A 105,649-nucleotide genomic window follows, 5' to 3' on the forward strand; every position below is an offset into this window, starting at 1 on the left:
CGTGCCTACATTGTACATGTAACGAGACCGCGTGTCGTGTGTCAAACAGAGTTACATTTTATAGTTGTATAACAATCATACTGATGATTACCTAATTGAAAAAATGACATTTTTAAAAAGGAATCTGGAGAAATATGCACTCCGGGTCAGCAGATGGCAGATTGCGCCTGTTGGTCTCTCACAGAAATACACGAAGAAGAAACAGAAGCGGAAGAGACGTGGCACATAAACAGAGAGAGGAAGGAACCAGCTAGCTGCACTTAAGTTTACTGATGACAGCTTCTGGAGACGCCTTCCGCGTGAATTTGACAAGGAAGCGTAAATGAAAGTCGTACACCTTTACCTGAAGCGAACGGGACTTGATTAAAGTCGGTGTGACAGGTAACACGTTGCTATTTATCATTTGCGTTGGAACTTCCTCAACTATAACAGCTAGCTGGATTAGCTCGCTAACGTTACTTCACCTGATAACTTCCTGCTAGGGTAGCAGCTAATGTTAGCTTGGATACATGTTTTTTGAATGAGCTTCCTAGAGGTGTCATCACTGACCAGACGTGTTAGTCGGTGTTGAAACATGACGTTAGAGCAGAGAAACGGAGTCTGGACCTCCCGAAATGTGTAACGTTACGATACGATAACTTATGTCAACTTCGCAAAAACCACAACATTCGCACATTCACACCAACAGACGTTATGTGTATGTATTTATGTGTGTGTGTATATCTATGTATATATGTATACATTGTGATTTGTATTGCCTATTTTATCATTTCCCTATACACATAGTGAATGTGTATTCTAAGCATTAACATAACTGGTTTGACAGAAGAGTTACACACATCGTACAACTCACTGATGTTCAAACTCTTCTCATGACAGTGTCTGGGGAAATGTCAGGCTGTTACTCAGGGAAAAGAGAAGAGATGAAGTCATGTTTTGTTTCTAGTCTGTATTAAAGACAACATTAGCCACAGGATACATCATTTCAGTGGAAACCATTTAATATACTTTGCTTTTGCTAGTAAATGAAGACAGACTCTTCTGGCTTCTCATCTGGCTACTCATACATAAACACGAGGACGGACTGTAATTTACAGAATCATGACAATAAGGATCCTCAGTCTGACGTATTTTTGTTGTTTACATTCATAACAAACCTGCATTTATTTCCGTTTTAACTCAACGCAGCGAATGTGGCTATGGGTCTCTGCAAGTGTCCGAAGAGAAAGGTGACCAATTTGTTCTGCTTTGAACATCGTGTAAATGTGTGCGAGCATTGCCTGGTCTCCAACCACAACAAGGTCAGTGAGTGAATAAGTATCACGCAATTTATGTTTGTATAAGAACTTGTGACATCACATTACAGTTCTGTATTTCCACTTGGTGCCCCACAGTGTATCGTGCAGTCATATTTGCAATGGCTCCAGGACAGCGATTACAACCCCAACTGTACTCTGTGTAATAGTCCATTGAATGCTCAAGACACTGTTAGGCTGGTCTGCTACGGTAAGATTATCATCCTTCTGTTTATGATACACTTATTGGGAATACATGCTCACATGTGTTAAGCAAATCCACTGGTTTTTAAAGGAAGTTCAACAGCATTACAATAAACATATTTTTCCACTTATTGTTAGTTGTGTCTAGAAATGATAAACAATGGAGATGAATGGAATTTTTGATTTAAAAAAATAAAAAATAAAAAATGGCATCCCACCATTGTTGCTGTGGCGTGAAGCTGTTTTTCTTTTTTTTTCCTTCCACAGATGTGTTTCACTGGTCCTGTCTTAATAACTTGGCCTCTCGGCTGCCCCTCCATACGGCGCCAGCGGGATACCAGTGTCCCACCTGTCAGAGTCCAGTGTTTCCCCCTTCCAACCTTGCCAGCCCAATTGCTGATGTGCTGAAAGAACAGCTGTCATCTGTTAACTGGGCTAGAGCAGGTTTAGGGCTGCCGCTGGTAAGGGCCTATTATTGTTACATTATGATCTCTAAACCATTAGATAGTCTTCCAGAAAACAACTCGCATTTAGAACTCTGTGTTTTTGTAAGATATTAATAAAATGTCACGTTCGACTGACAGATTGAAGAGCCCGTTGTGGTCCTTGAGGAGACCACAGCTAATGATGTCACTGATTATACTGACTGGTCAACATTTGATGGTGAGCCTTAGTGTTTACTGTTTAGTAAATTGCAACATGTTTTGTAGCTGTTAATTACACAATATCATTTAAGTGGTTTAATCAAACTCTTTTTTTTTTTAACTTTCCACAGCACAAGAACAAAGTAACATTTACCCCAGCCACTCTTACAACACCAGCCTCAACCCACCAACAAATCCTGTCCCACCCCCGGCACAGGAAGACCTCGGAGGTCCTCGTAAAAATGGGGACCCAAATATGCAGGAGCACTCTGCGGTCAACTTCCCTAATGACCCTACCCGTGACACAATTACACTACACACAGGTAAAGCAATGGAAAGCCCTCTGAATCTCTCTCTTCCTACTCTTAAAGTAATGCTCGTCTTTCCTTAAGAGCCCTAAAAGTTTCAAATGATAGTGGAACACAGTGAACATTTAACATTCCGTGTTGCCTTCCATCCTGATAACTCGTTGTTATTCTCCAGCATCGTCGCCAAGAAAGATCTACGACACGCGGGCCATAGATCACAGCTCTGTCACACAGATTGACTTTGACGATGACAAGTACCGACGACGGCCAGCGTTAAGTTGGTTTGCTCAAATTCTCAAGTTAGTATCATGATCTGCTGTGGAATGCCCTGTTACTGCTTTGCACTTTGAACAAATCACTATGCAAAGGTCACTGTGATCCCTAATTTTTAGCATTTTTGTTGTCCTTTCAGAAATCGCACAGGTGGAAAGCGGACATCTCTGTCCTGGAAACAGCGGGTCTTCATGATCCTCGTGGTAGGAGCTCTGGGATTCTTCACGTTGATAATCATCATGGCTAAACTTGGACGTGCCTCCGCTGGCTCCGACCCAAATTTAGATCCTCTTCTTAACCCCCACATTCGTGTGGGGAAAAACTGATAACAAGCATTGATTCCTTCTTTACCTTCTGTGTTACACAATGTAAGCCTGTGTAGAACGAGCTGAAATGGGACTTTCTAATACGTGGTTAGCCCAGCAGAGGGAGCCGTTTACTAAACTTGAGTGGAAAAGAGACACCGTACATTTTGTTTAAGAATGGATGCAATCTCTACGCAGTAGGAACATGCCCTTCACAGACCATAACACATCTCACTACATTCACAACGTTTCCTGTGATCCAAGCAAAGCAACCCGCAAATGCCAAGGGTGACCAATACCAGGTGCATATAGAAGCAGGATCCGGTTATTGTTGCTCTGAACAGCTAATGCTGAAGAGGGGTAGTATTTATATTCACAAATCCAACTCTGTTATCAGTGATCTTTGTAAGTTGATTTTTTTTTTTTTTTTTAAAGTTCAATAGAAACTAAATAATCACTTCTGATGTGGACAGAACATCGTTAGCTGAATGTATGTGACCCACAGCCAAACGTTCGGTAACGTTGACACATTTATAGACTGACTCCACTCGCTGATTTGATTTGAGCGGCCGTTGAGTGTTTTCTCCCTTACAGAAGATGTGGCCCTCACAACTGGAATCACAGAAAATGAATACATAACTATTTATGGGTGTCTGCATTACTCCTGAAATTGAGTGCATTGCTTTTAGATTTGCGATACATGCTGTATGTACATTTTCCTGAAGTTTTTTTGTTCTGTCTATTAAATGGGAATACTACAGAATGTCAGTGTTGAAACGTTTTTTCCAAGTCCATGAAACATGGCCATTACCTACTGCTGTGCATAGGCAACATAGAGTGAAGAATTGCTGATAAGTCAGTTGTTTTGCATTTTCAATGAGAATGAATAATGTTCTGTCATAAACCATTATAAGTGCAGTAGCTCAAATAAACGTGGTGGTGTGTGGTAGCATCTATCTGCTGCTCACAGACCATTGATATGAATAATGAAGATCCTACACATAGATGCAGTGCTAGGCTCTCTGTTTACTATACTGCAAATTGCTGCACTCCTTTGCACTAAAGCAACAACGTTAATATATAATTACCTAAAAAAACAAAGATCTGGAGGAAAGATAGCAAGTAGACGCTCACTTTTATAGTATGTCATTGCTAATACATCTGTCTTCAAATAATTCAAAGTTTACTTTCAACGCTAATGCAGTTTGTACCTTATTTCGACCGGTGGCAGGTGAAAGTAAAGATTTATTTCCGATGCACTGAGCTACGACCACCTTAGAGTATCTTACATGCATCATCACCTGGTGGGATAAGCTTCATAATGATGCATTTTTATCAAGTTCATGTTTGTTTTGTGAGCCCAACCTGCACTTCAAACTCCATCAAAATGTGTGTTTTGGGAAATATGTTAAGTGTTCGGATTGCCAACGTTGTCAAATGATGCAGTGGTGAACTTCAGAACGCAAAGGGGAAGATAAGATAGCAAAAGTGTATTTTTTGTGAAAACAAACTTCATTGAAAGATTTGTGCATGTCATTGTTGTATCCCCACATGAATTAGACAGAAACATATCTCATGCCCAATCATTTTTCGAAACAGGAATTTAGATATGGTTCGATAGTTAGGCGATATATCAATATTATATTTATATGACAAGTGCATGCAAAGGTCATACAGTATTTCCTCCTCACAAATATGAAGTTATTTAACTGAACGTATGACAGTAATGTGCATGTTTCAGCATGGAGAGTGCTGCAATCATTACTGGACATCCTGTATGATGTAACTTTGTCACATGCTGTCCTCGGGAAACCTCGTCATAACCCCCTTCAAGTGTATACATCTGTGTTATACATACGTCACGTGTTTACGTGTGAAAGTTAGTCGCCTCATCCAACTTTCCATTGCGTTTGCCAAACAGTCAAAGCAGTGTGGGTTTGCCATTGATTCTCGGTGCATCTGTCTGAGCCTTATTGCATTGATGCTGGGAAACCTGCCAGCGGCAATGACGACACGTTCTGCAAAATTACAACGAGGATGACAGATCTGGCACTTGTACACGGCACAACTCTGTGGTTACTCTTGTCTGATACATGTCTTGACATTAAGAAAGCGGTTTAAACTGTGAGTGGTCTAATATAATATGCCTTGTATTGTGTAATTGCCCTTGTCACTCTATTGGAGTTCAATGTGTTTCTGAACTCTGAGTTATTAGATTGCCCATTGCACTGACATAATAGGGACATCCTGATCGATAACCTGACACTCTGTAGTTACGTGCATACTGTAGGCAGCACAGTTCTTCTGCTCTGTTCTCATGATGACAATCATAAGTGGAAAAAAAATATCTTTGTGGTGAATTGTTGTACTCCAAAGTGTTTTGGCTCTTAGCTCAGCCTTTTCCCCAAGAATATTTTCACATGAACAAAGCAAGCACTGTCATATTCCGACAAGTATTCTGTGAATATTTAAAACTTAAGTAACACAAGAGGAGGTGACGTCTGACACCCACCCACTGTCATGCCTCAGGGTATACAGGCTCACTTCAACAGAGGAGTTTTGCTACTTTGGATGTAGCACTCTAAAGGGACCCCTGTACAAGCTGAGGAATAAATGCTTGAGGCCAGCGTTTTGTGGCTGGTACAGTCACTCAGAGTCTATATATTTAGAAGTCCATATATCATTATGTGTTCAGGACATCTAAAATATTAAAATTTCATTGAGATATGCTGAGATTCTCTGGAAAGCCAAACTGTAAACATCATGTTTTATTACATTCTGCTTGGCAGTTTGAGTGGTTTATTAAACAAAAAGCTAAAATATTCCTGAGTGGATTTGATGAAATATTTGGCATCGCTTTGATATCTTTCATCTACCATTGTCTAAAAAGCCATGAAATAGAGTGTGAATGTGAATACACTAATGTTTATATGTATAGTTTATAGAAATGTACAGTGTGTGTTGATCATCTGATTGTTGTATTTGGAGTTATACTATACATGTACAGTACTGCATGTTACTCATTCATGTGGGTATCTTTGAAGTACTTGCATAAGCCGTCATGTACAGCACAGTATACAATGCAGTTCAAAACAGTTCACTGTAGCTACGTGCAGCAACTGTCTCCTCTGTCATTGGATGGCACAGGACTATATATTGATGTGTCCGTGTGTGTGGTCTTCACATGGGCCTCCCAGTTCAATTAGACGGTGCATCACTGAGAGAGAGGTATTGTTATTTCAATGAACGCCACTGCCTCTCTCATTCCCGAGGCTTCTTTGAGGACGTAAGTACAGACGTTGGCTGCATGGTAAAATATCTGAATTAGCCTCTCTGTAGCTGCTGCTTTCTGAACTAGACTTATCTTGCTTTAGAAACTTAGAACTTGTTTTGGAATGAAATGTTTCATAGCACTGCTTGTGAGCTGCATTTTGCACAAAAGTCTGCATGTGATTACCTTTCACATTTGCTTTATCACTGCATGTAGCGCTGACTTAATTAGCTTTCACAAGAAAAAATATTTTGGCAACACTTTCTATGACGACCACATCTATAGTGGGTTCATTCATAGTAAATTCATAGTAAGTTATAATGCATTTAATTTAATGCGTCACGACTGAACTCAAATATACACTTCTGATATGTTATAACAGTCATAAAACATTATAGATGTGTCTTATAATAAATGATAAGTGCAATTGTCTAATGGATGCTGCAACTAGAGGTTGACTGATGGGCTTATAATACATTATGACCACCTAAACCCACCTATACACACCTCAACAATCAAAAGTTTGGGTAGTTATCACTGTGTTGAGAAAAGTAAAGTAAATATTGATGCATCTATAATAACGCATGCTTTATCATAACCTTCCATTGTTAGGGTTACATTACATTACAGTCATTTAGCAGACGCTTTTATCCAAAGCAACTTACAATTCAGATTCTATCACAGCTACGGGAGCAATTTTGGGGTTAAGCGTCTTGCTCAAGGACACATCGACATGCGGCTAGCGGAGCCTGAGCCGGGGATCGAACCGCCAATCCTCTGATTGAAGGACGGCCCTGCTGTCCACTTAGCCCCGTTGGGGTTCATGCATTTACAAGGATCTATGCTACATACAATGGGTCTGCTTTAGAAATGGAACCTCAAGGTGTAAAACCGATATGATTTATTCAAAGTAATTATAGAAATCATCACTTATGATGCAGATTATTTTACTCTTACTCTTTTCTTACCACCAACAATGAAACGTTATGATAATTCATGCATTATAACAGATGCATCATTATGTGCTTAACTTTACTTAACACATGCAATGATAACTTATGATACTGCATGATTTATTTTCCATTATAGCATACTATGAGTGCTTACTACAGTTGATTGTTGAGGTGTGTATAGGTGAGTTTAGGTAGTCATAATGTATTGTAAACCCATCAGTCAAGAATCCATGAGACACTTGCACATCTAATTCATTATGAGTCACATCTATACTGTTTTATGACTGTTGATATAGTGGGATAGAGAGCATTATGTGTGTTTGTGAGAGTAGTCATGAAACCTCATAAATGCACTATTATTCACTATGAATGCCCTCATAATGGACTATAGATGTGGTCTTCATAGAACGTGTTACCATGGGGGTTTTAATACTTTGGTACAAGTGAGAAATGAGTTAGATAGTTTGATTATATTATATATTACGTGATCACCATGTTTTACCTAATTTACAGCAATAATAGTATGAATCAAAATCTAAGTATTTACGTGTTTCTATTTCTGTATGAAAGATAGTCACGGCACACTGAATTATGTACCATTTCCACAGGGATCAATATCGTGCCAGTTGCAGACGGCTCTCAGCTGCAGAGTTATTTCACACCTTTCCATCCTCATCCGGACACCAGAGGCGTCAAAGATCATAAGACTGAAATGAGCGACCATCAAGAAAAAGACCGCAAGCACAGAAAGACTGCTAACTCAAAATCTCAGCAAATGAAGCACCATCACCAAAACCAAGGCCATGGTCATCGTCAAAAGTTACATCAGTCAGATGACAATGATAGCAATGAGTACGTTTGGACATTTGTTCCACTGTGTATTGCCTGTCCCCATGTACAGATTCTGTGCTTAGGTATAATAAGATATTAAAGCCTTCAGATTTTTTAAATTTGTGTTAGTTTTCACATTAGAAGGATTAAAGTGGCAGAGATCTATTTCCTTCTTATTAAATCCACTATAGGAGTTTTGATTTATACATTTGACCTGCTATTGCAAAAATAATTAACATCATTATTAGCTACAGTATTGGTATCCAGTGTGTCTTTAACACTCAGGTTTTCTCTCTAAAATAGCAGCCATTCAACAGCCGAGGACAGGATTTCCGATGATCATCCACCCGACGATCAAAGTCAGTGGGATGATGACAAGACTCGTCATCCTCGCCATTGCCATCAGAAGCAAAACCATCGGCATGTCTCTCGTTCAGAAGCTCCCCTGAGGTCCTCAACTGGTTCCTCTTCATCGTCCTTCTCCTCTTCTTCTTCTCCATCAAAACCTTCCTCCTCCTCTTCATCTACTTCATCAACTCCCTCCTCCTCTTCTTCTTCTTCTTCTTCTTCTTCCTCCTCTTCAACATCTTCATCCTCCTCGAGGCTGTCCTCTGAGACCAGCAGTAAGTGTTCGGAGAGACATCCACTTAAGAAGCCCGGGCATTCACAGTCTTGTGCAGACATTTCCAAGAAACACAAGTACTTTGAAGATGAAGACAACGACACAGCCCCTTTGATAGATAAAAGAGGTCATCAAAACAGGCACACTGCCAAACAGGAGAAAGGCAAGTCTTCTCGCAATGGCCCAACTCATGGCACCCTGAAGAACACACAGAGGACCATTAAAGGCTCAGGAAATGATGGAAGTGTCCGCAAAGCCAAATCAATGGAGGCTCTCACTAGACCCAAAGAAAGAGAAAGGCATGGAAATGAAGATAAAATTGAACTAGAGAGGAGAAAAGGTGGAGCCAGGAAGAATTTAACAAAGGAAAAAATGAAGTTCTCTGCCTTCCTTAATGAGATCACTCGGCAGGTTCTCAGCCCAATGAGACTCACCACTCTTGGGGTTACAAATGCTCAAAGTCCCTGCAGTACAGGGCAGGTCTCTGTTAGATCCAGTAAAGGAGTAAGCAGCACAGAGAAACACAGACAGCAGAGAAGTCGGCATGCCAGTGCAGACTCAGCTAGCTCCAGCAAGAACTCCCTTACCAGCAATCACTCGTCTTCTCTTTCTCCCTCTCAATCTCTCCACCACCGTCACCATCACCGTTCTACAGACTCACCTCATCGCATGGATCACGGGCCTAGCAGCTGCACTGATGTTAGCTATTTGAAAAGACATCACTCGTGGTCATCCCAGCATCGCTCCCATTCACCGTCTCATGAGCACAACCACCACCATCACCAGGGAGACCATCACAGTCCTGTCCATCATCATAAGGATCACCAGAGCCCCACTTCCCACTATGGTGACCGTCACCACAAAAACCATGATGACACACACCATCGCCATCACTCTGGAGACCATCACCATGGAGACCATCACCATAGAGACCATCATCATGGAGATCATCATCATGGAGACCATCCCTCTGTAGACCATCATCATGGAGACCATCATCATGGAGACCATCCCTCTGTAGACCATCATCATGGAGACCATCATCATCATGGAGACCATCGTCATGGAGACCATCATCATGGAGACCATCACCATGGAGACCATTGCAGCCCAAATCACCAACACAAAGAGCATCATCACAGTGCAACTCTTTATCAACACCATGGCAACCATCATAGACCTTCTCTTCCCCATCACCATGGAGACCACCAAGGCCAGGCTCAAAACCACCAACATGGCAACCACCACACCCCAACACATCACCATGGAGACCATCACAGTTCAGGTCATCGCCGCCACAGCAACCAGCCAAACATTGAAGGTCCTACTACACCACGTCACCATGGAGACCACCACAGTCCAGACCATAAGCATCACCATGGAGACCACCACAGTCCAGACCAGAAGCATCACCATGGAAACCACCACAGTCAAGACCATAAGCATCACCATGGAGACCACCACAGTCCAGACCATCAGCATCACCATGGAGGCCACCACAGTCCAGACCATAAGCATCACCATGGAGACCACCACAGTCCAGACCATAAGCATCACCATGGAGACCACCATAGTCCAGACCATAAGCATCACCATGGAGACCACCACAGTCCAGACCATAAGCATCACCATGGAGACCACCACAGTCAAGACCATAAGCATCACCATGGAGACAAGCACAGCGAAGCTCACCTGCATCACCATGGAGACCACCACAGCAAAAGTCATCACCAAGGACATGAACCTGAATCACGTCTCAACCAGCCTCACTCCAAAAACGACCTCGACCTGGACCTTGACCTCGGTCCTCCTCTGAAGCTGGACTCTCTCTCCAAGAAGAAGGAGTCACCTAGCAACACCAGCAGCCCCTCCGGTCATGACGAGGAACACACAAGCTTCACTGGCTCATCGTTACATAAAGTATGGCATTCCTCTTTGAGTTAAGCCGCTCATAAAGTAATTATTGGCAGGTCAATAGTTGCCCTTGCTATACACGCTTGATTAACTGGTTATGTAATAATGTTCCACTCATTTGCTTGCCTATTGATTTGGGCACCAGTGTGCATGTCACAGTGGACGCTAGATTAGTTATTACAGAACAATAGATTGGCTATCATGCCCAATCTCATGCTAATCAAATTGACATTCCCCAGTAATGGTCTTTAGTCTTCTTTCAATTTTCAGGTCATTTTTTTCACTTCACTCTTTGGGCATCATAGATAATATTCAGATTTTTCTTGTCAGAGTAATTTTGTTTTCTTTCATACAGGAAAAGGCGCATGAACTTGGTAGAACCATGTAAGTGTGATTTAATTATTTTGGGTTTGTTAACTGGCAATGGTCATAGTCCAAGTGACAACCATGACTGTGATATTGCACACAGATTAATTGGTTACACACTCTGGATGTGAATATCTTAGAGAACACTGACCCGTGTAATGTTAGACCTAGTGTGTAAAATGAGAGTATGAGAGCAACCAAAATAATTGAAATATTAAATGAATTCCTCTTATGCTCATGTACATTTTCTCACTCAATTGAATTCCTCTGTTGTGTATCTGTATCTGATAGGAACCTACAGGGGCAGAATGAAGGTCTGCATCAAAGTTTGCTGAAGACAGCAGTGAAGATGGAGTGTTTAGGAGAGGAGTTCATGAGCAGCCAAAAGCTGTTGGAGGCAGAACTTCAGAGGACACGTATTGAGCTAAGCAACCTCACGGAGAGGTTTAGGAGGTAACAAATGCACAGACAACACTTTTTGTTCTTCTGGTAGACTCCTGTTACTATACATAATCATACACAGACAATTTAAGCCATCTTTATATTTCCTGAGGCAAAAGATGTTATTTGTCACAAATAGAAAGAGATCTGAAAGAGTAATCAGTCGAATCTTGATATGAACAAGGCTCTGCACTGATCTATTGTCACCTCTGTTTTTAACTATCCGTCTCATGTTTCAGACCTAAGATAATAGCTGCAATTAACACATCAGAATCAGAATCAGAATCAGAACCGTTTATTTGCCACGGTGTGTTGCACATGCAAGGAATTTGACATGGCGGGTGGTGCACAACAAATAAAGTGCACAAACAAACAGATACCAGTACTATAATCAAGTATATAATGTAAGTGTATGTAAAAGTGTCAGGTGTATTTAAATAAAGAAACATAGAAGGGATGTGCAGGATGTGTGGAGAGTGTACCGGAAGGAAATTGTCCTGGGGATGTCAGAGTTAGTGGGGGTCCCGGGCTTTGTTGATGAGCCGAACTGCAGACGGGAAAAAACTGTTCATGTGGCGTGAGGTCTTGGTCCTGATGGACCACAGCCTCCTGCCAGATGGAAGGGGCACGAACAGTTTGTGTCCAGGGTGAGGTATCTTATTTAACCTCGTACAATGTGCGTGTACTGTGTACTGCAATCAATTGTAACTTCTCTCTCTTTGCCTGTGTCTTAATTCAGACTACACGACAACTGCTCCGCCACACAACAGACTAATAGTCTTCTAGAGCAAAAGCTTCATTCAGTGGTGAGATTGGAAGCATCTCTGTGTTTCTTGTGCGTGAGCCTGAATTATCAGAAACATGAAAATGATTGTAGAAACACCTTTTTCTACTGAGTTACTAAGACTGACTGAGTAGTGAAAGTTTTCAAAAACTCTTTGGAGGGGATATTCTGAGGTAAATTCCCTCACTTACAGAAGGTTGACCTGTGACAACTGTGCTTCCTGTACTTTCTGTGTCAGGCTCAGAGTTTGGAAGGAGAACGTGGGAGCCTGAACCAGCGTATTTCAGCACTGACAGAGCAGCTCGCTGATGCCAAATTTGCCAACAGTGTGGAAACATCCAGTGTAAGATCTTTACTTCCCTCTTAAGGTCTAGGCAAACTTTTGTGGCTTCGCAAATGCATTCAAAGGCAATTAGTATGTTTTTGTTTATTCATACAAAAACCTTTTCTTTATTCTTTGACTTTGCGTCATTCAATCAATAAACTGATCAATTTCTAACCTCTGCTTACTGTAGGTTACATCAGTGACACACAACACTGACCTCCATTTTCAGTCAGATGATGCCATTAATCAGATGGTTCCTCACATCGCTCCCCCTCCAGCACAGTTCATGGACGGCCATAATAACTACGAAACGGCCATAGCCGGCGGGCAGGAGCAATCGCTTGGGCCAGTTCCAGAGGAGGAGGAATCTGACTGGTCAGAGAAGGGAGATGAGACCCCACAATTTATACTGACAGGATCAAACAGAGGTCCAGTATGGAGACACCGGGAAGCGGACGTGGACAAAGACAGCGAGTCAGGGGGTGAGGAAATTGTCGGACGACACGCTCCATGCCCTCAGCAGATACCTCATCTCCAGTTCACCATTCACAACAAGAACCTGTCTGACGGCATGACAGGTGAGGGCACATACAGGATCACCACAAGTCAGAACCTCGGCTCTGCCATCCTGATCCGGTCAGCTAGCCTGGAGGAAATCCCCCTGGCTCGCCATCACATGCAGAAGGAGCTACGAGGCACGGAGGCCATGATGGACCTCCACCACCAAGGGCACGAAGGTATGGAGGATTTAGATAATGAGATCATTCATCACTGGAGATCAAGCAACGACCGGCCGATAGAAAGCAGGACGTCAGAGGCAGATAGCAGCCTGGCCGGCCTGGAGTTAGCCGAGCGGATGCTCAGTCAATTCATATGTGGATCTCAGGCCGGTGAAGGACAGCGGCATGGCAGGGCCGAGGTGCACAGCAGGACAGGAGGGATTCCAGACGAGGTGTTGAAAGGGGAGCGAACAAAGCTGTGACAGAAACATGAGTGCACTGTTCACTGTGTCTGAAATCCTAGTTTACTTTAATCGCATAATCGCAAACATCCCCTACATCTTAGATTTGGTCGTTTAATGGAAAATGTAAATGTTTATTTTTGTTGTATATATAGCCTACAGATACAGGCATTTCCTGCCTCGTTCTTACATTGTATTCTGTTTGCTTTATTGCATATAACATCATGTATTCATATTTAGTGTATTTATTGTGTAGGTAGCCAAGCATTGTTGATTACATTGCTTAATGCTATATACAAAAAGTGTTGAGCACAATCTAAAAAACATCCCAAAATATTGGAGAAGAAAAGCTTTTTTCAGTGTTTTCCTGCTAATCAATTTTCCTGTTGTAAAATGTAGTCTTAGCATGTCCCATATAAACTATCGTATACTTATAAATACAGTTGTGAAATAGCTTTAAATGTGTGCATATTAAAACTATTCTGTTTGTGCCAAACATGTATTCACTCTAATGAACCTACTTGCGATTGAACACATTTCAAAAGCTTGTGTAAATGTCATCTATTTAACTCTGTCCATGTAACATTTAATAAACCAAATGAAGAAGCAATAAGACATAAATTGAACTGCCTACATTTGTTTTACTTCTGATCAACTTTCCTTGAAAAGGGAAATAGATCCAGGGAGGAATCTCTCTAAAATGAGTTACATAGGAAAAGTTCTGGGAAACTGAGGTGAATGACCAGGGACATTATTCGAAAGAGTGTGTCTAGTCACATCAACTAGACATTTATGTGATTATGTCATTAAAAAAATATTGTTTTTAATGACAGATTATATATATGTATATATATATTGATTTATACATATTTATATATATATAGATGATGCGACTAGACACACCACCTGTTCAGCAGGCAGAACTGACAGAGATTGGAAAGTGTGAGCCCATCTCTCCTTAAAGGACGTCATTGAGATTGTATAGCTGGTTAGGATGTCGGGATTTCTGCAGCCTCAGCACTGCACAAATGCATACTCTTTTAACAGTGAGTCCTGAACCAGTGTCAGGGGGGTGCTGTCTAGATTTAGCCTGAAATGATCCTTGAATTCTGCAGACAACCCAAGCAGGAAATAAAGAACATAATAAGATATTATGATGAAATATAAATAGGAATTTATTCATCTGAATACATATCTCATTATTTTCATCTTAAATTGACTCCAGTTTATGTGTGCATTTGAGGACAAGTGTTTCACAGTTAATGGCTTATCATAATATCCTGTCAGGTTCAATTAGTTTTGTCGTCCATGTGTGATGAGTGATGGATGCTGAGCAGACAATGGCCTGGATTCACAGACCAATTTAATGGGATAGGTAGGCATTAGTGTTAAGACGCTCGCAGCATCCAGGTTTGCCAAATCCAGTGTGCCAAATCCACTGTGTGGCACACTGGATGGAACATAGTGGTCGGTGGAGATAACTGGACTTTTTCTGGACTGTTCGGGGAGACAAATAAGGTAAATTTTGATGCACCAATATCTGTTTCATTGGGAATGAGCAACTTGTGAAGCTGTAAAACCTTATTCTCCAAGGATTTTGCACCAACCTCTCGGTTTAATGCTTGGGTCAAAGTTTACTCTCAGAAAACTATCATCAGTGGGTTTTTAATTGTGCTCGCTTTGTTGCCACCGGTTTACTTTTCAAATTCAGTGTTGAATTTCCGTTTTGTCATCGTCATCTCTGAGTCCTGCCTCTGAGTCCTGCCTCTGACCTCTCTTTCCTCCTGGCAGAAAAAGCCCAGCATCGGCCCTCGTGACCTCGTCGCTCTCCTTCCCCTATTCCCCCGGTAAGACTTGGATTCCCTCGCTGCAACCATGGTGGTGATGAAGATGAAGTTCCCCTTTCAGAAAAGGGTGAAGCTAGCCCAGGGACTGTGGCTCCTCTCCTGGTGTGCCACAGTCGCCGGGGCTATCACCTTCAGCCTGGGCTGCATCCTCAAGACGGAGCTCCGCAGGAGGGCAGAGGTACTCAAGTTTTACTGAAGCTTCGTTTATTTCATTCCAAAGCTTTTAGTTTATGACATTTTTTTTAAACATGTACTGTAAATGATCAATACATTGCAACAATGTGTAGTAACTTATAGTTTGATTGCAGAAGTGAGTGACATGATGTTCCTCAGTGTATAGATATATAGTGTATACTATAAGGGAGTCGACCAACTGTGTGCCTACTGGGAGGAAAACAACAACATGCCTTGTTTCCAACAGATAACACATGAACCTCTAAACACTAAGTTGTCCAATAAATATCTACATTGAGGGACAGCGTTTTTGGAAGTTGTTAGTTGACACGGTTGATTGCACACCAATGTACTGATTTACATGAATAACAGCATGCACACCTGACAGATGACAACTATGCCTGTCTTACTTTTAAACTGTTGGTACAATATTTTTGGGAGAAAAAGGATAAATTAAATCTGAAACTGTCAAAGAAATGTCCTCGTTAGAGACCAAGAAGAGGCAAATACACCTGTGACCCACTTTGGATACTGACTCATCTTTTAATAAACCAGGCTCTGTCAGCCTTAATCACCCTAATCCCTACTCCTGAAGGCAGTCATAACAACTTTGCATTGACAACAAACCTCTGTAGTTTTTATCTTATTTGAATTTCCACATTTAAGTAGTTTGCATAATTCAATAATTTGCACCCTCAAAAACATCCTATTTGCACAACTATGTATTTACAGCTATGTTGTTCACGCCATCTCAGTGTTTTTGAAATAAATTACCACAATTATTTACTTTAATTATAAGAATTTTGTGCAGCCGAGGTCATGACAGTATTCTGTTTGCATGGCTGTAAAAATTGTAAGGGTGAGTATTATGAACAGGAAAAGAAAGAAGAAAATTACAGACGCAAACGATAAATTACAGAATCTGTGAGGCTCACAGAAATTTTCTCATGTAATGTCCCGATGTATATTGCATTGAAGTTCACCCCACTGATTCTCATCCCATCATTTTGCACTGAACTAAAATCAGTCAAATGTAAGATGTTAAAAAGCCACCAGATTCTGTTCAGTACTTTGAGTGTCTTCCATACGACTAAACGGTCACAAATGCTTAACTATGCGAGTTTATTCAACTCTTGTCTTCTCATTTTCCTAAAAGAGAATTCCCAGACTTGTGGTTTGTGCAAAGATCCTCTGCAAAAACCAGTAAAATATGCTAATTTAGCAAAAACGTTTGCTCTCAATACATAGTCTCATGGTGTATAACCTTACTAGATATTACTACATTTAACAAGGGACAGATAATTCATATCTTTTTTGCTATGTATTTGCTCTATTTGCATGTTTTTTAACGGTGCACTTATGAATCCTGCCAGCAAAATTTAGACTCAGCGAGACAAGGACAACTACTGTAGTTGCCCTTGAGCAACACAGCTGAGCCTCAACGGCTTGAAGTGAGCTGCTCAGTGCTCATTAAACTCTGATTAAACTGTGACCGACTGTAATGCTGCTGATGAAAATCATTACACATACATTTAGGAGATCTCTGCTTTATAAATAAAGGTTGAAGTCTCCTGAACCTTCAAGCATTCATCAACACGCATGTTGTCAAAACTCACAGAACTTTAAATTTAAATTCAAGTATGTAAAGTCAGAGACAGTCACACCCACACTTCTATAAATGCAACCAGGTCTGGATGTTTACCCACCATCAGCAACATATAGCTTCAGTAGCTTTTGAATAACTGTGGGTGTTTGGCAGTTGATGTGCAACATGTATTTCCAGGTGAATTTTCTGGTAATTTGAGGCAAATAGCCACATTACTTCTGTTAGGTACTTTTATTTACATGCAGCGTATGTTCACACGGTTGTTGAAATATTATGCATCACTTTAACAAGGAATGTCCTCATGTATGGTTCCTTACAGCAAACAAATAGAGTTTTTACTGATTACATTATTGTGTGACTCACTTACAGGTAATGGATAACTCAGACGTACATATTGTGCCCGACACCCTCATTATTGTTGGCCTGGCCTCCTTGGGTATCAACTACTTTGCTTCAAAGATCTGCCAGGATGCTCTGGATGCAGAGCGCTTTCCTCGCTGGAAGAGAATGCTGAAGCCCTATTTTGCCGTCTCCTGCTTCTTCACTGTCCTCATGCTGCTAGCTGTCATCATGAGCTATGCGATGAAGGGCAGCCTGGAGTCATCCCTGAAAGTTGGCCTGAGGAACGGCATCCGCTTCTACAAGGACACAGACACCCCGGGCCGCTGCTACCAGAAACAGAACATCGATCGCCTGCAGATGGAGTTTCAGTGCTGTGGAAACAATGATTTCAGGGACTGGTTTGAGGTCCAGTGGATCAGCAACCGCTACCTTGATTTCAGCTCCAAGGAAGTGAAAGAGTAAGTTGTGCACAATGTTATAGAGGGGAGTGGGTTTCCCACCCTGAGGACATGTACAACAATCTGATTATTGTACTATATCTGCAATGCAAAAACACATCTTGTCACTTCTTTCCTTAGCCGCATTAAGAGCAACGTGGATGGCCGTTACTTGGTAGATGGAGTCCCGTTCAGTTGCTGCAACCCCACCTCCCCGCGGCCATGCATCCAGTCTCAGCTCACCAACAACTCGGCTCATTATAATTATGAATACCAAACCGAGGAGCTCAATATCTACCTCCGAGGCTGCAGAGAGGCCCTGGTCAACTACTACATGGGCCTGATGAACACCATTGGGGCTGGAGTACTGTCAATCTTCCTCTTACAGGTATACTTTGAGAAGAATCACGGTGGTTTTACAGCAATTTCAGGCAGAGTTGTTTGAGCTAAAGTGAGCTTTTGATTTGGAATGGGTCGAGGGGTAACATTGGCTTTTTGGGGACTGGTACAGCTGCCAATTTCTTATAAAACCACATACTAACATTGTGTGATGTCTCCGTAAGCACATGAAAAAAAATGTGCAGCAACAACCCACCATTCTGTATATACACTAAGCATACGCAGGCTAGGCTTCATTTACGAGAATCCTGACTTGATTTAGAATGAACACCAATTGATTCCTCGTTCATTTTTGGGGTCTGATGTGCACAATTTATGCAGTACCCATCCATCACCGCTTCCGTTTGGTAGTGTATGTGGATCCTTGATGATGCTGTCTAATGGAATCCGCTTCTATGTATAACCTGCCCCCCCCCATCTCTCCACCCTCCTCCCTGCCAGGGCTCTGTGCTGGTGAGCCTGCGGTTCCTACAGACCTCCATGGAGGCAGTGGCGGGGAATGAGAACACAGAGATTGAGACAGAAGGGTACTTGCTGGAGAAATCGGTGAAAGAAACCGTCATGGAGTACATCGAACCTGTGATGAAGTTCTTCCTGCTCACAAACCAGGTGGAAGAGGGTACTCCTGGAAACCCAGCTGCCCCCTAACGCACAAATGATGTACACACATGTAAATATTTTTTACACATAGATAATTAATGATTTGAATTTGAAAGCAGAATATTAATCACACATTTCTACAGATTTCAAAGACTTATTGATAGTATTTTTTATTGTCTGATCACCATCACATGTGAAGTGAATGTTTAATATATTACTGTTCTTTCCCATTCACATTCCATATGCAGAACTGCTAACCACATACTGTACAACATCATAAAATATGTCAATACCCTCTATTTAAAATAAATTATTTCCCAGTTTTATTTTTTGGTTTTAATGATAAGGCCACTAGATATGAGGCACTATGCTCCGCTGCGCCACAGGACTATGGGACATAATATAACGTCTTATTAAAGTTTGATGTTATTAAATGCCTTCTGTTGTGGATTCACTTACTGCTTCTTTTTTCTAACAGCATGCAGATGTAGAAATACTTAAAATGTCAGATGTTACCTTCTGTAACAGGTTCTCCACGTTGCTAAGTTCTCCCTTCTAGTGAAAGGAATAGGATTATGAAGATTGATATAATCACTGTCAGTAATGCAGTGAAAGCCGTCAAGTGTGTCCTCTGTTCTGACACCTTTAATAAAGCTTTTAATCTCATTTGTTAACACTCAACCTGCTGCCCTTGCAATTAGACACCTGCGTCAGGTGGATTTAAGAAGCAGAGAACTATGCCAAGGCTTTTTTTGCTTACAAAAAAACATTTACACTATACTGAAAAAAAAAGATTTCAACTTTGTGTTCTTTACCCATTTCCCATGGCAGCTCATTTGATATAAAAGAGAAATATTCTACAGTGCTTCTAGAGACAACATATTAGTTAATCTCTGAAATCTGTTTCTAATATCAACATTGCTTTATTAAAGGTCCTATTAAAAACATATGTCTTTAGTGACTTTCTGGGGATAGGCAGACCTCCTATGACTCAAAACAATTACACCATATTTAGGTTTCGAATCACCAATACAGATCTCAGAGGCTTCCCATGTATTGTTGTTGCAAAAGATCCAATCTGTTCATCTTGATTGTATCTCGATTGAAGACCATTATGTCCATTATTATTATTATAAATATTATTTGTTAGAAACCTGCCAATAGCTTGACATAATAATACCAGAACACTAATGTTGCAATGCCAAACCTGTTGTAGGTCAGAACCATGAAATAAATATTACTTTTGTGACGGTCAGTGTACAGTTTGATTCAGTGATTCAGTCATTTTTGAGGTTGTAACTTACAACGACCTTTGCATGATGATATTATTTATTGCATGAGAGTTAAGCCTAGATGCTATTTCTGCCCACATGCAGGACAAAACAAACATGTTATATGGTACAACAACACACTTCGAACAATAGGCCTATCATACATTATTACAGTACAGTTTAGTAAAGGTATACTGGAGAGCACTTCCGCAGACGAGTCTGTTTATTGAAAATGTTTCTAATAAAAACACGATTTAACTTTGGCTTACAACTGTTGTTTGTGAATCAATATATCAACAACAACCTGGAACCGAGAGAACAGGTAAATATAATTAACTGCTGCCTGCGTAGTTACAGACGCGATGACGTTTTGATCGCGTGACGGGTACGCGCTCTCTACGTCAACTCCTTATTCGACTCATTTACGGGATCGTATCTTTTTGAACCTGTCCCGTGTACATTTGTTCAAACTGTACACAGTCGTTCGGTCAGTGTTCATTTCAATGACTTCCCGACCAATACTTTGAAGTATTTGCTCTTGGCTGTTTTAATGTTTACTTCATTCATGAATATCTCAGTAAACGCGGTGTTTCCAATCCTGCAGAGTGACTGTCACGCCCGTTAAAAGGGAGGTTCAGAATGAGCGAACCGTCCTCCAGTAACACACTTAAACTGTTGCAGCTGCCCGGAAAGCTAGTTTTAGACAACTGACTAGCCGTAGCCAGTGGTAAACAGCGAACCGTTGATTTGCTTATGTATTTAGCTACGGTATTTTAAAAGTTAGCTGTCCTAGCCAGCGCATAAGCAGCAAGAGGAGGGGAATTTACTCAAACTTGCAGGTAGGCGGACAATAGAGACATATTTTTCCTTCCCTTGCTCTACAGTATGTCAGACTTTTGGACAAAACACCCTAAAGGGAGCTAAGTTAACTAACTACCAAAGTGACAAGACTGTTATCAACCGATTCCTAAAACGCTCTGTATCTAAAAGTATCGCAATAATGTTTAGTGACAGTCTCAACACGTCGGTAACATTGGCTAGCACGGTTGATTTCCTTGCCTTTTAGCTAAATAAATACATTTAGTGGCTTGAATCCATGGGATGTTGTTTGGGTTTATTTGAGCATGTAACGAGAGGACATGGGTAACGTTAGCTAGCTAGCCCTTGTTCCACGGGCCTTAATTGGGATTGTGCCGCTTCGTCTCTGTATTTACATCCTCTCTTTATTTAGGCCATTGTATATCAATGCTCGAAGCCCTATTAAATACCATATAAACGGTGCTTGATAACATTGACAGGCTGGAGCCGTACGATGAGTGCAGTTCACGAGGGTGAGGTGAACAGTAGAATAGGATGTTCTGGTCGTACTGGGTCTTTTCCAGTGGAATACCACTCGGTGGCGCAAGTGCAGTGTGAGTCCTTGACTAAATTAGCTTGATTATGAAAACCATGACTGGATGGGGTTGCATATGTCAGTGAGGAAGATCCACCCACTAATACTGTATCTGTTTAGTGGAGTCACCTCTGAAGCACATACTAGGTATTTATTTGAAGGTATACGAGACTAATGCCAGTATGTGCGCCACATATAACTTTTACTGGCCACTCTGGTTAGCCAGCTGTACATATACAACTTTGATTTTAAGAAATCAGGAAGTTTTCTGTTAACAAAATGCAACACTTGTCCCATCACACATGTGGATGAAAGGAGTATGACCTCATACTTTAAGTGACATCTGCACACCTGAAAACTACCACGCGTGTGGAGTTTCATTGTTATGAATGTCATGTTACTGGGTACATATTGTGACTGAGTTTGGTCATTGTGTTTCAGAGTAGAGATGGATGGAGACGACTGCAATTTTCCTCCAGATTCATCGGATGATCACTCGCAAAGAGGAAGTGTTGCTTCTTCCGCAACACTGTCCCGTGGTACGGTGCAGCAAATATTATTGTACCTCATGGAGGATAAAATCACTCCTCAGTGTTTCCTAACATGCATGTGATGTTGTTTCTCTTTGGCTTACTAGTCTTTGTCATTTTTTTAATTTTTTGTTTATTTGTGTTTTTCCACACAGCTCAAGATGTGCTTGTATACATCTGTGGTGACAGCGCAGTACACTTAACAGTAGAAGGACTCTGCAGCGTGTCTGTGCAGGAGTTGGGCCGCAGTGTTCGCGAGGCTCTCCATATTCCTGAGTCTGCACAGGATGCTTTCGCCTTCTGGCTTTGTTCTCCACTGCTCGGTAACAATTTTTGTGTGCTTCTGTGTTTTAAAAATATGTCATAGTCTGGATACAAAACGTATCATATTACACACATGCATATTTTCTCTTTAAATGATACGTCGATGTTAGCAGCTCCAGAGTCACAATAGCAAGGGGCACAAGAACCAGAGCAGGATATCGGACACGTCTCACTGTGTTACACTCGCCTCCTCCTTGCTCCCCAGAATTGCAGTTAAAGGCAAGGCATCAACCATACAAACTGTGTCGGCAGTGGCAGGACTTGCTGTATCGCTTCACTGAGGCCTCGGAGGAAGACATCTCACAAGGTGAGAGGTTGGTCTGTGTCCCGCTGTCTTCACATTTTATTCGAAGTCAGCTGAACAAGAAGCTGGGTAAGGTAAGGAGTCAGATTTCTGCTGGAGAAATGAAATTGAAATGAAGAAGTTTCTTTCCTGTGTGTTGGTTTCCACCACTGAACAGCAGATTATTTGTAAACATTGTTGACCAAAAGATAAAGTAAGGCTCAGTGACTACAGAGGCTGTCCCCTCACTTTGCCTTATTAATTTAAAACTCTTACCTAAAAAGGCCACATCCTCTAAAGTCTGCACCAGAATAAAACTGTAACCACTTACAATATGTGTATAGGGGAGGAATGTGATTTCTTACTAACTGCATGGAATTGTCAGTTTAAGAGTAACACAGTTATCACCATTGCCAGTACAGTACACTCCCTGCACTCGGCTTGTTTCTCTCAGTAACCTGGTTTCAAAACGCAGTCATGCCAAAGCACAGCCAGTTTCTTTCTCTGCAGCTGTTCCCTGTGGATTTGTAGCTTACTTCTAAATTGTTGTTGCTTAGTAGCTCGCCTAGGGTACAATTTCTGTCAGGTTTGCTTGAAATAAAAGAAAAGAGAAGAAGTTGGCAAGCAAAAAACAGCTGTGGCTGAACAAGCGGAATAAAACCCTAAAATGTAGGAAGTCAAAAAACATGAAGAGAAACCACTCGGAGAAAGGGACGAAATTACACTTGCTGCGTTTTAGTGAATATTTCCTATTCAAATAATACAGCTAAACAGTTACCACATTAGTTTAGGCAACATGATATATTCATACAGTATAGAGTAGATATTTTGGCAAATATTATTGCAAATAAATAAAACGCAACAGTGGTAGCTTACCACTAACAAAAAACAACAACAACAACAAATGTATCATAAATGTATTGCATAATCACACCAATGCTGTTCTATATTTTTGTGGAGTAGATGGGTCTTTCACCCACCGTACAGGACTATGAGACGGGGGGGTTGGAGTAGGTTTCCACCACAGTGTTTGACACTATACCCTCGCTCCTCCACTCTGGGCGTGCGGCTCAATATCACTCAGTGACGAACAAACTTAAATAAGATACAGATGGTCACCTGAACCCTAATCCATCGTTGTCCTCTGCTCTTTACTCAGATGAACCATGTCTCCAGTACCGCCGGAACGTCTTCTATCCTAAATCTAAAGAGCTGCAGGTATTATTAACCCTAATTCTGTGGAAGAACATTCAATAATCTTACATATGAGTGAATTACTAAGACATTGTAATGGATCACTGGTAAGTTTAGTAAACCTGTTGACTCTCAAAAGGGCTGAGTGGGCTTTAATATAGATTTTAGGTTAATGTCTGGAAGTTGTAGTTCTCGTTAGTTTTCCTGATGACTGATGGATAGCCGTTGTCGTCCTGCCACTCCTGAGCAGATCGATGACGAGGGAGTGCTGAGGCTTCTGTACGAGGAGGCCAGGGGCAACATTCTCACGGGCCGATACCCCTGCGACCCCGAGCACTGGGCGGGTCTCGGAGCCTTGTCTCTCGCTCTCGATGAGGGAACTGGTCTTGACGGGCAACAGTTTAGCACTACTGTAAGGTAAGTTAGAAAGGTTGCTGGAAAAAAAAAAAGTCTGGATGTGGGTTTTGAAATGCTTTTGTATTTTGGAGTTTTCTAGATGTTGTTGACCTTTCAGTTTCTCTTAAAGGAGTAGTTGGACACTGTGGGAACTATGCTTATTTGCTTAAATGAAACGGATAGATTTCACTCAATGTTTGTTTTTTGTCTTCTTACCTTCTTGTCAGAGCCAGTCTATACAGAGCCCGAGAAGGGGGAAAAAAATGTACCTTTTGCGACATCTCGCAAAATGTTTCAGATCCTGGCTGCTGAAGCTGTCTTATTTTCTCAAAATGCATGCAATGCACCCTCAGTTTAATATTTTGCATCTTCAGTTGAAATTTGAATAATGATGTCAAGTGCAAGTTTGGTAGGACTGTGTGGGAGTCTCTCCAGGCGCACCTTCTTTGGTCCATGTAGCCCATGTGCAGCAGCGTGACATGCTGGGTCAAGGTGAATATAGATCAGCGGGTGTGAGGATTATTAAATATTCTCTCAGCCAGTCACATCACTGGTCTCATAGCTCTGAAACAGCTGTGCCAATCAGTCAAACGTGATAACAGCTCAGCAAAATGAAAAGCTTTACCTCTTTTTAATGCCTTTTAAAAAATATATATATTTGAGACCTCAAAATAGCATTCTATGAACCCCTCCCATGGGTGTGTGTGCACCATTGTTGTGGTTGTTTCCATGGACTGACCAAGAAGTACATTAACCTTTTTTCTTTTTTTTTACCTGTAATATCTTTTTGTCCAATCCCGGGTAAGTCTAGCTGTTTCCCTCTGCTTTCAGTCTTTATGCTAAGCTAAACTCACCGTCTCCTGGCTCCTGCTTCCTATTTCACAGACGGACATGAGCTGTGTAACATGTAACCACATGAAAGTGAGCCAGATTTGGGCTGTTTTCTAGTAAGATAATTAACACACACAGCATTGTTTTCAACACATGATCCTACTCAGAGTTCTGCTTAAATGGACATTTTTCGTGGAGTTCACCGTTGAATAGTTCACCTTTTTTTTAGAAAATGAAGAAGTGGTTACTGGCCCCTGCGGTCAACTTTGTCAAATCATGAGAGGATGCTTCACTTCAGCCAAGTCCATCAACCCACATGTTCTAGAGAGCAGCTGGTAGATTAAGCTGCTTTAAGTACTTCAGCACAATCAGCCACGACATGTTATTTTATGAAAATCCACAGGCATTGGGACAAAAGGTCAACGGAGCTTCTTTTGTATTTTTGGGGGCTTTGACTTTTTCATATTTCACACTCTCATTGTGCCACTGCTATGTTTTTCAGTTACTTGTTGGATTTTAAGTACCAAACACAAAATGACATTTTTGATTGCAGCGGGATGGACATGGAAATGTAAAGCCTCTTAAATGAGAGAAGACACTGAGTTCATCTTCTACACATAAATTACGTGATGAACAATACAGTCTAATCATATCCTCAAATTATGACGTGATTGGACTATTGTTGAGAAGGAAAAACACAACTATCAGCTTGATGATCTTGACGTATACTGCTCATTCTTTGTATCATAATCACTAGTTGCAGATTATATTTTAGATCAAGAGTTGTTCTGTTTTTTTTCAGACGATCTCTAGGTAATCAGCAGTTGACGTGTTTTATGACGCCAAAGAACAGAAGCTGTCCCGCTTAAGGAGAGTTTTCATGTCGATACGTTAAGTGGTAGTACTTGAGAGGACGAGGTCAACATTCCAGCAGCACTCGTACTGTAAAGAACTTTATTGTGAGACCAACACGTTTGATTTTGTGGCCGGCATGAAACGTATGACAAAGGATCTGTGGATGGGTGGCATGAAAGAACAAAAAATGTCAATTGAGTGATTGAAGAGGGGACCGAGTTGTATAGCAACTGCAGGAGTGAAGGAAATCGATGATTGAAGGAGAAATGTATAGCGCAGGGCAGCGAAGGAAAGTGCTGCACTGACGCAATCGGATGTTCCAGCATCCTGTTAATCGTAAAGACGGATCAAACGGTACACAATGAATTGTGGATTTACCATAATCTTTTAGATTTGCACATTTAAGATGCACTGATGCATATTACAAACTCTCTCTCATCTGCTTTCCACAGAAAGAAGAAGCTGTCTTCTCTTCTGCCTGCTCATGTTGCCATGGGGAGTGGAGGTTTGCTCTCCACTCTGAGAGGGAAGTCGAGCCGTCAGACGGGCCTGGAGCAGAACCTAATGGCGGAGTACCGAAAGATCAGCACACCCGCTGGGAACTCTCCTGAGCCCACGCAGCTCCTGCACCAGTACCTCAACACATGTCACTCTCTGCCTTACTACGGGTAAGAATTTGTGCAATGAGCCATTTATACTCTCATTTGGTTTCCCTCAAATCACTTCCTATTTATTCGGTTTTAATTGGCATTAACTACGCACACAGGTGCGCTTTCTTCTTTGGGGAGATCGACAAACCAGTGCAAGGGATTCTCCAAAGGGCCAAACGCAAAGCTGTCAGCGTCGGGATCTGCCTGGAGGGAGTTTATGTGATGGATGTCAAAGAGAAGGTGAGTCTTTGGTTGACAGCTCTGTGAAACAACAACACAACCCCGGGTTTCTCACTTTGTGTGTGTGTGTGTGTGTGTGTGCATATTTGGATAATCCCTGTGCACGCCGCAGATACGTTGAGAGCAGTTTTCTGTTTCTCTTCATGAACTATAACCTGATTTCTCCGGTTGGAACACATTTTCCTCGCAGCATGTGCTGCTCGGCCTGCAATTCAACGAGCTTTCCTGGGACCACAGCTACCCCGAGGAGCAGGGGGACTCGCACATTCTGTGGCTGGAGTTCGATGGAGATGAAGACGGCACTCCTGTCAACAAGTTGCTGAAGATCTACTCAAAACAGGTAGGAACATGTTTGACATTCAGAATTCACATCATCATGTGATGAGATTAGATTGAACGTCATAAGATCTCTTTCACCAACAACAGATGGTGAAGAGATGTTATATAATGCTAGAGGCAGTAATGCCTCCAGGCCCTAATCCAAGGCTGGTAATCTGACCCCTTTGTCATCGGAAAAGTATTACAGCCGTTAATAATGTATACACGTCTAAAGGCTCATCAGCGTTTCCTTTTCTTTCGTCAACCAGGCAGAGCTGATGAGCGGATTCATTGAGTTCTGTGTGGAGCTGAGGTCTGCGACTGAGGGAGGAGCTGCAGCGGAAATGGACGGTGAGGGGAGTCTGTCTCAGCAGCCTGCTGGACAGGATGGCAGCAACAAGAACGGACACGGAGGACGCCGCGGGATGCTGCGCAGGCAAAGCAGTGTCCTGTGCAGTCGGGTCCATTCACTTAACACTATCAGCTACGTGGACAATGGTGAGTCTAGGGGTTACCTTTTGTAGCCCAAGCCTACATGCGGTATAATCTTTCGAGAGTGAGCGACCTCTATACCGAGACAATCTCCCTGTAGCAACTTCAGTTGTAGTCGTTTTTTCACTATTTCTCCATTGTTGTCTTCCAGGAAAGGAAATCAAACGCTTGAAGCCGAAAAGAGCCGCGTCCTTCTTCAGCCGACAGGCGTCTGCGCCCGCATACTCCGCCGTGCAGGTGACGGAGAGTCTGGAGCAGGGTTAAACTCGCTCATCAGCTCTGCCCCGTGCCTCTCGAAGACCAAACCTGAACACTGTACACTGAGATTTAAAGAGAAAGACTCGACACATAACTGATAATATATGAACATGCAAAGGACCAAGCGAGGGATCCAAGTGTGAGTGGCGATATTTATCTTTTGACGTTGTGTGTGTGTGTATATTAAGAGAGTACAGTAATGTGAAAAACAAAATGATCTATTAACCCCGTATGCTTCCAAGGTTGAACTGAAGTGGCTGTTCATTAAATGGCCTTACGTAAAGAAAATATAGCGTTCTCTGAGCACCATATGATGGACGTCCTTCATGTGTCTGAGACGAGCCTTACAGAAATCTATAGACTCCAAGTGTATGATATCTCATGACGGTCTTTACCCTTCTGCAGCACTCTGGAGCTGTTAAAACAATGTTAAACCTCATTCGAGTATAACCACTGCGTTACCTCTTTCTACTCTTATAACAAACATGTTGTAAGAGTAACCACAAGCTCTTTACCGTCATCATGACAAACACTTTCAGGGGACGATCTTAAGGGGCGTGTTCCCCGCTATTCTGCGTTTTCAAGCTGCCGGTGCCTTGTTCTCATCAAAGGGTGAAGACACTTAAGAAAAGCACTGGTAGAAAGGATAAAGGGTTGGTGTTACTGAGCAGAACGAGTCCGTATGGGAGCACGTTCTCTGTGTTGTGGAGGTTTCTTGTGAGTACATGCTTTTAAGAGATAATTAATGTTTGAGGATATTTGCAGCTGGTTATCGGGGAGAGAAAGTGCATTTGGGACATCGCACAAAAATAATTCTGCTGGGATTTTCATTTGTTAAAAGGGATTCAAGTCGTCATTGGGGAGCATGAATTTATTTGCACCAATAAAATAGTCAAATTAGAGTCACGAACCACTCAAACCATACAGTACAATTAGTAAGATTAATCGTCTAGCAATTTAGAGATCATACCAAGCTCTTATTTCTCCCACTGAAAGGTTAGCGTTTCATATTCAAAGTGTAACTTCCAATTAGAAAAAGTGACATCCACACACAGGTCTTGACTTGACTTTAACGTGCTTGGTCAGACCTGATCAGCAAAGTAAAACTGATGCAATACAGTCCTTGTGCAACTTCTAACGAGCGATAGAAGAAGAAAAAAAGATTCTTCCTGTTATCAGCACTACTTTTACCGACTGACTCGTAAACAACTTTGACAAACTCAAACTGCAGCCTACAAGTTCTGGTTAGCCATTTGAAATGATTTTTTTCCTTGCAAGCACAATCATGGTTGACCTTATTTGAAAAACCAAAAAAAAAAAAGGACGAGGAACACTGTCTTTGTATAAAAGTGTTGTTGATGTCTGTTTTCAGCATTTTTCGGGGGGGTTTAATAATAATAATAGAACCCTTTTCTCAACCGTTAGGGAAGATATCTGCTTCACTGGACAAGACTATGTGCCAACCAAGAACTTTTGTCTACACTGTTCAAATCTCAGTCTGTACACCAAAGCAAGCCTCTCAAACGTGCTGCATTACAGTATGCTACCTTAACGCTCCAGACAAAGAGTTCCTGTCTTAGCTGTACATTTAACAAACAAGTTCACCTCACTAATGGCCATTTATTAATCTGCCTTCCACTGATTTGAGATACGGAGGCGTCGTTTATTCTTCCTGATTGTCCTGAGCATGCAAACTGCAGAATATTTTTACTTTTCTACGCTTCGACTCGTTAGGTTACAGACGGTAGCTGACGTATAACTGCAGCCGTCCAATATATTGTTGCTAACTTAACACTATGCATGTCACAATGTAGAATAGGCATTCCACATCAGACTACACATCGTGTGATACTGCACTATTGATACTAACACACTGTTTATGAACCTGTTTTTGTATCGTTTGTTCGCTTTTATGAGAGAATATTTTTTCTTTCATTTTCAAATACTCGTTGGTGTCCGTGTACACAACAATGAAATGAAGACGTAGGTCATTGAAAGCATTATCTCCTCATGGAATCACTTTGCAGAAGCATCAAAGTGCCTTTTTGTTTGTACTGAGTGGGCATCTGAATGACTGTTTTGGGGCTTGGAAACCAAGACTGGACAGTTTTTGTTATTACGGTGGTTTGAGAAAAGTATTTGTTTTGTAATATATTTCCCACATTTTCACAGCATTCATTTCATTCTCCCTAGCTGATGTGTGTGTGTGTGTGTGTATTGATAAACTAGATCACTACACTGGGCTGCTGTTGAACAGTGCATTGTGGTTCCTTTTAATGGAGTGGTCAGTCTGCCTTCATTCAAATATGTCTTTTTCTTTTTTTTAAATAAACGGATGCAAAGTGGGCCTAATTTCTCTGAAAATGTTAGTGTGTTTAATACTTGCAGCCTAAATGTACTGACGCCGTACTTCTTTAACTAACCACTAACTGTATATTGTGCAAGGGTGTAAGCGTGATGTAACACTGTTAATTCTGAAATGGTTTAACATGCACCTAAAAAGTGTTTAACTGGCTATAAATAGTTACTGATAACAAATGCCTGAAGTGAATCAGAGGAGATTATTCCCCTGTTAATGAATTGTCCATGATGCAATATATAGTCTTTTGTTAGATTTTGAATCTTTGACCAATCAATTTAATAATAAAATAAACTTGTTTTCTCTTAAAATGAAACCTGTAAAGCTGTGTTTTTTGTATGGTTTCCGTTTCTTCTTCTTTTCTTGATTCCTCGTAAGAATTTCAGCCTCAGGTTTTTGTCTTATAAGGCAAGAATACGTCTTTGTTTTATAACAGCCACGATTTAGCATTAGAAATTTATGATTGATGAGAAGACCAGACTACTAAACTTAACTTGTTTCAACAGTTTTCAGTGTTGATTTTTTTTTTTCTTCTTCCATTTCTAAATTAATTTATTTTCGTTTATGGCAGCATTGACAATGTAGCCCATTCCCCACATTCATCAGGAAAGAAATGGGCTTAATATGGCTGGATTTTGTTTAATTAATATTTTTTTTGAACCTTCATGCAAGTGAAATAAAGCTTTTATCATTTATATTTTGTCACATCATGCACACACAATAAATTACGTTCATACATTTGATTGAGTTGGTATCACTTCTGACAATCTAGAAAAAAATCATCAATATCCGTATCTATTTATTAAACCTTATATATTTATTCTCGTGATTCGATTGATTGCTGTGTAAAACTTGACATGCGCAGTAGTGCACTGTCAAACCAGAAGTACATTGTTAACGTAAGTGAGTCAATAGGTTATTATCTTGACTACACTTACTCTTTGACGACGTAACACCGGATAGGCTACAAACCCGGAAACGATGACGTTTTCAAGCTAGCTGCTTGTGTATCAGGAGAAATATGCCATTCTCCAATTAATTATTTGGAAAAGCCCTCTTATTAAGAGCAGACAGCTAAGCCACACGAATATCAGTCACTTAGGAGCAAGACGTTAACGTTTTAAGGCAGTAGTTGTTAGTTTTCTCCTTCCAGCTGGACGCCCTCGTCATCTTTGTTTACTGTCGTTTGTACATTTCTCAGCTGGCCAGCGTACAGTATGGACGGTGAGGCGGACGGCATGGTGTCGGAGTCGGATGAGTCCGGCAAGAAGCGCAGGGTGCACGGCATGCTGAAGCTCTACTACGGGCTGGACGAGGAAGGAAAGGCCGCGGAGCAGGCGAAGTCCTTGGATCCCTGCGACATCAACGGGCCGCATTTTGACCACGAAGTTTTCCTCAACAAGGTGACACTGCTGTCATGTGACACAACTCACATAATAGCCTCTGCAGCACTGTATGCCACTAACGTGTTGTCAATATTAGCGATAGCTGAAGCTTCTATGTTATGCAATAGGCCTAGTAACGTTTCTAGATACTGTTGTTCAATTATATAAACTATCATATTCAAACCAATTTTTCTAGAGGAGTCCCCATTTAGTATCATATAGCTGAGCGCCTAAAACAATACCCATAATGCCATTTGCTTTAATGTGGTAGGGATATATTATGATAATATTTGAATGAAAGGACGTTTGAGTGTCTGGGATGCATATGACTGTCTATCCCCAGCAGTCCGTTTGAAGAAATGACACTAATTTGGTGTGCCAGGGAATACGGACACCTGTATAAAATGCAGACAGTTGTTATTTTATTAAGAACCACAAAACTAAGCGGGAATATAATTTATGACCAAACAATGCATATTCAACTTTACGTCTCATAGAAACGGCACAGAAAGAAGTGGACTGGACGTTTTCATCACATAATACACCTAATAGCCAGTAAACGCACTGTGACTGAAGTTCTACACACACACTGCATTATGTTCTTGTGGTTGAAAGGTAGTGATCGGTGGATGATCATTTAATTCTGATTTGGTTAAATTAGTTATGAAGAAAAGCTGCTTCCTTGTTATTTTACATATGCTGTTTTTAAGTGTAATTGTGACCATTGTGGGTTTTGTCTCCAACTGCAGCTTAGGAGGGAGTGCTCCCTTGCGGAGTTGATGGACCAGGAGACCTGCATGGTCAAGCAGATCCGCTCTTTGGACAGTGACATGCAGACGCTGGTGTATGAAAACTACAACAAGTTCATATCTGCTACAGGTGAGGCAACATCGCGCTCACTGTTAAGTTACTGTTGAAACGTTGTTGGATTTAGTTGCATTGTCCACGTGTGGAACGCCGAACCATCTTTGCATGTTTTTTTTTTTGTTTTTTTTCAGACACCATAAGAAAGATGAAGAATGATTTCAAAAAGATGGAGGATGAAATGGATGGCTTGTCTGCCAACATGGCGGCAATCACAGAGTTCAGTGCTTGCATCAGTGGTACTCTACAGGACCAGCACACGCAGATAACAAAACTCTCAGGTGAGACCTAAACTGGGAGTTTTGTTTTGTGTCGGTCTTGGTGACTTCAAGGTGATTTATTTCCATATTTTTGTCTTGTCATTTTCCACCCTAGGGGTTCACACTCTGTTAAGGAAGCTGCAGTTTCTGTTTGAACTGCCTGCCAGATTAAATAAGTGTCTGGAGCTGCAGGCCTACGCTCAGGCGGTGAGATCCCACCGCCGTGCCCGCTGTGTGCTGCAGCAGTACAGCCACCTGCCCTCCTTCAAGGGGATTCAGGACGACTGTCACGCCATCATGGATAAACTGGCACAGGAGCTCCGACAGAAGTTCAGGTGGGAATCTCTAAACCTGCATTCACAATATGGGCTCCACTCGGAGGAAACGTAACACTAAAGAGTCACGCTTATTGCTCACAATAAATGTGATTTTATGAACCATCAAAATGACAAATCCTCTTTTGTTCAAACTTCTTTTAGACTGTTTCCATTATTTTTCCCTGATTTCGCTCAAACTAAAATTCCCAATTTGCTAGTTTGTATGTGGCAGACATTCATGCTGCTCAAAAAGTAAATCAAATAAAAACAATTTCAGATGTTTTGTCATTATTGAATGTTGTCCTTGCCTGTGCAAAATCATTTTTCCATATTGAATTTCAAAATGTTTAAAGATAAATGTATTTGCTGTCGATCAACCATTTCTACCGCTTTGTTGTTGTCTCACAGGGATGGTGGGTCAAGCGCTAAAGATTTATCCGAGTGTGTGGAGCTGCTGCTACAGTTGGACGAGCCGGCCGAGGAGCTCTGTGATAAATTCCTGAGCCATGCGCGGTCTCGGCTAGAGTCGGACCTCCAAGGTCTGGAAGCAGAGATAAGACCGTACCCGTCCGCCTCAGCCGTGAAAGATGCTTCTGCACGCAGGTTGGCGTCGGCCTCAGCTGATAACACCCCTAAAACGAGCGCATTCCCTTCTCCCACCTCAAACACTGACATCCTGGAATTCATTGACAGGGGCTGCAATGAATTTGTCAGCAGCTTGTGTTTAGTAATAACGTCCTATCAAGAACTGTTCATCAACCACGCTCAGACAGGCGAGCTTGCATCCAAAAACATTCCCCAGATGGCGAATGGTAAGTTGAATGCCTTTGTGGATGATCTGGCTGCTCGCTATTTCTCGCTCGTGGAGCGGAGGATTCAAGAGGAGAAAGGAGTCGGAGATAACTCCCTCCTGGTCCGCGCACTCGACCGCTTCCACCGCAGACTTCAGGCTGTAACCAAACTGCTGCCGGGCTCTGCCGTGCCTAACCAGGGGACTGAGATTGTGATACGGGCCGCAACAGAGCGAGTCAAGCAGTACCTGTCCGCCCTGCAGAGCTTCTACATGGACAGCTTGACGGACGTGCGGCAGGCCCTGGCGACACCTCGGCTCTCTATGGCCGGCGCCTCATTGGCCGGAGGCGGAGCTCTTCTAGGGGGACCGGCCTCCGGCAGAGATGCTCCGACCAGCCTGCCAGAGCTGCTCTCCTCCCTGTCAGCCTCGATCCTCAATCAGATTAAGTCAGTGCTGGCGTCGGTGCATCTCTTCACAGCCAAGGACATTGCATTCTCCAACAAGCCGTACTTTAAGGTGAATAGTTTTTCTTGTTTATTTGCCGGTTAACAGCTTGTCCCAGAAAATCGTTTTCCACTCTACCCCGAAAGGGAGAGTGACAGCTGTTCCTGTCTGTCTTCTCCTCATAGGGTGAATTCTGCAGCCAGGGTGTACGTGAGAGCCTGGTGGTGAGCTTCATAAAGTTTGTGTGCCAGTCTTCTCGGCAGTTTTGCGACAGTGCAGGAGACAAGGGAGGTTCGACTCCTCCGGCCCTTCTGTTGCTGCTGTCTCGCCTCTGCTTGGACTACGAGACCTCTACTATCTCCTACATCCTCACTCTCACAGATGAACAGTTCCTTGTGCAGGTAAATGGCCTGTCACCTCTATGAATGCAGCCTCAGGCCATATTACACTGTAGACATACATTATTTAACAGCATTCTTTTCTTGAAAGTTGTATTTTAGTGCATCAGCACTGATGAATGTGACTAAAATGTAATTTTTGTTTTTCCTTAACATAGGAAATTCCTTGACCTATTTCACTCCCAAAGGGTAGCCTATTTTACTAAACCCAGGTCGTCTTCTTATTGTACTTCCTCAGCACCACAGTCCCGTAACACCCGTCACAACTTTATGTGCAGAAGCCAGGGAGGCAGCACAGAAACTGTTGAACCATTATGTAAAGGTAGGTAAAGGTTTTCATCTACAACATTCACTGGGTTACCTTTCTTACTGAGGGAAAAGAGACGCATCCATGCAAGAAAATAGTTCTATGAATGTCCTTTTTCTTACAAAGTTGCATATTTTGTTGTGTTTTTTTGCAGGTTCAGGGCCTGATTATCTCCCAAATGTTACGAAAGAGCGTCGAAACACGAGACTGGGTGAACACTATCGAGCCACGAAATGTCCGTGCTGTGATGAAGAGAGTAGTAGAGGACACCACCTCCATTGACGTGCAGGTCACAGCTCACAATATCGCCATCTGCATCATGTGCTTAAAGTCCACTCATTATGCTTTCATCACCGTGTACGCGTAGGCCGTCTTATGAACCGTCTCTGCTCTACCACAGGTCGGCCTTTTGTATGAGGAAGGTGTGAGGAAGGCACACAGCAGTGACTCCAGCAAAAGGACTTTCTCTGTCTACAGCAGCTCGAGGCAGCAAGCCCGCTACGCGGCCAGCTACACTCCGAGGTAAACGGGCTGCAAATAAGTGCGGTTTGGGGTTTGTTTAGTTTAATGACGGCATTCTAATACATTCACAACATTATCAGACTCTGTCCGGGTAAGAATGAACGAATGAACTCTCGGACTTAGGAGTCTTTTTTCCATTTCTCCTATATGTAAGAATAATTTAGCAAAGATAGAAAACATGTAAATCTAGGCCATGTCAAAAGAGCTCTTGCCTAAATCTAAAGCCAAGATACATCCCGACTCAGTTTTGTCACTGTCACCAGTTACATATGTACATTAATTATTGTGCATTTTTCCGTCCCTATATGCTTGGTAAGATATTGTGTGTGAAGGCAGACACAGACAGCCAATCTGTGTTACGTCCTTCACTTTTACTGCAGGGGGGACAATTGTTACTGAGTTGTTGTTAATCAGGAGAATAAGGTCATTGTTCTAATTGTGGATTCACTTGAGTGATCTGTCTTGTGTCTGCCTGCAGCGCTCCCATGGATACCAATCTACTGAGCAACATACACAAGCTGTTTTCTGAGAGGATTGACATCTTCAGCTCGGTGGAGTTCAACAAGGTGAGTGCAGGTCTTCGTTACACGGTAGCGTACTCTTCAGAGCAAAACATCTCTCACCCACACACACACTCACACAGCCCTTCACTGTCGCAGGTCTCCGTGATCACAGGAATCATCAAAATCAGTTTAAAGACATTCCTGGAGTGTGTTCGCCTGCGCACCTTTGGCCGTTTCGGGCTGCAGCAGATCCAGGTCGACTGCCACTACCTGCAGATGTACCTGTGGCGGTTCGTCTCCGACGAGAACCTTGTACACTTCCTGCTGGATGAGATAGTGGGGAGCTCCGCCCACCGCTGCCTGGATCCTGCCCCGATGGAGCAGAGTGTGATCGAAATGATCTGCGAACGGGGTTAAAGCTCAAAGTGCACCACAGCCAGCTAATCTTCTCCAAACACCAGATCACTACTACAGACAGAACTACAATATACACTGGAATCGTGCATCCGAATTTAAAGACTCTCTCTTATATAATTACTGTTAAATGTTCAATGTATTGATCCAGATTCATGCTATACTGTATAAATGGCGTAGGGATGGCACTTTAACTACTGTAAGAATATCAAGAAATCTTCCAGCACTAATGAAAAGCAAACATTGGGCGGTTGGGTTGTCAAACAGATTCAGTAAATTTGAGATAGATCAACATGACATTCCAGGCACTTGCCATACAGCGTGCACATGAGCCTCGAGTACTTGGGTTTAATATTACAATAGTAATTTACAAACTATAGAATATGAGAAAAGAAAACCCCTCTCATCTGACGTATCTACGAAAATGGAAAGAAATGAATTATCCATGATAAAAGCAGAACTTTGCAGCACATGTTCTCCTTGAAAGAAATGTGTTTAATGTGAATAATATGAATGACTAAAGAGAAAAGTTCTCCTGTATTATTAAATTCTGTTAGTTGTTTTTTTTGCTGAATAATTTGCCATCTGATTATGTAATCCATGTCTAGCATTAAAGTAACTACAGCAGATGTACTGTAACTCTTGCCTTGAGGTTAGTTGATTCTCTTTTTTTCTGTGCATGTCTTTCACAGATAAGCAGTATGTTAGGAATGGTTTAAATGTGTCTGTCTACAATAAAAGTGTATGAATGTGAGATTCAATAAAGCTTTTCTTCCTTGTCAAAACCAATTGAAGCAGGCAAATTTAAACCTAGAGACTATCTTGTGAAGGGATCACACCAGCCGTGTGGGGGGCCAGTGGCTCCTTCCTTACTCCCTACCCCCTTAATCTTTGAGTTCAACCTTCATTTTGATGTCAACTACACATCTATAGAGTTGAGTGACTTTCGTGTATCTTGCACGGTGGTGAATGCTGTTGCATTGAAAAATCTGCCCAGTCATATCAACACCTGGTTAAGTACTGAAAACCGCTTCTGTGGAACATTGACGAAACTGAATTACAATATAATTCCTACTATATACCAGCCACACGGTGCCACGGCTGCTATATAGTAGAAATCATATTGTAATCACATTTTAGAATTATTAGTTATAAAAGTTCTGTTTGTGTAGGTTAGAAGAGCTATGGCTGACTTTGTTCAAAGTTTTCCACCCTGTTTGGTCTTTAGAATAATATTAACCAGTCCATTACATTACATCACATTAGTTATTTAGCAGACGCTTTTATCCAAAGCGACTTACAATAATTCAACATAGGTATTCAAGAGAACTACTAGTCACCAGAAGTCATAAGTGCATCTCCTTTTTTAAACAAGCATCTAAGAGCATAAATCAGCATAAGTACAGAAACGAACTAATACGAATACAATAAGTGCAACAAACTAATACGAATACAATAAGTAAGTAAGGAATGTGTTTTCCTGCCAGACAAATAAGTCACTATTCGTATACAATGTAAATAACAAAGATTTCACAACGCCTGAGCCATTCCTCTCTCAAGGATGCACTGTCGCCACCTGAGGCGCTCATTTGATTGGTCTAACCCACTCCTACCCACCCTCTTCTGATGGCCGCGGAAGGATCTGATTGGCTTAGAGGCCGTTTCGTCATCTCCAACGTGTTTCGGGGGCGTTTCCATCTGCAGGCTGCTGGATAGGGCGCATTGATTGGAATATCTTCTCAGCCCCATCTACACCTCCATGCATTACACCGGTAAGACACTGTATTCGATGTGTTACAAGACACACGGCTATTTGTTCCTTTGTATTACGCTCTATTTTACTGCAAAGCCATTGTTTCTCTCGCGCTCAGATCATTCTAGCATCCGCAGGTAGTGGGACAGCAACTGAGGTAAAAACGGCCTCTCGTGTCATGTTTCATAATAGAAGTGTAGCTGAGTGGACACACAAGAAACGAGCTGAACTTTGTCTCGGTGGTTTACGACTCCAGGTGCAATATTACAACACTAGAATACAAAATAACAGCTAATCTAAATTATGTAACAGAATTTGAAAAGTTGCTTAATTTAAGTTAAGTGTTGTTATATACTTTTTTCTGACGTCATCGTTGATTGTCTTGTCCTTATTTATTTATTATTTATTTATTATTACTCTTCTAGGCATCCACAGATGTCCTCTGTGTGAAAAGTCTAAGAGAGTAATTGTCTCACTCTGACCAGTAGTTGTAAAACTTAAAGTACAAATACACTTGTGTAAAAGTACTCAAGTTTAAGTCCTCTATTCAAATTTAAGTGTTTAAGTATAACCAGCAAATGCACTTAACATATCAAAGGTACAAGCCCCTGAAAGTGGCAGAAATGCTCCTTTCATAGTGTTACATTTAATATATATTAGTCTTATTATTATTATTATTATTACTATCATTATTGACGCGTTATAAGGTAGGTGGCATTTTAATGTAGCAGGTTGAGTGATGCTGCTTTGAACTAATTTATAACCGGTTGGCTAGTTGACATCTGTCACACTGTCCTGATAAAACTTTCTTGTACAGTTTGGCAACTTCATGTACATCCTAGCATAGTCACTGGTAATTGTATCTGTTAATAAATGTAGTGGAGTTAAGTAGTACACAGTTACATACATGTACAGAACTTCAGTAAATACTGCAACAAGGATGTTTAGCTTTTGTTGCAAGTCAAAGTTCACCTTCATCAGCGGTCTCTGTTACTCTTGTCATTTGTACTAATTGTCATTGCCGTCTAATTACCATTTACTTGTCCCCCAAATGTCTTCATCTGGACTGAACTACTTAATTATTTTCACAGGAGACCAATAATGAGGCCAAACAGTCAAGCGCTCAAACACAGATCCTCACATGACACAGAGAGGGAATTCGGAGGAACCCTGGGTGAGTCACAGCAGACCCGACCTTCTCTTCCAGGCACCATCACAACACATCCACCATCATTTTATTTAAGACATCTCGCCCCCTACATAACCACGAACTCCACTCATATCGTTACAATTGCTGCAGCTAAGCCTAAAATAATTCTTTCATTGTATTCATGTACTCCGGTCGCTGGTGTGTCACTTGTTCACACTCCTTCTCTCGTGAATGCTGAATTACAATTTTTCATGACACTGTGTTGCTCACAGATAAAAGCTGCTCTTCTGTACAAACTATTTTGCATCGATGGTGAACCTCAAGTGAAACATGTTAAATGCTGCACGTATTTCTTAGTGAACAAAAGCAGATTTTAGGAAGTTAGAAGTGAACGTCAGTAAGGCATACAGCCGGCATACAAAAGAGCATTGGTAGTAATTTACTGTGTTTGATATATATACCCCGTCATGATATTTGTTGTTTGATAAAATCATAAAACTTCTGCCACAATAGAAATATTACAAAACTCCCTGCAGTAAAGATCACAACATGAACTCCGACTGTTCAATACAGCTCTAATTAAGAATCAACACAACCACCAAAGTCAGATTAGTCATTGTAGACATGATATGAAAGGAGAGAACAAATACATCACATATTCTTTGTGTGTGTGTGTGTGTGTGTGTGTGTGTTAGCACATTAGTGGTGATTCTCCCGCTGCGTTTCTTATATTGAGCATCACATCCAATTTGCTCTCCACTTGTTTTTAAAGTAAAATCAAGCTTTGAACGTGATAGTTGAGCTCGCTGCAGACTACAGATGTGACAATAAGGAAGTGAACCACGCATCGTGTTGGACAGCTGAACTAATTGTTTTGCTACTATGCAGTTATTCAACATGATTGATTATTACACATTTGCTATATCAATCTGGTACATTACATAGTCTCACTCTGCTCCATTATTGAGTTTGCCCAGTGATGTCGCTGCATTGCGTCTGACTAGTTCAGCTCAGTGATGTCAGTCAGGTCGTCATCTCACTTTTATCTGTAATCTCTTTCAGGTGCTTTATGCATACCCGTCTTTCTCCCGTTGACGGTGCTCTTCCTGGTCGGTGTGAGTCGATCCCCTGATGCCAGTGTGCTCCAGTGGCCCCCTCCCCTTCCCTCCACTGACCAGCTATGGGACCCTCTGGCCCTCGTACTTCTGCTGGGCTGGATCGCTCTGCATGCCCTCCTCTACGTGATGCCTTTAGGAAAGGTATGACTCGTTCATCGGCCTGGCTCGAGGTTAAACTTACATTGAAACCGGCTGTGGGGATGAACACAACAATAAGATGCTCAAAGAAATGTTTTAGGGCATCTGGTGGCTTTGATGAAACAACCAACGATAGAAGCTCCTGTTTTGTGTTAAAGTAAATCTATTTATACTCAATGATAAACATTGATTTATAAAGGAAGGATGTAGGGTTAGGTGATAATTAATAATAATAATAATAAATGAAATAATAATTATTGTCTCAACCTTCAGTGAAATTGTGATTATGATCATATAGGGCAATCACTGGGCCTCATATTTACCGAGCATGTGCGACTGATGTAGATCATCATGACTCTGCAAGAAAGCGAATAAGCATCAAAGCAGCAAAATGTAAAACTATTACTTTAAAGACATATTCATGGTTATCTGTGCCATGTTAAAATATAGTGTGAGGAGCACAAGCTGGAAAACAAAGAGATTATCATAAAGAAAACATCGATTTCAATTTTGCTAACATTAGCCCCCATAGCTAATACTGTTCCAATAATGAATGAATACACAGAATATGTATGTGTTCAAATTCAAAATGAGTGTATTTACCGGCAGGTGTCTGAAGGATTAGTGCTGAGGGATGGAGCGCGCCTCAAGTATCCCATAAATGGTATCTATATTACTGATCATTAAAAAAAACACATCATATGTTTTGTTTTTAGGATTATTTATTTTTAGGATGTAATATGCATACGTTAAAGGCACAGTTTGTATTAGTCATATAGTGTGATTTTCTGCAATGTCGTTGAGCAACAACTAGCTTTGTACCGTGAGTAATGGAGGATAATTATGCTGTTGAACATTATTGTCTATCATACTATAGTACTATACATTAATATTAAGATAGCTATTAATATTTCACAGGTATGGTTGAGTTTTGAGGGCAAGTGTTTGTTATGCTTTGCTGTAGTACAATTCACCTGCTGTGGCATTTCATTTCAAGGAGGATCCAAAAGTCTTGTTTCTTTATGTATTATTTTAACCTCTTGACGTTGAGCTAAAGTTTACTTAAGTTACGCAATCTAAAGTTCCATCTCTTCTAACTTTTTTTTGTTGAACCAGCCTGTGTCGGTCTGTTTATCTCTTTCCCCCTGGCTACAGCTTTGTTTGTTTCTCTCCCTCAGGTTTTTATGGCCTGTGCGTCAGCAGCGTGTTGCTGATGTTATTACTGGGGCTCGGGGCTCCTCTGGGGTATCTGTTTGAGCTGCTGTTGCCTCTAGCAGTGTGTGCAATAGCGGTGTCATTCCTGTTCTCCGTCTACCTCTACATCCGCTCCTTTTGGGTTCCGTCTCATGCTCTCGCTTTGGGAGGCAACACAGGTGAGAGTGGAGGTTCATCGCTAACGGAAGCGTGATATATAGTGTGCAAGCTCTTCAGGAGCCTGCAGGCATCAAGTGAACACTTTTGAGTAAGCTGACCCCGCTACACCAGCTACGCTGTGTGCTCTGCTGCATCCGAAGGCAGAAACCTGAGACCAGCCGGTATTGCGATTCAGCTTCTGCTCACTGTTGGTTATGTTCATCCCAGTTTTTGAAAAGACAAAAAGAGCAACAACATGTTGGTTCCAGTGTCACGCTATAACCTCGTGGTGATTCAGTTCACATGAAATTAATTAAGTTTACACGTTAAATAGGCACGTGAATGTATGATTTTAACAGATTTTAAAATAAGTCATTGGCTAAATCGATGAATGGCAACAATGTGCTATGTTGATTTGTATCTGCAAAAATCCCTGCAGAACTAATGGCGTCCTTAACTCCCTCCAGTGTACACAGTATTTAGTGATAATTAGCTAAATAAGTCAGCATGATAACGCCCTAAACAAATGGTGGTTAAACATCAGCATTTTTGCATTGTCATTGTGAGCATATTAATATAATGACGACGTTAGCATTTAGCTCAAAGCGCCGCTGTACGTAAGTACAGCCTCACGGAGCTGCTAGCATGGCTGTACACTCGTCTTGTTTTTGTAAGATGAAATAAAATGGAAAACACAGGAGCTTCAGTTGACCTGTAGAACCAACCACAGTCCACCATTACTGTTCCTCTGTCTGCTTACAAACAGCCTAAAGCAACAAGTTCAGGTCAATTGTAGAAAATTGCTGAAAGTAACTGAAAAAAAGCAGACGGGCGGGTAGAACACTTCACATCACCTAGTTACTGATGCACTGGATCGAACATTTACCTGGACCTTTGAACTCTTGCATCTAAATGGAATGCAGCCATCAATTAATGTTGTTGATTACAGCTGTGCCTTTACTGTGATATGATACTGGGACGAAAAATGCACATTAATGTGACAGCGGATTTATCAAGCTAATAGACCTAAAGAGCTTTTGACTGAAGATATACTCTAATTGTCCTGCATGCACATACACGCACATAACATAAATCATACATACACACACTCACGCATAAACATGCTTAAATTCACAAGTTGAGTGTGAGGCAGCAGTTCTTTAAAATAATAAAAGGTAAGAACTGATGGTAGTTTAAAATCGTAAAGACAGGTTTAATCACACCAGATGATAAATACAGTGCGTCAGTGTGGACACCAAGATATTTATATGTAAATGAATCATCTCCTGAGTTTTCTTCACATTCTCAATAAGGTGGTGAGCATTACACCAGTGCACAACCTGTTCAATTTTAGAAAGGTAAAGTGATGTGTCTTGATCTCTGGGTAATAAGCCAAGTATGGCGTCATCGGAGAGTTTTTCTCACACATCCACCCTGCAAACAGGTTTCAGCTGCTTGCTAATTGATTGACTTCTAATAGATTAATGAAAAGACAGTCTGATTTTAATTCATTTTTCTTATGTACTGTATATACAGCACCTGTACACACTAAAAGCACATAATTATTTGATGTGTCCAGTTCTCCTGTGGATTAATTGTAGCATCCATCCCTCTGCCTTGTCTAGGAAATCCCCTGTATGACTTCTTCATCGGACGGGAGCTAAACCCCCGGATTGGAAACTTTGACCTTAAATATTTCTGTGAGCTCAGACCGGGTCTGATTGGCTGGGTGAGTTAACCTGCAGGGGAGGAAAATAAGTCCACGCTCAAAAATACCCTTTTAAAAAAAAATCCAGACACTGATGAACATTTCTGTTACAAAGGTATAGAAATTGTTATATATACTTATGCTATTTTGAGGTAAAGAATTGGGAAGCTGCCCCTAACCAAGTCTGAAGAACTGTTTAATATTAAATTTCGCTTCATAGAATTTTTAAATTTGAGAAATTATAATGAGCCCTTGCTCTCATTTTCTCAAAGGAAGAGAAAGTAATGGAGTTAAAACAATATAATTCAAATTAAAAACAGAAGACCTTAAAAGTACAAAGATTAAAGCAAATGTGACATAATTAAATGTTTACTAAAACACAAATCTGACCTTTCTGACCAACTGTTTAAAGCTTAACACTTTTGTTGTAATATTTCCCTTTATTTGTTAGTATGAATATTTTCAAATGCTGATGGTGATCTCTGATAGAGAGCCCAACAAGACCAACAGGTGGCGATGTTGCTCTCTCCTGATCTTCCACAATAATTAACAGTCGGAATCAGAAACTTTTCTCCCTGATGACCTGACACGGTGACACATTTGTTGGAGGGCAAGCTTCATTATTTTGAGTCATAATCATGAGACGAAATATAGAAATTCCAGTGAGAATTTCAAAAACGATTCTTAAGATTACAGCAAGGTTCTCTTTATCTTCACTAGTCCCAGTAATACAACACAGAGACAGTAGTAGAGACTGTAGAAGGAGCGAGTCACACTGGTAATTGTCGAGGTAATGAGTCCTTTATTTACGTTTTCTTTCTCTGCATTCACAGTATAAACAGTAAAACCTTTTGCACATGTGAATGTTCTAAAGCCAGGTGCGTAGGAGAGGACAGAAAAAGCTTCCACCAACTGGCTACAGACAGTGTGTGGGAGATGTTTGTTTCCTGTTGAATGTTTAAACTATGTACTTTTAACTTTGAACAGCTTACAATTGCTAAACAAATGACATTTTAAGGGCTACGGGATTTTTTTTGTTAAATAAATCAAGTTCATAGTCTTGTAGAGCCCATTAAGAGTGACATGCCTCTTTATAAATAGAGTATTAAATGTTAAGTCACATTACATTTACATTTATTATCCACGCTTGTGTGATATTAGACCCTTCCAGTAGCACCGATACGGAAAGATAAGTCATTAAATGCAGCGAGAGAAAACAACTTGTCTTTAGTCAAAGGAAATGTGAAACTATATTTCACAATACAGTGAAGTAGAGCGGATCCAACTCAACTGATATTATTTGTGAGCTAATCGTGACGAGCAGTGCGTCGAGTGATAATTCCAACATTTTGTTGTTCTGATCCAATTAATCACGTAATGAATTTGTCATCCAATACTTGGCGAGTGCAGCTGAAAAATGTTGCCTAACTCGTGATGTTAATCAGTATTCACTTCACCTGTTGCTCTCTCAGGTGGTCATAAACCTTGGCATGTTGATGAAGGAGGTGGAGCTTCGCGGTTCCCCCTCACTCGCCATGATACTGGTCAACAGTTTCCAGCTGCTGTATGTGGCAGATGCTCTGTGGAATGAGGTGAGGGGTCAACAAAGTCAGCCATAACGATTAGACTAAGTACTGTAGATCCTTATGTCATACATGAATTACCACTTCAGTCCTTGCAGACCTTTAATAAGGGGCACACCAAAAGATGACTTCAGAGAGATCTTTGTAACTATTATTATTTGATCCCCTGCTCTTTTGTGTTAAACCAGGAGGCTGTTCTGACAACCATGGACATTGTGCATGATGGTTTTGGCTTCATGTTGGTCTTTGGGGACCTGGCCTGGGTTCCCTTCACATACGGCCTGCAGGCGTCCTTCCTGGTTGTGCACCCACAAACCCTAAGTTCACTCAGCGCAGCGACTATAATAGCACTGAATGGTAATCATGTTCATCAGGCTGTGATATGTCGTGTGTCATGGTTAAAGATGGCCACGTTAACATTTGTCTCTTTGCCGTCAGGTATTGGATATTATGTTTTCAGAAAGTCCAACTCACAGAAGAACCAGTTCAGACGAGACCCGACACATCCAAGTGTTGCAAGTCAGTCATTTCTCGTGTTCTCTAAATCAAGACAAACACTCCCACTTGTAGTCTTTCACATATTATTTCTAATTATGTGTCCCAACCCATGCTGTGTATAACAGAGTGAAGTGAGTGATGATCTCTTCAGTGACTTGCACTTCTTGCACTCAGAAATATCTACGTTCTCCTCTTGCAGGACTGGAGACCATCGCCACAGCAACAGGCAAACGTCTGCTGGTGTCTGGCTGGTGGGGGCTCGTCCGTCATCCCAATTACCTCGGTGACCTCCTCATGGCCCTGGCGTGGTCCCTGCCATGTGGTAAGACGTATTGCACGCAGGCCACTCTGACACAATCACCGAACGTCATCTTTAGAAAATATTGGATGAGGTCATAGATAGGAGATTCAATGTGAGAGTGGTTATCGTATCCAGCGATATTTATCAGTAGAAACAAAAATCGATGAGTTGGTGTTTTAATGACACAATCAAAAAACTGTTTTTTTTCTCAGATTGTACATGCACCTCTGTGTGGATCATACGATCTGTACAGAAGGTGGACAAAATAACAGAAACACCTTACAATACAATCCAGAAAAGATTGGTGAAGCGATTGTCAGACGTGTTGATTAATCTACATGTTGAGTTCAAATGTTAAGTGTGTGTCTTTGTTCAGTACAAGTTATTTCATTTTTTTTAGGGCTGAATGTCTTAATCAATAACCAGATACTAAATGCTCCACACTTAGCTTACGCTTACTGTCTCTGTCTGTTGTTTGGTGTTCAGCAAATAGTATGCCGTGGATTTCTAGAGCTTTTCACTGAAAACAGATGCATTATGCGGCTGAAAACATTATCAGAGCAGTGAGATTGAAGCAAAACAATGAAGCTGCAGGCTGGAAAATGAAAACAATGAACTGAAGGACGCTTAAAAGCTCAGTAGAGCTGAGGAGAACTGTCACGTCATAATGATCTTTGAGTTTGTCCCCCTCCATATACAAGTAATAATGTGATCCATTGTTGCTATGAAAATATTGATTTTATAGCAACTTTAAATCAGGAAGTACGTGACCACAGCAAGGCGAACAAAGTTACAAAAGCTGCCAATCTTTCAGTTTCAGATACTCTGTGCTATGAAGACATTTTGGTGGCTACCAGAAAAGCATTGTATTTCCTTCCTGTCCTTATTAGATAATTATACCACGTTTGTGACAGCAACAATGTGTTCTCTTTGTTCCTCTGTAAGCTGCCTTATGTTCTCTTGAAAACGCTCTCCCTAAAATGGTGTCTGTCAGACTTTTGTTCCAGCTGACGCATTCTGCTCATTATTCAAAACTTTATGTGACTCACTGGTGGAGCTGCCTTTGTAATTGAGATGTACTGTAGAATCTGCCTTAATTTCCGTTGCAAAAGTCAGAAAAGGCTAAATTATGCACGCAATATTTGAGACGTGTGAAAGCAAAGAGGCTCTGACAAAGAGGAACATCCAGACCCTGACTGAAAAACATTCTAAGCATACACAAAATTACCATTGAGGTGAATCAACAACTGAAACGTTTAATCAAACTGGTATTCAATGCAGGGCTCTTGCATCATGCAGATTGAAAAGATAATGTACAGCTATATGCAGAGGAGGGTGTACACTTGATTACAGTTTGTTTGATGTCATTTACATCATTCACAATGAGGTCAATAGAAATAGTTTCTCTGCTATGATGATAATTTCATGTGTGATTCATATGTTATAGTTTTCTTTGTCATTATGTCGTGTTTCCTCCTGCTTATAGTCTATGCATTTGTGTCTTTTTCTGCAGGATTCTCACATCTCCTGCCTTACTTCTACGTCGTATATTTCGCTGTCTTGCTGATTCACCGAGAGGCCCGTGATGAGAGACTGTGTAGGGCCAAATACGGGCTAGCTTGGGACACTTACTGTCGACGTGTGCCCTACAGGATCTTCCCCTATATCTACTGAACAGGAAAGCAGATGGGTGGAACGGGACCAAAACTGTCCAAACACAAACCTAGCAATAACTTGAAATGAAAATCCATTTTTAGTTACACAGACCACAAAATACGACCCAGTGCTGCTACTGCGTATCTGCAGGGATCTCATCATTTCAATCAGCCTTGTTTGGTAAGGCTGTGGTTCAATCACAAAGTGATGTTCAGTGGATCACTATTTCTAATTCATTTGATTTTGTTTTTACTCTAAAACCTCAGAGGACTCTGTTGTAGGTATATCAGTCTGCATACACTTGTCTCTTGTTCAGCTAAAGCATTCCAGCATAAAAGGCTAAAGCTGTACATCTGAAAACTGTCATGGCCTTGTGAGTCTTTTCTCATAAAAAATGTGATAACTTCTTATAAAAATGAGAAAATCTTATTTTAATGAAAAAATGTAACCCCAAATAAATTAAAATGCATTTCCATGTTTTTTTTTTTTTTTACAGTATCCTTTTTTTTGTAACGGTGAAATACATTTAAAATGAACAAATAAAAAAACACCAGACAACACTTGATCATGTGTCTTAATTGCCCTTATTAGACAGACAGTGAATCTCTCTGCATTGTGGAAAACACATGTTATATATGTTAAGATGGGTGAACTCAAAAGCTTGTATGAAGAGTACAATCTCTGTCTGTTCAAGCCTGTGAAGATGACAGCTAATAGCTGTGTAACTTTATAACAACCTCTTCCAACCTGTCAACCATCATCTTCATTAAATGTCAATCTTTTCAGGATTTCGGTCTTAACAGCAGACGTTCCAGGAGCTTCTGGGCTTTTTCTGTCAGGCTTCAGCTTTGTATTCGCTCTGTTCCAAATTACTCTGAAGGAACAAACAGTGATGGGCTGCATTAGTACGAGTAAATGGCCTCAATCATCATTAAAGCAGTGCTCCTTGAAGCTTTGAATCAGAGCAGGTTGATTCACTGTGTGGGTGGCAGGTGGTCGTATTGTTAACGGAGCGGTGTGTCACCTTGAAGAAAGTTTTTATTATATAGGTGCTTCCTTGATGGTCCGTTATTATGGCCATTTGCTTGGTTCACATGGCATTTTAAAAGTGGAGTTTGTCTGTTTCCTCCTTTTAACATATTTAGACCCCTATTATATTCACAGGCAATCAAAAATCAAAGAGGGCCTTTTTTTCGATTAGAAATCACTGCATTTACACTGCAGTTGACATTTCTCTAATATTGCAGTGAGGTGCATGCATACAGATGACGGAGCTCCCTGCTGATGCACACCTTCATTTTCACCTTTTAAGCCCATTTACAGTCGGCCCCTGGCCTTGCCTACACAGCACTCAAGCGATTTTTTTTGTTGTTTTTCATACTCTAAGTGCTAATTAGGAATGTGTTTGTATAATGTCGCGTTTGTCTACATGGTGGTTGGTTTAATGCTGAATTAATACATAATATTGTTATGTATATGTGTATATATGTATTTTTTCTTTTCACCAATTCTTTTTTATTTGCTCTTGTAACACTTTGATTCTGTTAAGAAAAGTGCATGCTATAATGTAATATTATTGATATTCTCATATGAGATTAGTTATTTGAATGTTGAATTGTTACATACAAAACTTTAGTGTGAATATAATTCTATATTAAAGCTGCAAGCAGCATTGATCGGGCCCTTGCATATTCACGCACGTTGAGGGTACTGGCAGGACTCTAATGGATGCAGCCATGCATTTCTGTGACCATCATACACTGCGTGCACGAGTTAAAAGGTATTTATTTGTGAACTTCACAATAGTTGTGCAGAACAAAATAAGCATTGATAAGAAAAGGAAAGTCCTCCTTTTTGTGTCCATCGCCCTCCTCAAAGCCGCAAACCGTGACTTGAAACGTCCGCTCGTAGGGCTGATAGGGCCGCTGGACACTTGGCTCGCAAATTGCTCCAATAACAGCTTGCTTAATCTGCGTGTAGAGTTATTGTTAGTGTTATTATAAAATGCAGAATTTAATAACTGCACAACAGCAGTTGTGAAATTCAGTTCTCTGGGACACATCTGCAGACAGGATGCAGTTTTAAAAACATCCATGATGAGAAGTGCTCTAAATGCTCACTTCAGCATTTCTAGTCAGCCAGCCCGGTCACTAACGCTAACGGTTATTTTGTTTATGTATATATTTGTGGATTTCTTTGTCTAGTCTTTATTTTTTAAAGGAAACACTGAATAAATCATCTCTTCCATCATTTGCTCTAGTCATTTATCTTTGTTTAAAAAAAATTACCATTTCATAAAATAGTTACAGGCTACTTTAAATCAAATTCTGCTCCAATAATAGTATTGTTTTATACATACAGTATATGTATGCAAAATTGTTAATTGTCATGCACCAGCTGGTGTTTTGCTAGTGATTGAAATCAGGACAGTTTATGTCAGAAGTATAGGTCCTGGATGTGTTGACAGCATTGACGTTAACTTAAGGAAGGAAATTAAGAAGCTGTTTTCATGTCATTTGCTAGTCATGTTATTGTGAAGGACTTCTTTGGGAATAAAGAGATTCATTTTTTATTAAGAATGGCAGAAGAAATATCTAAGTTGTAAAAGTAATAATAAAGTGGCATGGAATGCAGATAGAATAGATGAATAAAACTAAATAAAGTATCACCGAATATTTGTTTGATTTAGGGCAACATAAAGCATAATGGTAATGGCACTTTCAGATCACTTTCAAAAGCAGCACTTAAATATAACTCAGGATAATCAAATACTGCCAACTGAGAGCAGATAAAGGCTGAAGGAGCCTTTTATCTTAACTTTATATAGTTTGCATTAACAGAGGTGTGGCCACATAGCGGCTGCACAGTTGTAATGATCTTCCTGATTGTTGGCGGCCGCAGTAATGTCGCAGTTTATCTCCATAATCTCCATATCGTCAAAGTTAGAAAATATGAAAAAAAGACTTTGTAAATGTTGTGCTACTTTCTCTACGTGATGTTATTAAATAATAACTAAACATATCTCAAAATGCAACATGTCTGTCTTTGATTCTTTGGCTTTTTGCAATGAAAAGTTCAAACCTAACAGTTGAATTTTCATGTATTTTAAGACATTCACCCTCACAAGGGTGCACTTCAATAGTGCACGTTGTCTGACTACTGATTTCAGTCTAATCGTAAAAAGATATGAGGCCATCTGAGGTCAGCAAAATTGAATGAAAAGACTCTGGGCTGAATGCGAAAGTGTTCCTTAATAAATAGGTATTTCAAATGTGAAGTAAAATGATTCCAATAATTTAAATCCTGCAATATTTCATATTTAGCCATAATAAAAATGACAAAACTCGTGCAATGTTAATTGTTTAATCATTAGAAAATGTTTTCATATCACAAATGCAAATGTGATTTTGTACATTTACATTCAAGCACATGAATAAGATAAATAATGAGTAAAATCATGTGACACTTTTAATGACAGCAACAACAAGAAAACACAACAGCAATGATATTAAATATAATAGCACACAAAGTTATTCTGGCAGCAGTTTCAAATTTCCTTTTGATAGACTGCTGAAGTCATGACGGATGCCCACCGTCACGTCTGACCAGCAGATCACCACAGAGCATACACAGTGAGTAGGTTTAGTGGACTGGTCTTAATGGGACAGACAGTGGGACAGACAGGTTGAGTGGACTGGTCAAAGATCTATCACGCTTTCAGAATGAACAGCAGTAAAGTTGAACCTGGGTAGAGGAGGACTTTGATGTGAGTGCCTTTTCTTTTTAAAGCATTATACAAATAATAAAGTTCTGATACAGCAAACCGTGATGATTGTAACTCTCTCCAGAGGAGAAAGTCAACAACGTTATGCAACGTAATGTTGTGAGCATGTGTGCACTATGTGCTGTGTAAAAACTGCAGTTCTCTGTTTTCTTTAATACGTGTGTTTGTGGCTGCAGTTGCTGTGGAGTTTGTTGTTTATACATCATGTGCTGTTTGGCTTGGAGATCATTTATTCTATCGTTGATTCTCGAAGAGTTGTCAGGTCATTTGATTTATGTGGCTTAATTATGCTTGCTGCACCTGCCGTGGTGTCCATAACTCTTTTGTATTCATTATCGGCCATTTTTATTTAATGTTTAATTCTTCAGTTTTGACTCTTTTCGGGTTAATTCAATAAAGGTTTCAGATTGATTTCTCCTCTTAACTTGGTTTCATTTAAATAACTGTCAAAAAAAAACCATCTCCAATATTTCAAAACAAACCGCAAGATAAGGATTAGGAACCATTGAACTGTACAACCTAACTCTATGTAGCAAGTAATACATGATAATATATCAGTCAAGGCCGTGGACATTTTCTGCAGGATTGTATACTTTGATACTTTTTTGCTCATAATACCACCTGAGTAGAATTTTGAATGCACGACTATTACTTACAATGGAGTACTATACATTATTGTATTGTATTGTATTGTACTTAAGTAAAGGATCTAAGTACTTATTTCACCACTGATCCAAACAAACAGCACTATTTTCAGTCAAGATAATGAGAAATTTGGACAAAAACACCTGAACTCAAATATTCTGAGCATGCAGCAAAGACTATAGCAGTTTATTATCGTCTAAACTGACTACATATTCTCATAATCAGGTAAATATGTCTTAGTGTGATGTGACTGATGTGATATTCAGACAATCCGTTTGTGTTGTTAAAGAAAAAAATAGCTGTAGCACTTTTTTACTCATAGAAAGTTCTTTCAAGCGTTAAATCACTGTTACGATCGATATTACAGCCTGTCGTTGGGGTAAACAGTCATGATGATTGCTCAGAGCAGAAGGAGCATCGCATAAACAACAGATATATCAGCAACATAGAAAATATACTGTGATTTGATTATAACATTCTATCATAACATTAGTTGTGAACAACCTGTCTGATTAAAAGGACAACTGTGCTTAAATTAGCCTTAAAAGTGGATCAGGATTATCAACAACATGTCCTACCTGAACTCATAATTGATCAACACTAGCACGGTCACAGATAAATGGGATTTGTTTTGTTTTTAAATAACAGCACTGATTTGGCTTCTGTTTTTTAGCAAACAACTATTTTGAAGGACATATATTCTAATTTGTTTTTTAGAGTAATTTGCACTTAATTGACAAATGCAATGTCATGCTTTTTCTCAACAAGGCGATTCATTGAAAATGATCTTAGTATTTAGTTATAGATGAAAACCATGGATATTTTTATAGACGAGACAGCAGCTGACAGTCGGAGTGAGTCACGCTCAAGTCTCTGTCTGGACCGACGATCCGCCGTCCAAATAAAATCACGGGTGCGAACAGGTTTGACACATTCTTTGGATGAAAACATTTATTTTGTGGTAAACCAACAGAATGTAAATGTATTGCCCAGAGTTTATTCGTGATGAAGGTGGACAGTCTGTGTATAAAATGATCAAACAAAATCCATGCTGTGTTCAGCAGGAATCTGAGTGAGCCGACCATACAGGCCACTCAACTATTTGTTTTCCCCTTTTTCCTTTTGAATTAAATCTGTTCTTTTAATGAAATAGTCCACCTTTGATTGACATGCTTTCTCTTCTCATAATCATAGTCTTCTTGTTACTGTTATTGCCTTAATATACAGTACAGAAAGTCCTTGTGGTCTTCCTATATGTATATGCATGTCCGTACAGCCAATAATATGCAACATCCCAGAGTGTCTTGCATAATAATGAATGTGCAAAATGTGTGTGTGTGTGTGTGTATATATGTGTGTTTCCGCACGCATGCACCTTTGCATGTGTGCGTGCACTTGCTAAATGTGTTTGCCAATCGTGACGTTTAAGGCCCATCAGTTGTAGCCAGTTTCCATGGTAACATCTCTCTGAGAGCACAGACGTAGGAGAGAGGGGAAAGGAGTCGAGACAATCATGGTGGTGGAGGGCGCTGGAAAAGGAAGAGCCCGGGATGAGGAGTGTGAAACAGTGTGAACCGTGGAATGAGGCAGAACGAGAAACAGATGCATGTGCTGTGAGAGAGCGAGCAATTCTGTGTGTCTGTGTGTGTGTGTGTGTGCGTGTGTGTGTGTGTGTGTGTGTGTGTGTGTGTGTGTGTGTGTGTGTGTGTGTGTTGCTGTGTGTGTGTGTGTGTGTGTGTGTATATCCTGTGATAAACAGGTATCGTGCATGGAAGCCTTGGGGTTGTGGTCCTCATGAGTACATACATGAACCTGTTATATATGTACCGGCTGTAATAGGAATTTTAAAAACTGTATTGTGCAGAAAAGCAGTGCTGCATGTGAACCGACTTCAATTGTATTCTGTGTTTTGAGTGAGAGCCTCGCAGTGAGTCAACAGGAATCTCTAATACAATGTAGTTTCCATGGTGACAGCAAATGGACAGGGAAATGATACGTCCTTTTCAAACAGAAGGGAAAACGCCAGCTTGAAGCCTCGCTGTTGCTCTGTTTTCTGTCTGAATCATTATTTAGACAAGTGATAACCCAGCAAACCTTACAGACCCTACCGAGGACTTCCTGGGGCGGCTTAGAGACACAATCCACCGCTTTCTTCTGTCTCTCTTTATTCCTTTTGAAACCAGAAAAAAAGATATTCTTGCATAGAAATGTCCGAAAATGTTAAATGTAATATAGCTGCAGTGACATTTTCATCAGTAATCTTTTGCTATGTAGATGTACTAATGTCAAGTAAGTTTTGTTATGCGATCCAATAGGCATCCAGTGCTCTATAATTTGATACGTTAGTATTCTGGAGGCGCAGACAGTAATGAAAGGCTATCATCCTCTCTTTGCTGCCTCTCCAGTGGAAGCTCTTTTCACATCACATTTTTAGGCAATTCAGTATTTTGGTGCTTTTTAAGAGCTTGGGTGAATGTCTCTGAGACCACTTCTGAATGCAGCTGGTTTTTAACAGCTTTCGATGTGGCAGTTTGTCTCCTATACTCCGTCTAATCCTCCACTATCCTCGCTCATAAATCATCCTCAGAGTTATATATTTCTATATTTCTTCCCCTATACATCTCTGGCGTTGGCAGAGCATCATGTCTGCAAAACTCCTCACAGATGGCAAAAATACTGACCCTCCACAGACAGGAAGCAAGAAACTCTTTTTTGGCATTACTGTTTTATTAGAATACGGCATGAGAATCGTTGTTTATTAACTGTACATCATAGTGTAACCTAATAAATATAAAGTAATCCACCGAATTTACTGTAGCGTACATTGATGATGAATGTATAAAAGACAGATACAAATAGATATACTTAAATACAGTTTTCTAAAATGCTTTGTTTAGAGCAACTACATAATGACATTCAACTGAGCTGTTTTCTCCTCCTCTCCGCATGTTCCTGTGCTTTATTAGTGATTGTCCATACACTCACATTGTTGGCAGAGTTTTGAGGTTTCAGAGTCCTATGATTACTTTCATGGGAGCATCATTTTGCACAGTATACTGTCTACTGTGTGTCTTCAGGAACACTGACAGACAGTTGCTTCAGTCAATGTTGTTGCTGTAATTTGGTTGAAATTCAAATCGCACAAGTCGTTTGAGTTGCTCCCTCGAAACTTTTCATTGGTACCAAGGTGACATGAAACAGACTGGGATAGACAGGTGTGTGTGTGTGTGTGTGTGTGTGTGTGTGTGTGTGGGTGTGTATGTGTGTGTGTATGTGTGTGAGAGATGAGCTGTTTTAATTGGTGGCATCTCATTCATTCATGATGCAACTACTGCAACTGCACCGAGCACAAAATGTTTTTTAAACTTGAGAATCTTTTGCAGTGAAGCTTATTATGTAACATTTGTCGTAAAAGGTAAAGCATATGTACTGTATGAAGCAGTTTCTACAGATTCATGTTGAACATCATTTTGACAGCGATGATCACATTTTTGAACATGTTTTGATTATTTATAGATTTTTTGTCTTGTTCTCAACAATCCTATGAAAAGACCAAAACCAACAATGCCTGCGTAGCAATAGCTTGATCTAGCTTATTCCTGTGTGACATCTAACTGTTAAGATCACATCAATGACTACGTTGACCTGCACAAAATATTCAGTTTTTTGCCCATATTCCGAAAAAGGAAATATTCCTAGTAAGCTGTTTAATGGCTAATGAAAATGAATATCCCTGTAATATTCTCCTTTACATGCAACTGCGCATACTCTGATTATATTAACCAGTGCAGACTTGTGCAACCGAGCACACACAGCCTCCCTCTTTCATTCCTTCCATCACCTTCTTGAAAAGGACGACGTTGCGTTATTTGCACACAGCCAAAAAACCTGTTGATATTCACTTCGTGCTTTTTTTTGGGGGGGGGGGGGGAGAGGGGCATGAATCTCTGCAAAGTGTTCGCTAGTTGGTTTGTGTTCAACCATCTGTACAACACACATAGCTTGGCGTAAACAGGCAAGAGGCCGATTGAGTATATTCTGAGTGCGTTGTGTTGAAAGAATGCCACTAAAACTCGAATAATATCAGCATATCCCACATGTTTTGATTAGAAAATGCTCCATTCAGAATAAGGACTAATTGGGAGTATTCAAAATAATAGTGGAATATTGATGTGCATGCAAACGTAGTTAGTGAGCCACACTGTTAAAATCAGTGACAAGTTCCTTCATTACGATTAACATGAGCGCTGTTGTTTGTTTTGAATCAATCCCACGTACACTGTCCTGTGTTGCAAATTCTTGTACAAGCAAATATGTATTAATCCGCTGCTAAAAACAGTCCCCAAGAAATGCTCTATTTACTCCTCTTGTAGTGACATATCCTAATAAACTAAAATGTCCAGCTGTTTTAGTAAATTATTCACCTTTAAGAAGTTTGTAAAGATTTACATTTCAGTGGAAACAAATAGTTTTTGGGGCTCCCCAGAAAAGGGAAGTCGAAAAATATTAACACATTGTTGGTTTTAGTCTTTTCATGGTATTTATTGACACCAACTAAAAAATAGAACAATGCCAGCCTTATCCTATAGCCCAATTTATATTGGTATCCATTGTTGCTTCCAATTAAAATGCAGTTAAACCCGTCGTAAATATGCTTACATGTGCAAAATGTAAAGCAAAATATTTTGTGCAGTAAGTCTTTGTTTTGTATTTAACTTTCCAGAAGTTTTTTTGCCGATTTAAGAGTGAAAAAAACAAACAAAAAAACAGTATCAGTACCAATATCAGGGACACAACCACTGTTGAATCATCATGTAAGCTCATGATGAGGTAGGGATTTTAGTTGTACATATTTTGACATAATTAGAAACTTCTTCAGTTGGCTTCAATAAGACATAATTTATATAACTGAGACCCACAGACGTGTCATCACCACCGTTTACTACACGTGGAGCTGGCGTATGACAAACATCACACTTTGTACTCAGGCTCCAGAGGTTATGTTTTCTAAGGATGTTAAAATCACACATTTGAACCATCACTTATCTACTAATAGATCAAATCAATGAACATGTGATAGCAAAGGCAGCACCAGCTGAGGTATGGCTTTGCTGTTTACAAATCTTGGTCATCAGCAACATGAACGTCTTACGTCTGTCCCTTCTGAAGCTGTGTAATTGTGTAGACGTATCGAGATGACGTCAATGTCTTTACACTCCTGAAATAACTAAAACATTGTCAAACAGAGTCATTATTGTCTCACTTGTGTCCCACACACTGTTATTACATACACTGAATAACACTGCATCGATATGTCTTATTAGTCATATCACATTGCTAGTTTGCTGTTTTTAATTGCTTTTTGTACATAAGATTTCTATATTCTACCTCGGATCAGAGAAAAGTTGCTGAGCTAAAATGATTATAGTATAAATGCAGATAAAGATTAAACTGGAAATAGGGATAAGGCGCTCCCTGCCCACTATAAATACAACAGAACTAAGCTTTTTTTGTCTATTTTTTTCAAGAAAGAAAAAAACATTTTGCCAAAATGAAATGTGTGTTACAGAAAGGAAGATAAAGACAATGCACGACAGTGCCTTATCATGTAGATTAGGATACTGCATCATCATGTTTTCTTTTCACGTCCTAATTGACTTTTAATTTGGCACAATGTTTTTTTCAGACATAGACGTTTGGCATTAAATGTCTGAGCATGAAGCTCTTTGGAAAGCATGAACCTAGGTTGTAGCATTAAATGTGCCCTTACAGCAATGGACATACTTATTTTGAATACATGTTACAAGCACTGACCCTTGCAGTCAAACTTATGATTAATTCCTTGTTTTTCTTACAGTGTGTAAGTTGACTTTTGGCAGAGGCTGGCATTAAAGAGATGTTGTGTTCTCTTTAATGCCAGCCTCTCTTTGTGGTCTATGCTTTATCTCAATCTTGGTTAAAAGTGCACACACCAATCTGTTATTTCCCTGCCAGGCCCTCTGCATTTCATACAGTGCTTTAAATCTCTCCCGTATACATTTTCACTTGCTTGATATAGTTTTACATACCTATAAAACAATCAAAGCAGTGGTTTGAAATTAGAGGTGGCCATCTTGGTAAATATACGGAATGATACCAAAACAATCCTGCTTTTAGTACATTTTGAATCAACGAATACAGACATATTATTTTGTTTTTCAGCCCCTAAGTGTTAGGAGATTCACAGTGAGTTGAGCGACTGGATCAGTAAGAGCAGCATGGGAAAACTCCAGCCCTTCAGAAATATATTGTTAGTTCGTATAATTGGTCAAAGGCAACACACCTGCTGTGTCCTCTTTCTCTTTCAATCCTTAGAAACTTTGTCCAGTCGTCCAAACAGCAGTATCTGGGACGAAACAGTATTATCGAGTTCAGGCCTTTACATTCACATTATCACTCAGAATGGTCTTCTGGTTTTGTCCAAGGTTAGACTGTTGAAAACCCAAACCAGTGATGGCAAGGATGGAGAGAGGAAGAGTTTATGTCCCCATTTGTTCCTCTGTGTCTTTCTTACAGATACGTCCTTTTATTTGGCCAGATATCCTGTCTGTTAGAAGCTCACCAAGGCGTAGACCATACTTCCGCAGGAAATAGACCGTGGCAACAGATGGAAACATTGGGAGAAAAAAGTAATTGTGCTGCTTTTTGTGCAATAAGTTCATAAAGCATTGCAACAAATCTGAAAAGCGTCACTGAAACCTAATGAAGCGACACTTCATTTAAGAGATTGTGAATTTGAACTGACCTGTAGAGATAATAGAAGAAAGAGAGCAGATAAAAGCCCATCTTACACCAGGACTCCTTCTGGCAGTAATTGAGAATGTCTGCGTTCATCACACTGACAGGGTCGTACATGACCACTGACCCGTCAGCTGGCCGATGAAGGAACCTGAAAAAGACGAGAAGTTAGGCTCACGCTGGTGCTGGATCACCAGAAGCTTGTCAGACATCTTTTATGAGACCGTACCTCCACAGATGGTAGAAGAGCAGCGGGATATTTAGGCCAAGTGTGACCCACTCTCCAGCACACATGAACATCAGGCAGAAGAGCCCGTGGATGGAGTACTCTGGTACCACCAACTAACCAGAACAGACACAGGGAGTCAGGATATAGGTCTGCATATAGCCACAGTAATCAGAAATCACACTTCAACAACTGCTGGGAAAACACTGAAACGCTCATGGGTTGCACGTTGTGATTTAACTACAATCTACAAAACCAGAATCACACTGCGAGGCAAACACTTTCACACAGAGGGTGTTAATGTTACTCATGGCTCGCTGCTTTTACGAGTGCAAATATAGTTTAATTAATATACAGAAGACTGGTTTTAGAAGTTAGTATTGATGTAGGCTAGTTTGACATAGATGGTTCAGGTTGCTCAGATAACTAACTTGCTTCCAGACATTAGAATCAGTGACGTATTATAACCTTTTAAATTGCTGTAGCAAACTCGTAAGCAAACAGTCGATTATTCGCACATCCAGCTGATACAGAGCAACATTTGTAATCATTTGAAGTCTGCCATTTGGTCACGTGATTGATGTAAGTCCAATAATCAATCTATTTTTTTTTACCTCGGTTTTGGTCTCCACCAACTCCAGAGGGAAATATCCGGCTCTTCAGCGGCTAAATGCTCCACTATGTTCATGAGCTAGTTGCTGTTAATTGGTGCGGAAATAAAAATGTTGATTTTAGCTGCTTTAAAGAGCAACAATCAGCATTATTTTTTGTTGACACAGCAACCTTTTAACTGCTCCAATCGACCGTTATAGTCTCCCTTTGACTGACAATATTGTATATGGGACAGATATGTGACCACTTATTGATTGGGGCAAAATAACCCTCCGAGCTGGGAAGCATGAACACATTGTCAGAATAACTAATAAAGTGAAAAAAAAGAAGCAAATTAATCTGATTACCAGGCTAGATTGATTCCCTTTCAAAATGAAAATTGATTAGGTAACACTGCATCATGTTCCGCATTATGGTTTACCTAAATAAATCCATGATGAAGATGTTAAGTGTACCTCCTTTACAGTTAAACAGTTAAAGACACTTGAAATTGTATTTGCCCAACATAAATTTGTGGCATTTAAATAACTCTGTGGAAAAATAATGAATCAATAAATTAAACTCTGTCAATCAGTCAATGGCAAATATATGTGAATCAGTAGCTAAATATTGGTAAACCTCCAATTACCATTTTCCTCTTTTTGAACCTAATATTACATTTTTCAATTCAATTTAATTAAATTTATTTGTATAACCCAAAATCACAAATTTACCTCAGAGGGCTTTTACAATCTGCACAACATACGACCTCTGACCCAAACTCCCCCCCCCCCCCCCCCCCCCCCCCCCCCCCCCCCCAAAAAAATCACTATTCCTGTGACAGACATTTTTAACTGAGTGTTCATTCAATTAAATCATAAAAACATTCATCTTTACACTGATGCTCCTCTTGTATTGTGTTTTTTTATTGATTTAATAACTTGAGCTTATTTGAAGTCCTCTGTTGTACCTAATACTGTTAAACATGTTCCAGCACAAGCATGTTCAAAATGGCCTCCACAGCATGTCACATTTCATATCAGGAACATTGAATTCTCTTTCTGAAAGTCTTGAAATGAGAGAAGAAAAAAAAAACATCACCACACACACAAAACCTGCTTGACGGTATAACTGTTCTCCATCTCTGTGCGAATGCAGAGCGGTGATGGTGGGTTGCGGAGATGGACTACATGTGAAATGAAACAGCGTGAGTCATGGTCCTCACAATGGTTAGGAATGCAAATGGTCATGGTTGTCTGAAGCCCCTCTGTTTTATTCCTCCACCAACAACAGGTAACGATAGTACTCACTCTGCGGAGCAGGTTGCAGATTCTTTCAATGTTGAGAATCCTTTCCCTCTGTGGAGACAAAGAAAGTCGGATGAACAGTCTGCGTATTTCTTCATCCTCTTTACTAATTATGAATAGTCTATCCATGAAAATATATCTCAAGGCAGAAATAAGACATGCAAGAAATAGACCTGGTGAGTGCTTTTAAATACAGAGAGATTAAATATTATTGCTTGGTAAAAGACAAATCTGAACAATACATATTAATTCTCTGTCGACCCCAGCCACTAAAAGATAGACTCAACTAAAAATAATGAATACAAAAAAAAAAAAATCTTCAGTTATTTATCATTATAGACTTTAAAATATATATTTTAAATGCAACTAAGTACGAAAAAAATTGTGAGAAAATCAGCACATAAAGACATTTACATTTGAAGCAATAAGCACAGTGATGTTTGGTGCAGACATGTTTGCATTAAGGCTAACAGTTTTGAGTCTCCTGAGAGCCATGAGAGAGGGCTCAATGAAAACCATCCATCTTTTACTAGCCAGCAGTTTGTGGCCTCTTAGAGTGGTCTTTTATTTTGGTGTTCACTGATTCGACAAATGAGATGTTTTGCTGTAGTTCATCGACCTAGATTCATCTGGGTTCAAGCAATAGTCAGGGAATTAGCAGACGGATTGTTAATTAAATGGTTTGCTTAATTTTTTAAAATATAAATATATCAAATAGATAAGCATCGTGGATACGTTTAGCGTGTGTAAACCATACTGGTGTTTGTTGCCTCTGTATTCACTGAAGCCTCAGTTGGAAATACTCTCATACTAATGTTGTGACACATTGAGGCATCTGTCTAGTTACAGGATGATGGCTTCCAGTATTGAGGCCTCTGTGATGTCCGTTCCTTTCAGCCCAAGCCACAAGCTGCACATTTTATGAAACTGTGGACATAAATTCAAACTCCCCCGGTGATCTGAAAGTGGATTTTGCCCTGAATCTACAACATCCGGCCTCCAAGCCAGACACAGCATCACTGCCTATTTGCAGTTGTTGGTGTTGGTCGATGTCATTTTCCTCCCTTTGCTTGCTTTGTGCAGTGCATCCTTCCGCGACACTGGGATTTAAAACACAGAGAGCACAGTGCTCGACCTGGGAGCTACGCTACTGTACAGTTTATGGTTTGTAATTGCACTTGAAACTGTTGTCCTGCAGTAACTCTGCTTAGATTTTACAGCATAAAGCCTCCCTGAGATGCCCTAATTAGTGTCAGGTCATATACACTTCACTAGGAATTTTTAATTGTTCCAACAAGGGAAACACGCCTGAAAACTAATCAAAGACAGTGGACATTTCACATTATGCAGAACAAATGAAACAAATGCAGGGCAACGAGTGCTGTCAAGTAGAATAATTACAATCTTATCACGTAGCTGTGAGAATAACAGCCTTGTAATTTATTAATGAAATGTCAAGCGCTTGACTTTTGTATTTTGCCATTTCACAGAGATTCTTACAACCGCGATGGCTTTACACATAAACCTGATTCGGAAACACGTGTTTAGTTTCTTCTGTTACGATGTTTCGTGTTTTCTTTTTTCAACAAATATTTGCTGCTTTTGTCCGTTTTGTAGACAACGGCAGGTTGAGTGAACACTTTGCTCTCTGCTAACATGAGAAGTAATCACTGTTTTTTTTCCCAAGGCTGTTGACATGTAGGTCTTCTTCTGTTTGTGCAGTTTATTGATTTTGCGAGGGACTGGCAGCCTCACATCCTAGCAGATCATGTTCTTTCTGAACACATCTGACATGCTGACAATTATAGGTTGTTCGTTACAGATTTTAAAAAAAAGAAAACGGCTGACGTAGCCTTGGTAAGTAGCCTTGATACGTAGCCTTCCTGTTGCCAGGAAGCTTGTAATGCTCACTATTTGTTAGCACTCCATCTTTGCCCAAGGGGAAAGATAATACATCCATCTTGAAGTGATTATTCACATCAGCATTTATTTCAGGGCTACTGTTTTGGGTTGCATTATATTTTACAGGTGATGCAGTCATTGTGTCCACCCCCCTGTAGCTGGCGTGCCTCCACACTCCCACAGTCTGCTTTCACAGTTTCCTCTCCCACTCCTCATCACTATCTTTGCAGTTCAGATGCAGGTTCACATGATTGCTAGAACATTAGTTAACTTGTGAAAAATACATTCACAGCTGCTGTCAACTTGCTAAATTAATAATGGCAGTCATTATTGACTCATGATGATGTAATTTTATGGTTTTGCAAAAAAGATTGAGACAGAGATTTTCAAATGTGACTTAAGTCGAGTCTTGTACACTGAGGTGAAACCTCGTATCTGCTCTTTTATTGTTGCGACTGCAGAGTATCTCATTATATGAACAGCGTCTTCATTTAATTGATTAGGCAAACGAGCCTCTGTCTTTAAAAAAGGTTGATTGCTTCAATCTGCATACAAATGAGTGTTCAAGGCAAATGCTATAGATACTACGAATGGAAGCTTGGAATAGTAGGATTTCTATTAAAAGTAGTAGAAATATGTGATGTTGACTAAATGTAGCTGAATAAAACATTTGAAAGATTTCATTACAAGAACAAAAAAAACCTCATTTACTGTACATAAAATGAGTGCTTGCTTTTCCAGTACGATTACAGACATTCATGGCAGTGTACTGTTGTTTTTTCATGAAAGGACCTTTTTTTTTTTATAAACTCAGTCAATATTACAAATTTCCAGAAGCAAAGTTCAGAAGCAGACTGACAAATTTAAGGTCATCTGCAACATCTTTGGAGGGAAACCCTCAATTTGTTCTTTGCATTTTGCGTGACAGATCATTGAATGTTCTTCTTGGAACTGAAAAGAAGGGATTTCTGTTTGCACACGAGCGTTTGATGATTCTTGAAAGAAGGGAAACAGCAGGGTTCTTACCGCTCTGGTGGGATTGCTCTGATCAATGGGGTTTTTGAAGTCCGTGCGAAGCTCATCAAATGCAATGATCTGAAAAAATAACAGATATGTTAGTTTGTTTTCAAGTAGTTACTTTTAGAGCACTAATGAATGCACATACTGTAATATGTTTATTGAATAAAGACATCATTGGTAACTTTTCAACACTACACTCAAGTCTCAGCCTCTTGTACAATACTGTCATAACTAACCTAGAACAGCTTACTGTACTGCACACCCGCGGCATCTTGTACAGCTGCAGCCACATTGTTCACATTGCCCGAGCACACAAGGGAATTCATGAATGTGGACATGTATAATTACTTACAGCCTGGCTCTTTCCCTTTACACTGCTCTGATATGATTCATGTGTCATTATGTAGTTTCTTGTTATTTAAGGAGCTCCTCTTAAATGATATGCCAGTCTCTTTTAATTAAGCCTGATCATACAGTTTACATTAGAAACTGTGGAACATCCATTGAGACATACGCAGCTGTCAAAAGAACCAATTTCTAATGATAAATGCATTTATTTAATCACAATCTGGCAGGATTAAAACAATCACTTCACATTCAAAGTTATGTTTTGCAAAAGTAGATATATTTAAGATGCAAGACTTAAGAAATATACCTTTGTTGAGTTTGTATTTAAGAGGATTATGGTCTACTCGAGATATGTATAGAATCTGGCACTATTTAGTTTTTTTGTCCTTTTTAGTAAAACTAAATGTCACCATAGAGCAAATAATGTCATTGCTGTATGTATGCTTGACTGATAGGTTGCTATCTGCTCCCTGTGAGGTGAGTATGACTACTATTGTTTTCTCACCAGCTCCCTGATTAATAGCTCTATAAAAATATAATAATTCTTGGTGTAAAGGCCACCCGCTGTGCTTATCATCATTTCAGCTTTTAAAACAGCAAAAAAGCTCACCTTTGACTGCTCATTGAGAAGCAATGAAAATCAGACATTTTTTGCCAATAAGTGAGCGTCTGATTTGCGTCAACAATGACTGATACAATGAAAACAGATCCGTTTAAAATCGTAACACTCCTGGAGGTAATTTCCCCGTACGAGTCTAGAAGGCTCCCCCTCGTCTTCCTCCACACTTAGCTCCGTTGTAAACAGATGCAGTTTCCATGGCAACATGGTGAGCCCCTCAGTGGGCTCCATGGTTACTATAGCTGTGAACAAACATTCTGATTGGTTGAGAGCCAGATAGAATTGGGGTGCTGTACCCGTGGGTGGAGGCAGACTGGGGGAAGGGGTGAATATAATCGTAGTTTGATAAGCGTTTCCATCACATGGCTGAACGCTGAGCCAGACACGCGCTTCTGATCCGTCTCTTTCACACGCAGACACACTGACTGACTCATATGTAGTCTCACCCACTTAGTCAATTGCTACGTTAGTCATTTCAAGTCTTATGTTCATAATGATGTGTTTTGTATTTCACATTATTCCTGCCTCCGTGGACCCAGTGTTAAGGGTGAGGGATCAGCGCTCTAGTGTTTGTTCTGTCTGCACTCGTGTAAACCAGCAAGACAGTGCACCAGTGCCCGGCGATATCTGTGCAAATTCCACTCAAAATGCCGCAGGCAGACAGATTCACAACAAGCCTGGCAGTGGGATTTATGATCATTGTGTTTTGCCGCCTCCCTGTACTCATTTTGTGCAGTTTGCTGAAGCCTGAACACCTGAACTGTTTATTGTCAGTTACGTTGCTTTACTGTGAAGGGATGGAATCTGTCATTTTGTTGAATATGTCAGGGTCAGACAAGCTCAGGTTAATTATACTGGCGATAAACCAGTATGTAAGCACGTCACTTAGTCACTGTATGGAAATCGATGAAAAACACACACTAATTTCGCAGCCTGTGTTTTTTAGGTCCATGCATCTCCTCTGTGGTCTGTTCTGTTTCTACCAATTATTACTTTGCAGCTCGGTGTTTGGTGGCTTTTAAGCGACAATTGAAAATGTCAGTCAGGTACAATTAGACTGAGATTCAGCTGACACATTTATGCATGCCATTACTTCTAGAGTACCTAAGCGAGGTGTGTGTTTGCCGTGTTCCTGTCAGTGTTGTACAACGGTGCGTTGGTGGATGTGTTTGTCTGCCTGCGTGGGATGGAGCGTGGACCTTCACAGGCCCTGCATGTGTCCTATTTTAGTTTCAGTGTGTGTGTGTGTGTGTGTGTGTGTGTGCAGTGGCTCCAGTGTGCATAGTGCTACTCACCTGCCATATGACAAAGAAGATAAGAGCAGCGCACAGCACCAAGGTGAGCATGTAGCAGAAGGCCGCAAAGGTGAATGCCACAGCTGAGCCCGCCAGCCTGATGCCGGGATGGGTCGAGAGAGAGAGAAGGGAACGAATCCCCTGCTCTCTATCTCTCTGGCTATTGCTCTCCCTCCTTTTAGTGGAGGTTAACGTCTGTTTCCCCCTCCGATGCAAGCGGAGTCTGTGCCGTCCAGGTGGGTGGATCACTCAGTTTTCAGGGAAAATCAATAATCATCTTGGCTTCCCTGCTTGCACTCATGTCTGTCTTTTTGTGTGTGACAGCAGGACGACCCCTGCCTCGCTTTTGATTTAGGAAGCACTTATTTGTCTTTTCGCAGCCACAGTTGTCCGTCGTTGGCCTGGTGCTCCTTTTTTTTCAACCTCTGACAGGCAAGATGTCTGTCTCCTCCTCCTCCTCCATGTAGTTTCTCTTTAGACGAAGCCTACACATTTCTTTTTCTCACAGTAACGCAAGCCACAAAGTGTCTGACTGACGCGCCGACGGCAGAAGCACAGGATTCTTGTCGATACTAAGCACAGCACTGTGTTTTAATAACAGTGAGGATTACCGTCTCAGATGGTTATGGCTTGTGATAGTTCAGGAGTTTGTTGTATGGCTTTCAGTTCATCTGTTGCTCTGAATCAAGAACACCATTAATGACGCATATTTCTAAATCACATTTAACACAGTTGTAAACAACCATAGCTTGCAGATTACCTGTGAGTTATAATTTACAGAGCAATCTTTTGGTATATTACTTATTTTATTACAAAATTTGGGGGAAATTATTTATTCACCACCACATGAATCTGACAATTTGCTTGAAGATACAAGCTATTGCTTTGCACATCAGACAGTTAAGACAGTTATATTCTGACAAAGCAAAATTCGGGTGATTTTGCAATAAAATAATATATTATAAAATAATTAAATAATAATTACGAATCGCTGAGGGAGCAAATATTGGAATTGGCTTTCAAATGAAACAGCTATTTATCATTACAATGTGAATATCACACACCCAAGAGGACTTACAAATACAAGAGTACAATATTGATAATAGTTTGAGTTAGGATGGATCAATATCTTGACCAATCTTAATATCGAGTAAAGAATACCTGTGTCTGGTCGGAGACGTGTCTGCCACTGAACAGTCCACTCTTTCCTCGTCTCTGTCAATTTGGGTCGGCACCATGTCAGAATTCTCTGCTGTGCATCTTTCTCTCAGACGCATCCCTCAGATTTCTCCAAAAACATTCAGATTTGTCTGCTAATGCGCTGGATAAATTATTAAAATTCTGGGTTGAGGGGGGGAAGAGGAAATTTGAAACAGAAACCTGCAGAACATCTACATGTTGAGTCTCATTTATTCTGACTTAGAAATCTCTTCTGTTCTTAAGCAAAAATCTCCATCGCCCTCAGAAGTCTTGAGTTAATTAGTCCACCTCTCTATGGTCTCCCCCTCTTTATTTCCCTTCCTTTCTTCCTTTCTATAGTCCTCTTTTTGATCTCTTCCAGAGATTTTGAAAACAGACCTGAATGTGTTTCCTGAGTCTACTGTCTCTGTCTGTCTCTTCCTCTATTTCTTAGACTGCGAGAGAAATATTTCTATCACCCTTGATGTTATAACGGTCAACCAATAGCATCGCTCTGTCTCCCTCCCTCTTATTTGCTCTCTCTTCTCTCTCTCTCTCTCTCTCTCTCTTTCTCTCTCTCTCTCTCTCTCTCTCCCTCCTCTCTCTCCTCCTCCTCTCTGTCTGTCAGTCGCCCTCTCTCTTGCATTTATACATTTCCATAATCTCTTGTTCCCCAGGGAGTGATGAGGGGGCAGGGCAGGCTGCAAATATTTTTCCTTTTGTCTGCCTCTGTCTCTCTCTCTCTCTCTCTCTCTCTCTCTCTCTCTCTCTCTCTCTCTCTCTCTCTCCATTTCTCTACCTCCCTCTGTCATTCCTTTTCACCAGAGCCTTCAGTCATCCGTCATTTCATGAAATGTACTGTAAGTCTGTTTCTTAGAGGGTGTCGCTCTCGATCAGTCATTTCTTTCAATTCTCCGCACTATTAGCTATTCAGTCAACATATATTAAATTGCACAATTTCATTTTTTTGGTAATTCTCTCTGTTTTCCAGATTATTGAACAGACTTTATCAACCACGGTTGCCATCTAATGCACATGACTGACACATCTTTCGGTAAAAGTATAGTATCACAGATTCTCCATGTTAATCTGGACAAATACCAAAGTCTGTGAGGATCACCTGCATTACAAAGACACCCTATTGTTTACACCTGTAAAAACTATTTTTGGCCACTTGGGAGCAGTGTAAACAAGCTGTAAACACGCATGACTTAATTGACACTCAGACAGTGTCCATGTCTGAGTGTCAATTGGACAGTGATAACAAAGTCATTGTGTAGTATGTCGAAAAAGTAATTAAAAAGTCGTATTAATGTATGTCCGAAAAACCCCCATTTAATAGTCATATTTATGTATGTCGAAAAGAGACTAAAAAAGTCATGGTATAGTAAATATGTGGAATAAATCATGATTGAAAAGCTTCTGTGACTATCTCTCCCACCAGGTGGCCCCGTGTCCTGTGTGCAGGCTCTTCATCTTGCAGGATCTGGTTCGTCAGCTGATGTGCCTTGTTCGGGTCCTTGTGTGAATCAGGCTACCACTGCTCACCACCTAACCATGGAGTACTGAATTATCACATTTGCAATGATCTTTTTGGTTACTTCGTGAATAAATTACTATTTATTACTTTTATGCTTAATGGTCTACTATTTTTTTGCAGCTTTTTGTTGTTCGGCTGTAACAAGTCATACAAAGTCAAAGTATGTCAAAAACTGGATAAAAAAGTCATAGTTTAGTATGTAAAAAAAGTCACAAAGAATTAATAGTATAGTAAGATGAAAAAAGTCACTAAAAAGTCATAGTTATAGTATGTTGAAAAAAGTCACACAAAAAATCATAGTATGATCTGTCGAAAAAAGTCATAAAAATTCATAGTATGCCGAAAAAATTCATAGTGTAGTTAATCTACAGAGTAATAAAAAAGCAGTTGTATAGAATGTCGAAACAAGTCATAAAAAAGTCATAGTAGAATATGTTGAAAATAGTAAAAATCAGACATAGTATGGTGTGTCATAAAAAGTAAGTGTATTGTATGTCAAAAAAAGTAAAAAAAATCATAGTATGTTGAAAAAGTCACAAAAAAGGCATTGTATATTATGTTGAAGAAATTTCAGAAAAAAGTCATAGTATGCAGAAAAAGTCATAGTATAGGTAGTCGAAAAGTCATAAAGATGTCATTGTATAGTTAGTATGTCGAAAAAAGTAAAAAAATATATAGTATAGTACGCTGAAAAAAGTCACAAAGTATTAGTATAAAAGTATATTATGTCGAAAAAGTCATGAAAGTCATGTATATTGTTGAAAAAATACATATTTTGGTATGTCGAAAAGTTTTAAAAAGTCATAGTATATTATGTCGAAAACAGTCTTTAAAAAGTCATATTAATGCATGTCGAATTAAAAAGTCATAGTATTTAAAAAAGAAAATCCTATTTTAGTAGGTTCAAAAAGTCATAGTAATGTTTATAAAAGTAATTTCAGTCATAGTATGTCAAAAGACGTCATCTGCTAGAATGCACTACTGTTTTTGTTTAGCATTGTTTGTCATTAGTTTGTTGTGTAACGAATGGTCAAGTGAATTTTGTTATGCATCCCTCTGCATAATGCATAATGACAATAAATGATCCTTGAAAAGTAATGTATGTTGAGAAAAGTCATACAAAATTCATAGTGTGTTTGGTTTGTTTTAAAAGTCAAAGCATAGTTTGTCTAAAAAAACCCTGAAGGTTAAGTACGTGAAGTAAAGTGATAACAAATTCATAGTGTAGTACGTGGAAAAAAGTCATTGTAGTTAAATCAAAAATTAAAGTCAAAGTATAGTATGTCGAAGAAAAAGGCATGCAACAACATGTTGAAACAAGCTAAATAAGTCATATGGTATGTTTAAAAGGCATAAAAGTCATAGTATAGCATGTCCAAAAAAAAAAAGTCCAAATAAAACACTTTACAAATGGGGGACAAAATAGGAATAAAAAAAAAACATACATCGTAGAAATAGACAATTACGCAATAATGACGGAAAAGTAAATTGGTTAGACATTAAAAGCAGACTTGAAAATAAATGATTCTGAGGTCCAGATGCGAGTGGGAAGAGAGTTCCAGAGGGTGGGGGGCAGCGGCAGAAAAAAGGCCCCTTCACCCCAGGTTCAGTGCTCGGTCCTAGTTGTGAGCGTGAGGAGGCCGACCTGAGGGCACGCAGGAAGGAGTGAGGGTAGGTAGTAGGTGGCCATGTTATGGAGAGCTTTGTAGGTGATGATGAGAAGAGCTATTTAAAAATATTTAGAAATCGCAGTAACGCATGTTGAAAAAAGTAATTAAAAGTCTTAGTAAGTAAAGCATCTCAAAAAAGTGATACAAAATTCATAGTACAGCATGTCGAAAATGATCATGACTGTCGGAGTGGATTTTGTTGACAGGACAAAAAAAGTCAGCATTTCAAAAAGTGTCACAAAATACTATATCAAAAAACGTCACTAAAAAGCCATAGCATAGTATGTCGAAGTATTTAAGAAAAAGTCAAGTCAAGAAAAGTCAAAAAAGTTATATTATTGTATGCAATAAACATAACAGTGTTTTATGTCAAAAAAGCCATTGTATAATAAATTGAAAAAAGTGATAGTATATGTAAAAAAAACTCTGTGACAACTTAAGATGAACCGATACAGGAACACAGGAGGTATAAATAAGGACTCACAAATGGGGAAGTGGGAGCAGGTGAGCAGGAGGTCTGGTAGTTACAGGGCTGACAAGAGAGTAATCAGGGCGGGGCAGACAATCAACAAAGGCGGGACAATGCACGAAGGCAAGTAAAAACAAACACAGGACACATGAGGCAGAGAGACGATCTTTCACCCAGGGGACCACTGGCGGTATATGAACTGTTAAATGAGGATATTTAGCTTAAACAGCTGTCATAAAAAGTAATTGTATCGTATGCCAAAAAACATTTCATACAAAAAGTTTTGTCACAAAAATTTCATAAAAGGTATGTAGCGTGATATGTAATAAAAATGTCATAGTATAGTATATGTCATATTGTATGCCATAAAAGTCATCAAGATAATCAGCCATACAAAAAGTAATATGTTTTGAAAATTTTGAATACAAAGTTGGGTTGAAAGAGTAGAGGATTTGCTGCTTTGTGTTGAGCAATTGAGATTCAACCTTTTAAACGATCGCCGGGTACGCTGTACAATGGTTTAACCACACTGACAATTGAAAGTGCAGAAAGAGACATGCATCCCTATGAGCAACAATTGAATGAGAATACAAAAAAATCACCAGTCATTGGTAAAATAAACTGGAGGCTTAGCATCAAAACGTGTGCAGATTTAAATTGGAACAAGGTCCTGTTCAGTGTCAGTGTTTCACAACAATGCCTATAACAATGGACTGACAAATCACAGTTTAAACCTCTTCAATCCAACGGCTACCATACATATAACGGTACAAGTACCGTTGTTCTTCAATAATGATCTGGGGTCACTTTCTGGCATGGAAAAGAAATAAAAAATCAAAAGGTGTTTGGGGGGAAAGAATGGTTACAACAACACTCTGCCCTATCATGTAACTGACTAATCGTACGTTTTAATCACTTCTTCTTTTGGGGCCAAAACAATTTGAAATGTAAACTATACATTTGTCTGAATTGTACTCTTTTTGTCTCTGTTAAAATAGTCATTATTGAAGACCACAAACTTTTGAGCGATAGTGTTTAAATATAAAGTGATCCTTTGGTCACCTGATTGATCAATGGACTGTGTATAAAGAAAGTGGAAACAACCTCAGACAATACCATGATTAAGGCAAAATAGCTGAAGAGTGTACAGTGACTTGTTTATATGGGCGGAACACCCTCAGTGCATTGCATCATGTACTATGTAAATAACGAGGAGTAAATGAACCTCTTGTTAATGCAGGATGGTTTGTCACTTGTCTCATCGCTGGCATTAGGCTGCCCACTAGTGGTGATGATGAGTAACTGCATCACCCGTATTTTCCACATTCCTGACACACTGCAAAGGCATGATATGAAATCTTGTGAGTGAAACCCCAAAATACTTGATTATCTGCTGAACACATATGCTGCAATGTGGGCTGATGTGAAGATATTTCTATTTTATTCATAGTTCAAACAGAAATGTTCAGGTAGACACACTAATGATGATATCATTTATCATATTTCAGTGATGGAAATACTTAATTTTTACTTTACTTTATTCAAAGCAGCTGGTAACTATATGAGAGAGGCATATGGGGAGAAATTAAAATGGTTTATATGTGAGTAAAAGAACTAAATGAAATGTTACTGCCGCTCTTTATGTGAATGTGAATGGAGAGGCCACGGCTTTTCAGCCTTTCAGCCAATTGTGCAAATCTCATAATCATGATAATGTTTATGTCAAAGTAAGATTATTCATCTTATTATCACAAGTCTAACATTAGCTTGTTTTGTTCACTGCTGTATCACTGACAAATGGCTGGTTCAACACAGTTAACATCAAAAAAAGCTCAACAATCATCTGCATTACTTCAAAATGAAACTCTTCCTATTTTTCAAATATGTTCACAGTTGGACTTTTGTCATTTCTTTTGACTGTTACCGCTTCTAAATCATTTTACACACCTGTTGAAATCTGCATGTGCAATTCCAACAACATTTTCATTAGTGTATTGGTGCAAAATGAAGACTGACACATTTTAAATTGTCCACAAGATGGCAACATAGGAGCAGCAGAAGCAGCAACAGATGGTCATATTAGGCGTCTAACAGCAGTATTGATCTTCAAATGACTCACTCTCAAGGCAGAATTCTACGTTCCGCCAGTGGCTTTATTTGCTGCGCATTAAGGCGTTGAGGCATCCATGCTAATTCATGTTGCGAGGAAAGCATCCTTATTGATAATTCAGATGAAGAACTGCAATAACACTATTGCTGTGTGGAACATAAGGATCACTTTAACAGTGGAAATAAATCTAAGTAAACCGAGAACCTCCTGGAGTTTCTTGTCCAACAGGATTTGTTTGTATCTGTAAAAGCAATGAAGTGAACAGCTCACAGGTTTGAAGATGATGCCCTTTTGGTTTGTTGAGGAACAAATAAGACACAAACAAGGACGAGTGTGTTCATGGTGTGTTTATTGTGACCTCGTGGCAACAATTGTACCACGTATGTTTTTATTGACCTTGATTCTGAAGACAACAGAGAATACACTCGAATGATGTAGAGCGACAATACAGCAACCGGTTTACTGAACACGAGTCCATTTTTTAACGAAATGATTCTGAGAAAAAAAACAAATACACAAGTGTCTGCCAGAGAGAGAAGCTCAGCAGGACTGTAAAAACATAGCAGCGGAATGGTTACTATAGCAACAAAAACAAATCCGGGAAGGTTGCTTTTCAGCCTTTAAGCAGAAATGAAATGTGTTGTGCTCTCTCAATACTGTCAGGATCAGGGGTTCTCCACCTTTTGTAACTTAATGCCGACTAGATGGCGCTCTGTGGGCCCTGTGTACCAGTGATTGAGGATAATTGGTTGAGATAATGCCAGAAGACGTCTCCGTGTTTTTATAGAGGTCAGCTGCTGTTTAGCGATCATTTCTCTTTGGCAAAAGGTATCATTAGTTCTGATGATAATCAGATAATAAAGCATGAAAACTACACTGAGTCTGGATGAATTCACATGTATATCATAACAATGTGTTATGTGCGTTTAACTAAATATATTCCAGTAGATGTCCCTCTCTAAACAACAGTGAACCTCACTACGCCTGACAAAAAAATGGCACCGCTTCGTTTTCACAGATACTGAAGTTTCCATCCCACCAGATGGGCGCTGTTACCAACCTAATACATATTAAAATGGTAAATGGCAAATGGACTGTACGTGTATAGCACTTTTCTAGTCTTCCAACCACTCAAAGCACTTTAACACTACATGTCATCATTCACACCCATTCATACACTGATGGCAGAGGCAACCATGCAAGGGGCCACCTGCCCCGACAGAACTATCTGATCATTCGTACCCATTCATACACCGCAGGAACAGCCTGCAGGAGCAATTTGGTGTTCAGCGTCTTGCCCAAGGACACATTGACATGGTCTAGTGGAGCATGGATGACCCTGCTCTACCACTGAGCCGCAGTCGCCCAATTAAGAAAACAAAGAAATTGAAAGGCGAAACAGTTTGACACGTTGTCAAAGAGGATAACAACAGATATCTGCATTTACATTTTTTAAAGTTATGAGCAATTTGAGGATTTTCTTTGCAATAAGGATACAGTTCTGTCATACAGAAATATCTGTGAGGGGAAAATTAAAAAGGGCTGTGTTGTCGTCCTGTTGCCATTGTTACTTGTGGAGTTATATCTCTGGGTTCATTCTCTAAGATTCTGAAATGTGTGCTTTAACTTCTCATAAATCCTCATGTCATTGTCTTACTTACTTACACAAAAGGTCTGCGGTCAAGGTCAACATAACACCACCTCAACAAGCAGTACTTTCTGGCAAAGTTTTACCCACGGAGAGATATTTTGGAAGGGCATGCTTCCACAAATTCTGGCGTTCGGATTCTTATAGAATAGTGTCTTAAGAGAAAGATACGTAAGTTGAGAAAATAGCAAAGATAAGATAGCAAACACTCTGAGGAGAAGTCGTAGGGAAACACCTTTAGATTTATTTTGAGGTAAGTCAACTTCCTAGATCAAACAGTTTCATAGCCATCATTATGTAATAGCCGAATCCAGAATTATGTTCCTCAGCATCTAAGCACCTAAGTTACAGAGGGTGAATGGCCTCCAACTTTCTATTTCACTCACAGAAACCCACACATTAAGTTTTTGTTGATGCTGCTGTAGATTGTGTGATTCTGTACCCCTCATGAATGCAAGTTTAGAAGACAAAACATTTGAGCCACTTCACAAATAATGTAATTCAGTACAACTCTAACTACGACCTGAATAATAAATATAGCATTGAGTTTAGATATGACCGACAATGTCACCAAACCGTAAACTTTTTCTTTTTCCTTTAGCATGTTTCTCTCAGTGTTAAAGGAGGTCTGCGGTCGTGTCCATGGTGCAGAATGACAGTGTCAGTGAAATATGAAAGATGGATAGTGACATTGTTGGAGCTGACTTGCCTGTGACGGACATATCTGCTAATTTGAACACATTGGAGAATGTGATCGTTTGTTTGCATCTAGGGAAGCACCTATCAGTATCATGGGTTACACTGAGCAGCACCTCCTCCTCTCATAACCTTACATCAGAATCTGCCCCCATTGAGTAGCTTTAAAGGAATGTCAATGTTCATTTTCATTTAAAAGATCACTTCATGTTCTCTTTTTCATACACATATTTAATCTGATTAAATATATTTGGGTATGTGTCTCTGTATTTATTGTGTGTGGAATTAAATGTTTCTTTAGGCTGTGACTCATACATTTGCAACACAGATGGGAGGGTCAATCCCTTGACATTAAAGCTAGGGTTGGTAATCTTGAGAAACTAGCAAGAGTTTGCTACATTTTAAAAAGTATACAACCGAAAAACCCAGCCCAGTGTTTCCAACTCTTTTCCAATGAAAGCTTCAAAAGTCGCTAAATCTATAGCTTCAAAAGTCGTCAAGTCGGCAACACTGACAGGCCGTCCCTTCAGGCCTCCCTCCAAAGCCACTGCCCCACAATGATTATTATGAACATACAACGAACATAGCTATTGTTAGTACTCAGAGCTGTCGAGCTAGCAGCTTGTGGAAGAATCCGGTGACGCGCAATGAGTGCACCAGCAGAATGTGTGCAGGCAGGCAGGTAGAAAGGTAGTCAGAGCAAAATAGTTTTGAAGATGATTAACCACCCTACCTTTAGGGTGAGTTGTGTTTATAGGTTCTCTATTCTCTAATTGTTGCATTAAAATATGATCAAATTCAAGAGGGGAGACTACATATGTATGACTGTAGGGCACGTATCTGTTGCACAAGATGTGTTGGAATGAACATGGTAAGTGTCTTGCTCAAGTTAAGCATCTACACGGGTAACAGTACAAACATTTCCACGCTTCATTGTGTGATTTTAAACCGAGTCCTCTTTGCAGGAAAGAAGATTCCAGTGTGCTGCAACTCCTCGTGCTGTTTGGGGTGTTTCCCCTCCCCCGGCGTTTTCTGTCCTCCAGATCTCAGTCTAATCTCTTTTATTTCTCTCCCAGGTTTGCCATAATCATGGCTTCAGGTGGGTAATCCGCAGCCTCCATTCGATTATTGCAGGCAATCATCCACCAATAAAAACTAAATTAATTCTGTCCAAATGAAAGCTATATTTTTTAGCTTTGCTAGCGGTGTAGCTCCAAGGATGACACTTTTGTCGTGTCAGTCAACGGTTTTCTAAGTCAACAACTGGTGGATGCTATACAGACATTCATAGTACCCAGTGGATTTATGCTAATGATGGCGGTAATCACCATCGGGTCCAAATTGCCACTTGTCTAATATTTCAGTGAATGACTGAACATGTACTTTGAAAGGACTTTAAACAAAGCATGTGAGCATAATATGCTACATGTCATTTACTAAATGCATGCAAGCTAATTGTTAGTAGGGGTGTCGCAATATACCCGAATTGAGGATAACCGTGGTATTTGAGAAATTAAATATTGATATTATGTTAATAATACACATTAGATATTATTGTGTCTTCTTAAATCATGCCATTGTATACTTATGCCTACAGATTCTCTTTTCACCTCCCTACACCTGTATTTTGAGTGTAATTCATCTGCCAGAATGTGACAAAACACACAATAAACAAAGTTAAAGATGGATTTGAACGATAGCATTTTAATTTTTTTAATCAAATTATTGATTGGCAAGATATTGCCATGATATTGATATTGTGAATTATTTTGGTCACAATATTGGTGTGGTGAAAATCTGATACAGCCCTAATTGTAAATATGAATGTTCAAATACCTTTAGACTTTTAGCTGTTAGAATTCTAAGGAGCCAGTACAGAATAGATTAATAAAGGTTTAGCATTAATTAAAAGGTGATCCAGAGATTTAGAATTGCATTTCCATAAAGTTAACGGACTCATAAAATAAATATACATTTGAAAAAGAATGGTCAACATCTGTGCAGCAAAGGTAACGAAATCTTGACTTTTAGCCCCAAACTCCAAAAACACTGAAGTCTACAATTCCCATAATGCAACTCAATTGCACCTATTGGACTTTTGCTGTCTGTTAAATGAGCTAATCTTTTAAATTTCATGCCTAGACGATCACAGTATTGTTTCTGTCAAAGTTTTAGAAGTCTAAGGCTGTCACTCCGAGCTCCCATAGCACTCAAAATGTTAAGCAACGGGTACATTTTCATTAATTGCTAACCAGTTATAGCTTGTGTTTTCTGACTATTCATAGGCATATTATTAGAGTCTCATGTCTCATCATAATCATTGTCATCCACACTGACAACAAGCTCATGCGTAGAGACGCTTTTTCATCCATTTGACCTTACCCGTTCGTTAACTCATAGAGATATAGATCACTCTGTTTCTTCAAACAGCGCTCTTATTTTAGTGTAGAGCCTCAGTTCGTGTTGACGAAATCATCTGGGTTATTTTGTCAGACTTTATACTGTTAACTGTCTTTATAGCCTCCATATGATCCGTAGACTGACCTTTACATTTTAAATTGGTGTTGTTTTTTTCTCTGGCACCACCAAAAGGCCAAACTTTACATATTATTTTACCCCGCCATGGTAAGGATCAGGATGGCAAAGTTGTCTCACACACGCAGTCATCTTGTTTTGCTGGTGTGTAATAAACATGAATGCTATTAAGCCTCCTTCTTCTCTCCTTCTCTCTCTTTTCTTTAAAGTCAAGTTTAGTTGTATTTGTTTCCCCCTAAATGATAGATCCAGTTATTATACCAGTTGTATAGTATGCATCAAGAAGTCAGGGTAAATTCAGATTATGTGTTTTTTTTCTCTCTACTAGGTCTCTGTGTATAACCACTCATATTATAACAAAAACCTCCAACACACAACAGACCTAGAAGCAGCAACATCTGGGATTTCTGAATATCAGATATTTAGCTTTTAACTCACAGGAGGCTTATCTGCTATGACGGCTGATCACGAAAATGAGCAAATAATGACAATTCAGGAGTGAAATGGTCATTCATTCTGGACTCCTGATGCGCAGTCAGGAGGACCAGCCGTGCGTGTAGTGCTGTTTCTGAACGTCTCCTCCCCTGTTTCTGCAGTGTTACTGCTCTTCCTTCTCGCTCATCGTTTCTTGTGCCAATGCTGCCCACCGCAAGAAGAGTAAGACAAGACCACCATTTGCGTAACACCACACTCTTCTTTCTTGTCTGCCACCATCCCTCTGCTTGATATCCATCTTGTCCTGTTCCGTGTACTGTGTTTGCGTCCTCTCAATCCTTCACCATTCATTCACGCCTACTCTCATGTGCAGTCCTGTTTGGTTTCTTTGCGTTCTCCAGCTCAGACAGAAAAGCAAGGGAATTTTTTTTCACTCAGTTTATTTTTCCGAGGAAAGAACATCCTTGAAAGCCTTTTATAAATTGACTGTTTGGAAGAATTTCTGACTGATACAAGCGGGACGAATGAGGATAGAGTCAGTCATTTCAATTGATTATGTTACGCATCAACAATTGCACGTAACGTTAGCCTGGACAGGATCAAACTGAAAACGTATTGTGGTTTTTGAAAAAATGACTTAGGTTCGCGGAAGGTGTCGCCGCGCAGGAGCGAGGGGGATTTGATAAAAGCAACTAATCCGGCAGTGTTAAGTTTGCTGAGGTAGGGTACCTGTCAGAAGACAAAATAGCGAAGAAGCACCGTGGAAAGCAACGCGTCAAAGACACCAGCGCAACAAACCAACACCATTACACCAGCCTGCTGTGTGGATGGCACACGGGGTATCTTCCTCTGTAGAACTGGTGCAGGGTAGCCACGCTGAGACCAGGGTCCAGATGAGATTCGGGGCTTTCGGTGAGTATCTCTGGGACACTGCTGTGCGCACCAAATGGACCCGTCTTATGTGTCCCTCATGTAGCTACAGCGCACGGACGGGATAATCGGCTTTTTTTCCTGCGTCTGTAGTGTCCTATAATCTAGTCGTTTCAGAACCCATCTGTCATTGAACATTTTGAATTGTCTGTTACAATTTGTGTTTCTACTTGCTAAATCTACTGGCCCACATATCTGGCTTTTAATAAGCTTCTTAAAACTCAATAATGTGGAATCCTTTCAGCCTAGTTTTCATGGTGTTTATAAAACTCTCTCCACAATTTGTTAATTCAAGAAAACCTGTCTTTCCACAGAGTGATATGAAAGATAAGTGCATCTCCTGAGGCCACAACTTCCACACTGAGCTGACTCACTGACAACTGTAGGCAGGTGAGTAATGCAGTTCTTAGAATATTAAAAATAGGAGACATAGAAACATTAAATATATTCCTGCATGAACACCTTGGGTTGTCTCCACTATGCTCAGCCCTAAACCTCATACAGTGGCTTCATGCAAATCAATGGGCTACATGTTTTATATATTTTTTGCTTAGCTTTCTGTTAATTGATTATGTTCAAGTCATGTTGTCTGCTGACAGTCAGTTTGCTTTTTTTTCGTTTACACATTGTTTCTGCTTCATTTTCTTTCTGTTTGTTATTACATGACTTTTCATTCCCAAGATAGTAGAAATGACATTTATCAGGAGTCTCATTACAAATTGAGACTGCCACCATTTGACGAAAAAAAAAAAAAAACACCATCTCTCACAAAACGAGTGCTGGCATCAAAGTGTGACTCATTATGTACAAGTGTTTACTTGCCAACCTGAGACCTCTGCTTAGCAAACAGGAACACGTTTGAGGATCAAATCATCATCATTTTAATTGGGTCAGGGGCTTTTTTTCGGATTTGGATAATTTGGGAATTTTTTAAGGTTAAATGAGAAACTTAATGAAATGGAAAAGTGGCATCTTGCTGGGCGTTTCAGTGGTATACATCTTGCACTGAGGTGGTTAATCAATAAATGAATGTTGAATATCTGCAGAGAATTGTAGTTCTGTACTGGTGGAGATCCAGCTTGGAATCTAATGTCTTTGGTGAGACTTAAATTATCAATGTAAGGAGGAAAAACTGTGCGCTTGGCAGTTGCGTTGACTAATAAATCCTGGATTCTTCAGGGAAACAAGACAGAGTATCTCTATGTTTCTGGACCTTGTTAGCTTATTGTTAGATTTCAGAGAGGAATGCATAGTGATGATCTGCGTATGGCACCAATAGGACGGAAGAAAAAAAAATGTAGACACCTTTTGTTCCTATTGTGCTGTTTTATTCCTGTATAACGACCAGTTAGGCGAGCTTGCTTTTACCATAGAAACGTCACCCACTCAAAATTTGTGCAGGGTTGTGTGCCAGAGGAAAGCAGTATTATATTGTGTTATAGGAAGGAATCAATGATGAAAGTACACAATCTTGTACTCTTGCCTCTAATGTTATATATATATTGCCAGTATCCAGGACTTTCTGAAATGTATTTGTTAATAATTAATAATTAATAATTAGGAAATATTCTTTGTAAACTAGACTGAGGATCATGTGTTTCTTGTTTCACTGTGTTGCTCCTGATTGTTGCGTGAGTCGCTGTCCATGGTGCTGAATTAGCTGATGTTTCACTCTGATCAGCAGACATGTGTTGAGTTGTAACATAATTCTGTTGTTGCACAAACATCATTTGTTTATCTTTTATTTATAAGGCAACAAACAAACAAAAAGACAACTTAATTACTACATCTGTGCTGTGCTGCTTCACCCTGAAATGTTGCCTTGATGGAAAACGTGCACTCTAGTTATGCAGGTCAGAGTGGATATTGCAGCTACTCTCTGCTGCATGTCAATGAGAGCATGTGCTGTACATAAAGCATTGTCAAATCTCTTCTGCTGTAGGTAGGCAACCTGTTTTTGAGATGGAGATGGTCTTGACATTTTAATTAGGAAGCACCAGATTACATTCCTGGGCTTTTTTTTCCCCTCTCCTTTCCTCTGTTCACATCGATGCACATGTTAATCCTGCATTGAGCATTGATGCAGTACTCCCTGAATTGTTCACTCAGGCTGTTTATGGCCACTCTGCTGCCAAGAAAACCACTGTGAAATTATTTTAAGTTGTCCCCTGACATAGTTTAAATGGCTTGTGCAAAATGCAAAAAAAAAAGGGTGTTTACTAAAATGTTTGCATTAAACAATATATTGCAGAGTAGAGTTGAGAGGCATGCTGCACTTCCATCAGAGATCAGGATTGTTTCTCCTTTGAATAATCTTATAATATCTTTATCGGTAGGTATGGGATGCTGCCTAAGAACAACTGCTCTTTCCTTGTTATGCTGTCAGTGAAGATTATTTTTAGAATCCCCTCTAACTTGACAATACATGGTGGACTGAGTCACTTTTTCCCTCAATACTACAGGTGCAGAGGGTAACATTTCTACCGCTGCTTAGCACCGAATGACCACATTATGTGTGTGGGTGTTGGACACGGTAGTTCAATACCAATGACTCAATGATTAGTAGGTGCCAATATTTCTGGCTTTCCAAACTCGAACCGACGAAACTGTTGGATCCCACGTCATTTGCATGCAAAAGAGTATGACTGTGAGTACTTCTGTGATGTTATATGCTTGTCCAGGTTACAGAAGGAATAGAACCCTGAGTGGTGAACATCTGACGCAGGGAATGTGACGATCTCATCCTACACGCAAATATCTTACTCTTCTGTCTTTCAGACATTTGGATAGACCTTCACATGTGACGTGGATTGAACTCCGGCATCAGAAGACTGCAAGCATCATCACGCTGCGATGTCTCTGCACAAGAGTATCCTGAATTTCACTCCCACTTTCACGCCATGCATGTTTATCTCCTTTCTGCTGGTCCTGCTCCCAGGAGTCACTCATTTCTCCCAGGGCAGCGCCAGCCATGAAGATACTGACAGCACACCAGGCAACTGCTCCAGTACTGATAACTGCTCCGAGGGCGTGGTGCTGCCCATGTGGAACCCCCAAAACCCTGCGGTGGGTGACAAGGTGGCACGCGCCATTGTTTACTTTGCAGCCCTAATATACATGTTCCTGGGCATGTCCATTATCGCAGACCGCTTCATGTCTTCTATCGAAGTAATCACCTCTCAGGAAAAGGAGATCACGATTAAGAAGCCCAACGGTGAGACAACGACAACTACTGTCCGCATCTGGAATGAGACCGTATCCAACCTGACTCTGATGGCGCTGGGCTCATCTGCGCCAGAGATCCTGCTTTCCGTCATTGAAGTGGTCGGTCATAATTTCGAGGCTGGATCTCTGGGTCCCAGCACGATTGTGGGCAGCGCTGCATTCAACATGTTCATTATCATCGCTATCTGTGTCTATGTGGTGCCAGAAAATGAAACTCGCAAGGTAAAGCACCTGCGGGTGTTTTTTGTCACTGCTGCCTGGAGCGTGTTCGCCTACATCTGGCTGTATCTCATTCTCTCTGTGGTCTCCCCCGGAGAGGTGGAGGTTTGGGAGGCCGTCCTCACCTTCCTCTTCTTCCCTCTCTGTGTGCTGCAAGCCTGGATTGCAGACCGGCGCCTGCTTTTCTACAAGTACGTCCACAAGCGGTATCGTGCCGACAAGACCCGTGGCATTATCATTGAGTCCGAGGGAGATGCCATGTTCACTAAAATGGACTTGGAGATGGACGGCCCGGGTGTGAACTCCCACACTGACCCCAAAGAGGCTCTGGATGGAATGCTGGAAGGGGTGGAGGAAGGTGGAGGGATGAGTGCGGAGCAAGTTCAAGAGGATGAGGCCCGACGGGATATGGCTCGCAATCTAAAAGACTTAAAACAAAGGCACCCGGAGAAGGACATGGAGCAGCTGATTGAGATGGCCAACTACCAAGTGCTGGTCCATCAACAGAAGAGCCGGGCCTTCTATCGCATTCAAGCCACGCGTATGATGATCGGAGCCGGGAACATCTTGAAAAAGCACGCCGCCGACCAGGCCAGGAAAGTGGTGAGCTGTCATGAGGCCACTGGGCAAGAGGAAGATCCCAACACCATCTACCTGCAGTTTGAAACCTCTCACTACCAGTGCTTTGAGAACTGCGGCTCACTGAAGCTGTCAGTGACCCGGCATGGAGGAGAAAGTGGCTGCACTGTGAAGGTAATAAGAAGTAATGATTGTAAAAGCTCAGGCTCGATTTACAATCAAATTCAATTGCTTGAGGGATAAGATATATTAATAATTCAGCATTTTATTAAAACTCCATTAAACTTTCTTCTTTGCTTGTGCCACTCAGGTGGACTACCGTACCGAGGATGCGACTGCCAATGCCGGCTCAGACTACGAGTTTGCTGAGGGCACTTTGGTCTTCAAGCCTGGTGAGACAACAAAAGAGTTCACTGTTGGCGTTATTGATGATGATATTTTTGAAGAGGATGAGCACTTCTACGTGCGTCTGAGTAATCCACGTATCGCGCACCGGGCTGAGGTCTCCGTCCTGGAGCCAAGCTCCATCACCTCCAGCAACAGCACGGTGGGCACCTCCCATGTTCCTCCAAAGGCAGCCCTGGGCAGCGCTCCCACCGCCACGGTTACCATCTATGACGACGACCACGCTGGTATTTTTACGTTCGAAAGCAAGTCCATGAGGGTCAGCGAGAGCATCGGCAACATGCAGGTGAAGGTTCACCGAACGTCCGGGGCGAGGGGAAAGGTGGCGGTGCCCTACCACACCGCCGAGGGCACCGCCAAGGCCGGGGAGGACTACGATGAGGTGTCCGGCAAGCTGGAGTTTCAGAACGATGAGACCATGTGAGTGACAACTGTTCCTTTTCTTCTTTGATGTGATGACTTGTTGCTGCTTCTCATCACTTTATCAAACATCACAGCCCCCATGTTGACATGTTAAACAGTCCTGCTAGATTACTGTAAATGATCTATTCTGGTAAAGGATAAAGGGACTATTTTTATGAGTCATAGATATGTTGGCTCTGAGAAGTTTAGATTTTTCAGAGCAAGGACGTGGGAGGATAAGAGGATATAATTGTGAGACAGATAATGAAACAATTGAGATGATGTAAAAGGGAAAAAAAAGGAAATGAAGAAGAAGAAGAAGAAGAAGAAGCATAGAAGCAGCCTTCAATGAATGAATTAACACAGGATTTCTGTGCAGTTCATTCTAATGCAGAGAAATAAAAACTCCACTGCAGAAAACAAAGGAAGTACATGTTAGCGACAGAGCAGAGGAAAGAGTATCAGGCAGGTGAATGCACAACAGAGAGGAGGGGATGAGGGTCTAGCAGCTAATGAAACAAGTGTATGCAAGGAGACCTGTGTGATATTTTCAACAAAAGGATTCGTGGATGCACCAGCAGAGAAGCATATAAAAAGAGCAGGGAGGAAGAGTACAGAGAGAGGTGACGGTGTGATGTTGTTCCAGCTTTTCTCTTCAACGTTGTGTGGAGGGTTTGGCAGCATGACGAGTACACTTGTGTTTGTTTCATGATGTGATGAGCAAAGGAGCTGGCAATTATCCGCAGCAGTGTTTTTTTTTTGTTTTTAGTTAAAAAAGAACTGAACTGTATCAAGCTCATCACATGAAAATGTTTTACAGCACGCCAAAGGACAAAACAAAGGAATGGAATGTGTCAGATGATTCCGTCTGTGTGAGGAGCATTTCAGGGCTCGTGTGTAGGTGTATTGTGTAGGTCGGCTGAGTGGGAGGAAAGGCAGGTGAATACGCTGTGTCAAAGAGAATGCAGATCTCTCTATTTGTATGTTTGGCCTCGCGAAAAAGGTGAGGTGTTATTATATATGTGTCTGTGTGTTTGTCAGTTTGCTTGTGCACATGTATCTGCATGTTTGCTTGCTTTTTGTGCATTTTTCTGTGTCTTTTTAAGAGTGTATGCCTGTGCGCTGAATCCACTTCAAACCCACATCAAACAAAATGTCGCTCCAAAGGGGAACTAAAAAGAGCTTCTTGAGCATCAAAAGCAATTAAAGAGCGTGAAGAGGGGTTAAAGGAGTCCCAAAAGTTCTCCACGCAGCGCAGGCGGCAACAGAAGCTGTGGTTAATGAGACAGTAGTGCATAGCATGAAAATTAGAAGCTGGCAGCCTGTATCTGCATTCAAATGGAGACTGAGCATTAGACAAAATCCTCACCTACAGAGCCAAGTATCTGTTCATCTAACTGTAGCAAGCTGACAGTGACACAAGCATCTGCACACTTCATATTATCTGGAGTCATGCTTCTCTCGACAGCCGCCGTGCAGCAGGAGAGGAAGGACTGTGCAGAGCAGGATCCAGCAGAGCAGGACAGTTTGCTCTGGGAAAATGGATGAAAAGAAAACCCAAAAGCAACGGGGAAATGCCAAAGCTTTTCTCCACTGCCCCTGCGCTCCTCTGAATAACAAACAAGGACTTAAAGGCGAATGCAGGGGCACTCTGATCATAGGTAAAAAGGTCTGGCTCAGAGCTTGAGTCAGAATTGCCCGGTCCAGTCGGGTCAAATCACAGCAGCTTACTTATCTTTTTAGCCAGCTGTATTTTGAATCTAAATACCTAAGAAGGTTAGAGAAAGAAAGGCAGCATACATCTCTATTTGCCACATAAAGATATTCATCAGTGTATTTATCAATTGAGCCAAAGTTCCCCTGTTGAACAGATTTTCAAGGACCTAAGTCTTGTACACTATCACATTTTGTTCCTGCTTAATGCTTCTCAGATCTCCAAGTCGCACTGAATATTTCATGAGGTTGTTTAATTCGGAGCGTTCCGCCAGTCCTGTAAAAAGATGCAGGTGAAACCGCATCACATTTAAAGGATTTGGGCTTTTAGTATCCATGCATGTATTTATGCAGAAAAGCTTGCCAATGCTCCGTGTTACATGTATATCTTCCCATATCTCACTGCTCAGCAGGCTGCCAAAGTTCATCCTTCAAACAAAGCTGGCTTTTCTCACCCAAGTGTTTCCCTGGGCATTCAGGACAAAGAGCTGACACTCGGCAGCAGGCCTCCAGGCAGCTCTGTCTGTGTGTGTGTGTGTGTGTGTGTGTGTGTGTGTGTGTGTGTGTGTGTGTGTGTGTGTGTGTGTGTGTGTGTGTGTGTGTGTGTGTGTGTGTGCGTGCGTGTGTGTGTGTGCGTGTGTGTGTGTGTGCGTGTGTTACAGTGCATCTTGCTTTGTGTGTCTTTCTGTACATATGCCAGTCCCGGTCGATGTTTGAGCATGCAGAGGAGCGAGAGAGGAGGAAGGCTAGTTTTTAAGCTTGTGGCGTGGAGCCAGGAGGAACGGTTTAAAATCCGGCCGTGCAGTTAAATAATAATTTACCATCTAAATTCTGCACTGCAGTAAATAGATTATGATACAGACACAAACCTCTGAGCGAAAATAAACAGGCTGAACCGTTTTACATTCTGTGTTTATGGATTAGAGGAAGATCTGCAAAGATCCTTTGATGCGTGTGTGTAGCTTCCTCTTGTATCTGTTTTCGTTAGCGCCTCAAAATGTGTGGCACTTACACACTAGTTGAGGCTGAGGTGGATAACGGGGGCAGTTATATAAGCTTAGATGAAAGAGATGTGAGGAGATCACTTCTGAAAAGGGAAATCAGTACCCTGATATTCTTTATTTCTCACGCTTAATGTAGTCAGCATCAATATCGTTCTGCACTTCCTGAGAAACACACAAAAGTGGAGCAGCGGCGGCAGGGTATAGGGTCATGTTATCATCTGTAACTGCCACATCAAAGGAGTGCAGAGTTGCGGCGGTGAGCAAGCCAGCGGGTCACGCTCACCAAGGAGAAGCTCGGATAATAACACACACATAGGGAGAGTGAAGCGACGTCATTCTTTGCTGAAGTGGAAATTACTCCACTCTACCTTTGCAAATAGTTGTTTGCTGCTATAATAATATCCTGCATGTCGTGTATGGCTCCTTTAAGATTAGGCTTAATTGAGGGTGTCGCCACTTTGGGCGACAGGTGGGTGCCATACCAGTACGCTTCAGCTCCCAGACGATCCACCTCTTTGCCTATTTGTAGAGTGAGGCTGTGTGTCACTGCCAAGATGGCAACACAGGCTTTTCAGAAACCTGGTGACGTCACAGAGACTACATCCATATTTTATAATGTCTATAAACTGGATATAATCTGGATATACCAAAAAAACAAAACCGATTTGAGGTGGCAGTCTGAACAAGCCCAAAAGTGTTTATAGTTCTGGAAAAAGCTACACTCTAGACGCAGTTAAAAGCGGGCCGTCATAGAGCAGGAGGAGACGCATTAAACATTTTTTAAATATGGGGCCGCACATTTCTGCAGTTCTGAATGACATAGCTGGCAGCTTTAGTCTTGTTGTGTTATATGTTGAAATTGTCCTCGCTCAGTAGTTTAGATATCATTCAGCAGCCCTTCTCAATTATGTTGCCGCACAATATTTGCAAGTTCAAGTTATGATAAGAGTCGTATATCATTATCAATGTCAATAACCTTTTGTTTCTGTATGAATATCCTGTACATAATAACCCAACAACATTTTATAGTGGAGACAATGTAATGCTGCAGATATGAGAAACACATTTCTGCTTTGTGTTCATATTCAGCTACAATGCAGTCTCTCTGGAGCTGGTAGAGTTCCAGTAACTTGCTCAAGGACACTTCAGCAAGGCAGACACATGCTGACATATTGGTTTGAGCCATGATTCTTCAACTGAATGGCAGTGCACCTGTTCAGTCGTAGGCATTTGAAATACTGTCATGCATTTTTGCATTCACTCATTCTCCCTGCTGGCGTCCTTTTTGTCAGGCTCTCAGGAGGCCTATCCCCAACATGCAGAGTGCAGAAAGCAGAGATACTCTCCAAGGGTGAACATGGAGGCATACAATCACTCACACTTATACCTGTGGGCAGTTTGGAGACTCCAGTCCTCATGACTTTCTGTATATGTCTTTTGGCTGTGGGAGGAAACTGGAGCATCCTAACCAAACCGACGCACTATGTGGAGGAGCGGGAAACTCCCAAAACAAGTTCACACAGCTGCCGTCCTTTTTTTTTCAGAGGTGAAAGTCTCAACTGCAAAGCCATATCCCTATAGGGCCTCTGCGGGTTTTCCCTCCGCTCAGGACAATCCAGCGACCTAATGCACAAACAAAACATATCCAGATTTCCACAGTCAATAGACGGCTCGAAAAAAAATCAAAGAAATAAGCACTGAGCCTTCTACATTCGTATGGTATTCATTAAAACAGCCAGTCCGACTTTCCACACATGCAGTACAGATTGTTTGTTTAAGGTGAAACAGACATCAAACAGATACAATAGCAGGGTATGTTACCCAATATGGCTTTTTAGAAACTTAGTATGGATCCGACAGGCGGACCGAGATGATAAACTGTGAAATGTGATTTGCAGTAGGTAATAGATTCTAAATAGAGTCTAGATAGATTCCGACTGTGCCTGTTGTGATGAGAGCGCACATCGACATGCAGAACTGGGATGAGCTTTACCATTTTAACCTGATTCTTACACTGACCATTTCAAACTCCAAGCAAGACTGTCGGACAAGAAGCATCTCAAGCATCCACCAACGATTTCAAAGGATAGAAAGATATTTTTGGAAATACGCTAACTTGCTGAGATACCACGAGACGGAACAATGTCATAGAGTTTACAGTCTTTATGCTAAGCTAACAAACTGCAACTGCAGCTTTATATATTAGAGTAAAGACACAAGACTGGTACGGAACTTTTCATCTGTCAGTAAGAAAGCAAATTTCCCAAAATGTTCCTTTAACTAGTTTATTAGCCTACTTGCTACTAGCTCGCTAGCAAATTTGCTACTAGCTCGCTAGTAGCAAATTTGAACCTACTTCAGAGACATGGGAGCCACACACTTTAACAAAGCTCCACTGGGTTGTATTACTTTAACATGTAATACTTTTTCAGTTAGTTTGGTTTCTTGATTGCCGGTTTTCCATGAGCTATATTCGGCGTGGTAGCGGGTTTAGAGTTCAGGCACATTCAGAATTGATACAGAACTTATCAAAAATCCAAACTGAAAGCAGTCATTTTGTTCACTTTTCGTGTTATTATAAACCCTGCTATTAGACTCTGGTATAGGTTGAGATTTAAATTGCCACCTAATCATCCTAATGCAGTATGTGAACCAACTTCCCTGCTGCTTTTTGACAGCCTTTCATTTCTTGTCTTTTAGCGAGAGGTCTGCGAAGTGTTAATGATTGTTTGATTCCTGCCTGTTATATCTTCATACACTTAAGGACAAACAGGATCTGCCTAAAGTGGTATGTAGACTTATATAAAAACGGCTGCTGTGTGAATACAGTCCATAGCAACTGATCCACACTTTATTTGAAGGCCTTTCCACGAGGCTTTAAAGTAAACTTACTGTGTCCCTGTACATATCGCACTTGAAATAACATCTTGTTCAAAAGATAAACTATTTTTCTTTTCCATTGTAAGGACTTTAGGCTATACTGCGATTCCCTTTGCTCCCACTGGCATGACTTTCCTTGACATCAGACTGCAGATGACGTACCACTCGTGTTTAAAATAAACTTCTTCTCTTCCGCAAGCAAAAGGCTCTACCAGCGTGTTGTCGAATTCTGAGTGTACATGAGTAGACAGAAATAGACAGCCACCCACATATCATTAGGGAGATGGAGGGAGAGGGAGAGAAAGACTCACTGTGACAGTGTGGGAGAATGAAGCGGGCTGAGGCAAACATGTCGGCCACAGTTTGACACCACATCCTCACGTGTTTTCACGTAGCACTCAGATTTAACAGTAAAAAAAGCTGTATTTCTAAATATGTCTTAAGAGTTTGCCTGAACCTGCATGGATTCCTACATCGCTGGTGCTTGATTTCCACTGAGAACAAGATAATAATCCAATTTCCGATGACTTATAGCTTGAAGTGTGTGGGAGGGGTGTGAGCTATCTCGCTATGGTTCTCTTTTGCTCTAATGGAATTAATGGTGTAGAAGGAGTCCGCCCTCTTGTGGGGTGCTGGGAAATATATATATATACATATATACTGTATCTATATTCATGTTTTACAGAGTGTTCTGTACTACAGGATATTTCTTAATTTGTAACAAATCTCCAGCTTCCATCTTCTTGGCTAACATCTATATTTCACAATTCATTGTGTAGGCAGTTTACACAGTTTGTATACGTACAAAAGCACGGCCTTAGCATTAGAAACTACTCTTACTAGATGCGTGGAATATTTTTTATATTTTTCATTTCAGTAACAACTGCAAACTGCGGGTTAACGCATATTAAATGCTGCTGATATTTCCTAAATAATGCTAATTAATTCAATCCCGCATCTCTGTTTGGCTCCATCCTTTCCTTGTTCCTTGACCCCCCTCTGCTTTCAGGAAGATGCTGAATGTGAAGGTCATTGATGACGAGGAGTACGAGAAGAACAAGACTTTCACTATTGTGTTGGAGGAGCCCATCCTGCTGGATGTGGGACAGAGACACGGTGAGCTGAGCACGCAGCTGCATGCTACAGCAGCAGAGGGATTTTCCTCATCATTTTTATGGCTGGACTAAACATTATTTCACGTCCCCTGTCGTTTATATTAAATTTTAATTCTTGGGCTAGAGCAGTTTATATTCATTGATGCAAATTCCTCTTGACTCTGGGGAAACTCTAAGGTGTGATCTCTTTGGTGCATTTCATGGCCACGCTTTATGCTGCAGCACTCAAGGTTTATTTGTTGCTCTGTAAAACAGCTCGGGTTCAAGTAGTTTGATCAAAGTTAGAGCTATAAGGCACAAAGGAGTTATTCATAATGGGTTCATTTTTTTTTAAATGCCTTACACAGTTGCACATTAATCCTATTTTGTAAATGTATTGTAATGGCTGACAACATTGCAAAAGAAAATAGAAACACAATTTATTTCAGATTTGGTAATTTGTCATTTGAATATTGCAAATATCCCCCATCCATGAAGGGCATCTGTTTTAAATTAAAGTTTTTTCCATCAACTTTGTGATATTGATTGTATTACTAGCATGCCCATGCCCACCATAAGATCCTCAAAAAATGAAGTCAACAATGCCACATCATCGAAATAATCAGTTCTTGGATGCATACAAACAAAGAGCATTTTAGGAATGATCACAAACTAAAATGGAATATAGTAAGATGTTTTTTTGTTAAACTACCTGAAATGAATCAGGCAGTACTTGGAAATATAACCGATGTGTTCCATTCACAGCACATGTTTAACACTCATCCTAATGTCACATGTGATCCTGAGTATGCTTAACTCATCCAACCACACCGGGTTTGCTTTACGGTATCTCATATTGTAGCAAATCCCCCATGTGGGAAGTACTGGCTGATAGTTTACACACCTGCTTCTCTGGCGCAGGAGACACCAATGATAACAAGACAGCAGCGGGATTGGAGGACGTGTCAAAGATGGGCTGCCCCTGTCTGGGCGAGCACACTAAGCTGGAAGTGGTAATTGAGGAGTCCTATGAATTCAAGGTAACTTAAAATAAACAGCTTTTTATTTACGTCAGAGCCCTACTCACCTATCACACTGATGTTTGCGTACTTCAATACTTCTCACAAGCTGCTATGGACTGATGAATGCCAATATTTAGTTTGTTCTTACAAGATTTGCCTTCTCTCCTCCGACTGAATATCCATCAAAGCAGTTCTTTGGACACCAGAGAGGCAGTCACCGCCTTCAATTTAAATATTTTGAAGACACTGGGAGCTCATAACTCTCTATTAATTATCCTCTCTTTTCTGTCCATGCTGACCTTGTTCAGTAGTTTGTTCATGTGTTTCATACTGCAACACAGTTAGAGCTGGGGCGTGGTGCCAACATAAAACATTGATATTTCTGACTCTTACAGCAATATCTGTTATGTCATAATATTTGGGGTATGACTGTTAGGTATTCGTATGTCATCTAACTTGGCAGGGGTGATACATAATTGATGAAGTGCATGTAACTAATGGCTCTGGCAGTAAAGTCAGTCACTCATCATTTCATCCAGCTTGAATAGTCAAATAAATTGAGAAAAAAGTAACATTTTAAACGTAATGCAGCATTCAAAGGGCTTCTCCGTCAATTTTGTATTGCACTGCCATAAAGTTAGAGGTATCCTGACTTAGAAACTCAAACAAGAATTACCGCATCATGGCTGTATGTCAAGTTGCAGTTAACATCCATATCTGTCCAAAATGTCATCACTTCATCATTTTATCCTATTAGACATTTGGGCAAAATTGTCATAATTAGCATACGATGTCTTGAGTTATGGCCTCTGAATGACATTTGCTCAGCAAATTCTAATCAGTTCATCCTTTTTGAAGAATTTGAAGAAATTTCCTCTCGGCGTTCCTGAGATATTGAGTTCACGACAATTGTACATACGTCCGGACAAATGGACAGATGCACGGAGAACCCAAAAACATATAAGGCCTTCCACCCCGGCCGTCCCCTGGGATGACACCACCATGACATTTTTAGGGTGATTTTCTCAGACTTTAAAAAGCTCCTCTCAGAGCCATTTTCCAACAGTTTTTGAGTTGTCATCTTGAAAAAGTAAACTGATCTTCATGCATAAAATTGGTGGTGTTCCCCTTTAAGACCAGATTCAAGCTGTAACATGATATTGCACTTATACTTAGAGGCTCCAGTTTCATGTGTTGATACTAACGGCTCTACTTTCTGCACTGGTGTAAAGCAGCTTTATGCTGGCGATGTACCTTTTCCCTGCATCTCTTTTGGTGACTCACTGTGCACCAGAGTGGGAAGAGTGACTTGGTTAATTGCACCTTAATTTACCACATCAGCGTCCCTAGTCTCATATGACAGTTAAGATTAAGATTATATTGATACTGCTTGACTGGAAAGAGATGGCTACTAACAACCTGTCCTTTTGCTTTCTTTGTCCTCGTGGCCGTCTACAGAGCACAGTAGACAAGCTGATTAAGAAGACGAACCTGGCTCTGGTGGTGGGAAGCAGCAGCTGGAGGGAGCAGTTTGTTAGTGCTGTCACTGTCAGTGCAGGTGAGTCGCAGCTTTGTGAAATGTCTCCTCTGTTCATCCCTGTGAGACCGGACCTGTGGAAGATTGAGTCTGCAGGCTGGATCCGGCCCACCAGCTGCTTCTTAAAGGCCTCACTGTGGTGATGTCTCTTTCAGATACTTGTTTAATAAATTCCCAAAGGCTCCAGTTTGGCGGAATTTAAAGAAAGGCCTAATTTACTGGATAATGAATGAAAGAGATTACAAAAACAGAGCCTGTTTTAATATATTTTAGCAATTAGGTACTTATTTGCTACTCCATTTTAACCCAGACATTTTATTAAAAATGCATGATGTGGAGAATTCCTTGTGTGGCTCAACATAAAAACTAAACTTGTCCAAGCTCTGCCTGGACAATTAATGGCTCTGAAGTATTTATGTATTATGAATGTGGTATGGTGAACCCTTTTTATTTTGCCCTTTCAAAAGCCATTCACTTTGTGAACCTTTTAGGTCTGCACTAGCGCACACAGCATTTAGGCTAAAAGCGTACAGTCGACACCAGATCAGTGTCATTCTGTTAATACGCTCCTTTCTCTCGGTTGCATTCTTTCTCTCTGTGGTTGAGGTCACTCATATTTTCATAACATAGGCATATATAGGCAGGAAGCATACTCTCTCTCTATATATATATATGCTTGTATATAAGCATGCTTCCTGCCTATATGTATGTCTCAATCACTCGTAGTCGTAGCTATATTTACAGATTTAATGTAATGATTTGAAAGGGTTAGCTCCCACACATTCGTCAAATGTCTTACATGTGGTGGGGGTGTTATCTAAGCTTGATTGTATTAACTGGACCTATTTACTGTTTTATGATTCAATATTAATTCATGAACTGAGATGTGATGTCACAGCTAGATGAGATGATACACACCATGATTCAGTTCTCTACACTGCAGGATACGGTCTTCAGATAGTCTGTCAAAAGAGAAGGCAGACGCAGCAGGTCTTGGTACGTATTTTGCAGGCCTTCACGCATCTATTCTTTCTCAGGTGACGATGACGAGGAAGAGAGCGGGGAGGAACGTTTGCCCTCCTGCTTTGATTACATTATGCACTTCCTGACAGTTTTCTGGAAAGTCCTCTTCGCTTTTGTCCCACCCACTGAGTACTGGAATGGCTGGGCCTGTTTCATCGTGTCCATTTCCCTCATCGGCGCTCTGACGGCTGTGACCGGGGACTTGGCCTGTCATTTCGGCTGCACCGTGGGTCTCAAAGATTCAGTCACCGCTGTGGTGTTCGTGGCCCTAGGCACCTCTGTTCCAGGTGGGCGTCTGTGGTTTCCAACAGCTCTAACGGTAGACTTGTCCTGGGTTTCCTCTTGGGGTTTGTGCGGGCAGTAGAAGCAGCTGCCTGGGAAAACTTGTGTAACCTCTAACTCCGCCTGTGCTGTCAGAGTAATTCTCTCCTGAGCCCCTGTCTTGAACATTAACAAGTTGTAAACAAAGATAAAGCCTGTTTCACTTGTTAGTCTCTCTGTGCTGCCTAATTGTATCCCCATTGCACTAAACACTGCCACAGCGAGGCACAAATAAGAATATGAAAATTAGTCGTTGACAGCTCAGTTAGCCCCACACACTCCTTCAAGTTTGCAGGTTAGTTATCCAATCTCTCTCTCTCTACCACACTATCGCATACCAATTTTCTACCACAAAGATAAAGTTTTATGCTCCATATCTCTTGGCTTATTTTAAATTAACTGACTCACTTTGTGCCCCATGAGTTATTTCATTTCATAATACCTGTAATATTTGTCCAAAGTTCCTGGTAGTTGAGGGTTTAAGGGAGGGTCCTTGTCAGAGTCTGTGCACACCACTAATCTCCACTCTCCACCAGGAGGCTGATTTGAAAACAAATTACTGTTTTCTATTTCTTTCTTCATGCTTAAGTCATATCTCTCTTTCTTTCACAGACACATTTGCAAGTAAAGTGGCTGCCATCCAGGACCAATACGCTGACGCCTCCATCGGCAACGTGACGGGCAGCAATGCAGTGAATGTGTTCCTGGGCATCGGGGTGGCGTGGACCATCGCTGCCGTTTACTGGAAGAGCAAAGGAGAGGTGTTCAAGGTGGACCCAGGCTCCCTGGCCTTTTCCGTCACCGTCTTCACCTCCATGGCGCTGGTGTGTGTCATGGTGCTGCTCTACCGCCGGCGTCCCAGCGTGGCAGGCGGAGAGCTTGGGGGCCCACGGACACCCAAGCTCCTCACCTTCTTCATGTTCCTCTCCCTCTGGTTCATCTATATCCTGTTGTCCTCCCTGGAGGCTTACTGCCATCTGCCTAGCTTCTGAGGGAGACACACAGACACGGCTCCTCTCCTTGTTTTTACAGTCTATTGAACGTGTTTTTTCTCTGTTTTTGTCTATTTCCACAAAGGTTTATAACTATGTGTATCATTAGTTATTATTGATACCGCGCAATATTTGATTGACTTTGAATCTTTGGACTTTGGAACTTTGCTGCCACCCACTATGCTGTGAAGTATAGCTTTAGCCACTGAAAATAAACCCTTTCTTGACTTTTCTTCCTTTTTTTGAACTGCTATGTTCCACTGAACATTTATCTAACCACTGCTATCGGCATAAATCGCATCAAACCTTCTATCACTTGGGTTTTTAAGTGTTAAGAAAGCACAAGAATAGAGCAGTATATTTCTAAGGGTGTTATTAAATGGAAAGTTAAAAGTGCATGGGATGACGTTATATTGACATTTACATAAAATGAAAGCCATTACTGAGGCTGACGTGATATATTTGTGTGTTGATATTTATTACTCTATCTATTCATTAATTATTCATTGTATATCATGTAAACGATGAACATTGTGCGTGGGAGTTTTGTGAAAGAGTAGGTTTGTTTACTTTTGCACGTGATCTTATTAAGAGTTTCTTGGTAATCTATTTTAAAGTACTGTATGTAATATTTTGATATGGCTGTTGATGTGTTGATGTGTTCCTGTACATGTGAATCACAGCTGTATCATAATCTCTTCACTGCCTGGTCCCCTTTCCCACAAAGCTTTTTCAATCAGTATCATGTGTGACATAGCCAGGGTTAAAAATGCTTTTTTTTTACAACATCAATCTTAAAATTGTCTATGAAGTATAAATTCTTTGAGCACATATAGATTTTTTTTGCGTGTGTGTAAGGTACGTGTATGGTGTGTGTGTGTGTGCGTGCACCTCTGCTCTCCAGCACAAATTGGCGAAAGGCATGGCACTATTTTGTCATTGTTTGCACAAGTGCAGCCTGAGTACGGATATGAGATGGACATCAGTTTTCGTATCTGTCACGCTGACACATGTGAACATTTTTCAAATTCAGTTTAGAAAAAGCACAGCAGAGAGCAAAGGGTCAAATGAGTCTAGGAAGTGTAACTAGATCTTAATAATTGCACAATCACCGAACAGGTCCATCATCTGGGATGAAACAATGTGCTAAAAGCAAAGACATGTCGAGTATTTCCTTAAAAGTGTCTCCTTGTGTCGCACAGCAGTTGATATTGAAGTTTGTTTTTTATTTAACCTAGAATCTGTAGAGCCATATTTATTGTAACAGTATTACAGCAAAGGTATTTATATGATCAATTTTAGTTTTATTGATATGCACGTTTAATGTACAAAAAGTGGAAATAAATGTTGCTCATTTATGATGCTGTAAAACTCCTTGTCTTAATTTCACATCTTCAATGAATGAATACTCTGTCTTTCACGATTAGGTCTATAACCAAATAACCAAAACACATTAAAAAACTCACCAATGTTACCCGATTTAGATTTATAATTAATCTGAATATTAACTCTTTCTTTTTCTGACAATATAATAGAACGCAGTGCAACAAATCAAAGTACATACAAACTACAGCCTTATAAATCACCACAGTCAAAACAACACTCGACAGTGGTGGAAGAAGCAGTACTCCGATCCTTAACTTCAATAAAAGTACCAGTACAACATGAAAACTTATTCCATTACAAGTAAAGATCCTGCAGCCATACATTGGTCAAAGTATTATCAGCAAAATGTACTATAAGTATCAAAAGTTAATGTGTTAAACGGATTTTGGAAAGAGGTGGTGTGTGGTAGGGGCGCCCGAAGCTATTTGACCATCTGACAAGCAGTTCTGACGAGTAGACTGGCAGCTTAATTCTGCAGAACAATGGGCGCTGTCAGTGATATGTTATTGCATCATCAGATTGTTAATGCACCAAGTCATAAGCATGCAGAATTTTACTACTTGTAGTTGGTCGAGGTGGAGCTAGCTTTAATAACTTTATAAACAGTTTCATAGTTTAGTCCTGTGGTTCCCGAACTAGAGGTCAGACCCCTCAGAAGGGTCACAAGATAAATTTGAGGGTTCGTGCGATAATTAATGAGGGTTGGAAAGAAGAAAAAATAAAGTTCTCTAATTTGATTCACTTTTTGGACTTTTTTCTCTTTTTTTGTGATAAATAAACAATTATTAAATGAAACATCTGAGAGGGTCACAAACCAAAACAGTTGGGGACCACTGATTTAATCCTTCATGCATTGTATAAGCTTATTTTAGGTTAAGTCTTAACATGACAAGTAGCTAAATATCTGTGGCATAAATTAAAACATCTCCCTCTGAATGCAGGGGAATTTAAGAATAAAGTAACATAAAATAGGAATACTGAAATACATATTCAGATGACTATCATTTATTACCACAGTCAAGAGAAATTTGAGCTGACGAGCTTTGTCTTTGATGACTTCTGAGTGCCGTCGGGGGATTTCAGGTTTCAACATGATTGTTTGTCCTGATGCTCAACAGCAACAACATATTACAGGAAATAATTTGAAGGAGAGCAAAGTCTGATGGTCTATTGTTCGGTTTAAAAAAACTCTCACAATTTCATCAAGGCCAACAATCATTGGATTATTATCTGTCATCCCTATTTCCCAGCTCTACCATTCGACTGTATTGAGCAGGAAATGAGCCCTGGACTTAATATGCATGCACACGCTGAGTCTGGAATGGTTTCGTACTTGCTGCAAAGGGCATGCTGGGATATGCTCCAGCCCACTGAGAAGGAATAAGTGGGTAAAGACAGTGCCTAATAAAAAAGTTATGTGATACTTTATTGATCCTAAATCCTCTCGTTTTCTCTTGTTTTGTTTTCTCGGGGTCAGCTATGGAACAGCCGGCTGTGTGACCAACAAGAAAGAATATGTCAGTGATCTACCAAATCTATGAACAGAGTTTAGTTAAAGCTGCACTAATGAATATTTTGATATCAATAAACACTTAATTTTCTGGCTTTACTGTTCTCATCAGTGTTGTTTCCAGCAGTAGTAGGGAGCTGTTTTCATTGAATATGCTCTGATTAACTTACTGTACGGTACCTGCCCAGCACCAAATGACAGATATGATAAACATAGTTTAGCATTTATTAGCTAAAGGGACAGATATTTCCTTCAGTGGAAGCTAAAAACAGAGCTAAACGGAGAGTGAATATTGGATTTATATCCACCAGGTGGCCAGAAACAGAACTCCAAATGAAGCTTTTGCTGTTTCTCTGTGTCTGCTGGATATGTAAAGGCTAACAAGCTTAATTAAAAAGGAGATAATGTCAGTTAGAGGTGTTGTGATATATTGGTATTGACAATAACCATGATATTTAAAAAGGAAATATTGATATGTTGATAACACATATGATAATATTGTGTAAATAATCCAGCAACTCTTTAATCATGTTATATCTGTAATGGTTATGGACTCTCTCTCCACCTCCCTACACTCGGATTTTGAGTGTAGTTATTTTTCCAAAAAGAGTCAAACGCAGAAATTAAAGTTAAAGATGAATTGGACTGACAGCATTATTATTTCTATTATGATTTTTATTTAATTTGCTATAGATATTGCAATAATATCGTTATCGTAAATTATTTTGGTCACGAAGTAATGAAAATCTGATATGGTGACAGCCCTAATGTCAGTATTAAAGCTTGTTGCATTGCCCCCCAGTGGAAAAACAATAGTTGATGCTACTCAACTCAACTGCATAGTTTATTTCACATTTTGTGCAATATGATTATTTGCTTTCTTGCCGTGAATTAGATACAATAAGAGGATCAATACATCAATACCACTCTCATATCTGTACGGTTATATAAAGCTATAGCAGCCAGCAGCCAGTTAGCTTAGCTTAGCGTGGCATTGAGACAGGAGAAAACAGATTTAAAAAACTCTGGAGGTGATGGTCTAATGTTATAACCTTTGGACAGAGTCAAGCTAACTGTTTTCAGTCTAACCAGCTGTTAGCATAATCGTATATGCTACCATCAAGCTCCTATCTCTCTGCAAGAAAGCAAATGAGCATATTTTCCAAAAATATATCTTTATGGTTATAGGGAAAGGTTCAGGTTTTACACAAGTGACAATCCCCTTTTCATTTACTTTTTCCTTCATATATCTAGTTAGTATTTAGCACAGATCATGATTGAAAATCCTTAATACAAGGCCCCTTTTGCTAATTCAATAGGCTTAAAGAAGGTGTCACTTACTCCTCCTGGGACCGGATGAGTGGACAGAACTTTGGCCGCATATCGTGAGCTAACTTCCTGAACAGATATGAAGAGGTTAGAGAGGCATATTGAAATTCATCAGTGTCCTTCCATTACTGCTGCTCTGAAATGAATAAGTATGCGACTAACCTCTCACAATGAAATTAAATCACTGTACAAGACACGACAGGACAAGATACAATTCTTGAGGGAATGTTAGATCATTTCAGCAACAGAGAATTGGTTACTAAGACAGAATACATATGTTCTGTTTATACTTTATGTGATCATGAGTATTTTGCTTACAGGCATCACTGCAGTGTTTAATGTAGCACATTCAGAGGTCTACAGATGTTTTTGAAACGTGCACTGACATTATCTAATTCACAATGTATAAATGTGATAATAAAGTACAGCAGGTGCAAACACATCCCGTAATTATCCACTGGTATGTGAAATGCTGTTAATTTGGGAATCTGAAAGACTTTCATTTACAAGTTACAGTCACAGCTGTGAATGGGCCTCAATTTAGTCTGGTTGGTGAAGTGTCTCCAGTGTTGGCTGGGGGAGACAAGTGGATCAATGCGTCAAGAAGTAGAAGTATTTGTAGCAGTAGCAATACGAGAAGGGCAGGCGCTGATCCTCTCTGTGGAGGCTGAAGTTACAGTACCAATGCACAACTCAAATGCAGCTATAGTAGGGGAGACCGGGTAAGGTTTAATCACGGCTCAGTTGTAATTCCTCTAATCCTGAGCAAGCTTGGGCGATCAAAGGTGTCGATGCAGAGGTTTGCATGTACATCTTGTGAGACACTGAACCACGGCCTTTTTCCAAGGCTGCAAGTGGGCACAGTGCCGGCTGGTTGGCAGACTGTTTGAGCCAAATTGCTATTTGGCAACAGCTGGTGATGTCTTTATCGAACTGAAACAGAATCTATGAGAATCCTTAATAGAGCTTCTAAAACCACAAAAGGTCTTTGAAGGCCACAAGAGATAGATGCAAGTCCATAAACAAACCCCAGTCTAGACCCTGAATGGTTGGAATTGAAAGTCTGGGTAAAGCAAAAATAAATGTGTTTTTATGAGTTATTAACAACCTAGCCAAATTTGAATGATTAAAAAAAAATCTGCAAGTATATCAAATTAGGTAATCGTGAAAAAATAAGCAGTATTCTCTGCTCCGAAACACTAGGGGTGTATCCACTAAGGGCTCTGAAACCACACCCAATCATGGGTGAGGGTTGATTACATTTCTACAGTATATACGACATTATCATATTCTGATGGAGAAAGTTGTCTATTGGCGTGGGTTGTGACCCTCAAAACAACATTTAACAGCCACAACAAGCCTATGACGTGAGCACAAGTTTAACTGGAACACACATGCAGCACGCTCATGTGAATGTCATGCACACAGAGAAGGCCGGTCAGGAGACAGACAGTGACGGACAACCAATGAAAACGTATGTATTTTTGGACGATCCACCTGGATTTGTCCTAGTATACCAGATGGCCAGTACACCACTGCTAACTAGCAAACTGTAGGCTGTGGCAAGTAGGTGTTGTAACAGGAATTTGAGCAGAATAACCAATGATGCAATGGGGTTATGATAAGGATGGCTCCAGTTTCAGGTCTGCCCAAGACTTTAAGATGATCAAACAACAGATGACCATCTACCAGGGGCTCTTGCTAACTACGCACCTCTACCTAAGAAAAAAAAAAAAAAAGGCCGGAGCGGCGTAGGTTGTCAAAACCAGTAGCCAAACCTATTACATTTGGATTTGTCACTTCTGGCATGGCTAAATATCTCTGCTTGATGTCGTTATTGGCACCAGTGAACGCCAAAATGGTCTTAACTGCTAAAATGAGTCTCCATTCTACTATTTCAGATGATAAAATAATGTTCTGGTCAACGTGACATCTGTGTCCTTTGTGAGGAAAGAAATGTGGATTTGTTTCTGTTCAATGCACCCATTAATATAATCAAAATAAAATGTGTAACTAGTGCTAATGTTTTTGAAGCAGAACTTAAAATGGTAATGGAATATTACTGTATTAACGGTATCTTTATAAAAAAATTACACATCTATTTTATTTGTCTGCATCATGTTATATATCATTATGTTAATTAAGTAATAGCAATACTGCCATATAAAGCATCCATTACAAGTCCTGCATTTAAAATGTCACCAAATAAATAAATAATATTTGCAAAATATACTTAAGTATCAAAAGTAAAAGTCTTCGTAATGCAGAAAAATGCCCACCTGTGAATATTATCCTATAGCCCATAGTATAAGCTATATTTGCACTATGACTCTTTTCACATACCCACCACTGTCCATCCTATATTTATACACTGTAGCATATCAAACCCAGCTACTTTTATCTGTATCTCACTATTACCATTACTTATACTGAGTATATATTTTTTGTCCATATACTGTATATATTTTGCGTATTTATATCACACTGTTCATACTGTTCATACTGTATATCTTGTTTATTCTATCAGCACATTACTCTGTACTTTACTGCTTTTATCACTTTTGGAAAGATGAATTAAACTGCTGTTAAGCAAATGTAGTGGAATAAAAAGTACAAGAGGCTACTTCCCTGAGAAAAGTAATGTAGTAGAAGTATAAAGAATATGTAAATACACAAAGTACCTCAAATTTACTCGAGTACAGTACTGAACATCAGAACAGTACTGAGTTGCTCTGTCATACACTCTAGGATATCTTCAAGATATGCAAGTTGTCGGTTCAACAACAACCCCTCCTGCTCCTCCACCAGCGCACGTGCTGCGTGCTCGCCCCCATCTCGTGTGTTTCGCCATTGGTCTGGGATGATGTCATCCACAGTAGAGACAATAGAGCCCACCTCCCCGTCAGTGTCTCCTCACACACGCACCGCAGCTCAGAGTGACACACGCTCAGACGTGACGCCAGCTGAGTTAGCCAAGCACCCCTGATTACATTTATTTATGCATCTTATTTATCTCAAGTCTGGCAGAGCTGTGCATCTTCTATTCAAGCTCAATCTAATTTTTTTTTTTTTTTTTTTTTTTTTTTTTTTTAAATACATGAACAAACGAGCAGGCAGGGAAGGTGTTACACATCTGGATCAAACCAACGCAGCGGGTCGTGCTACTCGAGCCCCGTCCGACATGAGGATCTCTCATTCCGCCGCGCATATATGATGAAAACACTTCGGGACTGCCACGCTTGATGTAAGTGATGCTTCTCTTTTTTGTTTTTGTTTTTTTAGTAATGTTACTTATCGCGGTGGTCGTTCCGGTCGGCCTTGCAGCCCGTGAGAGTGCAGCGCGGCTGTCACAGCACTACGTGTTGGTCCGCTTTAGCTCACAGCACAGAATCAGGCGCCTCCTCGGTGTCTCGATGTATTTTTAATTCGCAAGTCAAATTAACGCCACATGTTCAAACCACGCAATGCATCCTCGTGTTGATCGCCGCTGCTCGAAGGCGGTCAGCAGCTGTGATTGTTTCTCCGTAATGAGCGTGTGTTATTTATGGAAGAAGGAGGACTGCAGCCATGTGAAAAGAGCCAAGTATGGAATAACAAATGGACCATAATTATACACATCCACACTTGGTCGGAGTGAGTAAGTGACCGTACGGGCCTGCCGGCCCGGGCCCTGTCGCCCACATCAGCTTTGTTTGTCATCATGGTAAAAAGGTTCAAAGAATGTGCAGCGAAGATGCCATTAAAAATACTGAGAAACTAGGCAGTGCGCCATCTGGCGACTGTATGAACAGGAACTAATATATTTCCCATTGCTGGCCCGCAGAGCAGCTCTATGAACAACAATGCAGAGGAAGAATGTAAATATTAATAGCTGGTTTATTTCTGCTTGCGGTTTTGCTGATGAGATGCTACAACGAGCGGATGAGAGGCAGGGCAGGAGAGATGTGCAGCATGTGAGCACATTATTATAAATAGCATCAGCAAGTGATTTATTGATGTGCATTTCATAGTGGAGGCTCTCGTCTCTGTCAGCATTGCCAGTGGTGCACAAATCAAGCAGAACTGAAAGTAAGTAAAAAGATGTGTTAGAGATGAAGGAGCGGACACACACACTTGACAAGCAAGACACATAAGAGTCACTGCAGTTTGTGTAAGGACATGCAAACCAAATCAAAACTTAAAACCAGCATTAACCAATGTTACTGACGTTAATACGGCTCCGTAACATGACAGGGTCACTTGAGGTGTGTAGTTTAAACTAATCATCCGACCCTCCGGCTCACAGTTTGGAGCTGCTTTTAGTTCAGATTTGTGGCTTTCTGGCCTGAACAAAAGAGACTGTCAAGGTGACTCACTGCTTTCCCCATTTTAAAACCACGGTGACGGTGTGATGCTTCAATGGAACATTAATGAAATCGACTTCGAATCTCTCAGGAACGATGCAGTGTATATTCAGATCTTACATTCTACATGAATGCAAAGGTAAAAAAAAACACAAATTAATTCAACATGACTTAATCAACAATCTATTTACAATGAAACAGGGATTGTTCAGGGAGGGGAACTGAATGGCCCTGACAGTATTTAGAAGCTATTTATGAAATGCACAGCTATGGACTTTACTTTAAGATTCCTACCCAAGAACGAACACAGTGCCAAAGATTTTGTCAAAATGATTGTGTGGAGTTAAGGCAACGGCATAATGAACAGCATTATCACCTAATAATATGAATTTGTAAGCCCCGGTCTTCCCGGTGAGGAGTTGATATTAGGGTTGCAACTAAGGATTATCATCTTGATAAATTAGAACTTTAGAAAAAAAGTGAAGAATGTCCTTTTTTTTTGTCCAAACAAAAGTCCAAACCCAAATACTTTAATTTGCTGTGACGTAAGACGAGGAAAAGCAGCAAATCTTAACATTTAAGAACTTTAAAAATGTTTGTAATTTTTAATGATTGCTTCTCAAAATAGTTGCGGATGCATTGTGTCAGCTCTAGTTTGCATATCATATTCTCTAGCTGCTCCAGTCTACTCCCACAGGCTATAGACACTCAGTTCAGGTAGAGAAGAAACTCTAAACTGCCTACAGATGAGATGGACTGGTGGCCTCTGCTGTTGCCCTGCCTTTTACCCAGTGCATGCTGGGATAATCTTTGGTGACTCTGAATAGGAACGAACAGGTAGACAGGGGATGGATTATTTGTGGAGCGCACAATTGAAGATAAGTTCTGTGTGGCCTGGGAGCTGAAAATTAAAATGATCCATTTAACCTTAGAATGACTCCCACCATTAATAATGATAATTTCATTCAGCGTCCCTTCTTCTAAATGATGGCTCTGCAAGACCGGCTGTGACTGCCTCAGGGTTTCCTGTGTTATTAATGTTTTCATGCACACTTTTACTTTCTTTGAGGTTTTCTTCGAGGATATGAAGATATATGAAGATGGTCTTGCATTATTTCCAGAGGGGGGAAAAGAAACAGACTGTTGTTACCACACTGCAGCTATAACAGATGTTGCTG

General features: G+C 40.5%; 8 protein-coding genes across 23 annotated transcripts; 7 read left to right on the forward strand and 1 right to left on the reverse strand.

Moving 5' to 3' along the window:
- Positions 1-206: 206 nt before the first annotated feature.
- Positions 207-3,792, forward strand: zfpl1 (zinc finger protein-like 1). Its single transcript, XM_076102136.1, has 8 exons — positions 207-381; positions 1,189-1,301; positions 1,395-1,506; positions 1,767-1,960; positions 2,084-2,162; positions 2,275-2,466; positions 2,627-2,750; positions 2,864-3,792. Exons 2-8 carry the CDS (start codon positions 1,200-1,202, stop codon positions 3,048-3,050), a joined length of 990 nt encoding a protein of 329 aa, XP_075958251.1. The 5' UTR covers positions 207-381; positions 1,189-1,199; the 3' UTR covers positions 3,051-3,792.
- A 3,878-nt stretch (positions 3,793-7,670) lies between these two features.
- Positions 7,671-13,640, forward strand: LOC142959869 (uncharacterized). The gene is made up of 9 exons (XM_076101372.1): positions 7,671-7,676; positions 7,828-8,105; positions 8,352-8,354; positions 8,388-10,626; positions 10,976-11,004; positions 11,278-11,439; positions 12,167-12,233; positions 12,450-12,554; positions 12,727-13,640. The coding sequence occupies exons 1-9, from the start codon at positions 7,671-7,673 to the stop codon at positions 13,516-13,518; spliced, it is 3,681 nt and encodes a 1,226-aa protein (XP_075957487.1). The 3' UTR covers positions 13,519-13,640.
- Positions 13,641-15,372: 1,732 nt separating this feature from the next.
- On the forward strand, positions 15,373-18,950 carry rom1a (retinal outer segment membrane protein 1a). The gene is made up of 4 exons (XM_076101373.1): positions 15,373-15,522; positions 17,494-17,924; positions 18,045-18,291; positions 18,744-18,950. Exons 1-4 carry the CDS (start codon positions 15,373-15,375, stop codon positions 18,948-18,950), a joined length of 1,035 nt encoding a protein of 344 aa, XP_075957488.1.
- A 1,902-nt stretch (positions 18,951-20,852) lies between these two features.
- On the forward strand, positions 20,853-30,612 carry frmd8 (FERM domain containing 8). The gene is made up of 11 exons (XM_076102691.1): positions 20,853-21,012; positions 22,008-22,105; positions 22,252-22,419; positions 22,626-22,727; positions 23,863-23,921; positions 24,148-24,314; positions 26,432-26,647; positions 26,746-26,869; positions 27,060-27,209; positions 27,457-27,685; positions 27,831-30,612. Exons 2-11 carry the CDS (start codon positions 22,015-22,017, stop codon positions 27,941-27,943), a joined length of 1,419 nt encoding a protein of 472 aa, XP_075958806.1. The 5' UTR covers positions 20,853-21,012; positions 22,008-22,014; the 3' UTR covers positions 27,944-30,612.
- Positions 30,613-31,242: 630 nt separating this feature from the next.
- vps51 (VPS51 subunit of GARP complex) lies at positions 31,243-37,257 on the forward strand. 2 transcript variants are annotated; one of them, XM_076102689.1, is made up of 11 exons: positions 31,243-31,699; positions 32,431-32,560; positions 32,680-32,826; positions 32,921-33,140; positions 33,531-34,431; positions 34,545-34,760; positions 34,996-35,079; positions 35,219-35,353; positions 35,465-35,586; positions 36,065-36,152; positions 36,246-37,257. In XM_076102689.1, exons 1-11 carry the CDS (start codon positions 31,514-31,516, stop codon positions 36,504-36,506), a joined length of 2,490 nt encoding a protein of 829 aa, XP_075958804.1. In that variant the 5' UTR covers positions 31,243-31,513; the 3' UTR covers positions 36,507-37,257. The 2 variants fall into 2 exon arrangements, with proteins under 2 accessions (XP_075958804.1, XP_075958805.1); XM_076102690.1 differs by having other exon boundaries at positions 31,567-31,699; positions 32,436-32,560.
- Positions 37,258-38,199: 942 nt separating this feature from the next.
- Positions 38,200-48,324, forward strand: tm7sf2 (transmembrane 7 superfamily member 2). Its single transcript, XM_076102249.1, has 11 exons — positions 38,200-38,275; positions 39,348-39,430; positions 40,469-40,665; positions 41,272-41,326; positions 41,841-42,035; positions 43,641-43,744; positions 45,196-45,315; positions 45,495-45,663; positions 45,745-45,825; positions 46,004-46,126; positions 47,619-48,324. The coding sequence occupies exons 2-11, from the start codon at positions 39,358-39,360 to the stop codon at positions 47,777-47,779; spliced, it is 1,278 nt and encodes a 425-aa protein (XP_075958364.1). The 5' UTR covers positions 38,200-38,275; positions 39,348-39,357; the 3' UTR covers positions 47,780-48,324.
- Positions 48,325-58,779: 10,455 nt separating this feature from the next.
- cnih2 (cornichon family AMPA receptor auxiliary protein 2) lies at positions 58,780-67,513 on the reverse strand. The gene is made up of 7 exons (XM_076101375.1): positions 67,437-67,513; positions 66,276-66,372; positions 64,020-64,088; positions 61,095-61,142; positions 59,197-59,309; positions 58,975-59,118; positions 58,780-58,807 (listed from the first exon to the last, which is right to left on the reverse strand). The coding sequence occupies exons 1-7, from the start codon at positions 67,511-67,513 to the stop codon at positions 58,780-58,782; spliced, it is 576 nt and encodes a 191-aa protein (XP_075957490.1).
- A 14,827-nt stretch (positions 67,514-82,340) lies between these two features.
- slc8a4a (solute carrier family 8 member 4a) lies at positions 82,341-95,903 on the forward strand. Of its 15 annotated transcripts, none has more exons than XM_076101937.1 (8): positions 82,491-83,684; positions 83,821-84,335; positions 90,924-91,039; positions 91,933-92,048; positions 93,489-93,588; positions 94,555-94,557; positions 94,605-94,877; positions 95,524-95,903. In XM_076101937.1, exons 1-8 carry the CDS (start codon positions 82,530-82,532, stop codon positions 95,901-95,903), a joined length of 2,658 nt encoding a protein of 885 aa, XP_075958052.1. In that variant the 5' UTR covers positions 82,491-82,529. The 15 variants fall into 15 exon arrangements, with proteins under 15 accessions (XP_075958040.1, XP_075958052.1, XP_075958051.1 ...); XM_076101936.1 differs by lacking the exon at positions 94,555-94,557 and adding an exon at positions 91,285-91,309 and having other exon boundaries at positions 90,924-91,034; positions 91,950-92,048; XM_076101938.1 differs by having other exon boundaries at positions 90,924-91,030; positions 91,930-92,048.
- Positions 95,904-105,649: the final 9,746 nt, after the last annotated feature.

The sequence above is a fragment of the Anarhichas minor genome, unplaced genomic scaffold, assembly GCF_050575085.1.
Source record: "Anarhichas minor isolate MPS153535 unplaced genomic scaffold, ASM5057508v1 ptg000027l, whole genome shotgun sequence".
Taxonomy (NCBI): domain Eukaryota; kingdom Metazoa; phylum Chordata; class Actinopteri; order Perciformes; family Anarhichadidae; genus Anarhichas; species Anarhichas minor.

What these genes read in the sequence shown, in the direction of transcription:
- LOC142959869 (XM_076101372.1), top strand. An exon ending in CTCACGGAGAGGTTTAGGAG is followed by an intron (nt 11,440 to 12,166) that starts GTAACAAATGCA and finishes GTCTTAATTCAG; the next exon opens with ACTACACGACAACTGCTCCG. An exon ending in ACAGTGTGGAAACATCCAGT is followed by an intron (nt 12,555 to 12,726) that starts GTAAGATCTTTA and finishes TGCTTACTGTAG; the next exon opens with GTTACATCAGTGACACACAA.
- tm7sf2 (XM_076102249.1), top strand. Translation starts at nt 39,358, where the DNA reads ATGAGGCCAAACAGTCAAGCGCTCAAACACAGATCCTCACATGACACA. An exon ending in CCTCAAGTATCCCATAAATG is followed by an intron (nt 41,327 to 41,840) that starts GTATCTATATTA and finishes TCTCTCCCTCAG; the next exon opens with GTTTTTATGGCCTGTGCGTC. An exon ending in GACACATCCAAGTGTTGCAA is followed by an intron (nt 45,826 to 46,003) that starts GTCAGTCATTTC and finishes CTCCTCTTGCAG; the next exon opens with GACTGGAGACCATCGCCACA.
- zfpl1 (XM_076102136.1), top strand. Translation starts at nt 1,200, where the DNA reads ATGGGTCTCTGCAAGTGTCCGAAGAGAAAGGTGACCAATTTGTTCTGC. An exon ending in TGTTAGGCTGGTCTGCTACG is followed by an intron (nt 1,507 to 1,766) that starts GTAAGATTATCA and finishes TTCCTTCCACAG; the next exon opens with ATGTGTTTCACTGGTCCTGT. An exon ending in CAGGTTTAGGGCTGCCGCTG is followed by an intron (nt 1,961 to 2,083) that starts GTAAGGGCCTAT and finishes TTCGACTGACAG; the next exon opens with ATTGAAGAGCCCGTTGTGGT.
- cnih2 (XM_076101375.1), bottom strand. Translation starts at nt 67,513, where the DNA reads ATGGTGCCGACCCAAATTGACAGAGACGAGGAAAGAGTGGACTGTTCA. An exon ending in TCTGCAACCTGCTCCGCAGA is followed by an intron (nt 59,310 to 61,094) that starts GTGAGTACTATC and finishes TGTTCTGGTTAG; the next exon opens with TTGGTGGTACCAGAGTACTC. An exon ending in CTCTTCTACCATCTGTGGAG is followed by an intron (nt 59,119 to 59,196) that starts GTACGGTCTCAT and finishes CGTCTTTTTCAG; the next exon opens with GTTCCTTCATCGGCCAGCTG.
- slc8a4a (XM_076101925.1), top strand. Translation starts at nt 82,341, where the DNA reads ATGTCTCTGCACAAGAGTATCCTGAATTTCACTCCCACTTTCACGCCA. An exon ending in AGGAGTCCTATGAATTCAAG is followed by an intron (nt 92,049 to 93,488) that starts GTAACTTAAAAT and finishes GGCCGTCTACAG; the next exon opens with AGCACAGTAGACAAGCTGAT. An exon ending in TGCTGTCACTGTCAGTGCAG is followed by an intron (nt 93,589 to 94,604) that starts GTGAGTCGCAGC and finishes ATTCTTTCTCAG; the next exon opens with GTGACGATGACGAGGAAGAG.
- frmd8 (XM_076102691.1), top strand. Translation starts at nt 22,015, where the DNA reads ATGGATGGAGACGACTGCAATTTTCCTCCAGATTCATCGGATGATCAC. An exon ending in GGAGGAAGACATCTCACAAG is followed by an intron (nt 22,728 to 23,862) that starts GTGAGAGGTTGG and finishes CTCTTTACTCAG; the next exon opens with ATGAACCATGTCTCCAGTAC. An exon ending in TGATGGATGTCAAAGAGAAG is followed by an intron (nt 26,870 to 27,059) that starts GTGAGTCTTTGG and finishes TTTTCCTCGCAG; the next exon opens with CATGTGCTGCTCGGCCTGCA.
- vps51 (XM_076102689.1), top strand. Translation starts at nt 31,514, where the DNA reads ATGGACGGTGAGGCGGACGGCATGGTGTCGGAGTCGGATGAGTCCGGC. An exon ending in CCAACAAGCCGTACTTTAAG is followed by an intron (nt 34,432 to 34,544) that starts GTGAATAGTTTT and finishes TTCTCCTCATAG; the next exon opens with GGTGAATTCTGCAGCCAGGG. An exon ending in ATGAACAGTTCCTTGTGCAG is followed by an intron (nt 34,761 to 34,995) that starts GTAAATGGCCTG and finishes GTACTTCCTCAG; the next exon opens with CACCACAGTCCCGTAACACC.
- rom1a (XM_076101373.1), top strand. Translation starts at nt 15,373, where the DNA reads ATGGTGGTGATGAAGATGAAGTTCCCCTTTCAGAAAAGGGTGAAGCTA. An exon ending in AGCTCCGCAGGAGGGCAGAG is followed by an intron (nt 15,523 to 17,493) that starts GTACTCAAGTTT and finishes ACTCACTTACAG; the next exon opens with GTAATGGATAACTCAGACGT. An exon ending in TGTCAATCTTCCTCTTACAG is followed by an intron (nt 18,292 to 18,743) that starts GTATACTTTGAG and finishes CCTCCCTGCCAG; the next exon opens with GGCTCTGTGCTGGTGAGCCT.